Below are 134,964 nucleotides of genomic sequence, written 5' to 3' on the forward strand. Positions count from 1 at the left end.
CTGAATGAAGAAATTCCCGGGTTTTTCCCGGATTGTATACACCGTGTGTGACTTTTTTCAAACTGAACTACAATGCTTATATTGTGTTATTAACAGTCAAGGTGTGCATCCCCTCCAATCTCATTTGCTTGCAATTCATGACCTGCCTGTTATCGCAATGCATCTGAACAGCAGTCAGTACTAGGCAAGATGACATACTACATTCGGTTCACACTGAATACCACTCAGATCACAGTTCCATAGCATCATTTTCATCGGAAAAGTGCGCCTTTTATGTGGGCGAAAGAGTGTCAACACATTTCAGAAACTCAAAAATGCCTTGCTCCATGACCCTGCCAAGCAAGTCAATGCTTCTTCCTACAGAAGGTGTACGAGACAGATCTATTGCTTTCATCTCAAAGTTGTTAAAACAAACTCAGGGCAATTATTCACAAATTGAAAAAGGAGCTCTCGCTATTGTGTATGGTGTGACAAAATTCCATTACTATCTGTTTGGTCATAAGTTTATTTAGTGACAGAACACAAGCCTTTGCAGTCCTCGTTTCATCCATCAAAGCTGGTACCTACAAGCACTGCTAAAAAATTGTAACATTTGCTTTTGTTGCTTTAGCAGAAGGGTATAAAATAATTTACAGACCCACGACAAAGCATGGCACTATCTCGCCTTACAATTCGCCCAGACTCTGATTTTGATGCATCTGCTGCATCTTGTTGCCAAATCGATGCACATGACTCTGAATTGCTGGAAACTTTTCCCTAGCACTGCAGAAAATCTGCACAGCCCACGGTATCAGATCTAGATCTCAAGATTTTGTTCCATTACATTCACACAACTTGGCCTTGTTCATTGAACAGTATCCATAACTCAGTTGTGCGCCAATATTTTGCACATCGGCATAACCTTTCATTTCAGCAGGGTGGCATTCTAGTCCAAAATGACAGTGGACAATTGTGTGCTTATTCCCAAAAAGTTGCAAAAGGATGTGTTCTGATTGCTTCCTCAAGGATATTAGGGGATTGTTTGCACTAAACAGTTAGCATAATGGCACTGTACTTGGCAGGGTATGGACATCCATATTGAACAGATGATGTCACAGCGTCGCACATCCACGGTAAACCAGCCTGCTCCACCACATTCTCAGCCTGGCCAAAGACTCATTCCCGATGGCAATAAGTGCACACAGACAGGACCATTTTGGAACACTCATTGGCCATAGTGGTAGAATCTTCTAGCAAGTTACTATTTGCAGTACCTATGGCTTCTAAATCATGTAGTACCATTCAATCATTGTCCTCCATATTTTACATAGAAGGTTTACCAAAAGTACTTGTGCCAGACAACAAACCACAGTTCACTTCACATGACTGAACAGTTTTGTGCATGAAATGGCACCATCTAACAAGTGCTCTGTTTGACCCCAGTCCAGGGGAGAAGTAGAATGTTTCAGATGTGTACTTTTAAACAACAGATGGTCAATCTTTGTACCATCCACACACAGGAACAAGTGATGCAACTAACTCTCTCTCACCTATTATGGTTTCCATCCATGAGACCGACCATCACCGGCTGAACATCTGCATAGTTGCTGTTATCGGACACTGCTACACTTGCTACATCCACCACAGCACCCAGTGCCAGTTATGGTCTGCAAGTATTGCTTTGCGCCGCATGATCTTGTTCTTTTCAGGGTTTACAGCAACTGTGGGTGCTGGGAAAGAAGCGTGATCCAGGAAGGCATTGGCTCTTTTATGTACTTGATTGCAGGCCCCAATGATTTGCAGTTCCACCACCAGAACCATACTTACAGATGACATTTGCCCCGTGATTCTGCTGCTTTTCTTTCCCCAGATTCAAGGCATCACGAGAGCGTGCAACCTTTTTTTTGCAAGCACCTGCTGGTGCCACCAGGGCAGCCCAGGCGAAGCGAATCGTCGATGTGACCTCAACCCTGCCGTCACCACACGCCGACCCGGTGGACCCTTCATCATTCAAGGACACGCACTCAGGTTTGGAAGTGTGCCCAGGCAGCAATTTTCCAGAGGATGTTCATGTTGCCTCGCATGCCTCATGGTGGGGTACGGTCGGTAGTATGCTATTCTCCAGTCACGGTTCCCGGCTCATCTCTACATCCAGCATCCTGCCCGAACCCCCCTCCTTTGTCATTCTCATCCTCCCACACGACAATGGTGCAGCACATAGAGAGGGAGGAATGTACTGGCATAACTGTCACCAGCACACCAGTAAGCAAAGACGAAGCTCAAAGATCCATTAGTAAGCCCTAGATCAGGTGTACCTATCACGAGAGAGGCCAGACAGACACACACACACACACACACACACACACACACACACACACACACACACACACAGGAAACATGCTGCCAATACCCTCTTGACAGCATGTATTTAGACTGCCACCATAGATCGTAGCATCTCACTCACTCAATCATCCAGTTTGGCGTCTGTCAGTTTGCTTACAGATTGGATAAATTTATCACAGGCTACTATAGTATACAGCGACCAGATTTGTGACTATAGTGGGACTAGTATACCTCAACCAGAGTTGTACTTTACAACTGTCTGCAAGATGACTATTACTGATGAGCTTGTACTAAAAGATATGGACTTTATTCAAGTTAAGAATAGTTTCACTTCATGTAAATAAAGAACTGTATTAAACCACGTATGCGTTTGTGTTGCAGGAAGAGGATACCAGCCACTCATAACAACATCTTCACCCTTGCTTCCTTGTGGTACAAGACTCTACACACACACACATAGTTGGTGTAGACAAGATGAGCCACACTTTACTTATAAAGCTGTTCAACTGAAACAACAGCAATAGTGCAGCTGCTCTTCGCAAGTATTGACACATGAAAGGAATATGGAGAGGTCCACTTTCCACACTGAGATTGGAGAATATGACTCAGAAATTTGAATTAACTGGCGATTTGGGAACTGCTCCTGGGAGAGGCCAACAACTAACAACACCACAAATTGTCGGCAATGTTACTGTTGCTGTGGCCAACAGTGCTGAATGCAATGTGGGATCTTCAAGCAGTGCATGAGCTGTGTCACAACTACTGAACATTCCATGGTCCACTATCCAAAAAGTTCTGGGAAAAATTGTAAAATATTATCTCTAATGCAGTTACACACTGACTTGGATGCAGATAGTCATCACGTTGAGCAGTGTCTGGAATATGGAATGTGAACATGATATGTAATTATCAAATATTAGCCCCTCATGTGGAAATTAAAATGTATTTCTTTCAATGGTCTATTCATTATTTCCCTTCCGCATAACCGTACAAATGTTTCCACAAAGTTTCATTGTCCTACGATCACCTGATTTTTCATTATGGCCCTACCAAGTGGCAAAAGTTTTATTATTGTATATTACAACCCCAAAGGTATCACTCCCAAAGGGATCGCAAAGACAAATGAGACTAACTATAGTATGCACATAGGCATTTAAGCAATCTTTCTACCCACTATCGAAATGCAAATGGAATGGGAGAAAGCCCTAATAACTAGTACAATGGAACATACCCTCTGCCACGCACTTCAAAGTGGTTTGCGGAGTATGGATGTAGATGAACACTATGTGATCAAAAGTATCCACACACCCTCAAGAACATTTGTTTTTCATATTAGGTGCATTGTGTTGCCACCAACTGCCAGGTACTCCATATCAGCGACCTCAGTAGAAATTAGACATCGTGGGAGAGCAGAACAGGGCACTCTGCAGAACTCATGGAGTTTGAACGTGGTTAGGTGATGGGTGTCACTTGTGTCATATGTCTGTCCTATTATCTCCTCCACCTTCTCGTCTCCCACGCTCTTTGTTTGTGACTCTCTGTCAATGCACCACCCAATCTTATCCCTGCTGCTCTCCTTTCTCATTCCTTTTCTCCCCACCTCCCTGACCCACAACCTCCTGCCTCCTGATGCTGTGCCTGCTGGCATTCTAGTCACTGCACACTCTGCCAGACAATGTTTGTCTCCTCCAGTCTCCCCACCCCACCCCTGCCCTTCCTGTTCCCATTTCTCCCCCCCCCCCCCCCACCCCTCACCTCCTGGTTGCTGCTTGCATCCCACTCAATACACTATGTGATTAAAAGTATGCGGGAACCACCAAAGACATAAGTTTTCCATATTAGGTGCATTGTGGTGTCACCTACTGCCAGGTACTCCATATCAGGGACCTCAGTAGTCATTAGACATTGTGAAAGAGCAGAATGGGCAATCTACGGAACTCGAACTTCAAACTTGGTCAAGTGATTGGGTGTCACTTGTGTCATATGTCTGTACGTGAGATTTCCACACTCCTAAACATACCTAGGTCCACTGTTTCTGATGTGATAGTGAAGTGGAAAAGTGAAGGGACACGTACAGCACAAAAGAATACAGGCCGACCTCGTATGTTGACTGATGGGGAACCGCCTACATTTGAAGAGGGCCGTAATGTGTAATAGGTAGACATGTATCCAGACCATCGAACAGGAATTACCAACTACATCAGTATCCACTGCAAGTACTATGAAAGTTTGGCGAGAGGAGAGAAAACTTGGATTTCATGGTCGAGCAGCTGCTGATAAGCCACACATCACGTCAATAAATGCCAAGTGATGCCTCACTTCATGTACGGAGCATAAACATTGGATGACCGAATAGTGGAAAAATGTTGTGTGGAGTGATGAAACAAGGCGATCCGATGGCAGGGTGTGGGTATGGCGAATGCCCAGTGAACGTTATCTGCCAGCGTGTGTGGTGTCAACAGTAAAATTTGAAGGTGGTGGTGTTATGGTGTGGTCGTGTTTTTCATGAAGGTGGCTTGTGCATCTTTAAACATGATTGAGCACCTGTCCATAATGCACGGACTGTGCAGAGTGGCTACATGACAGTAACATCCCTCTAATGGACTGGCCTGCACAGAGTCCTGACCTGAATCCTGTAGAACACCTTCGGAATGTTTTGGAATGCCGACTTCTTGCCAGGCCTCACTGACCGACATTGATGCCTCTCCTCAGTGCAGCACAGCGTGAAGAATGGGCTGCCATTCCCCAAGAAACCTTCCAGTATGTGATTGAACTTACGCCTGCAAGAGTGAAAGGTGTCATCAAGGCTAAGGGCGGGCCAACAGCATACTGTATTCCAGCATTACCAATGCAAGGTACCACAAACTTTTAAGTTCTTTTCAGCCAGGTCTCCGAATACTTTTGATCACATGCTACTTTCTCATTGTGCTAACTTTAGCTAGCAGAAAACACTGTCACTATACTACACATATGCATTGCAAAAGAACCGCAACTGAATGAATCTATAAAACAATTCTAATTTTTTTTTTTTTTAGTCCTGGTGATTTGTGGGTCTGACGCAGAGACAATGGGTTGTTGATTATGATCCAGAGAGATTGAAACATGTCACGTATTATAAAATATGTTACTGGGACTGAAAAATATATGATATATTAGAACTGTTTTAGAAAACATAGGGTCTATTATAAGCATTGTGATATCCCTCTTAGCTCTGTGGCTAATAACCAAGCCAAAAAAAAAAAGTCACAAACCTCCTTTCTTTCTTCTTCTTATTATTTGAGTATGTCATGAAGTATCAAATTTTGACGCAGCAGAATAGATATTTTAATTGAACTCATAAATATCTGATTTTTGGTATTATCTTCCACATATATATGGGGTAATTATCTGCTAATTGCTTGCCTAAATAATCAATAGTGTGAACATGTCCTCTGTATAACAATGTTGTGAAGAGGAAAGTTGCCACTCAGAGATGCTGAGTCGCAGATAGGTACAACAAGAAGACTGTCACAAATACAGCTTTCAGCCAGCAAGGCCTTTGTCAAAATTAGACGACAAACAAACACATACACACTCACACAAACACAACTCACACAAACAGATGTCTTCAGTCTCATGCAAAACACACACACACACACACACACACACACACACACACACGACTGCGGTCTCAGACAACTGTGGCTTCCGTTGCCAGAGACTGCAATCACGTGTGTGAGAGTTGTGTTTGTGTGAGTGTGCTGTAAGCTGTATTTGTGATAGTCTTCTTGTTGTGCCTGTCTGTGACTCAGCATCTCCACTATATAGTGAGTGGAAACTTACCTTTTCACAATATTGTTACATTCCATCCTGGATTTTCCAAATGATGTAGACAACATCAGGCTTGCAATTAACTTCTTCTGCAATTTAATACAGCCACTGCTTTGCATAGAGTGAAATATAAGTTCACATAACTTTGAAAATACATGGTACGAATATTTAACAACAGAAACTACAAAAAGAAATATCAACAATGTAGGAAAAGACAGATTGCTACCTACTGTAAAGACAACACACTAAGTTGCAGACAGGCACAAGATATTAACATAAGCTATCGGCCTCAGTATTCATTGGAAAAAGATAAATACACACCATTCATTCACACAAGCAAGCACAACCTTAAACACACATGACCCACCACTCTGGCAGTTTGGGACAGAATGCAAAGTGAAAATAGGTTTTTGTTTATACGATAACTTCAAATTTGACAGTGTATAAAACTGACTTTTACAACTGTTCATGGTTTTATACTGCATGGCATGGTTAGAAAACGAAATCATGTTATCAATGTTGAAACCTGATAACAATATAATTTACAGAATGTTGTATCACGATTCCTTTTATGCAACTTGTTCTGCCAAATTACATCATCTTTGAAAACAGAAGTGAAATGTGGAGTTGATAATTGCTTGAATGTTATGTGTAACTAAGTTTAAAATCATACTATTTATTAACATGTAAGAGGCACTAAACACAGTGTTGTCTGCTAGCTAAAGTTGATAACATCAGGAAAGTAATCTACATTAATCAACATCATTCAAATTTGTTGATTAAGGTAGTTGTTCCACCACCTTGCTGAAACTCAGAGTGTGTGTATAGTAAATTTGGGGCATTCCTTCTGAAACACATGATGTTTAGAACCAATACACACATTGCTAAACACTGTGGTTTCCAAAACACCAACACCACTTCATCCTGAGACAAAAATGAAATACAAAGGACTAAATGATTTTCATATGAGTTGTTGCAAATTGTTTTTAGTGAAACAGATACAGTAAAATATATAGCAGCCCTATACAAGGCACAATCACTTTCCTTGATTTAAGTGATTTTAGGAATCTCCAACCCCCGCCCCCCCCCCCCCCCCCACACACACAAATAAAATAAAAAAAAAAATCTGAAAGATGCTATTTGGAAAGCTGGAATACAATATCTGTATGAAGGTTTAGGTGATTTCAAATTTCAATTAGGCCTCTCCTCTCCATCATTACATCTCATCACATTATAAACAACTTGTGACGAAGCACTTCCCCTCTTGTTTTGCCATCTGCTTCCTTAAAATTCATTTTTTTCCAATTTTTAACTAACTACCATTAACATAGATGAGTATAATCTGCAATTTCATAAAAGAGAAAGGTGGGCCCACAGTTTTAAAGAATACAACACCCGGTCTAATTTTGTGCCTAGTTTTATGTATTTAATTGATTTTCTAATTTATTTTGACTATTACTAGTTAGTATCTTTTGTTATAGGGTGAAATCAATAATTGTTTCGTAACTTAAATACTGTTGTTGACTTATAAAGAAATATAAATTCTGTAATAATTGTAAACATTTGGGAGATGAAATGCTAGTATTTTTAAAGTATTCATCTTGCTCTAGTCGGAAACACGTTAGCAAAACCAGCCCTTAATTAATTCCAAAGTAATTAACAGTTTTGTCAATAGTATTGTTTGCACAACTATACATGTTAATTTTATGATTTAAACAAATAATTCAGCCTAAGCCTTGCAGTAGAAGAAACTGTTAAAAGGAACGAATTTTTTGATGTATTCAGTTAATTTAAGGAGTGAAGTCTTAATTGTAATTTCTGTAAATAAAACTTTGAACAATGTGCAGTTTCAGCACCTATTATTATGATGATATAAGGGCCCCATTTTCGGTCACGAGACAGTCAGCCCACGGCCAACTTTCAGATGGGGAACCTGTGTTGGTTAAAACAACAACAAAGCGTCAACTTAACAGTGTAATAAGTATTACACAATTAGGCCGTGTGTTAAAACAGTGACAGTGTCTGCTCCGTACGTACCTTTCTATTCTTCAAGATCTGTGAACTTTCTGGTTAGGCGTTTACAGCTCGTAGATGTTTAACAGTAAACTATTGTAGCAGCATGCGGAAGTTCATCTGTAAGCTAGTAATGAGGCTTATCGAAAGTTGAACAATAGTGCACTGGTCACATATTAAATGTGTGCATGTGTGTTGTAAAAAGTGAAAGTAAAAGGATGTGAAACACAACTGTGCATCTGTTGGCTACATCATTTAAAGTAGTCCGTGTTTGACTTCCACACTCCATTTTTCAGATAGTATGTTGACACCAGGGGTAATCAACAAACGATGGAACAAAGTAGGCGAACCGCTACACACTGACTTCAATTGTAAAGTTACTTACAAATGGTTCAATTACAGTTAATGTAAATTTGAATTTCCTGTCTTATCTGGGTTTACTTGCAGTGACCTTATATTATACCTATCAAAATGCAATTAAATTATGGAAAGGATAGTTGCTACTCACCATATAGCGGAGATATGGAGTCAAAGATAGACACAACAAGAAGACTGTAAGCCTATCAGAATATTGGCCAACAAGGCCTTAGTTTGGCATGGAACACACACACACACACACACACACACACACACACACACACACACACACACACAACTGCAGTCTATGGCTGGATTTTCCATTGTTGAGCAATGCACTTACATATTTTTACAAATTGTATTCAATATTTTAATCCAAATATTTTTCAAACAATGTCATACTCTTAAGTTTACCGTAAGTATTTTTCAAAAACTAATCGTTCAATTCATAGTGAAATTCTACGGACCTGTGATCATACAAATAGAAAGTGTGCATGATCTGCTAATTATATTTAAACCCTTCTTATAAGAAAGCTCAGTAAATGTGGGTTATCTTTCCTTTCTTTATGCATCTTTCACTGCAAAAATTAAGTTTGCGTAAGCCATTGCATAGATCTTAGAACATAGTGCTCTTTATAAGTGCATCTGCCAACTTGTCTGGTCTTGAGTATTGACAATGCCAGGTGCTCTGTAATAGGATTTCAAGAACTGTTTTTCTTGTATGTGGTATACTCAAGGTCTTCTTGAGAAAAACAAAAAATATTGGAAGCTTGGTCCTCACATTGTCTATCACTAACTTTGTCTTTATCTGCGAATAAATGTCTTAAGCTGCCATAACCCCATTGCTGTATTCAAACATGTTACAGGTAAGGGTACTTGTGAAAGTCAGAGGGTGGCATGTCTGATGAATAGGGCAGATGTACCCACAATTTGTACTTGATGTCATACATCCACTGTCAAAGCATATCCCAGAAAACACTGGGCACAACCTTTTCGTAGATTAAAATACGAGGGCTATCAACAAAGTACATTACGTTTTCGTTTGTGTCCGTAAGGGGCGAGGCGGGGCTAGCGCGGCCATTTTGGTGTCATGGCACTCCGCCGCTCAGTCGGCATCCTGCCGTGCTAGTGAGAGGTTCGTGCTGTACTCCGTTGAGTTACTGTGACAGTTTGAAATGTCAGCGTTAATTGAAAATGCCGCGAAGTGTGAAGTGTGTGCTGTAATAAGGTTTCCTACTGCAAAAAACTGTACACCAATAGAAATCTATCGGCAGCATAGTGAAGTGTATGGGGACAACATAATCACTGACGGTGGAGTGCGTCAATGGGTCATAAAATTTAAAAATGGGCGAAGTAATGTTCACGACGAAGAGCGAAGTGGAAGACCCAGCATAGTGACTGCCGAACTTGTCGAAAAAGTCGATGCCACGGTCCGTGAAAACCGTAATTTCACAATAACGGGACTCTCTATGATTTTACCACAAATTTCACGAAGTTTGTTGCATGAAATTATTACCGAAAAGCTTGGTTACCATAAGTTTTGTGCAAGATGAATACCAAAATCTTGACAGAGATTCACAAAATCAGTGAATGGCTGCAGCGTTAACGTTTTTGGACGCTTACGAGAATGATGGCAAGTCATTACTCGATCGCATCGTTACTGGTGATGAAACATGGGTTAAGCATGTGAACTGCGAGACAAAATTGCAGTCAATGCAGTGGGGGCACACAAATTCCCCCCAAAAACCCAAGAAATGCATGCACACAATGTTGGCAAGGAAGGTGATGGTGACTGTCTTTTGGGACAGAAAAGATGTGATTTTTGTGGATTTCCTGGAAAGAAGCACTACAATAAACTCTCAAAGGTATTGCCAAACTCTGCACAACCTCAGAAGAGCAATACAAAACAAACGCAGGGGAAAGTTGGGCTCAAAGATCTTGCTGATTCACGACAACGTTTGGCCCACATGGCAAATGCCACTCGTGAAGTTCTCGAATCTTTTAAGTGGGAGTTGTTTCCTCATCCGCTGTACAGTCCCGACCTGGCACCGAGCGACTGCCACTTACTCCCAGCAATGAAGAAGTGGTTGGCTATGCAGCGTCTTGATGACGACACACAGCTTCAAGAAGAGGTAACCACGTGATTGAAGGCGCAGGTGGTCGAATTTTACGATGAAGGAATTTCCAAGCTCGTCCATCACTACAATAAGTGCCTTAATTTAAATGGCAACTATGTAGAAAAGTAGTATTTAAGTGTGGCTTTCATCTGTATATAATAAAAAATGCCAATACTTTATTTATTTTTAATTACAAAACATAATGTACTCTGTGGATAGCCCTCGTAACTCCATCTTTTTTAATGGAGACATTTTCTTGCACATGGCATTCTTTTTTTAAAATTTTAAATAAAGACTTTATTTCATTATTAATGAGTAGCTAATCTCACCCCCTCTTCCATTATCAAGCTATGTCACACCAAAGATTACATTATGCTTGCAGCATGTCATCGTCTACAAAGAAATGTTGAAAGAACGACATGTATTGGTTTACTGATAAGAATTCAGCAACCTTTTTAATCCTACACATAAAAGTTCAAATCAGTGTAAATAGCTACCATGGTTGTGCAGAATCAAAAGAACAGCTGTCAGCACCATTTCATCTTTGTGTCAGACGAAGCAAGAACTTATCACCTTGCTCTCTTACACGCAGAACATAAAAAAAGCACTAGAACATAAAAAAAATACTGACACTAAATCTTAAAGTGTGCAGAGCTGAACATGCAAATTGATATAATTGCTGGAGAGTACATTTGAATCCACTTGTTGAACATATAAAATGAAATAAATGTAATGAACATAATTAATAAATTAATGCACTCCAAATTTGCCAAAGAAAATAATGTGAAGGATACTTATTTGTCCTTATAAGTAGAGGTGGTGAGTGCGCACCAAGAACATTATGAATAAACTGGAGGCATCAGAGGGTAATGACATCAATACATGCCTTCTATTATCCCTAAACAAAGTACCTGTATGGACACCATAAGAATCTGTAGCCACATCTAATCGTGATTTCGTATTTGCCAACTTTTGTGTCTAACATCCAAGCTTGATTTTCCCAATCTCCTACCCAGTATCATCATTTTCTTCTTCTGTATGACAACTGACAACAAGAATGTTGTGTGTGTGTGTGTGTGTGTGTGTGTGTGTGTGTGTGTGTGTGTGTGTGCACACACATGAGCGCAGCATACAAGTATATCTACAAGCATTAGATAATGGAATCATAACTTACCAGATTTCATTAGTAGAGCCATGGTGGGACATTAAACCTAATCACATCACTTTCTTAGTAACTTAATCCTGTATTTTTAGGTATATGTAATGCATAACAATTGCATACAATATAACAACTCAAATAAAATTTGCAAAGCACACTATTGATAGTAAGGAAACATGACAGTTTCAGGTATCACGCTTTATAATCATTTGTCAACATCCTTAAGAAGTATCCGTGAGGAACATTATTAATAAAGCTTTTTACACATACTTAAAATTTATCAATACAAATTATGTATAGGCAAGTACATATGTTATATAACATGTCAGTACACATATTTTATGTTATCTTTGTGCATTATACATGTGATTAATACTATTTTTCAAGTGTACATTGCATTTATGCTCTCCTGGAAAATGAAAAAGCAACACATTGACGCAAGTGAATAAGACCTGTTATACTTGCGCGAGACACTATGAGAGGGCAGTGCACATGATGACCAAATGCGCCACATTGCAGACACACCAGGAACTGCATTATCAGTCATGGAATGTTGCAAGCTACTCAGCAGTTGTTCACCATCAGAGCCAATGGCAGCCAGTTTGCTCTGGTATATGGGCCTCCTTGTGTGTCTTCAACATTGTCAGCATGCCGCAACAGCATGTTATGCAACTGACAGAGTTTGAGTGAGGGCATATAGTGGGCCTGCAGGAGGGCGGATGGACATACCGCAAAATTGCACAGCACATGGGGCGAGAGATCTCCACAGTGCATCGATGTTGTCACCAGTGGTCAGCAGAAGGTGCATATACCCGTCGACCTGGGCCCAGACAGTGGCGACACACAGATGCACGCCATGCCATGACCATCGCATCTTACGAAGTGCCGTACAGGACAGCACCATCACTTCACAACAAATTAAGGACTCTGCTGCTCAAGGGGGTATCATCAAGACGCGTGAAGCAGGGCTATGATCCCACATGCCGTTATGGTATCTTCCGCTCATGCCCCAACATCACTCAGCCCACCTCCAGTCATATCACAATAGGCATTAAGGGAATGACAAATGGAGACATGTCATCGTCAGTGATGAGAGTCGCTTCTGCCTTGGTGCCAATGAAAGTCTAACGTGTGTGTGGCGTCGTGCAGGGGAGCGCCAAAATCTGACAACAGAGACACACAGGACCAACATCTGGACCAACATGGTGTGGGGAGCCATAGCCTACACTGACCGTTCTTCACTGGTGACGGTAGAAGGAATATTGAACAGTGAACAGTACACTGAAACCATTATTCAACCGGTCTTGCTACAGTTCGTGCACCAGCAAGGTGACATGTTTTTCCCACACGACAATGCATATCCACATGTCTCCCGTGCAACCCAACATCCTCTTCAAGGTGTACCCCAACTGCCCTGGCCAACATGATCCCCAGATCTGTCCCCCATTGAGCATGTTTGGGATCGGATGAAACGTCATCTTGCGCGGTGTGCACAACCGGCACAGAATCTGGCCCAGCTGAGGCACCAGGTGGACACTGCATGGCAGGCCATTCCTCAAGACTACAGTCGTCACCTCTATGATCACCTTCATTGGAGAAATGGCCTGTATTCCTGCAAAAGGAGGGTATACACAGTATTAGCGCCGACATTGCGTGCACTCTGTTGACTTTCCTCCTGACTTTGTGATTGTATGTTGTATATGTCCCCAAGCGTATGTCAATAAAATTTCCATTTGCTGGATCGACAGATTCATGGTGTTCTTTTTTCATTTTCCAGGAGTGTATTTACAGAATTCCTCCCTAGTGTATACTAGCCACTAAATTTGCCTCATTAAAATCGTGCAAATATTCATAAACTTTTGATTTTATATGTATCGACCTTTATTAGCATGAATTCATTGACTACTTTGAAAATTCATGTAGTGAATTCTTTTCAATTAATTAATAATATTTAATTATACAAACTGTACCAATCAGGACATGAGTATGGCAGTTTTTATGCATTATGCCATGCCTTTTTACATATTTTAGCTGATGACCCAATCTCTGATATTACAAAAATGTGATACTATTTTGATTCACATATGTTGACTCAGCTGCTACAATATTTCTTAAACAACAGAGTGTTTCATAAAAATTTCCAAACTTATACTTAAAATGGAGGACAATGCCGCAGTTTGTTTGCAAAACAAATATCTGGGATCTGAAACAAAGAACAGTATAATCTGAATAAAGTGGAGAAAAAAAGGCTTTTTAATAAAGATGTTATATACTTTTTACTATATAAAATAATTATGTAGTACTAAGGAGAGTAAATTTTTTTAAAGTAATAAAGTAGTACATAATTACAACCACAAAACTACTATTTATTTTCCCACTATTTGTATTACAGACTCCCAATCTTCAAACAATCGAATCCCCAGGTAGGAATATCAACAGTATAGGGCAAGATAGATGAGACCTGGCAAGAAGTCGGCATTCCAAAACATCCCAAAGGTGTTCTACAGGATTCTGGTCAGGACTCTGGGCAGGCCAGTCCATAACAGGGATGTTATTGTCGTGTAACTACTCCACCACAGGCTGTGCATTATAAACAGATGCTCAATCATACTGAAAGATGTAATTGCCATTCCGAAATTGCTCTTCAACAGTGAGAAGCAAGAAGGTGCTTAAAACAACAAGGGGCACAAGCCCCTTCCATGAAACACAGGACCACACCATAACATTACCGCCTCCGAATTTGTCTGTTGGCGCTACACATGCTTTCAGATGACATTCGCCATACCCACACCCTGCCATCAGATTGCCACATTGTGCACCGTAGTTCTTCACTCCACACAACGTGTCCAATGTTTACACTCATTACTCCAAGAGAGGCGTCGTTTGGCATTTACCGGCATGATGTCTGGCTTATGAGCAGCCGCTCAACCAAGAAATCCAAATTTTCCCACCTCCTGCCTAACTGTCATAGTACTTGCAGTGGATCCTGATGCAGTTGGTAATTCCTGTTCGATGGTCTGGATACATGTCTACCTATTACACATTACGGCCCTCTTCAAATGTAGGCGGTTCCCTATCAGTCAACATACGAGGTCGGCCTGTACTCTTTTGTGCTGTACGTGTCCCTTTATGTTTCCACTTCACTATCACATCAGAAACAGTGGACCTAGGTATGTTTAGGAGTGTGGAAATCTCACGTACAGACATATGACAAGTGACACCCAATCACTTGACCAAGTTTGAAGTTCGAGTTCCGTAGATTGCCCATTCTGCTCTTTCACAATGTCTAATGACTACTGAGGTCCCTGATATGGAGTACCTAGCAGTAGGTGACACCACAATGCACCTAATATGGAAAACTTATGTCTTTGGTGGTTCCCGCATACTTTTAATCACATAGTGTATTGAGTGGGATGCAAGCAGCAACCAGGAGGTGAGGGGGAGGGGGAGGGGGAGAGGAATGGGAACAAGAAGGGCAGGGGTGGGGTGAGGAGACTGGAGGAGACAAACATTGTCTGGCAGAGTGTGCAGTGACTAGAATGCCAGCAGGCACAGCATCAGGAGGCAGGAGGTTGTGGGTCAGGGAGATGGGGAGAAAAGGAATGAAAAAGGAGAGCAGCAGGGATAAGATTGGATGGTGCATTGGCAGAGGGTCACAAACAAAGAGCGTGGGAGATGAGAAGGTGGAGGAGATAACAGGACAGAGTGGGTGGAAACCATTGACTGGAGGGTGTGGGGACAGTATATTACTCTAGGTTGAGACTGGGATAATTACAGTTGTGGAGAATGCATTGTAAGTATAACTCCAGTCTGCGCAGTTCAGAAATGCTGTTGGTAAAGAATAGAATCCATGCGGCTTGGGTAGTGAAGCAGCCACTGAAATCAAGCACATTATATTCAGCTGCATGTCGTACCACAGGGTGGCCTGCTTTGCTCTTGGCTATAGTTTGGCACAGGCTGTACATGCTGGACAGCTAGTTGGTAGTCATGCAACCTTAAAAAGCTGTGCAATGATTGCAACAAAGCTGGTAAAGGACATGGCTGCTTTCACAGTTGGCCCAGCCACTGATGGGGTAGGATCGACCTGTGACAAGATTGAAATAGGAAGTGCTGGGTGGATGGACTGGGCACTTCTTGCATATGGGTCTTCCCCAAGAATATGGTTCTTGTGGCAGAGAGTGGTCTATTTTATTTGTTTTAGAGAGCAAAATAACCAGGGTCATATGCTTCCATGTCGTAACTATAGAACATGAAGACAAAGAGAGGAGTTAAAAATGAACACACATTAGTCCCAATCGATGGAAGAGAAGACTGCTAAAAACAGGGACGTGGAGAAAGGTCTATAAAATGCGCCATAGGGACACGGATGTCCTGACCTAAAAATTAAATGGCCTTCGCCACATTGCTATGGCGGATAAAAAGTAAAACGTGGTTGATAACCCAGGGTCGTCTGCTGAAACAGTCAATAACTCATACAGCGAACACAAAACAAGAATGTACGTTGTTTAAAAAAGGGCATTGTGCCAGGAAATGGTAAACCGTCAAAGGCAGCATGTACGAGGTGCATTCAAGTTCTAAGGCCTCCGATTTTTTTTTTCTCCGGACTGGAAAGAGATAGAAACATGCGCATTGTTTTAAAATGAGGCCAAGTTCATTGTCAATACATCCCAGAGATGGCAGCACCGTACGGCAGATAGAATTTTACCACCAGCGGCGAGAATGAGAACTGTTTTAAATACTTAAAACGGCGATGTTTTCATTACTTGAACAGCGTGCAATCATTCGTTTTCTGAATTTGCGTGGTGTGAAACCAATTGAAATTCATCGACCGTTGAAGGAGACGTGGTGATGGAGTTATGGATGTGTCGAAAGTGCGTTCGTGGGTGCAACAGTTTAATGAAGGCAGAACATCGTGTGACAACAAACTGAAACAACCTTGGGCTCGCACAAGCCGGTCTGACGACATGATCAAGAAAGTGGAGAGAATTGTTTTGGGGGATCGCCGAATGACTGTTGAACAGATCGCCTCCAGAGTTGGCATTTCTGTGGGTTCTGTGCACACAATCCTGCATGACGACCTGAAAATGCGAAAAGTGTCATGCAGGTGGGTGCCACGAATGCTGACGGACGACCACATGGCTGCCCGTGTGGCATGTTGCAAAGCAATGTTGATGCGCAACGACAGCATGAATGGGACTTTCTTTTCATCGGTTGTGACAATGGTTGAGACGTGGATGCCATTTTTCAGTCCAGAAACAAAGTGCCAGTCAGCTCAATGGAAGCACACAGATTCACCGCCACCAAAAAAATTTCGGGTAACTGCCAGTGCTGAAAAAATGATGGTGTCCATGTTCTGGGACAGCGAGGGCGTAATTGTTACCCATTGCATTCCAAAGGGCACTACGGTAACAGGTGCATCATACAAAAATGTTTTAAAGAACAAATTCCTCCCTGCACTGCAACAAAAATGTCCGGGAAGGGCTGCGCATGTGCTGTTTCACCAAGACAACGTAGCTGCACATCGAGCTAACGTTACACAATTGTTTCTTCGTGATAACAACTTTGAAGTGATTCCTCATGCTCCCTACTCACCTGACCTGGCTCCTAGTAACTTTTGGCTTTTTCCAACAATGAAAGACACTCTCCGTGGCCACACATTCACCAGCTTTGCTGCTATTGCCTCAGCGATTTCCAGTGGTCAAAATAGACTCCTAAAGAAGCCTTCGCCGCTGCCATGGAATCATGGTGTCAGCGTTGTGAAAAATGTGTACGTCTGCAGGGTGGTTACGTCGAGAAGTAACGCCAGTTTCATCGATTTTGGGTGAGTAGTTAATCAGAAAAAAAAAAAAATCGGAGGCCTTAGAATTTGAATGCACCTCATAATAAGCACAAAGTGGTGGGGAGCCACCACTTAACAAATGGCAATAACTGAAAAGACAGTGCCCAATACGCATCCTAGCTAAAATTATCTCCTCACTGTCTGCCGTCCGAGAGGAGGTCATCCAAGCCGCTGTGAGAGGCTTAATAACCTGGAGCTTCTCCCCATGAAGGGAGGACCAATCGTGATGCCAAAGTGACACCACCTGCTGCCAGACAGCAACAAATAGATCGTCTGAGGAATTGTAAGAACTACCGAGCTGAGGTACTAGGAATGCCGCCTTGGCAGCAGTGTCAGCAATCACGTTTCCTGTCAGACTGATGTTACCAGGAACCCATATAAACATCACAGTGGCTACATCAAGAGCAAGCAAGCGACAGCTTACCTGGACCTGTTGCACTAAGGGACGGATGGTGTACAGCGCACAGATGACACAATTTAAAAGCCTGTGTCAATGGATATACTGCGTGTCTGATAAAGGGCAAAGAGCTCTGCAGTAATTACTGAGCAGTGTTCCAGAAGCCAATACAGAGAGACGTTGGTGCCCGTGACGAAGGCATACCCAACACCACAGTCAGTCTGAGAGCCAGTACCGCAAAGTTCCGTGCGAAGGTCATGAAACTGAAGGTGATAGACCCAAGGCTGTAGTAGTGTCCTTAGGAAATGAATGAGGGCCAAGGTGAAAGCAGGCTGCCACATGAAGCCAAGGTGATGAAGGGTTCACACCCACCGGGAAAATGGCAGATAGCATGAAATTAAGCTGCCAGAGCAAGAGCCGAAAGCGAACTCCAGGAGGTAACAGAGAAGAGGGACGTGCCCCATACTGGCGACCAAAGGAGTCTTTGAAGGAGGCGGCACAGGATGGGTGGCTGTGCACGACAGACAAATAGCACGCATTTCTGCTCACGAGTAAGTCACAGCAGTAGTTTGCCAGCTTCTGCATACAAATTCTCAACTGGGATAGTATAAAAGGTGCCAGTGACAAATGGATGCCATGATGGTGGATAGTACTGACACAGCGCAAGAGGGACAGACATGCAGATGCATGAACGAAACACACACAGTCTACTTTCAGGCGGACTACGAACTGGTACTAATGGATGACGGTGGTTCGATCTGTTCCCCAGGAAGTACCACTGAGAACATGTAGGACATTGATGGACCACATATAGTGGGCTGCCCGGTAAGACATGTGGGAGAATCAAGAAAGTTTCCTAGCGAGCATGAGCCCCAGGAATTTCATAGTCTCAATGAACGGAAAAGCAACAGGCCTAACACATAAAGGAGGAGGAAAATGCTAATTGCGTCACCAGAAATTCATACAAACACTTTTATCAATGGAAAAATGAAAGCCATTGTCGATCGAGACATCCCTAAAGATGCCGCTCAATGAGACAAGTCCATGGAGAACTACAGTAGATAGCAAAATCATCAACAAAAAGGAAGCTGGAGATGCCTGTTAGCGGACAGGCCATTATAGGGTCAATGGCGATGGCAAAAAGGACAACGCTCAGAATGAAACAGAGGCACACCGTTTTCCTGGATAAAGGTGTCCAACAAGGCAGTACCCACATGTACCTTGAAAACTTGCCTTTTAAAAATTCTTGAAGGAAATGGGGAAGGCAGTCATAGAAGCCCCACGTGTGGGGAGTATGGAGGATACCAGTCTCCCGGGAGGTGTCATAGGCTCTCTCTAAATAGAAAAAACGCAGCCACAGTCTGGGATTTCCGCAGAAAACCATTCATAACATGGGTGGACAAAGTGAAGAGATGGTCTACTGCAGAACAGCGTGCTCGAAATCCACATGGTGCAGCAATTAGTAAATCACGAGACTCGAGCCACCATACCAGTCGGGCATAAATCATACTATCCATCACCTTGCAAACACAGCTGGTGAGAGATATGGGGCGGTAGCTAGAAGGAAGATGTTCGTCCTTACTGGGCTAAGGTATGAGTATGACAGTGGGTTCACGCCAGCCTCTGGCAAAACATGCTCTCTGAACAGATGCAGTTGTAAGTATGAAGCAGAAAGTGTATGCCCACAAGGGGAAGGTGCTGCAAAATCTGAATGTGAACATCGTCTGGCCCTGGAATGGAGGATCAGGATGAAGTGAGAGCATGATCTAGCTCGCTCATAGTAAAGGGGCATTGCAGCACTCACGATTCTGAGAAGAGAAGGATATCGCCAGAGCCTCCTGCGCTCCATTCTAATGGAGGAAGGCAGGGTGATAGTGGCAAGAGTTCGAAATCTCCGCAAAAAGATGGCCCAAGGTGTTGGAGACAATACCTATGATATTGTCTGTTACTATCAGGCTGGAAGCTGGGGAATAGATCTTGGTCCCAGAGAGCCATTGGAGGTTGACTTACTCTACAGAAGAGTAAGTGGGACTGCTAAAATAATTATTGAATGAAATCCAGCTAGCTTTTTTACTGTCCTTAAGAATGCGATGACACTGTGCACACAACTGTTTATAATGAATGAAGTTTGTCATAATAGAATAGCAGTTAAAAGTGCAGAGACCACGTCTCCGTGCGCGAATTGTGTCGGGACATGCCTCAGTGCACCAAGGGTCCAGGACATGGTGTGGTAAAGAGGAAGTGCGAGGAATGGAACATTCTGCAGCAGTAAGGATAACATTTATAAGATATTCTACCTGGTCATCATAAGAGAGGAAATGATGTTCGTCGAAGGTTGCCTCCAGTCGGCCTTAGTAAGCTGCCATTTGAGTGAGCATATAGGTGGGGTTTGAGTCGGTAAACAGATAGCACACGGGAAATGGTTGCTTGAGTATGTGTCGGAAAGAATGGACCAATCAAGATGATGGGCATGTTGGGCAGTGCAGAAGGACAGGAATGAATGGTCGGACTGTGATACCTTCACAGCCTACTATGATCTTGGACAGAAACACCATTCTATCAAAGGTGAGAAAAGAGTGTGTGTGGGCACTAAGGAGGCATCTACCTTTTTCATCACCCGACAGATGGCCATGACACCCTAATTAGAAACGTATGTATGATTTTCTGCCTCAGTCAGACCATAGAGCAGCAGCAAACAGTTGTTGTGCTTGAGAATCAGAAATAGTCTCCAAAAGCAAATAGGCATTGAGTAAATAACACCTTTCTGAATAAGAAATGGATAAACTGTATAAAAGGACTGTCTGTCTTCAGTATGTGAAACCATGAGGAACCACAGTGCAGCTGGAAGAGTCTTTGAATCGTAAGCTTCATTCCATTTACATTTGGTAGACGTGGACTGTGAAGATGATGATAGGGATTGGGAGTGGCATAGGGATGGACTAGGATGTTGTGGAGGTTGGGAGGGAGGGTGGGTAGGTGGTGGAACTCCACTTTAGGAAGGGTGGGAAGGATCTTGGGCAAGACATTCCTCATTTCAGGGCATGATGATAGGTAATCAAAGCCCTGGTGAAGGATGTGGTTCAGTTGTTCCAGTCTGTGATGGTACTCTGCCGTGGATTTGTTTGTGTTCCTTCCCTTGAAAGGAGAAATAGTTGTGGGATAGAGTCTGAAGGACACTGGAAAAGGTAGTGTTCATAGTGAGGGGGGGGGGGGGGGGGGTAATTAGTGTTTAACGTCCCGTCGGCAACGAGGTCATTAGAGACGGAGCACAAGCTCGGATTAGGGAAGGATGGGAAAGGTAGATAGCCCTGCCCTTTCAAATGAACCATCCCGGCATTTGCCTGGAGTGATCTAGGGAAATCACGGAAAACCTAAATCAGGATGGCCGGACGCGGGATTGAACCGTCGTCCTCCCGAATGCAAGTCCACTGCGCCGCCTCGCTCGGTTGTTCATAGTGTTCAATAGCAGTAAGACCATGGGAATGAGGGATGTTGGTGTATGGGAAGGTAGCACTTCTTTGCCGCCAATCCTCAAACCAAAACCTCCCTAATTCCAACATTGAACCCTCTTTCTTCCAGTCCAAACCACCATCCAAACGTGATCCCCCCTCCCACCTAAGCACCTGCTGGTCATCTTCCAGGATGAACCTCCTCATCCTTCACCAGGTCCCTTCCTCATAACACCAACTTCTCAGTAGAAGAAATTATGGGCCTTCCCCAACTCAAAACAAATCCTGACCTAATCATCTTACTTGCAGTTAAAAGTTCCATCACTGTTATTATGAATCACAATAACTACCGGGCAGAAGACCTCTGCCAATTATCTGACTTCTCCACCTACAAATTCTGTCAAAGTGATCCCATCCCAAAAGTCCAACACAACCTCCAATCCCTTCTTAAAGCCTTAGGCCCTTCCCAGAACCCCCCCCCCCCCCCACCTCCATTTCCTTGTTCACTTCTATGACACCCTGTACTCTCTCTTTTTATATGCTCTCCAAAATCAACAAACTAAAGAATCCTGGACCACCCCCTCCCATTGTGGCTGGTTATTGTAGCCCCACTGAAAGAATTTTGGCCTTGACCAACACCTCCAACCTAATAAAATGCAAACCCCTAGTCTGGTTCACGTTCACTGATGATATCTTTATGATCTGGACTCAAAGCCAAGACACTATCTTCGTTCTTTCACAATCCCAACACCTTCTCACCCAACTGCTTCACCTGGTCCATCTCAACCCAGCATGCCACCTTCCTAGACATTGACCTCCTTCACTCTGATGGCTCTATCCACTACTCAACCTACATTAAACCCACCAACCACCAACAGTATCTGCATTTTGACAGGTGCCATCCCTTTCACACCAACAAATCCCTCCCCAACAGCCCGCTCACCAGAAAATGGGGTATCTGCAGTAACAAGAACTCCCTTGGTCAATATGCTGATGATTTCACCAAGATCTCCACAGACAGGCACCATCCCCCAGACCTAGTCCACAAACAAATCTCTCATGCCATTTCCTCTCACATCCTCAACCCTCCCCACCACGCCCAAGAACTGGTTACAAAGGAGTGCCCCTCCATCACCTAGTACTACCCCAGACTGGAACAACTGGACCATATCCTTCACCAGGGATTTAATTACCTATCATCATTATCTAAAATGAAGGGCATCCAACCTGAGATGCTTCCCACCCCTTCTAAAGTGGTGTTCTGTCACCCACCCAACCTCCACAACACTGCGGTTCATCCCTTCGCTATGCCCAAACTCAACCCTTTGCTACAAGGATCATACCTCTGTGGAAGGCCCAGGTACAAGACGTACCCAATCCACCCACCCAGGACTTTCTATTCCAGTCTTGTCACAGGTTTATCTTAACCCATCAGGGGCCAGGCCACCTGTGTTATTTACCAGCCTTGCTGCAATCACTGCACAGCTTTTTATATTCATATGACTACCAACCAGTTGTCCACTAGGATGAACGGCCACTGTCAAACTGTAAACCACCCTATGGCACAACACTCAGCTGAACATAATATGCTTGGTTTCAATGGCTGCTTCACTGCCTGAGGCATCTGGATTCTTCCCTCCACCACCAGCTTTTCTGAGTTGCATAGATATGAGTTATCTTTACAACATAAGTCTCTGTTCCCATAATTAACCCAGCCTCAACTTACAGTAACATGTCATCCCCACACCCCCTACCCAACAATTTTTACCCCCTCTGTTCTATTATCTCCTCCTCATTCCTTTCTCCCACTCTCTTTGTTTGCCACCATCTGTCAAAGCACCTGCTCATCTTTCCTTGCTCCTCACCTTTTTCACCCCTTTTTTCTCCACCTCTCTATCTCACAATCTCCTGACTCTGTGCCCGTTGTCATTCTAGTCCCTGCACACTCTGCCAGACAGTGTTCATATCTCCCTGCACCCTGGCTCTTCCCCTTCCCTGCTCCCTCTAGGTTGCTGCTTGTGTACCAAATGATATTTGCATTCCAGCATGAGCTCCCAGAGCTGGCTGTCATGTGTGCATGAGGTGTGAATGCTTGAGTGTATGAAGGGTGTGCGTTTCTCTTTTGGTGAGGAAGGCTGTGGCCGAAAGGTTTATGTAAATGTCTTTCAATTGTGTCTGTCTACAACTTAGTGTGTCTTCTTTATGGCAAGTAGCAATCTATCTTTTGCTACATTGTTGTGATTCCCTATATCTGTATCCATCCTCCAAACTTCCTAAATATATCAGGCTCTTATTCCTGCTTGTAAATATATGCCAACACAGTATAACCACTGCCCACTGTAATGTTGGATGCCAACTGGTGGTATTGTGTGTATGTGACATGGTAACAGAAGTATGTAAGCAGAGCAGACATGGACAGGGATTGACGTAGCAAAGATAGAGGTTGCAAATGGGGAAGTCCATTGAGATAATCAAGTTTGACAAAGGGCAGATTATTATTACACAGAGCCTGGTCGAATGTTTACCTGTTCTGCCACGAGCATCTACGGAAAGAGGTAGAAGGACAGTGAAACTATCATTAGGTGCTAAATGATCGGACATCCACGGCTCTTCATAGAACGTGAGGTTCAGAGGCTTGTCTTCTCTGTAAAGTATGATATATGGTTATCTGTGTCATCTTTGTCGAAAGAGCAAAAGCTAGTGCATACGCAAGTGTTCTAGAGCACATCATTTACCGTACACTATTGAACATGGAGCTCCTCAGCAGAGCACCCCTACATGTTCACTTGTTGGCCCAACAGTACGGTCAATTATGACTGCACTGGGCACAGGACCATCGGAATTCGTCTGTCGATCAATGGAAACATGACAGCTCTTTGGGTGAATCACATTTTTCCTACATTTGGTCACCGGTCATCTCCACAAACACCGACATCCAAGTGTATGATGGCTCGAAAAGTGTAGAGTATCATGGATGCAGGCAATGGCAGACATTCTCCTGCATTTGCATGGAACCTATGGTAGTAATCAAAGATATGCTGACAGCTGCGAATCACCTGCATCCCTTCATGTTTGATGTTTTCCCTAACAGCGATGTCATCTTTCAGTAGTATAACTGTCTGTATGTCTGAGCCAGAACTGTCCTACAGTGGTTTGAGGAGCATTATAGTGAACTTCCTTTGATGTCTCGGTGGCTAAATTTGCCTGATGTTAAATCCTATGGAACCAAGCTGGGTCACTATCGGGCGCCATCACCACATACACAAATCAGTGGCCTGTTATTTGCTCAAATTACATGACTTGTGCATAAGCATCACATACCTCTGCAAAACCTACGAGCAAACTGTTGGATCCCTGATATGCAGAGTAAGTGATTTATTTTGTTCTGTAGACAGACAAACAATCTATTCAGCAGGCGGTCATAATGTTTTGGCTCAGCAGTGTATAATGATGAGAGAACAGGACACACTTCTTTTTATGCAGAGATACTGTGTTTTAAATGAAATGACAAGCAATTGTCATGAAATAACATGTAGCATTGTGAATAAATACAGACTTGAATTCAAATTGAACTCAGTAACACATAACTAATTTTTACCAAAAAAATTACAATGATGCTTCATATACTCTAATTTCAATGATTGCATCTTTAATTTTTATGTAATGGGATTCAAGTAAGGTCACATATAAAATCAAAAAAAGGGAGAAAATGCTGGATCTCATACAATAAAGACACTGTGATTGTCCCAGTACTTCTGAAATTGCCTAAGTCAAGCTTGTGCCTACTCTCACTACAGTCAGAATCTTGATGGTAGTATTGCTCCAAGCTTCCAAGTGCAAACTGTAGTAGGCTACCATTGGTACTCGCTGAAGGTGATACTTCTCTAGAACTGTGGCAACAATTGAGCACTGCCCTAAAACACAAGCAAAATTGCATTGTGTGATTTTTTACAGTATAAATGCAAAGCAGGCTTGCAGAGCCCAATTTAACTGCCACAGATCTTTCCTGCCTGGATACTTGTGGAATATATAAATAAAATTCCAATGGATACATAAATGGTCAGTCGACAAATTAGTGTGTGCAATAGAAGTATGACAAAAAACGACATTTTATTTTGGGGGGGGGGGGGGGGGGGGGGGGGGGAAAGAGAGAGAGAGAGAGAGAGAGAGAGAGAGAGAGAGAGAGAAAAGCTTAATGAGAGAGGATACAAACATCTAAATTGATGGATTTTTGTGTTTTTTTCTCAGTGTGGTTGTTGTAAGACAAACTTTTGGTTGTCTAGCCAGGCTGATGATTCTATTCTTCTACATGATATTTTAATGTCCTATCAGCTAATTTCCGTTTTGTGTGCTGCAAGCAGATATGTTTGCTACTGAGAGTTCATCTACACTGATATCTTCTTGGCAAGATCCATGGGATTGGCTATGTACTCCAGCAGATGCTCATTTTCTGATACCCTCCTGGCATTCTCTGGAACATTTATCACTTCAGCATTTTCAACTCAAATGGGCTGTGTAGTTGGAAAGAAAATAATAATAATTTTAATGCCCGATGCCAAGCATTTGTAAATGTCTGCTTGTGTCTGTGTATGTGCTGATGGATGTGTGTGTGTGTGTGTGTGTGTGTGTGTGTGTGTGTGTGTGTGTGTGTGTGTGTGTAGTCGTTTGGTCACGTATAACAGTCTAGGTGGAACCAAGGTAATTGTTGGGTGTTTTGCCAGCCACCCAATTCCATTGTGACAGTTCTAAAGAAAGTCTACAGCCAATAACACACAAATACCCAGATCATACGATATACTTAAAGGCGACTTTAACATACTGTGTATAGACTGTGGTGTCTATGGATGTATTGCAGCACGTTTGTTTTCACTACTGTTTACTATTTGAGTCATCTTAACACGCGATCTAGTGTAGTCATTTTCAGAGAATCCAGTTAGCACAATTTTGGATGATGTTTTATGCGTACCTCTGGATTTAAGCATGTATTTTAGCCAACAGATTGATGGTAATTTGAAGTCACCATCAACTATAATCGTACGAGTTGGGTACATGTTTGAAATTAGTCAAGTTTTCTACGAACCTTTAAGCAGTTGTATCATCTGAGTTGGGAGGTTGGTAAAAGGATCATCCAATTATTTTATTCTGGTTACCAAGAATGACCTCTACCCATACTAACTCACAGGAAGCGTCTACTTCAATTTTGCGATAAAATAAACACTTCTAAGGCTAAGCGTAAACTGAGATGCATATAGCACATGAGACGTAACACGAAACATCAGCATGACACGATGGTCCGCACATGTCACGCGGGGTCGAACGCATATTGAGGTGTGTACATGTATTTTCACACCCCGGTTGATGACACTCTGTGCTGCTGACGGAAACGAAGCACGTGCTCACAGTAATCTTTTTCAAATGATTTTACAGAAATGACCCAGTAAAAATATTTCATTTTTATCTTGCTTTTAGCGCTGAATGTCAGCTTCGTGACGAAGTGCCCATCACTCACTAATGGTCATACTTATTGTGGTATATGCATTTTAATAAGACGCTGTGCAAAATTTGAAAGGTTTGCAATGAAAAATATGGGTTTCTATGATTTTGCGTTTGGTGCATATTACATCATATGTTGCTGCATATGAAATTTAGGTAACGTGTAGAATTTTTGTTTAGACTTGGAAGGAGGTCTCTATCTGCATCCGATTTTGAGAAAATGGATCCTATGTAGCATGCTCACTTCCAGTCTCACGTCGGCGAGAATGAAATACTCACAACATCTCTCATATCTCCTAAACCGCTTGAGACATCAAAACAAAAATTTGGCAGACGATAGCACACAAGGAGGACAGTATTTTGCCAATTCGTAAACACGTGGAACTTTCGTATCTATGGTGATATATCAGTACTTATACTTCCCTCTGTATTTTTTCACTCCAGTGACTGCAATTTTTTAAGAGTTGTCGACAGCTTTTGAAACAAGAGTTTCTTGCTTTCAAAATAAACATGAAATTTCTTCTCGTATGTTACTGCAAACCGACACTATGTGTTTTTTTGGAAGCTATTGAGCTCTGTGATTGCCAGTTACTTGTTTAATGGGGCCCTCTGTTTCAGATTTCTGTCGCAAATCTGCTGTGAGTTGAGTTTGTACAAATTACACTCTGTTTTGACAAAGGAAGTACAATTAAACCTGTCAACAATAGATGTCATAAATGGTGAAGCTTCTTCGAATGAGAAAAGGTTAACAACTCACACAAAAATAAATTGCCGATTCTGTTGAAATTTTGGTTGAATCCCCATACCCCATCATATTTTTAGCACTGAGCGACTAGAATGGAAACTTACTAAAGAGATTTTATTCCTTCTCTTGACCTGAGCAGCATTAAAACAATGATGAGCGTTCCTTCAGGCGGAATGATAGGCACATGCCAGATGCTGGTTACTTGCCTACGGCTTGCCAAACGGACACTGTGTGATCATGCATAAAATAGTTCTTCCTGAGAAAAATAAACAATTGATCTGTCGCACAACACAGTGGTCAGTGTATTGTCAGCAGCGGAGGACAATGTGTGCGACAAGAATTCAGAAGCTAGCCATATGTGCCTTGTGAGCTGTAGTTCAAAAAACATTGTCATGAAAGTAGATCTTCCTTTGTCAGCAGTACATTTCAACAAATTAAACATATCACCACACTGTTTTAGGATATCCCACATTTCATAATAACATGGGCCTTTTTCTTTATTTGTGTAGCCCATTGTATAATTAATGATGTAAATAAAATAGAAAGAAACTTCCACATGGGAAAAATATATTCCACCTAACCTTCGTAACCTCTTGGTTCATCCCTATGTAATCCCCAAACCACCTTCCCTACCCTCTGACTCCTACCCTTGTAACTGCCCCCGGTGTAAAACCTGTCCCATGCACCCTCCCACCACCACCTACTCCAGTCCTGTAACCTGGAAGGTGTACACGATCAAAGGCAGAACCACGTGTGAAAGCACCCACGTGATTTACCAACTGACCTGCCTACACTGTGACGCTTTCTATGTGGGAACGACCAGCAACAAACTCCCCATTCGCATGAATGGACACAGGCAGACAGTGTTTGTTGGTAATGAGGATCACCCTGTAGCTAAACATGCCTTGGTGCACGGCCAGCACATCTTGGCACAGTGTTACACCGTCCAGGTTATCTGGATACTTCCCACCAACACCAACCTATCCAAACTCCGGAGATGGGAACTTGCCCTTCAATATATCCTCTTTTCTCATTATCCACCCGGCCTCAATCTCCGCTAATTTCAAGTTGCCGCCACTCATACCTCACCTGTCATTCAACATCATCTTTGCCTCTGCACTTCCGCCTCGACTGACATCTCTGCCCAAACTCTTTGCCTTTAAATACGTCTGCTGGTGTCTGTATATGTACGTATGGATATAGGTGTGTGTGTGTGTGTGTGTGTGTGTGTGTGTGTGTGTGTGTGTGTGTGTGTGTGTGCGCGCGAGTATATACCTATCCCTTTTTCCCCCAAATGTAAGTCTTTCCGCTCCCGGGATTGGAATGACTCCTTACTCTCTCCCTTAAAACCCACATCCTTTCATATTTCCTTCTCCTTCCCTCTTTCCTGATGAAGCAACTGCTGGTTGCGAAAGCTCAAAATTTTGTGTGTGTGTTTGTGTGTTATTTTATTGTGCCTGTCTACCGGCACTTTCCCGCTTGGTAAGTCTTGGAATCTTAATATAATTTCCCCATTGTATAATTAGTTTATTAATACCGATTTTGTGGGTGCAACAAATGAAATTCTTTTTCTCATCATGATGAACCATGGAATACTTTGAGCAGGTAGCATTGGACACAGCTCCACTGAAACCAAAGATATGTGGACGATACCTTTGTGGTATGGCCACATGGTAAAGATAAACTACTTGCATTCCTGCAGCACCTCAACAGTATACAAGAAAACATCAAGTTTACAATGGAGATAGAGAAAAATGGAAGTCTACCCTTCCTGGACATCCTGGTTACTAGAAACACAGGAGGCACACTGGGACATTCGGTATATAGGAAGTAAACACATAGTGCAACGCAGCTCTGTACTTAACACCTTAGTACACAGGGTGAGGTCCATTTGCAACAACAAGAGCTTACCAAGTGAATTACAACATCTAAAGGAAACCTTCAGAAGAAACGGCTACAGCGAGGAACTAATAGGAAGAGCTTTGAGGGACAATAAGAAGGGAGGAGGAGAGAGACCAGAAGAGGACGACACAACAGGTTGTACGTTTCTGCCATATGCGGGACCACTAACGGTGAAGATCGCAAGAATCCTTAAGAAGCACCAAGTTAAGACTGTCTTTCACGCAGCACAGAAATCAAGGATATTCTTGGATCGACCAAAGAAGCACTAGGACTAATGACACCGGGTGTTTATAGAATTGGATGTGAATGTGGAATGCATAGGGCTGATGCAACATTGCATTACACAGCACCATATGGAACATATAAGAAACATGTGTCTTGGACAGGTTGACAAGTCCGCGGTGATGGAACACAGCATCAACGAAAAGCATACCTTCGAATTAGAAGAAACAAAGAAGTTATGTGGTGCCAGCGGATTTTGGGATTCGGTGACAAAAGAAGTGGTTGAGATTTGTCTGCACGTAAATTTAATTAATCGAGACAGTAGTTACCATCTCAGTGTACAGATTGGGATCCTGCAATTAGGAAAATTTGGCAAGAACGCTCCGGTCCGAAGAGGACTGCAGCCGGCAATGATATGAACAGACAGTGGGGATCGATGGCTGCACGCGCGTCCCCCCCACCACCAGTGGCGCCAAGTGCCAGGTGCGATTCTGCTGGCATGCGATTGGTCGGCGGCCAATATCTGATAGCGGTCCAGTGGTTACAAAGGCACGCGACAAACAGCATCCCGACATTTCGCCCGAAGATGATGGACACACAACCCATTGAAACATTGCAAGTAGAAGACAACATCACTCGACTGATAACCCGTGAAGATTTTATAGCCGAACTAAGCTGGTCCCATGCAAATATAATGAGGTGGGCAGAGAGTAGAGGAGCTTGAGAGAGCCGCTTGCTAACCGGTCTACAGCTAACACCATGTTAGATAGCTCCATAAAACTAGTCGAAGATGATGAACTAGTGAGTTCATTTCAGTTAGAACATGTTGTGACTGAAGCGAGTGGAGTTACAAACATTTTAATGAAAGTTTGGTGTTTCTACATTACATAGTTGGAGATTTATGAGAGTGTGAACTTTCTGGTCATAGTAACAATTCCATGTGGCATATTTTGTGCTCTGTACGGAACACTTTGTCGAGCACTTCTTAGTAAGAAGACCACTGAAATGACCGAATGTTTAACTCACAAAGAGTGGTGGATCTGTGACTGTTAAATCATGAAAATTAGTCGGGTCAGATTTGCAAAAATTCTGGCTGCTTGCAAGTGAAAATGTGTTGTATTGACAGTGAATTATGAAGGATAAAGTTTGCGACATTAAATATGGACTTGATAGCCATTTCATGTGTTTCTGTATGAATAAAAAGCAGATTCAATCTACATTTTAAATGCTTTCTGCAAGTACACTGCATCCTCCGAATGCCCGATTTTTTAAATGTGAACTTTCAGGAACTGACTTTCAACTCAAGTTACATGGCCTTTTTGTGGCAGGCATTAGGTAGTGAATTCATTAACGCTGCTTTACACGGCTTAGCACGTATCTGATACTACAGAGTGAAGGGACATTGGAAGGAAGGAATATCGAGATAGGTGAATGTTCGATAATTCAGGGGGAGAGAACGCAGACGACCAACCCCATCCCAATGCACTGTCAACCTATAAAAAGTGTTCAACAATATATAAAGGTGCAAGATGTTCGAAGTTATCAGAAAAAGCAGTGAATGCTATAGGAAAATATTGGTACTACACAATATGTACAAGAATCAAGAGGCAAGAAATGAATGTAAAACCAAGAACGAAATGGTGTAAGATGAGTATGTAATCTTTAACCCCTACTGTTCATCTCTGCACAGAAGAAGCAATTACAGAAACAATAATATAATAGTAATAATGTCATATGGTTCAGTGGCTTGGTTCAAGCATTTCAATTGGACACCAATTTGGGGATTTGCGTGTCCCTAAGAAAATAAAGTTTCAGGAGTGACAGTAAAACTCAAGTTGAACAATCACCAATAGTTCATTCAATGATGAAATTGCTATCCTCAATGAAAATGTGGAAGCATTTCAAGATCTGTTGAATGGAATGAACAATTTACTGAGCACAGAACATGTAAAGAGTAAATGAAGGAAGACGAAAATAATGAGTAGGAGCAAAAAACAGATTAGTGGAAACTTGACCATCAAAGTTGGGGACCACAAAGAACACTATGAAGGAATTGTCCTACCCTTGGAAGCAAAATAACATGACAGATGAAGCGAGGAGGAGATGAAATGCACACTAGCACTGCCAAAGAGAGTACTTCTGGTAAAAAGAAATATTGGCCTTAATTTGAGGAAAAAATTTCGAAAATGCACATTTGGAGCACAACATCGTATACAAGTGAATTGTGGGTTGTAAGAATACCAGGAAAGAAGAGACCTGAAGTGTGTAATGTGTGTGTGATATTCCACTGAACTGGTGAGGAGAGAAGCGAGTGGAAGACATTGGCCAGAAATAGGAACAGGATGACAGGACATGTATTAAGTCATCAAAGAATAATTTCCATGGTGCTTGAGGGAGCTGTTGAGGGTGAAAACTGTACAGGCTGATGGAGATTAGATTATATTCAACAAATAATTGAGGGAATTGCAGGCAATTGACAATCTGAGATGAAGAGGTTGGCACAGGAGAGGAATTCATGGAGGGCTGCATCAAACCATTTTAAGCAGAAATTTGTAATGGATTTTAACAGAGACATTTTGATAAACTGAACTGTTTAAAGAGATCTAAATCACAAATGAACTAAAATATCTACATTAAAAATATATTTCATTAGCTTACTTAGGACTACAGAAAGAGTATCAAACACATTCAACAGAGGTAAAATATATCAACTCAACCAAGTAACAAGTGGAGTAAAACAGAACATGTGGCAAAAAAAAAAAAAAAAAAAAAAACTATGAATAAGTTAAACTACAGGAAATAGGACAAAAGAATAAAATTACATCATGTGAACAGCCATAATCAATGATGCTCAAGAAATAAAATGTTGGTGTAATTAGATGCACCAATCAGAATCAGTAACATTTGTTTCGAAAAACAAAATGTTCGCCATATTGCAGAAATATGTAAAACAAAAACAAAACAACCATATCTGAAAGTAGAAAAATTTGCTATTACACTACAATAAAGAGAAAAGTAATAATGCCCAGTTTTACAAACAGGAGAAAGCAGTAATCATATTCCAAAAGAATGTTATAAAGTTAACTTATTTATTTATTTATTTAATAGCTTTAATTATGGTTTTTAATTGTGTTTCACAGTGAGCTCACTTAGAAATAACGAATAAATGAAAGAAACCAAAAATCAGTGCGGGAAAATCCTTACCTGCTGCCAAAATTTCAATGTGAAGCATTACTGAGGTCTGGAAGTTTCTTTCGTGCAACGTGAGCCGACTTCTTTCTCTGTTTCTCAATATGTTTCTGCAACTTGCCTTTTTTCTTCAGTTCTTCATACTGGTCCACTAACTGGAGTACTCTTTTTTCAGCTGCCAGAAAAAATGCAGTCCAGATTTGACAAACAAACAAATACTTTATTTTAAACACATTACTGGCAAGAGGCTGAAGATAGAAGGATGGTAAGGATATTAAATCTTAGTGCTGGGAAACCAATAGATGAACTTTTATTATGCTATTTGTTTGTGTTACAATAATTAAAAACTTACAGCTTTGTCAGCAAATGTACTTTGTTTGGAAAAATATACCTAACAAGTAATTCAGAGTGAAAATGAAGTAGCTGCTCTTTTGAGCACAAACTACCACAGAATAATTTTTAGGTTAAAAAATAAAATAAACTCACATTTCTTTTTAAACCACGGCTTTTTACCCTGCTTCAGCATTTCAATCTGTTCTTGTCGTTCCAATTTAAGTTTTTCTAACTTCTCTTTGTGTCGTCGCTCTTCTCTATCTTGATTTTCCTGAAAAATTTAATTGCCAGAGATGTAAAGGAATACTTTTGAGAAGGAAATCTCTATCTCTGAGCAGTGTGTTACAATGTGCTGCAACGAGCACTGTAAAATAAGCACGTCAAGTCACAGTTACAGAGGTCCTACAATATATATTAAATTAATGACTATAGTATTTGAAGAAATATATCATAATTTACATTTTTGACCATTAAGCAATGGAAAATCTAGGATAGAATAATAACAATATTATTGAAAGGATAGACTGCTACTCACTATAAAGAGGAGATGTTAAGTTGAAGGCAAGCACAAGAAAAAGACTGCTATACATTTGAGCTTTTGGCCTCAGCGGTCAGAGACAATGGTCGAGTATGTGCGAGTTGTGCTTCTGTGAATGTGTGTGTGTTTTCTGCTTTGGAAGAAAGCCTTGTGGTCGGAAGCTCAAATGTGTAGCAGTTTTTCTGTTGTGTCTGTCCGCAGCTCAACATCTCCTCTAGATGCCCCCATCATACTGACTAGAAGTTATAGAATGAATAAACATGTAACACAAAAACAAAACTCCTGGGATTGGAATGACTCCTTACCCTCTCCCTTAAAACCCACATCCTTTCGTCTTTCCCTCTCCTTCCCTCTTTCTTGATGAAGCAACCTTGGGTTGTGAAAGCTCGTAATTTGTGTGTGTGTGTGTGTGTGTGTGTGTGTGTGTGTGTGTTTTATTGTCTCCTATCAACATACCAACACTTTCGTTTGGTAAGTTACAGCATCTTTACTTTTAGATATATTTTTCCCAAGTGGAATGTTTTCCTCTGTTATATTCTAACCATTAAGTAATGCGTACAAGTGCTGAGCAGTAGATAGACATATAAAAAGTAACTGTAAGATAGTAAACCAGCTTACAAACTTGAGTTGTTCTTCAGAGCACACTGATAACCACATACGCACAAAATTAGTTTGTACATGACAGGCGTATAGCACCTAAGAGGAGGAGGGGTGGAGGAAAAAAGCTACAAATGGGAGGTGTGCAGCTGAATAGGTGTATCACATTGCTACTTTCACTGGATTTTGTGTCTACGATAAAAAAGTGTGTACCTGTGGCAGGACTATACCTGGGTCTTTATCACAGATATGATCCATGTGACAAGGAGGTGGAAATGTGAGAGCCACAAGTAAGTCTGGTAGCTACAGACTAGCATTTTGTGACAGGGGAAAGAAGCTTGCATGGACATTTCCTAATTTCAGATTCCTGATGAAGCACTAGTGGAGGTCATGGTCAGTTTTTTCTAGTACCGATGTATGAGGAGGTTGGCGTAGAAAAGTGCCCAGGAAACAAAGTGTTTATATATATTCCCCTCAAAGGGTTTATAGCTGTGTGTGATTCTATAGTCTGTTTGATAGAGATAGTGACCAATGACAGCAAAGCCATGGACTTGGGCAATAATCATCATTTTTGTCTCATTGTTGCCCTTTCTTCCTTGTTTACTTCCAATATTGTTTTCCAGAGGTACCATCTCTTTCCCCATAACTACACCCAATTCATAATACATCCCTGCTTCAACTATCTCAACTACAGAAAGTGTTCATTTCTTTGGAAAAAATCTCACCCACAGACTGTTCTTGAAATATAGCTTATCCCATGAACTCCACTCAAATGGCTGGACCATAAAAATTCCTGCCCTCCCAGAAAGACCACCTGACTCTCAGATTTCATCATTCTCTATCACTCACAAAAATCTAGTTCGACAGAAACAAACATCCATAGCAAAAGCAACCCTCAACAACACCTGCTCCTGTCATAACAAACGACTGTTGTGCAATCCAACTTTCCTACACTCCAAAAGCCAGTTGAACGCTTTCACTCCATTACTAGTCAAACACCACATCAAAAAGCTATCTGGTCTACTGTTTTCTTAACTTCTTTGGAATACAAGCACACACTAATGAGAGGAAGTCACAACGTTAGGATCACAGATTTACTTCACACTTTTTGCACCTTTAGTAGGCCATTAAGAGAACATAACATGCAAGTAGTAAGGTGCTCCACTCTGGCAATTCTGAGAAACCCGCAACAGAACTTTTATGTGCTTGTTATGTAACTGATGTACCTGTTTGTAGGTGCCGGACGTTAGATTTCATGGTGATCAAGTGGTTAACATTCGAGCTTCGCAAGACAAACATGCACGAGGTGATGGTTCGAATTCCATTCAAACCTTCCTTTCAGTAGTACAAGTGTAAATTGTTTAATATTCAAAAAATTTTCAGGTCTGCCTCCGTGTCTACATCTTTAAGCGTTGAGGTGAAAAGTACGAGTAGTTCCATGTAACTTACCAGACAGCATGTATAACAGATTTTGTAAACCATGACACACATACATTTTTAAGAGAACTCTATGCGTTTCTTCATTTACTCTTTGATAGTTATAAATATGTTTGTTCTAATAATTAAAGTTAATTTTAAAAAGTTAAGTAGTCAAATAACATGAAATCCACAAACAACATAAGATTCACAAATACACGTGGTTTTTTTTTTTTTTTTTAATTGTGTTACTTCTCAAATGTCATAAATTAAATAATATGACCAGTGATAAAAAAAACACAATTTAAAAATTAAGTTTTAGTGGGAGTCTAAGTGTTGCTTCATACACATTCGTGTTACTACCTCGAACATTAACCACTTAATCACCATGAACTCTAGCATCTGGCACCTACGCATAGATACATCAGTCACACAACAGATTTGTACAACTTCTCTTGTGATTTTTCCAGAATAGTCAGAGTAGTGCCCCTTACTACCAGCACATTATGTTGTTTTAATGGCCTACTAAAGATGTACGAAGTTTGATGTAAATCTGTGATCCCATTGTAAGATATGTGTTATGAGACACCCCCTTGCCTTTCCCCATTAGCCTTTCACAACACCCCTTTCTCATTAATTTTAAATAGATAACACAGTGAAATGTTGGACTGGCATCTCTCAGATGGCAACTGATTCTATATGCACAGTAGTGCCATTTAGAACTTTTTAGTCCTTGCTTCCTGTACCTGATTCTGATAGTTTTACAAAACATTTTACTTCTTTGCATACATTAACCTGGAACCATCTGTTCATCTACATTCTTGAATGTGTGTCTGTACTTCACCTGTACCTATACTCCAGTGAAATAAAAATCTGACAAGTGCAGACACAAAACCAATGTTTCCTTTCCTACTGATACAATCCTCTTGTTGGAGAACAAAGCAGCCAACCACAGTCTTAAACAGATCCAAATCTGATCATACTCTTTGCAGGTAAACACTGCAGCATTGTTGTGATGTGATGCAAGCTTCCCCTGTCATTTGCAGGTGGTTCTGTTGTTCTGCGGTAGTTGGCACCAGCAGAGGAGTGTTCCAAAACAGAATTTAATATGGATGCATATATAAAACAGTGATGTGTGATTGAATTCCTCACTGCTGAAGAAATTGTGTCGATTGAAATCCACTGATGCTTGCTTAAGGTGCATGGAGGCGATACAACAGACCTGAGCAATGTGAGGCGATGCGTATGGTACTTTCAATGTAGTGAAAAGGATGTGTACAACAAGCCATGATATGATTGACTCTGCACAGCTGTCATCCCTCGCTATGAAGAGCATCTTGATCAACTAATCCATGCTGATTGGCAGATAATTACCACAGAAAGCTGAATGTCAACCTTGGAAACAATGTAGGAACATCTTAGTTATAACAAAGTCTGTGCGGGATGGGTCATGTGATTGCTTGCAGGAGGATAAAAAAACTCACTGAATGGAAATTTGTCACGATGTGCTAGACCACTACGAAGGTAGAAGTGACAATTTTCGGAATAGCATCATCACTGGAGATAGGACACAGCATCACCAATATGAGCCAAAATCCAAAAGACAGTCCAGGGAATAGAGACATGCAAATTCTCTGTCAAAAGAGGAAACTCAAAACACAGCTGTCTGTATACAAAGTGATGTGCACAGTCTTCTGGGATAGACAGGGTGTGATTCTTTTGGATGTCCTGCAGCCTAGAGAAACTCTCAATTCCGCATGCAACAAGAAGACACTGAATAAGCTGAAAGCTGGAATTTCCCCGGTAAGGCCGGAGAAGAAGATCAACTTACACCTGTAACACGATAATGCCAGGCCCATACCAATTTTGTGACTATGCAACTCACTGCAAAATTCAGCTGGAATGTTTAACCACATCCAACTTACAGTCCTGATTTGGATTTGGCACCTTCAGACTTCCATCTCTTTGGGCCTCTGAAAGATGGACTACGCAGTGAAAATTTTCAAGACTCAAATGCTATTGTCAAAGCTGTAAGGGAATGGTTAGCCTCAGCTAGTTCCGATTTTTACAAGTGCAGCATGCAGGCTCTGGTTCATTGTTGACAAAAGGCATAATGAATTATGGTGACTATGTCGAAAAATGACGGTTGTAGCTGAAATATTGCTCTATTTAGCTGTGCTGTTGTGATTTATGTATCTCCTGTAGTTTCCATGAATAAAAATAGGAGGATGTACTTTTGGAATGATCCTCGTACTTGGCAGAAGATCTCAGCCAGCCATCTCCGAAACATATTTTCTCAGGATCTTAGGTTTACTTTTTTTCAAATTTTTCTGACACTATGCCAACAAAAGAGACTGGCGTTGTTGAAGATTCACCCTCCACTGCTGGTGGCCACTGGAAGACTAGCTCTTGGAAGTATGGGATACAGGCAAACTGAAGTCACTTTACAGATGGCTCTGAGCACTATGGGACGTACCATCTGAGGTCATCAGTCCCCTAGAACTTAGAACTACTTAAACCTAACTAACCTAAGGATATCACACACATCCATGCCCGAGGCAGGATTCGAACCTGTGAGCGTAGCTGTCGTGCGGTTCCAGACTGTAGCGCCTAGAACCACTCGGCCACCCCAGCTGGCAAAGTCACTTTACAGAGATGAGATGTCTTTAGAATGGGCAAGAGGAATTTCACATCACATCTGACACCTCAAGGAGGTACTAAATGACCCTACATGAGAAACAACATTGCATGTTCCTGATGTTTTATTCCAAAGAGCATTGAGGCACTGTGTAAGAAATAGTTATAAGAAAAAGAAAACATACACGAGAAATGAGAAGGAAAAAACCCAGACCATTGATCAGGCAGGCAGAAGGGTAGTGAAGATAATGAAAAAGAAAAGACAGAAGTAAGGTGGTTTTCTAACTAGAGGGAACTATTGTAAGATCACAGTGCCCTGAAAAAATTAAAGAAAAGGTATCTTTACAAGGAAAGTCCAAAAGTAATTATACTTCACATGTTCATTCCCATCAATAGAACGGCTTTTTAAAGTATTACAGAAGGAAATTATAAAGCAGGACAGGTAAATGAGAGACATGCAGTACTCCCAATAAAGATGATAGTAATAATCATATTATACTAAATAAATAATGAAATATAGACAAGTAAACATGGTGTCCCAGGCAAAATGGACAATATTCAAGGATACAACAGGAGTGCTCATTTGAAGCAAAAAAATTCATATGTATCTATTCCCTATTCAGAATAGTTCCCAGAACACATTTAATTTTTTTCTTTTTTTTCTCTTTCTCTAGTGGTGTGCATTTGTGTTCTTACACATACAACCTCTGACATTTTATTCACACTCAACATACCTCACTGCTTTCAACCTCTTCTCTCAGGATCTTTCTGCTATTAAACCAGCGCACTGGCGTGTTGTGAGTGACGTGTAGTGAGAGGGAATGAGAGAGTATCAGAGAGAAGCACTGGTTAACTGTGTTAGTACATGCACTGGTTGAAATGCCACCCCATCTTCACTAATGAAGGACACACAGTGTATATGGTTTCTGCGATGGTGGGACTTCTGCTGCAGTCAAAGAATACCATTTGGCGCTTTCCGATACATCAAATTCATTATTATACACTGGTGTTCCCTAATTTCCAGCACATTGCGTGAAACAGGTATGTTTACATGTTACCATTTCCCTCTGAAGACGTAGTTCAAAAAACTGTACAGGAACAGCAACACATTGTTGAAATAGCACAGTGTAGTCCAACCAACAGCACAAGGCAACTTTCTGCGTATATCGATGTCCCATGACACGTATGGTGAACATTACATGCAGAAAACCTGCAGGCATTTCACATACAGTGTATGTACAATCTTCACATTGGTGACAATGCCACATGACTAACTTTGTCACTGATTAAATGACAATCATCATTTGCTTCATTACTACCATTCACTGATGAAGCTAAATTTACAGGCAACTGAATTAACAACACATGCAATAATCCTCAACGGTCGGAAGAAAATCCACATGACACAGTGGAAAGCAATTTCCACGTTAGTTTTTTGATCAATGTTTGGTCATGTCGATAGATAGGTCTAGTCATTTTAGAAGAGCAAAAAACGGGACAGAATTATTTGCATTTTTGGGAAACTTTATTTGTTGGATAATTTGATGATGTTCCTTTGGCCACTTGGACTGCAGTGTTCTTCCAGCATGACAGGGCCCCTCCACACTTTCCCAGACATGTGAGGAACATCTCAACCATACAACCCTAATAGGTGGATTGGTGATGGTAGTACAATTAACTACAATGGTGTAAGGTCACTAGACCATCAGATTTTTGTTTATGGTGTTGGATGAAATCTGAGGTGTACAAATGAAAGGTGAATATGTGAGATGAACTGCTTGGTTGCATCATGGTTGCTGTTGACCTCATTAGGGAATGTGCAGAGGCACTGAGACAAGCAACACAAAACATTCTCCCACGAGTGCAGAAACACACTAAAGTTGATAGTGGGATACTTGAACACTTACTGTGAACTGTACAACTACTGTAACATAACGTGTAGGAGATGCTTAGAGATGAATGTGTTAAATATACAGATTTTTTTAAATTGATACTTTGTGAAATGCATGTTGTAATGTTCACTAATTGTTTTACAAGTGTACATCTGTAAACCTGACACTATACTGAATAACACAGAAAATAAATAGCATTGTGCATTAAATGCATTCTATCTCGGAAACCATTCCGTATAGGGCATATACCCACATGAAGTTTTTCATTTCAAATGATTGTTCCAATCATATCCCTGCATATTCCATTCCTCCCGGGACACCCTATAGAATAAACATGGAAAGACTAGCATCAGTACCAGAAAGTAAAATATATAACAACAATGTCATCTTTATCTACATCTGTACTCCACAGAGGCACTTGAAGGTACATATTACAATGGATTCATTTTCTTTACAATTCCATTCTTCACTAGTACGTACGAGGAAACACTGTTAGTACAGATGTGTGACAGCATGAATCTCTCCTTTAAACTTACCACTGTAATTGTTAGAAAGATGTCTGTTGGTGATATTAATTATTTATTCACTTGTTTTGGAATGTGGGCTCTCAGAATTTTCTAGGTACATGTCTCTGATATTCACATGGCTGGCTTATAGTCTTTTTGAATGAAATCTGTAGAGAATTTCCTTGATACCTTAACATTGACTAAACAAACCCCTGGTGAAGCACACAGCTCTTCTTTAAATCTTCTCAATCTTCTCTGTTTATCCTACGTGATAAGAGTCATGTCCACTGAATACACAAGAAACTGTTGAAAGGGGGTTTTCAAACAGACCTCTATGGTGTGCGAATTACACCACCTTATGATTTTTCCAATAAGTCATCTGGCTCCACATGTATACTTATGTGGTCATCCTATCTCCAATTACTCCAGAGAGATTTTCTTGGAATTTTTGCAAGTGATCACCATCACATAGCCAAACAATATGGGGTCTTTTTGTCAATTTATGTGCAATCATTCAGGAATAAATGTGACAGTTCAGCAAATCAAATAATGGACATGTTGAGTCATCAAAAGGCACATAAACAAGAGTGAAAACCTGTTTGCTTCCAGACAAATCTTTAAACAAGCTACAGTGCTAAAGTACACACACACACACACACACACACACACACACACACACACACACACACACACAAAACTTGTGAAGTTACATTGTGCCAGCTGAATACACAACGCTAGGACTGCAGCTCTATGGGTTGCTGGGATGAGAGGTTGTATTGGGAACAAAGGAGGCAGGGAGTGGGAGGTAGGGTTGGGGAAGGGTGGCTTGATGCCTCAGTGGGAGGCAGCAGCTATACAGGATAATAATGCAAGAGGGCAGAGGCGGCAGGTGTATGGGATAGCAATATGACACAAGGGCAATGGTGAGTTCTCGCAGTGCACAATGACAAAGGCTTGGGGGAGTGGATTGAGACACATGACAGAACAGAGGAAGAGGAGATTGTAGGAAAAAGGGTGTGGGTGCAGGCGGAGATTTACTACAGGAGGATTATGAGAACAAACAAAGTGTTACAAGGAAAACTGCCATCCTATGTAGTTCAGACAAGCTGGTGTTGGGGGGAGAGGTGAGGATCCACAGGTTGTGAAGCAGCCATTGAATCCAGCATGTCGTGCTCAGCCACTGAGTGCTCAGCTCATTCAAGTGGACAGTTGGTCAGTGGTCACGCTTGCATAGAAATTGCAACAGAGCTTGTATATGACATGACTACTTTCTGATCATTTTCAATTCTCACTGCATTTCATAATAGTTTCCTAGGTATTTCAACTCCCTAAACACAAATTTGTCATGTGCAACCAACCCCAGAGAGCTACGGATATTATCTGCAAGGTCATTTATATACGTTAAGAACAGCAATATTCCTATCAACGTACACTGAAATACCCAAACGCCACTTTTGGTTTTTATGATGCTTTCTTATTATGAAGTACAGAGTTCTGTTTGATAGGAAGTCTTCAATCGAACTGCATATCTGTCTGAATATTCTGTATGTACATATTTTGTTTATGAGGTAACAAAGAACAATTATATTACAACATTTCTGAAAGTCAAGAAACAAAGCATGAATCTGTGTTCCGTTATCGATGACTGCCCCCTACTGCACAAACGAACAGAAAAAGTTGGACTGTACATGATTTGTGCTTCTAGAAACCATGATAATTCCCACAGAATAGTTATTCTATCATCAGAAACGTTATCACACGGAAGTGTAAAATATGTTCCATAATTTTACAACATGTGACATCAGCTAGGTAGGTCTATAGTTCTGCAATCATTCTTATATCGGAATGACCTGTGCCTTTTTAGTCACAAATCATGTTTTGTTTTTTCAGACATGTAGCATAAACTGTTGTTAACACTTGCTAGATGTGGGGCTGTTTCTTCTGCTTATCAAATACAGAAACTGACAGACATACTGTCTAGCATTTCCTCTATCAAACAATCTGAGTAGATTTCAATTTCATGTTAATTTATTTCTATAGTTGTCATACTACCTTCCATTGTGCTGCCATCATGATCGACAAGCATGCAGACAGATGTTTTGTTCCATTTACTTATTTTATATTATGTAGGATCAAAACTTAGTTAAGTATTTTAAATGAATCTGCAGGTACAACTTTGTTCCATTTACTTATTTCATGTAGGACCAAAACTTGGTTGGGTATTTTAAATGACTCTGAAGGTAAAACCTCTATTTTGATTTCATTCAACATTTCTTACTTAAGTTTCCTTATTCTTCTTTTAAATGGCACTTTCTGACACATCAAATTTATGATTATACAATGATGTTCCCTAATTTCTGTAAGATAGTAAAGATTTAGTTTTATTTGTTTCTGCTGTACAACTGTCATATTTTGTAGTAACTTTCTGATATTCTTCTTGAACTACAATGTGATATGTCCATCACTTACTCTCTTCAAAGGCACAAGCTCATCTAAGATATGACCTACAGTATGCACTAGAGAACGTCCAGGTTCTCCTCTCCAGAGTTGAATGTTTGCTGCTTACTGCTTGGGTAGTTTCTAATCAAGAGCTTATTGAACTTATGGATCATTGCTCATCAATGATTGAAGATTCCTTTCTCCAGTCATGACTGAGAACAATATCCAATATGGTTATTCACAGGTTGGTTGTCTCATCAACTGTTCACGATAATTTTCAAAAAATACATTTAGCATGATGACGTAGGATTCTCTGTCCCAACATTTTAATAAGCATGTGTGTCTCTCAATAGACATCTCCTATAACTACAGTAATGTATGATGAGATAAAAGAAATTATTCAGGTAGTGAAGGGAGACGAAAATTTAATAGTCATGGGTGACTGGAATTCGGCAGTAGGAAAAGGGAGAGAAGGAAACATAGTAGGTGATTATGGATTGGGGCTAAGAAATGAAAGAGAAAGCCGTCTGGTAGAATTTTGCACAGAGCATAACTTAATCATAGCTAACACTTGGTTCAAGAATCATAAAAGAAGGTTGTATACATGGAAGAATCCTGGAGATACTAAAAGGTATCAGATAGATTATATAATGGTAAGACAGAGATTTAGGAATCAGGTTTTAAATTGTAGGACATTTCCAGGGGCAGATGTGGACTCTGACCACAATCTATTGGTTATGACCTGTAGGTTAACACTGAAGAAACTGCAAAAAGGTGGGAATTTAAGGACATGGGATCTGAATAAGCTGAAAGAACCAGAGGTTTTACAGAGTTTCAAGGAGAGCATAAGGGGACAATTGACAGTAATGGGGGAAAGAAACGCAGTAGAAGAAGAATGGGTAGCTCTGAGGGATGAAGTAGTGAAGGCAGCAGAGGATAAAGTAGGTAAAAAGACAAGGGCTGCTAGAAATCCTTGGGTACAGAAGAAATATTGAATTTAATTGATGAAAGGAGAAAATATAAAAATGCAGTAAATGAAGCAGGCAAAAAGGAATACAAACATCTCAAAAATGAGATTGACAGGAAGTGCAAAATGGCTAAGCAGGCATGGCTAGTGGACAAATGTAAGGATGTAGAAGCTTATCTCACTAGGGGTAAAATAGACACTGCCTACAGGAAAATTAAAGAGACCTTTGGAGAGAAGAAAACCACATGTATGAATATCAAAAGCTCAGATGGAAACCCAGTTCTAAGCAAAGAAGGGAAGGCAGAAAGGTGGAAGGAGTATATAGAAGGTTTATACAAGGGCGATGTACTTGAGGACAATATTATGGAAATGGAAGAGGATGTAGATGAAGACGAAATGGGAAGTAAGATACTGCATGAAAAGTTTGACAGAGCACTGAAAGACCTGAGTCGAAACAAGGCCCCCGGAGTAGACAACATTCCATTAGAACTACTGACGGCCTTGGGAGAGCCAGTCATGACAAAACTCTACCAGCTGGTGAGCAAGATGTATGAGACAGGTGAAATACCCTCAGACTCCAAGAAGAATATAATAATTCCAATCCCAAAGAAAGCAGGTGCTGACAGATGTGAAAATTACCGAACTATCAGTTTAATAAGTCACAGCTGCAAAATTCTAACGCGAATTCTTTACAGACGAATGGAAAAACTGGTAGATGCGGACCTCGGAGAGGATCAGTTTGGATTCCGTAGAAATGTTGGAACACGTGAGGCAATACTGACCTTACGACTTATCTTAGAAGAAAGATTAAGAAAAGGCAAACCTGCATTTCCAGCATTTGTAGAAAGCTTTTGACAATGTTGACTGGAATACTCTCTTTCAAATTCTGAAGGTGGCAGGGGTAAAATACAGGGAGCGAAAGGCTATTTACAATTTGTACAGAAACCAGATGGCAGTTATTAAAGTCGAGGGGCATGAAAGGGAAGCAGTGGTTGGGAAAGGAGTGAGACAGGGTTGTAGCCTCTTCCCGATGTTATTCAATCTGTATATTGAGCAAGCAGTAAAGGAAACAAAAGAAAAATTTGGAGTAGGTATTAAAATTCATGGAGAAGAAGTAAAAACTTTGAGGTTCGCCGATGACATTATAATTCTGTCAGAGACGGCAAAGGACTTGGAAGAGCAGTTGAACGGAATGGACAGTGTCTTGAAAAGAGGATAAAAGATGAACATCAACAAAAGCAAAACTAGGATAATGGAATGTAGTCAAATTAAATCGGGTGATGCTGAGGGAATTAGATTAGGAAATGAGACACTTAAAGTAGTAAAGGAGTTTTGCTATTTGGGGAGTAAAATATCTGTTGATGGCCGAAGTAGAGAGGATATCAAATGCAGACTGGCAATGGCAAGGAAAGCATTTCTGAAGACGAGAAATTTGTTAACATCGAATATAGATTTATGTTTCTGAAAGTATTTGTTTGGAGTGTAGCCATGTATGGAAGTGAAACATGGACGATAACTAGTTTGGACAAGAAGAGAATAGAAGCTTTTGAAATGTGGTGCTACAGAAGAATGCTGAAAATTAGATGGGTAGATCACATAACTTATGAGGAGGTATTGAATAGGATTGGAGAGAAGAGAAGTTTGTGGCACAACTTGACTAGAAGAAGGGATCGGTTGGTAGGACATGTGTTGAGGCATCAAGGGGTCACCAATTTAGTATTGGAGGGCAGCATGGAGGGTAGAAATCGTAGAGGGAGACCAAGAGATGAATACACTAAGCAGATTCAGAAGGATGTAGGTTGCAGTAGGTACTGGGAGATGAAGCAGCTTGCACAGGATATAGTAGCATGGAGAGCTGCATCAAACCAGTCTCAGGAAGACAACAACAACAAAATCATAGCTACAGTACAATCAGAGAATTTATGTGAAATGTTTTCCATGCTTTCTCTGAAGCACTCCATCACTTTGATATTTGCACGTAATGTATCATTTCTTCCCTGGCTTCAGCATAACTATTTTTGTTTATCTTTGTGCTTTTAGATGTGGTTTTCATTGTATTTTTTCAACGAAGTAATTGTTATCGATTAGGTTTTCATTTGAGCAATTTCATCTCTGCCACTGTCTTATTTTCACTTTTCTGAAAATAAGTTAAGAAAGTCAGGCCTACTTTGTTTTCTTCTGGTAGTTTTTAAACAGAGCAGATGCAAAGAGAGGCTTGCACACGTCTTTGTATCACATATGCCAGTGAAATTGGTGGTGTTACAAATTATTATTGAGGATTACACCAACTCAGTGACCAATTAATGATTTTATACCAAACAATGGAAATTCCAGGTTGGAAAATAAACAATATGAGGAATAGGATAGATTGCTACTCATCATAAAGATAATACTGAGTTGCAGACAGGCACAAAGAAAACACTGTTAGACAGAAAACGAAAACACACACACACACACACACACACACACACACACACACACACACACACACAGAGAGAGAGAGAGAGAGAGAGAGAGAGAGAGAGAGAGAGAGAGAGAGAGAGAGAAATCTTCTGACTGCTTTGTCTGTGTAATATTCTCTGCCTTTCATTTCCTTTATAACATATAAAATTATTACAAATATAAGTAAAACGATAGAGTCATACACTATGGAAACTCCAGGTAGCATTATCAACAACCTAGGAAAAGACAGATTGCTACTTACCATAAAGAAGACACATCAAGTTGAAAACAGGCTCAATTCAAAGACACTTGAATAAAGCTTTTGGTCACAGCTTTCAGCACTGGAAAGACAGACACACACACACACACACACACACACACACACACACACACACACACACACACACACACACAAAGCAAGCAAGCACACCTCATGCACACACGACTGCCAAACCCAGCATCTCCATCAGAAATGGAGTTGGCAGGTGTGTGTGTGTGTGTGTGTGTGTGTGTGTGTGTGTGTGTGTGTGTGTGTTCTTTTTACTGATGAAGGCTGTGGTCAAAAGCTTTATGGTACTATCTTTTAATTCTGCCTGTCTGCACCTTAACGTGTCTTCTTTACGGTAAGAAGCAATCTGTCTTTTCCTACATTGTTGATAATCCTACCTGGAGTTTCCATTGTGTAGCAATGTACCATTTTACTTATATTTTTAATAATTTTATATGTTATAAAGGAAATGAAAATCAGAGAATATTACAAAGACAAATCAGTCAGAAGATTTCTTCAGTCAGTCTCAGCAGCAGTAGCAGAAAAAGAAAGTTGAGATGTGGATAATTAACAGGAACATCTCATTACCTGTTGCTTATTTTCAATGAGATTGCCTTGCTTGCCAATTCACTATTTATGGCTACAAAAATGGCTCTGCTACTGATGCCAAGTCTATTATTATAGTATATATTCCATTCAGAATTTAATATTTCAGTTGTATTTATTTCTGGCTTCAAAAAACACTCTGTTCCCAGTTTTTGGGGAGAGTTATTACCATTAATAAATGGGAGTAATTCTGGAATCTTATCACATACATTGTTATAGACAATGAATAATAGGCTTACTTTTTCTTTTTCTGACCTCATACAACCTGTATTCTCTTCCATAACAACTACAGATGACCCACTTCTGGCACCATAGTATGTTACACCTAACAGCTCAGTCAGTATACAGAGAAGCTAAGAAAAGCTTCACATGCAAGCCACCCATTTTCTGGTTTGTTGGTTGGTTGGTTACAAAGAGGGGGGAAGGGAGCAAACTGCTTGGTCATCGATCCCTTGTTCTGAATAAAATAATGCCACAAGGGGGAGAATAAAACAAATGAGACGCACAACACAAATTGGAAAGAAAGGAAAAAACATAAGAATGAAGGAAAGGTAACAAATACTAAAAGGAACAAAAGAAGACAAGAAAACAACAGAGATGCAAAAAACAGTTACAAGAGAATAAACCCAAAAGCAGATTACAGTGACTGGCCAACCACAAGAATAAAAAGGAGAAGCCAGCCACTCTGCAACATATTAAAGCCTCCACCCTAAAAGTGCTAGGGCGGAGGACACAGAGGGACAAAAGACACATGCTAAAACTTAGATCAAATGATAAAACCCATCCTTACAAATAAAATGTAGAACTAAAGCTGCAGTTGAGGCATTGTTGCCCAACACCGAAGGTAGGGTGCTAGGAAAGGGGGGTATAATTCTCCGATGCAAAGGCTGGAGCATAGTGCTCAGCAAATTGCTCGGCAATCGTGTTTGCATCAGTTTGAGCAGTGACAGGAGAGATGAAGGTTTCCCAGTCTGCCTTGTTGAAAGCCCATCTGGGTAGGCATCCATGAGCATGATGCTGGGGAGTAAGAGGAAGATGGGGAGAAGTGGTCACTACCACACAGGTTGGCGTGTGCTCACCAGAAGATATATGGGGGAAGTTCTGGGCTGCAAATTGATAAACCAATGGTCAAGTAGCTACCATGCGCCACACTGAAATGTGTGGCAGCCCCAGTAGTTAAAGAAACAGAGGTCAAACTAAGACAGTAAAGTTTCGACATCTCTGCCTCGGCCAGTAAGCACGGTCCCAAAAGTAGGAAAGGTTTAGGAAGTTGAGCAATCAGTGCAGCCAATGTATTCAGGGGTACTGCACCATGTGGAGGAAGATATAAGTTGCAGACAGTTATTTCTTGTGATGCCAGTGTCCTGGCAGCCACAGCTTCAAGAGGGATTTGCAGGGGCACAGGCTCACTACATACTAAGTTCACAACATAGACCCAAACTCCACCTCACACTCTTATTATATTCGCTACGTTATTGTAATATTCCCTGTAGAAGTGAAGGGCATGGGTCTGCATTGCCAAGAACCAGGTTTCCTGAAGCCAACACAGAAAGCAGGTATAAAGCTTAACAACTGCTGTAGCTCAGCCAGGTGGTGGAAAAAACCACCACAATTCCACTGGAGGATGATAATGTGATCGTGAGGCTGGGAAGGCAAGGAACATTCAATGCAGCAACTTACGCCTCAGGGTCACCTGCTGCCACCGTCTTATTGCCTGAGCAGTCTATATCCATTGTGTCTGAGGGTCCAGCGAGAACTATGTCCTCAGCAGACACCAGAATCTCCACCCCATTGTCAGACGCAGAGCTTGTAGGTAGCGGTGGTGTGGGTGCCACCACAATTCCCTTGGTCTTGGGGTCTTCTTTTTGGACTTCTCTCTCTGCTCCTTGGGTTTCTCTGGATGGAAGGGCTTCACTGATTCTGTGTCAGGGACTGAGGATGATCCTGAAGTCCTATGACCAGCTGCTTTTATGCACTTCAACCACTGGCATGTGTCATCTTTCCCACTAGCAGAAACCTTCCTACTTAGAGGAGCCGAAGAAGACCTTTATGCTTCTTGGGCTCAGAAGTGGGGACCAGTGTCCCCGATAGTTGGGAGAAGGGAGGGGTGGGGGCAGTGCTCGCAAGGTAGGTGGTATGGGAGCAACAGGGATTGAAGTGTACCACACCATCAAGGGGGCAGATGTAGTCTACCGGCTCTGAGAGCCAACTTGAATTTGTTGATCTGATGGGGTTACAACCGCTCTCGTAACGGAGGTGTAAGAGGTGGTCATAGCCACAGGATGGTGGCACACAAATTTCCTATTAGCCTCAGTGTAGGTCAATCAGTCCAGGGTCTTATATTCCATGATTTTTCTTCCTTGCTGTAAAATCCTGCAGTCTGGCGAGCAATGGGAATGATGCTCTCCGCAGTTGACAAGGATGGGAGGCAGGGCACATGGAGTATTGTGATGTGAAGGACGTCCACAATCTCAACATGTGATGCTGGAAGTACAGCTGGACGACATATAGGCAAACTTCCAGCACTTAAAGCACCTCATCGGGAAAGGGATATATGATTTGACATCACAACGATGGACCATCACCTTGGCTTTTTTGGGCGATGTGTCACCCTCGAAGGCCAAGATGAAGGCACCATTGGCAACCTGATTATCCCTTGGACCCCTATGGACACGTTGGGTGAAATGAACACCTCGGTGCTCTAAGTTAGCACACACCTCATCATCAGACCACAAAAGCAGGTCCCTGTGGAATATAATACCCTGGACCATATTTAAGCTCTTATGAAGTGTGATGGCAACGGAAACATCCCCTAGTGTGTCACAAGCGAGTAATGCCTGTGACTGGGCAGAGGATGCCGTTTTTATCAAGACTCACCACGAACATATTTTGGACATGTCCTCCACCTCCCCAAACTTGTCCTCTAAATTACCAACAAAAAACTAAGGCTTCACTGAAACAAAGGAGTCTCCATCAGATTCATCCATACGAGGTACCAGAGCGAATAAGGTTTGCTGCCATCCTTAGCCTACCATTCCTATCATGGAGTGGCCAGGGAGGGGAATGATTTAGGGTTGTATTTCCTGGCATTGTACTAAGACTTGGAACGCTTAGAGACTGCTGGTGTGTTATCACCAGCAAGTGATGATGTGGTATGCTATATTGTGCATCATCCGCCCTGATACCACCCACTCCTACCATGGGCACTCCCCACAGGCACCACCCAGCCGCAGCAAAGGCCACCAAGCAGGATGCCCATTGCCGGCAGTCCCGATGCCCCAGGATGACGGGCATCTACTCCTTGACATACATGGGGAGTTAACAGTGCAGGCATCCGCAGAGCGATCCCTGGGTGGTCAGGGGGCTACAACCAACAGGGTAAGTGGCGGCCCACCACAGTGGACTGGCTACTGAGCTGGATATCAGACGCAAACAAGTTAAGAAGTCCATTATCGTCGACAGCACAGAAAGCGATACTGCACAGAGGATGGAGAATTGGCAGGACTGCAATGCGACGACGAGAAAGTGAGCTAAAGATCTCAATGAGTGATGGACACAATGCGCCATGTAAGGCACCCTTCCCCAGCTGGCTCACTCTTCAAGAAAATTTTAAAAAAATGGATGTCCAACTCTACAGGGGACCATCACATAAAGGCCGAAACGTGCGAGACTCCTTTTTAGTCACCTCTTACAACCGGCAGAAATACCTCAGGCCTGTTCTAATCCCTGGACCCGCTGGGGGACCATTTCCTGGTATACAAGCAGCTGCTTCCAGAGTAGTGCTCACATAACATATAAAGCAGGGCCCCACAATGCTACACTTGAGACAGCTGCAGAATTGAAGCTAGCTCAAAACAAGATATCCACAAATCCAAAGAAATATTTTACCACTGTTTGGGTAATGTCTCTCACTACTGCCTGAAGACTTTCATTTTCATCTACACAGTTCATTACTACACTTTCTGGTAAGCTTGCATTATGCCAGGAAGCCATTACAGTACTTTCTCTATATGCTAATATATTTATTGGACTTACTGCAAGAATTCAGCAGTTACATGACACACTCTCCTATTGTTAATTTGATAACACTCCAGTTTAAAATGAGTTTTGTGAGCAATCTCCTTTGCAGTCTGACTGAATTTCCCTAGTATTCTACCAATGAACAAAAGCCTGACACCTGCCTGACCTAAAACCGAGCCTATGTTATAATTCTTTTTATAGCCCTACGAATTGTTTTTGTTACAAACATTCATCTTTATGAGTTGACCAATTCCAGTTGTGACTCACTGATATTGTATTGTAGTCATAGGGTACAGCAATTTTTTTTTTTTTTTTTTTTTTTTTTTTTTTTTTTTTTTTTTTTTTTTTTTTTTTTGTCAAGAGCAAAATTTTACATGTCTGAACATTTAGAACACTTTGAAATCTTATCAAGATCAGACTGAATACATACGCACCTTTTCCCACATAGAATTTCATTATAGATAATAGCACTGTCTACTAAAAGCCTGACATTACTATTAATATTGTCTGCAAGATCATTAATACACAATATGAAAAGCAAGGGTCTCTACAGCAAAGGTCTCAATACACTTCCCTGGGCCCACCTGATGTTACTTCTACAATTTTTGTTGATTCTCCATTCAAGCTAACCAGCTGCATCCACCACAATAAGAAAAATTGCTTAATATTCCATACAACTCTGCTTTCAAAAATAAGCATAAGTGTTGTATTGAGCCAAATAGTTTTCAGAAGTCAAGAACTATGACTGTGGTTTCACATGATCAATGTTTCCAAAATCCAAGCTGATTGTGACATACAAGATAATTCTGTTTGAGATGTCTTATTACATTTGAGCTCAGAATATGTTCTAAGATTCTATAACAAATGGATATGGAGAATAACAGGTGATAGTTTTGTGTGCTCCTCTTCTTAAAGGTAGATGTGAACAGTGCTTTCTTCTAACCACTGGGCACTGTATTTTGTTCTATGAACCTAAAATATACTATGGGTAAGAAGGGGCTGAAAATTCAGTATAAATTTGATACGGGGTTCCAACAGGCCCTGAAGCTTTGTTCAGTTTTAGCAGTTTCAGCTATTTCTCAAGGCTACTGACATCAATATCTATTCACTCATATTTGCTGGGGTACCAGAATTAAACTGGATATCACTTCGTAAAGGAAAATTTGAAAATTGAGTTCAGCATTTCTGATTTTGTTTAGCTATCTCCAATTACCATGCCTTTCTCCTTTATTAGTGTCTGGAGGCTAAGTTTGGTACCACTAATAGGCTTTAAGCATAACCAGAATTTCTTCAGGTTTTGTGAGGAATATTTTGGTAGTTTTTTGCTAGAGTAATCACTGAAAGATGCATGCATTGCCATCCTGACAGCCTAACATAACTAACTGAGCATTTTTGTATCTATGTTTTACACTTATTACACAGCAGTCTCCGTGTCTTTAGGAGTTTATTTACAGTGCCTGTATAGACTGTATACCATGAATGGTGACTCCTGCCATGAGTTGTTCTTAACTATCCCAAATGATTGTTGAATGTTGAAGTCTCCCCCGATGATTGCAGTATAATTGGGGAACTTGCATCCTAGTGAACTAAGGTATTGTCCAAACTTTTTGGTTACATCTGGGGGTGAGTCTACCAGTTGACAGAAGGATCAAATTCTAAGATTATGCCCACCCCTGATACTGAATCTTGCCCAAATGAACTCATGTAGTTTCTGTATCTCAACGGATTTGAGTTTCTTGTCTACTAAGATAAATACAATACCTCCATTTTCCATTAACCTACCCTTTTGATTAACAATTAAATACTCCCCAAAAATTTCACAGGTTGGTTGGCTGATTTGGAGGAAGGGACCAAACAGTGAAGTCATCGGTCCCATGAAGTTAGGAAAGGATGGAGAAGGAAGTCAGCTGTGCCCTTTCAAAGGAGCCATTCTAGCATTTGCCTAAAGTGATTTAGGGAAATCATGGAAAACCTAAATCAGGATGGCTGAATGCGGGATTGAGCCAACTATATTATCAGATTGGACACAAACTTAAAATTCAGCTATTCTTCTAATATGAGAGAAGAGAACATATGGTTATCCTGAACGATACAGTTACTTCAAAAAATAATGTACTGCGTGTGGGCAGTGTTTGGGAGAGTGCACAAAAGGCATAAAGACTACCAAGATATAGTGGTATCCAATAACAGCCAGTCTTTAAGGACATCAAAAATGCTAAATGCAGGCCACAAGGAGGTTTCCTACAAAATCAAGTGTTAGGGTTCCTTTGTGCCAAGAACTGTAATTCTATCACACATGCTCACATATTCATTCTATGTAGACTGCTTTACTTTGTGTGTGTGTGTGTGTGTGTGTGTGTGTGTGTGTGTGTGTGTGTGTGTGTGTGTGTGTGTGTCTGTCTTCAGTCTTGCCGTGTCCAGTGCTGTTACTTTGAATAAAGGGACTTGCAGCTATGTTTGGTCAATTGTCTAATTCCATAAATCTTTATAGAATAAAACTGAACTCTATTAGAAATTTCTTTTTACAAATGAAGATAATAATGTAACAATCATCAACATCAGAATAACTTTAAGTACACTACTGTCCTCACTGTTTAAAATTCAGATGGATACTAAAGCTCCTGAAGTTTCTGTTTGTCAAGAGGAAGTATGCAGTCTCTATTCTGGATTGGATGGTTGCTGAAGCAATTGATACTTTGTCACATTATACAGGGTGATTATAATTAAAGTTAAACTTTCAAACCGCTGTGCAAATAAAACCACAGTTTCATGATGTTCCGACAGGTGGCGGCACTACACACAGTCTTCAAGACAGTATTTGGTCAGAATGACATAAAACTGCAACGCAATATTATCGGAGAAGAAGGAAAATCTATGGCAACAGAAAAAGAAATAGTTACAAAATGTAACAATAGATGGCACTGTAAGCATGATAATTTAATCGTAGCCGATTACAAATGACAAATGAATTACACACAACAATGCCAAAGATGTATGTTAGATGTTAAACAAACTGTACTACTCATTGTGCATGGGTGTACAGGTGTGATACTGTCCGTTACATAAGCCCATCTACCACGGCAAGATCATGGATGGGAGAAATCGGTTTTTAATTGTCCTGAGGCCAAAATCTGCATAAAAAGCAACACTCACATTGGTTTTTAATTGTACTGAGGCCAAAACCTGCATAAAAATCATCAATTGAAATATTAATTTCTGTGACTGGCGCAAAACATGTTCAATATGCTGTCCACCGTTTTCTGCAACAAGTTGAAACCTAGAAACAGCATGTTCCACAACTGATCGGCATGTTTCTGAGGTCACGTTCAGAATGTGTTGCATAATGTGTGCCTTGAACGCAGCTAAGTTTGCAATCTGAACACTGAACACAACATCTTTCAGATAGCCCCACAATCAGAAGTCACACGGATTAAGATCAGGTGATCGAGACGACCAGGCTGTAGGGAAATGGCGGCTGATAATTCTAGCATTTCCAAAATGGGACTCCAGCAGCTGCTAACTGGATTTGTATTGTACAGAGATGTACCATCTTGCATAAAAACGATCCCATCCACACATCCATGCTGTTAGAGAGCTGGAATGATGTGGTTGCGCAAAAGACACTCATAGCACTTACCAGTGACAGTACAGGTAACAGAACCGGAAGTACTTGCCTCTTAAAAAAAAAAAAAAAAAAAGTGGCCACATGATAAATGATGCCGTAAACCTGGACCACACAGTGACCTTTTCAGGAAAAAGAGGTACTGATTGATTTGTGTGTGGTTTTTCCATTGACCATATTCGACAATTCTGTGTATTGACATATCCTGTCAGATGGAAGTGGGCTTCGTCTGTCCACAAAATCTTCCACAGCCAATCATTGTGCATTTCCATGCAAGCAAGAAAATCTAAAGGAAAGGTCTCTCTTGCTGGCAGGTCAACAGGAAGCAACTTGCACACATGGGTAATTTTGAATGGATAGCAAAGAAGGATGTTTCATAGGATTTTACACACCGTGTTCACGGGTATGTCCAATGTTCGAGCAATTCTCTGTGCACTACACGTTTGCATGCCACCACTTGTCTCCTCCTGGATTGCTGTGACCACTGCTTCCACTGATGTTGAATCAATTCATTTCCTTCCTCTACCATGTTGCACATCAAAAGAACCTGTCAAATTTCCAAATCATTTACTCCAGACCCATGGCAGTAACCAGACCAACACCTTTCTTCAAACCCTTCAGTGTCTGGAATTTCTGTAGAGCGACGTGCACAGTCATCAGTCTTGTAATACAGCTTTACAAGCAGAGCGTGATCCTGCATTGAGACAGTCATGGTGAACGTTGTGGACACAAAAGGAGGAAAAGCCATGTACCTGGCATGTTTATACCAACTTTAATGGGTCAAGTGCATGAAAGGCATTTTCATTTACGTATTCTGACACATACAACGTCATTTATTTTCACACCATTTCTTTTCTTCTGCCATACATTTCCCCCCACTCTCCGATAACATTCCATTGCAATTTGATGTCATTCTGATCAGTGGTGTTATTTCTATAGCGTTTTTAAAGTGTAACTTTAATTATAATCACCCTGCATATTTATTAGCTTCATGTGCAATCAAATTGTATTTTCCACAATGTCGTAACAATCTGACTGTGTTGTAGCATTTGTAGCAATTTATAGGTTTCGGAAAACAAGAATTTATATTTAGGTTGGTAAGAATAGCTTAGGATGGAGTATCATTTGTTAAATGTTTCCTCTGACTCACTATTTATTTCCTTCACAATATTTCTGTAGCTTCCAAAATTGTAGCCACTTAGTATTGCTTTAAAAATTCTAGTTGTTTGTATCACACTCTCCACAATACAGCATCGTCGCTGATATTCACTGTGTCTATGCAGTTCAACCATACTAAGATATTCTCCATGTTTCTTGCATTCTATTAGTTTTGTGCAATTTTGTGAAGCTTTTGGTGCTATTTGGAAAGTTACTTTGGAGGAATTCAGTTTTTACTTTGTACTTGATGAATGAAGATATCTTCAGAGTTAGCACTGTAAGAATATTCAAACGGAGTTCAAATTTTGGGAGTGGTTCAGTTGAAGGATATAAAACAAAGGCGTGGTTTTAAAGTGAAAAAGAAAAATCATGTAACACTCACACCAAAAAATTGTAAGATATCCCAAAAATCAAGTCATTAGCTGCAACAATCCAAAACTAAGAATGTTGAGAGTCAGTATTGCAAATTGTAACAGCTGCCTACAATATGCAAGTATCTCACATTGAGCCCCACTCAGGAACACTGATACTGGTTACACATAATCAACACAATGTTGGTCCATACTGAGTAGAAGAGTTACTTTTTTCACACTGTGCAGTTGAGAAAGATATACTGTATGAGACCAGGCAAGTCAGTAATTCTAAACCTATTTAACTGTTAAAAATAAGAAGTAGTTTTATATGCACAAACCATTCTTTGTAAAATGTACTTGATCTTCTCCTTCTTGGCAGTATTTGTCTCCTTTTCCAGCTCATTTTTAAGTTGTTCTTTCTCTTTGTCACGAATTTCATTAACAAATGAATACGCATTTTTGAAAGTCTGTAACATTAAAAAAAAAAAAATGCTGTTTGATGACAAATCCATAGAATGTAAATTTATATGTAATTTACCAATTGTATCAGGAAACTAATGCTTATAACAAATGCAATTCAATTCATTTGATGACAACTAACATCAAAATATAGTTGCTAAAAACGAGAATAATTAAGAAATAGAAAATGACAACTGAAAACTGACAAACAATAAAAACAGTGTTACGAGAGGCATTGAATAAGCACTGCAACACATTTCTTTCTCAGTCAATTTTAGCTGAAAAAAAAAAAAAAATGCGGAATTTGTTGCAGATGTTCATCACATATTTCCACTTCAGCCCACACAGTTTCATGATGTTCCGACAGGTGGCGGCACTACACACAGTCTTCAAGACAGTATTTGTATTGGAGGTGCATTCCAAACAGAGCAGTATCATTTGAGTTTCTTTTGGTGGAGCTCCCAAATATTCTTAACCATTTGCAGATCATCTATGAAGACCTGGCAGTGAACAAAAATGTGGTGAGTGACAGGGCGAGGCACTTATCATCACAACAAGGTCTGATCTTCTGACTGCTGGCCGGTCACACACACAGCTGTGACTCCCGCAAAGTTTGAATGAACACACACACGCATTTGAGGTGTTCGATGGATCGCAATGAAACACCTAGCTGCACAATTGGACATCACTGTTGATACTGCTGCCAAGTCTGCACACCCAAGGGGACCTCACAGAACTTTATTGGACTCCTCTTCCTCCTCCACCCTACAGCCCTGATCACCTACCTTCCAGCTTCCATCAGCTTGGCCCAATGGAAGATGCGCTACATAGGAAGCAGTACACAGGGTGTTACAAAAAGGTAGGCAAAACTTTCAGGAAACATTCCTCAGGCACAAAAGAAAGAAAATATGTTATGTGGGCATGTGTCCGGAAACACTTACTTTCCATGTTAGAGATCATTTTATTACTTGTCTTCAAATCACATTAATCATGGAATGGAAACACACAGCAACAGAACGTACCAGCGTGACTTCAGACACTTTTTACAGGAAATGTTCAAAATGTCCTACTGTAGCGAGGATACATGCATCCACCCTCCGTCGCATGGAATCCCTGATGCGCTGATGCAGCCCTGGAGAATGGCGTATTGTATCACAACCGTCCACAATACGAGCACGAAGAGTCTCTACATTTGGTGCCGGGGCTGCGTAGACAAGAGCTTTCCAATGCCTCCGTAAATGAAAGTCAAGAGGGTTGAGGTCAGGAGGCCATGGAATTGGTCCGCCTCTACCAATCCATCGGTCACCGAATCTGTTGTTGAGAAGCGTACGAACACTTCGACTGAAATGTGCAGGAGCTCCATCGTGCATGAACCACATGTTGTGTCGTACTTGTAAAGGCACATGTTCTAGCAGCACAGGTAGAGTATCCCGTATGAAATCATGATAACGTGCTCCACTGAGCGTAGGTGGAAGAACATGGGGCCCAATCAAGACATCACCAACAATGCCTGCCCAAACATTCACAGAAAATCTGTGTTGATGACGTGATTGCACAATTGCTTGTGGATTCTCATCACCCCACACATGTTGATTGTGAAAATTTACAATTTGACCACGTTGGAATGAAGCCTCATCCTAAAGAGAACATTTGCACTGAAATGAGGATTGACACATTGTTGGATGAACCCGTGGAGGCCAATCAGCTGTTGATAGTGCCTGCACACGTTGTACATGGTACGGAAACAACTGGTTCTCCCGTAGCACTCTCCATACAGTGACGTGGTCAATGTTACCTTGTACAGCAGCAACTTCTCTGACACTGACATTAGGGTTATAGTCAACTGCACGAAGAATTGCCTCATCCATTGCAGGTATCCTCATCGTTCTAGGTCTTCCCCAGTTGCGAGTCATTGGCTGGAATGTTCCATGCTCCCTAAGACGCTGATCAATTGCTTCGAACGTCTTCCTGTCGGGACACCTTTGGCCTGGAAATCTGTCTCGATACAAATGTACCACGTCATGGCTATTGCCTCGTGGTGATCCATACATAAAATGGGCATATGCCAACTCCGCACTGACTGCAAAACCACATTCGTGATTAACACTAACCTGTTGATGCTACGTACCAATGTGCTCGATGCTAGTACTGTAGAGCAATGAGTCGCATGTCAACACAAGCACCAAAGTCAACATTACCTTCCTTCAACTGGGCCAACTGGCAGTGAATCGAGGAAGTACAGTACATACTGACGAAACAAAAATGAGCTCTAACATGGAAATTAAGTGTTTCCGGACACATGTCCACATAATATCTTTTCTTTATTTGTGTGTGAGGAATGTTTCCTGAAAGTTTGGCCGTACCTTTTTGTAACACCCTGTATAGATGATGGGAAGGTTATTGATGCAGGAAGATGTTGGTTCCCACATCAACCAGTTGAGTGGTACAATGCAGGCATACAGTCCTTCCAAGTGTAGTGGTGTAAGGCCGCCACACTGAACGAGGATTACGATGGAAATATTGTGTTGTAGCCTACAGTGAATAATAATATAGTGTACTGGAACCCTGAATAAAAACAATATGTCATAAGAAAAAAATGTATTACATTACTTATTGAATGCCCATCATAAAAGAAAACTGCAGCAATGTATGACCACAGTTTTTCTGCAAATGAGTTGCTTCTGCTGAACAGTGTCATCCCGACTGCATGCTATTTTCATCTTGCATTTTCTTGTTGTAGCTTACAGGCTAAACTGTGGTGGAACAACATGGAAACAAGTGACATATATGCACCCAAGCAGGAGACAGTTTATGCGCCTTCAAACAGTCCATGTTTGCAGTGGATTTGGATGTAGTCTGTTCTGACAGAGTTGTGTGCATTTGACATATAGTATTGAAACAGGATGACACAGAGAATACATTTCAAAGACGTTAAATATGGGTAGATCACTGACCAGCCACAGTCAAGTGCGAGTTTTGCTGGGAGCTGAATGTTACCCATAGTATAATTTCATGACTATGGAAGAGTTTCCAGGAAGAGAGAACATTCAACAGTGGCATTAGAAAATTTGAGCACGGACTACATCCATTTTGATCATTATCTCAAGGATCCAAAAACACAATACCAACATAGCAACTTCTCTGGCTAGATACTCTATACACCTCCTGTAAGGCCATATTGGTGGATTTGAGAGGTTGATCCGTATTCTTGGCAACATGCTCAGATGCAATCTTCTCAGAAAGAGACATCATATCACAGTTGATGTGTTGTCTTGCCAAACATGAATGGGCTCTAAGAACATTGCGATAATATGCTTTCTTCATAGTGGATATGGACTCAGGTTTCACCTGACAGACAATATTTAACACGCATAGCATGCTCCCGGACAAATGATTGTAGCCATAACAAAATTCCTAAGGATCACTGCTCACCTCCAGAGAGCACTTGTCCAGTGATGGAAGGCACTGTCACGAGCCATTCAGGAAATACTAATCTACAGAATAGGAAGGCTTTAAGTAAACTTACTGAATTGGGAGGGCATTCATATTAATTTTCTGTATAGCATCAGCATACAAACATCACTCAGGATAAGTGCTATAAATGATAAGCTCATACTTGACTGTGGCTGGCCAATGATGTAGTCATATTTAATATCTTTAAAACAATGTTTTCTGCATCTCTGTACCTTGTGTCTGTATCCCCATGGCGTGTGTCACTGTTGCCAGAGCACTTTTTATGCACTCATTATCACAATGCCATTTGTTGTTCACAGAAACGTGAGATCCGTTAACTTACAAACATGAGTATGTAAATAGGAAAGTTGACATCTGGAATTCAGAGACTCTACAGCCATCTGATTCTTGAAACAACATTATGTGGAGGACTAAATAAAAATAAGATTCCAACCCAGTTAACTATCATTAGTTATGGATGCAACGGTGACATGAACACCACATTGTCCATGAGGAAAAGCTAAAAATATAGCCCTTAAGAGTAGCTCTGGAGTACAGAAGAAAAGTGTTTCATTTTCTTGCTTACTTGTGTTAATTAAGGGATACAGCAGAAGCTGTGGAACTAAGCATCAACATGAATTAAACTAAGGAGATGAGAGTTAACATCAGCTTAAAACATAACCTCTGTGTTGGTAGAAATGTAGTAAAAATACATTTCTAGTTCAAGAGTTCAGTTACAAAAACAAATGGGGAGGCAGGTGTTAAAATTTGAGTACTGAATATGGCTAGAGAATTCTTTAAATGGTAACATTTTCACAAAAGCTATGATCAAAATATTCAATAGCAATGTTAAATCTCTTCACTATGAAAGTGAAACATTAATGATAACAAATATAGATATCCTTCATGTACAGGTCTGATTACAAATGTACAGCTACTGAAGATTTAGTAATAAAAATAAAGTAAGCAAAATTGTTTGGTGGTAAAAATAACAAAGTGGTAAAAATAACAAAGTGGTAAAAATAACAAAGTGGTAAAAATAACAAAGTGGTAAAAATAACAAAGTACTAAAAATAACAAAGTAGGAAAAAAAAGTTGGTGTAGTTGGGACTTTCAGTAAAAATAATGTTGTTGAGGTCATGCTGGGGTGGATTGTAGTGTGAAGGACCAAGTCACTGAAGAAGAAAAATAAAGAAGGGTAAGAAAACTTAGAACATCCATGAATAATTTCCAGTTGTCCTGTTTTTTGTGAAGTCCCCTTTCTATGTTCAAGCAGAACTGACACGAAACATTGTTCTATCATGATCAGTGCACGAGCTCTGAAAGATCTTCCAATGAAACATGGTGTGTACCACACACACGGGGAAAAAATTTTATCATTCTTTACTAGAATGCACTCAAATTTTCTCAGTCTAATTTTGTAGATTAAATTAAGTGATTAGTGGTTTCTTACTCTTGTTCTACAGGACTTTCAGTAAAACTATTGCTAGATTTGCATTTTAGATATAAATATACTAATTTCATTGCATAAGGCAGCATATTCTAACCTCATCATTAAAAGTACCACATAGTGGATCAAACCTGGGATCCCTTCCCACATTATTTCTCAACTTTTTTGTATTGTGAACTGGTATCTTGGATGACATTTCACGTGGCCTGCAGACAGAAAAAATGTAATTATCTTGTTCACAGCAGATTAAATAATAAGTGTATTATTTAATTTGTTCTGAACATCAAATGAAATAAAAAAATTAAAATGTGACATTACGTAACATCACTATTAGGCATTACAGTGAAAGGAAAAGTATTAAAAAAATAAAAATAAAAAATATGCTAATCACTACAAAAAGTAATGACAACTGTATAGTCACATACAAATATAAATGGCTACCATACATCCATATCATAAATCTCATCCTTCATACTTTTCACCTTACAACTAACCTTTTAACTCACCTGTTTTTATTAGCTCTTTTGAAGTCAGTTTTAGGGACACGTTTGGCACCAAACACAGCTTCACTGTACACTTTAGCGCCTAGCTCTTCCTTCAGTTTTAGGATTTCTTCAAAACTCATAGATGCAAGTTCCTCTCTGATGGCCAGCTATACAAGTAGTAACTCTGTTACATTTATCAGTCAGCATAGTGACATATGAGAGTAAGAAACTGACAAACAGAAATCAATATCATTCTATATTCAAACTTTCAAAACCTAAAATAAGTTAATTTGAAGACATTGTGGTGGTGGTGGTGGTGGTGGTGGTGATTTATGCTTTGATGGTGATGTTGCTCTGATTGGTTGTTTGGTTGGTTTGGGTATAAAGGGACCAAACTACAGGGTCATCAGTCCCTTTTTGCTGATGCAAGCAAGGCTCAAGGAACAAAAACACCCAAAGTATGTTTGAGAAAGTAAAAGGGGAAAAAGGAATGGGGAACAACACCTAAAAAAATTAATAATAATAATAATAATAATAATAATAATAATTAAAAAAATATTAATGGAACAAACAAAAAACGGGGAAAACAACACCACAAAGAAAAGTAGAAGGTATTAAAACAATATACCAGATGGTCTGGGGTGGCTGATCACAATAATAAAAGAGGATGAGCCAGCCACTCTGCAACACATTGAAATGTCCACCCCAAAAAGACAAGACGAGATGAAAACATGTCAGGAAAAGACGACCACCATGACAAACAAATGCAAAGGAAGTGTGACAGAGTTAAAATGGAGGGAGGGTTGCGGCCTTGGAGAGAAGATTCAAAGCCCACCCTTGGATTGTATGATAAAAAAAAAACTCATGAATAAAGAGTAAAACTAAATCTGCTGTTGATGCAACGTTGCCCAACACTGCAGGTAGGGTGCTAGGAAGGTTAAAAGTCTGCCACACAGGGGCTAAAAGCGAGCAGTTCAGCAAGATGTGAATGATAGTCATATGTGAGCCATAGTGACACCAAGGTGGGTCCTTGTGACAGAGGAGGTAGCCATGTATGGCCAATGCAGAGTTGGCAGAGAACCACAGAGTCCCTTCAAGAGGCCCACATGGAGGACTATACACGTTCGTAGTCTCCTTAATGGCATGCAGTTAGTTGTGCATACTGAGATTATGCCATTCTGTCGCCAAAAGCTGAAAAATCTTGCAGCGTAATAATGATTGAGGTCAGTTACGGGGATGCCAATCTCCAGAAGCAGTTTCCATTAGCCTGTTTGGCCAGCCTGTCAGCAAGTTCATTTTGTGGGATTCTGACATGGCCTAGGGTCCACACAAACATTATGGAACAACTGGACCATTCCAGGGCATAGATGGACTCTTGGATGGTCGGTAGCAAAGGATGGCGGGGATAGCACTGGTCAATAGCTTGTAGGCTGCTCTAGGAGTCAGTACAGAGAAGGAATGACATGCCAGAGCATGAGTGGATGTGCTCAACAGCACAAGAAATGTCTGCTAGCTCTGCAGTGCAAACACTGCAGCCATCAGGCAAGGAGTGCTATTCAATATGTCCTCCATGGACATATGCAAAGACAATGTGACCATCAGCCATCAAACCACTCGTGTAAACCACTTCATGATCCCGGTACATGTCAAAAAGAGAGAAGAAGTGACAGCAGAGTGCTGAACGGTTAACTGAGTCCCTAGGACTATGTGAAAGGTCCAGATGAAGCTTCGGCCTAGGTGTACACCATAGAGGTTACGTGAATGGTCCTCAAGTATATGTGGTAAGGACTCCACTTCAGACAGAAGAGATTGGACGTGAACCGCAATCTTAAGCCCTGACCTGGGCCTTTGATGTGTGAGATGAACCACCATAGGTGAGAAAAGGATACAGTAATTCAGATGCTCAGGAGAACTACAAATTGGTGCAACGTAACTGGGAGCAATTTTGCACGCCTAACCTTCAATGGATGGACTCCGCCTCTACCAAGGTGCTGGTCACTGGACTCATCCTAAAAGTTCCCGTTGCCAGTGAGATTTAAGATGGCGGAAAGTGAAGTTAGCAGATTACGTGAAACGTGTAAGAAAATAGTAAAACATTTGTTGAACTTACCAACAGTGAAGTTCACCTGGTAAATAGCTCAAAAGGAAAAATTAAGTTCTGCTGTGGTGCATGTGAAGTTAGTTTACACAAAGGACCTTTGAAAAAGGCGTCTGCAGTAAAATATCAACAGCTTGTTACCGGAACCAGTCATAGCAGCAGTGAAAAAGTGAAGGTAGGTGACGATATAACAATCAGTGATGAATGCAAAAGTTCTGATATGCAAGACAACTCACGAAAACAACCCTATAAAGGATATGGAGTTGACCTGCTGGAAATAGAAAACAGTGCTTGTGATGTAAATAATACGAAAAACCACCTGACATTAACCAGTGCAGTTGAAGGTTTAACAAAAACAGTAAATCAACTAATAAAAGACAGTTCAAAAATGAGAATGCAACTCAGTACAGTGATCGCCACAAACTGTAGATTAGGAAAGTTAGCATCACATTTGACAATGTCATCTCGCAAAAAAAGTGGAAAACCCCGAAAAAATATCACACCGATTTCTAAAAATAGCATCACTAAATGTCTAATAGCAAATCTAGGGTCGACTACTGAGCCTGTAACACACGGCCCTGCTCCATTTATTCGAAATTCGAATGTAAGTTCGTCACAACCTCCTGTATTACTTGAAAAACAAACTGAGTGCACAAACAAACAAAAATTTTAACCACAATAGGTGAGCTGGAACAAATAAACAATAGTGAATCAATGACCCACAGAGTAAACCAGAATCTCTGTGTGAATACTGCCAGTATTTCCTCTTATGAAATAAAAACAGGGCAAGAAAACATTGCAACAATGACAGATGCATGTAACAAATTGGAAAAAACAAATAGGCCTGCCAATAAAGAGCTTACAGTCCATGAAGTGCCAGAAGATCGATGTGTTAGCAACACTCCTTTGAACAATTCGAAAACTGGAGCCAGTATAAATGAAACCAGTCCTTACATCTTAGCCAGACCTTCAAATGAGAAATCTTCACCCAAAACAGATACAAATTGGCGTGATGTACAGTGTAGGAAAAGAACTTTTCAATCTACAGATCAGCAAGTATCATTCACAACACAAAAACAACAAACCAACAACATACACAAAACGAAGCAGAATGCATCTGTACAACCAAAAATGCTGTATGTAACTGCACTAATGAAAAGTGTAGAGGACGAACCTCAAGCATCTGCCATAGCATCAGACAGAAATTCAAGTACTAGAGAAAGGAAAAAAATCAGATAATGGGCATTGGTGAAGAACAAGGAATGCTATATGACGAGGAAAAAGCATGGTTTCATTAAGGAAAAGTGAAAGATGACACAACAACTGAAAATGTAACCAAATTCCTTGAGAAAATCTTTCCAGAATATAGCAACTTCCATGTAGAAAAACAGGAAACAAAGGGTGTGAACAGCAGTTTCAAGATTGGTGTGGACTTCCATCTAAATGGCAAGGTGATGGACACAATGCTACCGCCAAAGAATATTGTTGTCAGGCGCTTTTTATTCCAGAGATCAACCAGTGCCCCAGTAAAATAGTGCCTGAAATAAAAACCCAAGGCCCCATAATATCTCACAGAACTAACAGTAGAGATGATCGTTATATGCCCATAGTTATAGCAGTTGTTAATATATAGTGTTTAAGAACCAAGGTGGACCTTCTATCATTCTTTGTAGAAGAAGTCAAACCAGATGTTTTATGCATCTGCGAACACTGGTTAGATGAAGCAGAAGCTGACTATTACAGAGCCACTGAATATTTGATCATGGTAAATTCATGGTATCGAATTACTACAATTCATGGTGGTGAATCTGTATATGCAAGCAAGACTCTTAGAGTAAAGGAAATAGACTTAAAAAAACTTTTCCACAGACCTAGATCTAGAATTAGCTTCATTAATGTTAACAGATATTGACCTTATTATTGTCTCTGTGTACTACTCACCAGATGGTAATTTTTGAAAACTTTATTGCACAAACGGAAACCTGTTTGTCCTACCTAAAACGTCTTAAATCTAAAATTACACTGTGTGGAGATTTCAACATACATATAGGTGATGAAAGCACTAAAGAGATAGTCTTCATGACTTTGATAACTAGCTATGGGCTGTTTGTTGCAAACTGACTGCCAACAAGAGGTGATGCCTGCCTAGACACAGTTATCACTAACCTCAATATCTGGGACTATAATATCAGTGAAGTTGAACCAATGATTGTTGACCATAGTGCATTAGTAATGGAAATAAGTATGAAATGCTCGAGTCAACTGCAACCAAGCTCATGGCACTCCAGTTACACATTTAGTAAAAGGATCATAAATGAAGAAAGACTTAAATGACCTTAAAATAGCCCTGTCAAGTGTAAACTGGCAGCAAAAAATTGTAGGAATGGGGGCCAGTGCCTCATTCGAATGATTGTCCAATCATTAAAAGCTAAATTTGATGATTTATTTCCAGAAATCCACAAGAAGTATCCTACAGGCAAAGCTAAGAGAAGGGACAAACCTACTACAGGGAAGATGTGGTATACCCCCGAGCTAAACAAATTAAAATGCATTGTGCTAATTTTCAGGGACCGTACGAAAGCAGCTAGAGATACCCCATCTAGAGACCTGCTTCATTGTAACTATGTAAGAGCCAAACGAATTTACAGGAAGCAAGTGGAGGAGGCAAAAAAGAGATACAATGACAGGTTCATTAAAGAGGCTCACAATCCCTGCAAAGCAGCTTGGAATCTGGTAAACAAGTGCAGAAAAAAGACCACCTCAGCCTTAAATTCCGGTAGACCAGACACCTTCAATCAGTACTTTGTTAGGATAGTGAAAGATACTATTAATGAAATATGTGACTCAGGCTTACTCTCCACGAGTCACATGAGAAACATAACCAGTAGCACTTCTGAAAACTGGAAGGAAGTGCGCCCTAAGGATATCGTAAAAATATTTAAATCATACAAGAACTCAGAGAGCGAAGATATCTATGGTATGTCTTGCACAATGCTGAAGGAAATTATTCTAGAGCTTGCTCAACCATTATCTATAGCAGTTAACAAATGCTTATCCTCTGGTGTCCTCCCAAAACTTCTTAAACTAGCACGGACAGTACCAATCTACAAAATAGGTGACCGTGTGAAGTGTCCAGACCAATTTCTATCATTCCTATTCTAGCTAAAGTTATGGAGTCTGTTATGAAACTCCAGTTACAAAATTATTTTGAAGTAAATAAGCTCTTCCAGGACACACAGCACGGTTTTCGCAAGGGAAAGTCAACGTTTACAGCAGCACTGGACTTAACCAGAAAAATAAGGCATGGATTCGAAGACAGAAAGTGTGGTACTGACACTCTGATCTTAGCAAGGCATTTGACTGTATTTCGGTTGGTTGGTTTGTGGGATTAAAGGGACCAGACTGCTATGGTCATCGGTCCCTTTTTCCAAAAAACTAAAACCACCCAAAGAGAAGAAAAACGAACAACAGGAAAGACGGCATCGACACAGGACAAGAAATACTGAGACAAAGAACAGACAAAACAAAGTAACACCACACAGAGTGTGGCGGTGGTTGGCCGAACATAGGGATAAAAAAGGAAAAGCCAACCACCCAGAACACATTAAAAACTCAGTTTAAAATCGTAGGCCAAAGGCCAGAATCAACACAATACAATAAAATAAAACAGAAACATTCACATAAAACGATAAAAAAACCATGACCGAATAAAACGTAAAACTAAGTCAGCCATAGCAGAGTCATCTGTTAAAAGTGCAGGGAGCGTGTCAGGCAGTGCGAACGACTGCCTGAGCACAGCTAAAAGTGGACAGTCCAATAAAATGTGGACCACTGTCAAAAAGGAGCCACAGCGACATAAAGGTGGGTCCTCTCATTGCAATAGGTGGCCGTGCGTCAGCCTTGTGTGCCCAATGCGCAGCCGGCAGAGGACAACAGACTCCTTGCGAGAGGCCCGCAAGGAGGAGCGCCACACACCGGTAGGCTCCTTGATGGCCCGAAGTTTGTTTCGTGAAGGCAGGGCGCGCCATTCAGTGTCCCAAAGGTCCAGAATTTTGCTGCGTAGGAACGCTCACAAATCTGTCTCCGGGAGGCCAATGTCCAGAGATGGTGTACTGGTGGCCTCTTTCACCAGGCGGTCAACATTCTCATTGCCAGGTATTCCAACATGGCCTGGGGTCCACATGAAGACCACAGAGCGGCTGCAACGCGCAAGAGTATGCAGGGACTCCTGGATAGCCATTACCAGACGAGAATGAGGGAAACACTGGTCGAGAGCTCGCAAACCGCTCAGGGAATCGCTACAGATAACGAAGGACTCACCTGAGCAGGAGCGGATATACGCTAGGGCACGAAAGATGGCGACCAGCTCAGCAGTGTAAACACTGCAGCCAGCCGGCAACGAACGTTGTTCAGAATGGTCCCCTAGAGTTAGTGCATAACCGACACTACTAGCAACCATCGAACCGTTGGTGTAGACAATGCCAGAGCCCTGATACGTGGCCAGGATGGAATAAAAGCAGCGTCGGAAGGCCTCCGGAAGGACTGAGTCCTTTGGGCCGTGTGCCAAGTTGAGCGGAAGGCAAGGGCGAGGCACACACCACGGGGGTGCATGCAGAGGGGCCCAGAAAGGAGGTGGAACAGGGAAACACCCAAGCCCGTAGAGAAGCTGTTTGACACATACAGCGATCGGACAACCCAACCGGGGCCGACGTTCTAGCAGATGAACGATTGACGGCGGGAAGAGGACACGATAATTTGGATGCCCGGGCAAGCTAAAAACATGGGCAGCATAAGCAGTCAGTAATTGTTGGCGTCTTAACCGCAGTGGAGGGACACCTGCCTCCACAAGTATGCTTTCCACAGGGCTGGTTCGGAAGGCACCAGTGGCAAGGCATATCCCACTGTGGAGGATTGGGTCCAGCACCCACAATGCCGCCAACACGCCTGTTTAAGCTGCCGAATATGAGGCACCCAAGTCAACCGGGCATCAAAAACCACCCCCAAAAACCTATGTGACTCCACCACTGTAAGAAGCTCGCCGTCAAGATAAAGCCGCGGCTCCGGGTGAACAGTGCGTCGCCGGCAGAAATGCATAACGCAGGTCTTGGCTGCCAAAAACTGAAAACCATGTGCTACAGCCCAAGACTGCGCCTTGCGGATTGCGCCCTGTAGCTGATGTTCAGCAGCTGCAATGCCAATAGAGCTGTAGTAAAGGCAGAAGTCGTCAGCATACAGGGAAGCGGAGACAGAATTTCCCACGGCCGCAGCAAGCCCTTTAATAGCTATTAAAAACAGACAGACACTGAGAACAGAACCCTGTGGCACACCGTTCTCCTGGACTAGGGAGGAACTATATGAGGCCGCGACGTGCACGCGGAAGGTACGATACGACAGAAAATGGTGGATATAGATCGACAGAGGGCCCCGAACACCCCATCCATGAAGCGTAGAAAGGATGTGATGACGCCATGTCGTATCATATGCCTTCCGCATGTCGAAAAAGACAGCAACCAAATGCTGACGGCGGGCAAAGGCAGTACGGATGGCCGACTCCAGGCTCATCAGATTGTCGGCAGCGGAGCGGCCTTTACGGAACCCACCCTGAGATGGAGCCAGAAGGCCCCGAGACTCCAGTACCCAATTCAAGTGCCGGCTCACCATCCGTTCAAGCAACTTGCAAAGAACGTTGGTGAGGCTAATGGGACGGTAGCTGTCCACTTCCAAAGGGTTCTTCCCTGGTTTCAGAATGGGGACAACAAGACTTTCCCGCCATTGTGACGGAAACTCACCCTCGACCCAAATGCGGTTGTAAAGATCGAGGAGGTGTCGCTGGCAGTCCACTGAAAGGTGTTTCAGCATCTGAGAGTGGATGCTATCTGGCCTAGGAGCGGTATCAGGACAAGCGGCGAGGGCATTGCGAAATTCCCACTCACTGAATGGAACATTGTACAATTCAGGATGGTGAGTGCGAAAAGAAAGACTCCGACGTTCTATCCACTCCTTAATAGAGCGGAAGCCCAAGGGGTAGTTGGCAGAAGCGGAATTCAGAGCAAAGTGCTCTGCCAAGCGGTTTGCAACGACGTCTGAGTCAGTACAAACTGCTCCCTTCAGTGAGAGCGCAGGGACACTGACAGCGGTCCGATAGCCATAGAGGCGGCGAATCTTGGCCCAGACCTGCGATGGAGTGACATGGAGGCTAATGGTGGACACATACTGCTCCCAGCACTCCTGCTTGCGTTGGCAGATAATGCGGCGGGCTCGCACACGCAGCTGTTTGAAGGCGATAAGGTGGTCGATTGAGGGATGTCGCTTGTGACGCTGGAGCGCCCGCCGGCGAGCTTTAATCGCTTCAGCGATCTCAGGCGACCACCAAGGTACAGTCCGCCACCAAGGGGACGCAGAAGAACAGGCAATGGCAGATTCGGCGGCAGTAACGATGCCGGTGGTGACCGATTGAACCACTGCATCAATGGCATCGTTAGAGAAAGGCTCAATAGTGGCAGTGGAGGAGAACAAGTCCCAGTCAGCCTGATACATAGCCCATCTGCTAGGGCGCCCAGAAGACTGACGCTGTGGCAGTGACAGAAAGATTGGAAAGTGGTCACTACCACACAGGTCGTCATGCACTCTCCATTGGACAGACGGTAAGAGGCTAGGGCTACAGATGGAAAGGTCAATGGCGAAGTATGTGCCATGCGCCACACTGAAGTGTGTGAAGGCACCATCATTTAAGATCGAGAGATCGAGCTGCGCCAATAAATGCTCAACGATGGCGCCTCGACCTGTTGCCACTGACCCACCCCACAGATGGTTATGGGCGTTAAAGTCGCCCAGTAACAGGAAAGGTGGCGGTAATTGAGCTATCAGAGCAGCCAGGACATGCTGCACGACATCACCAACCGGTGGAAGGTAAAGACTGCAGACGGTAACAGCCTGTGGCGTCCACACCCGAACAGCGACAGCCTCTGAAGGTGTGTGGAGAGGGACAGACTCGCTGTGAAGAGAATTCAGGACATAGATGCAGACGCCACCAGACACCCTTTCATAAGCTGCCCGGTTCTTATAACAACCCCGATAGCCACGGAGGGCGGAGGTTTGCATTGCCGAAAACCAAGTTTCCTGCACAGCAAGGCAGAGGAAAGGGTGAAGGCTGATAAGTTGGCAGAGGTCAGTTAGATGGTGGAAGAAACAGCTGCAGTTCCACTGGAGGATGGTGTTGTCCATGGCTGAGAAAGGCGTGACGGGACTGGGAAGGGAGATCACGCCACTGGGTCACCTGTTGCCTCCGATGGAGCACCCGCGCAAATGCTATCCATTGCGTCTGAGGGACTGGCGAGATCGAGGTCCTCAGCGGACGCAAGAATCTCCACCTCATCCTCAGACGCAGAGCTTGTAGGTAGTGGTGGAGTAGGAGCCATCGCAGGTGCCTTGGTCTTACGGGGCTTCAGTGTTGTTTTGTCTCGCTGTTCCTTTGGTTGCCGTTGCTGATAGGGCTTATTGGAGTCAGTCTCCGGAACCAAAGATGATCGCGAAGCCCGACGACCAGCAGCCTGTGGCTTCTTCAGCCACTGGTTGGTGTCTGCTGTGCCGCTGGTAGGAATCTGGGAAGGGAGTGACCCAAGGGATCCCTTCCGGTCAAGAGAAGCCAAAGAAGACTTACGCTTCTCTGGCTTACAAGTGGGGACTGGTGTCCTCGGTGGTTTAGTAGGTGCTGCTCCCGAGGTAGATGGTGTGGGAGCAACAGTAAGAGAAGCGGCCCCCATCGTCAAGGGGGCAGGTGAGGTCCTCTGGCGTTGAGAGCTGAATGTCTGTGGTGCAGCTAAAGGAGCTGCAGCAGGAGTGACAGTGGAGGCATAAGATGACATCATGCGCATGGGATGTAGCCGTTGTTCAAATTTCCGCTTAGCCTCAGTGTTAAGTCAGTCGGTCCAGGGTCTTATATTCCATGATGTTGTGTTCTTTCTGTAAGATCCTGCAGTCTGGCGAGCAAGGTGAATGAGGCTCTCCACAGTTGACACAGATGGCAGGCGGAGCACATGGAGTATCGGGATGAGATGGGCGTCCACAATCTCGACATGTGAGGCTGGAAGTACAGCGGGAAGACATATGGCCGAACTTCCAGCACTTAAAGCACCGCATCGGGGGAGGGATATAGGGCTTGACGTCACAACGGTAGACCATCACCTTGGCCTTCTCCAGTAATGTATCACCCTCGAAGGCCAAGGTGAAGGCACCGGTAGCAACCTGATTGTCCCTCAGACCCCAATGAACGCTCCGGACGAAATGAACACCTCTACGCTCTAAGTTGGCGCGCAGCTCGTCATCAGACTGCAGAAGTAGGTCCCTATGGAAAATAACACCCTGGACCATATTTCAACTCTTATGTGGTGTGATGGTAACGTTAACATTCCCCAACTTGTCACAAGCAAGCAACCTGCATGACTGGGCGGAGGATGCTGTTTTTATCAAAACTGACCCAGAGCGCATTTTAGACAAGCCCTCCACCTCCCAAAACTTGTCCTCCAAATGCTCTACAAAGAACTGAGGCTTCATGGATACAAAGGATTCCCCATCAGCTCTGGTACAGATGAGATACCTGGGCGAATACATGTCACTATCATTCATTGCCTTTCGTTCCTCCCTTGGTGTGGCCAGGGATGGGAACGATTTGGAGTCATAAAGTCATAAACGTTAACTTTAAAATGAGCCCTTGAACGCTTAGAGACTGCTGGTCGCTGGCCACCAGCAAGAGATGATGTACCACGCTTCATTGTGGGACATCCGCCCTGATGCCGTCTACTCCGACCAAGGGCCCTCACCATGGGCGCTACCCAGCCACAGCAAGAGCCACATGGCAGGATGGCCATTGCCAGAAGTCCTGATGCCCCAGGGAGATGGGCATCTACTCCTTGGCATACATGGGGAGTAAATGGCGTAGGCATCAGTAGAGCGATCCCTGTGTTATCAGGGGGCTACAACCAACAGGGTACATGACGGCCCCACCACAACGGACCGGCTACCGTGCTGGATCTTAGGTGCAAAAATGTATAAGGTCGTCATCGCAGCGGAAACCAACACTGCACAGTGCAGCGTGGTAATCGCACCCAGGGATGTATCCTCGCCCAAGAGATGGAAAACGAGCGGGACACCATTGCAACAATGAGAAAGCCGGCTAAAGGTCTCAATGCACGACAGATACAGTGCACCATGTAAGGCGCCCTTCCCCAATCGGATCCCTCTGCGGAAAAATTTGAAACATGGAGGTCAAACCCGAGAGGGGACCATCACATAAGGCTGAAAAGTTTGAGACTCCTTTTAGTCGCCTCTTACGACAGGCAGGAATACCGCGGGCCTATTCTTACCCCCGAACCCGCAGGGGGGGACTGTATTTCCCACAAGATACTGCACAATAAATTGAAGTGTTACAGTGTCGGAGGTGTTGTTCTGCCAACTTTTCAGTCTTATCGGGAAAACCAGAGACAAGTGGTATCAATTCATGGAGCAACATCACAAGAACAAAAGCTGGAATATAGAGTACCCCAAGGGTCCGTCATAAGACCTCTCCTATTCCTTATTTATGTCAATGATATGGGTTATAACAACAATATGTTACAGATTGTTGATGACACCACCCTTTTTGTCAAAGGAAGGACTGCTGCAGAATCACTCCAAGAAACAGATGTACTCTTCCAAAACATTAAAGAATGGTTCATCAAAAATAAAATGAAAATGAATGAAGAAAAAACACAACATCTGATATGCACCCTTAACAACATCGAATCCCATGATAATATGGAGGCTGTCAAATTGTTGGGCTTCATGATAGACAAGGAACTAACAATGAACGAACACACAGTGTACGTGTGCTCCAAGCTCTCCCGTGTAATATACCTTCTGAGGAGGTTAAAAGGTGTATTGAGTGACCAATATCTCATAACAGTACATTATGCCCTATTCCATAGCCACATCAATTATGACCTACTGTTGTGGGGAGGATGTGCTAATTCTACAGAAAAAAGCTCTCAGAATAATCACATCAAGCAAAAGACTGGAGCACTGTAGGCCTATATTCAAGCAGTCAGGAATAATGACAGTCTTCAGCCAGTATGTTTTTTTATGTCTCATCAGCGTGAAAGAAAACCAAGGAGTCTTCAGCATTAGGTAGGATATACACAATCACAATATCCGAAACAAGAGGAGCATTGAAATACCCAGGTGTCGACTGCCAGGAATGCAAGACAGCTTTCCAGTGGTTGCCCTAAAGATGTTCAACGCACTGCCTCAAGAAGTGCAATCCCTGCCGCTAGGAACATTCAGAAGGAGAGTAGCACAGGACCTGAAAGAATGCCCACTGTACTCCATTGGTGAATTCTTTAATAGTGACCAAAGTAAATGGACAAATATTGTTTCTGTTAAGTATAAATGTCTTAATTTTGGAATATTTTTCAAAATGTATATATGTAATTAATCTTGACACAGTCTGTCCAGTCATGACTGGTAAACGACACAGATCTAGTAATAAAGTAATAACACCACAATGGTGCACTGGATCGAGTAAATGCAATACTGAGGGTGCCACCGAACCATAAATCAGACTCCCATAGTTAAGGTGGGATTGAACGGCAGTGTAGAGCGATCTGCACCCCAGTTGGTGTTGCTCAGGCAGCGGAGACCACTGAAGTGCTGTCAGCACTTCCGCTTAAGCTGACGAAGATGAGGAAGCCAAGTCAATCAGGCATCGAAAACCAGTCCTAAGAATCAATACGTCTCCACTACAGTGAATGGATCATCATTAAGGTAAAGTTCTGGTTCCGGATGAACAGTACGATGCTGACAGAAGTGCATGACACATGACTTCACAGCACAAAACTGAAAGCTATGGGCTAGAGCCTATGACTGTGCGTTGTGGATGGCTCCCTGTAGGTGCCGCTCACCAACACCAGTACTGGAGGAGCAATACGAAATGTAGAAGTTGTCTGCATACAGGCAAACGAACCGACAGCTGCTGTTAGACTGTTAATGGCCACTAAAAATAGAGATACACTCAATACAGAGCCCTGCAGGACACCATTCTCCTGGTATGAGGAGAGAGGGGGGGGGGGGGGGGGGGACGACGACTATGTGAGGCACCTAACTTGGACACCGAAAGTACGAAGCGACAGGAAATTTTTGATAAAAATCTGGAGCAGGCCCCGGAGACCCCACTCATATAAAGTGGCAAAGATATGATGTCACCAGTTAATGTTCTAAGCTTTTTGTAAATCAAGAAAGACGGCAACTATGTGTTGGCACCTGGTAAAGGCTGTTCGGATGGCAGACTTGAGGGAAACTAGATTGTCAGTGGTAGAGCGACCCTGGCAGAAACTGCCCTGGCATGGAGCCAGTAGGCCACGTAACTCCAGGACCCAACACAACCGCTGACTTATCATACGTTCTAACAGCTTACAAAGAATGTTGGTGAGGCTGATGGACCAATAGCTATCCACATCAAGTGGGTATTTGCCAGGTTTGAGCATTGGAATGATGGTGCTCTCCGCCATTGAAATGCAGAGACGCCATCGCACCAGATCCAGGTGAAGATGACAAGGAGATGTCGCTTGTAGTCAGACGAGAGATGTTTGATCATCTGACTGTGGATCTGATCTGGCAGAGGAGCTGTATCGGGGCAATGTGCAAGAACGCTGAGGAACTCCAAATGAAGCATTATAGGGTTCACTGTGATGTTCAGTGAATGAGAGGGCTTTCCTTTCCTTTCCATTTGCTGTTTGAGGCTGTGAAATGCTGGGGGCTAATTAGCCAATGTGGAGGCTCAAGCATAGTGCTCAGCAAAGTGCTTGCCAATTGCGTTTGCATTGGTAGATAACACGCCATTGTTGTTAATGCCGGTGACACCTGCCGGGGTCTGGTACCCACAAACACATCGTCCAGACTTGGGAAGGTGATGTATGGCACCCCATGGTCGAGACGTACCTCTCCCAACGTTTCTGTTTCTGTCTTTTTATAAGATGGTGAACATGGACTTGGACCCATTTAAAAGCTGTTAGGTGCTCAAGGGAAGGGTGCCGCTTATGTCGCTGTAGAATTCGACGACACTCTTTAATGGCCTCTTCCAGCGACCATCAATGTACTGACTTTCGCTGGGGGCACCCTGAAGAACAAGGGATCGTGTTTTCCGCCGCAGAAACGATCATTCTCGTGACCCACTCAACTACCAGATCTAATGTACCATGTGGGGAAGATTCAACGGTGACAGCAGAGGTGAAAGCTTCCCAGTCTGCCTTGTTTAAAGCCCATCTTGGTAGATGTCCAGGGGAGTGGCACTGCAGGAGTGAAAGGATAATGGGAAAGTGGTCACTACCACACACAAGTCATCGTGGGCTCTCCAGTGGATAGATGGGAGAAGTCCTGGTCTGTAGAGGGATAAATCAATGGCCGAGCAAGTGGCATGAGGCACACCGAAATGTGTGGGAGCCCCAGTATTTGAGACGCAGAGGTCGAATTGAGACAGGAAAGTTTCGACATCTCTACTTTGGCCATTAAGCATGGTGCTACCCCACAAGGGGTTATGGGCGTTGGAATCTCCCAAAAATAGGAAAGGTTTAGGGAGTTGATGAATCTGTGCAGCCAATGTGTTCAGGGGTACTGCACTGTCTGGAGAAAGATATACATTCCAGACAGTTATTTCCTGAGTTGACCTTATCCTGACAGCCGCAGCTTCTAGAGGGGCTTGAAGGGCATAGGTTCACTGCACACTGAGTTCAGGACATAGACACAAACTCCACCTGACATGCTATTATAGTCGCTACAGTTCTTGCAGTATCCCCTATAGCCACAGAGGGCAGTGGTCCACATTACCAGGAACCAAGTTTCCTGGAGCCCAATTCAGAAAGCAGGTGTAAAGAGCTTAACAGTTGCCATAGCTCAGCCAGGTGGTGGAAAAAACCACAGCAATTCCATTGAAGGATGATGATATTGTGAGATTGGGAAGGCATGAAGCACACAAGGAGGCAGGCTACACCTCTGGGTCACCTGCTGCCACCGATTGAGTATTTGTATCCAATTCCTATTGTGGATGAGGCATCAGTGAGATCCCGGTCCTTAGGGGAAGCTAAGATCTCTACCTCATCTTCAGGTGCAGAACTGGTAGGGAGTGGTGGTGTTGAGGCCACCAGAGGGTCCTTTTTCTTAGCAGTCTTCTTCGTTTGCTTGCCCTCTCACTTCTCTTTAGGGGCTTGATGCGAGTAGGCACAGAGGAAGACCGTGAAGCTCTTCGTCCAGCAGCTTTTGGTTCTGTTAGCCACTGGCGAGTGTCTGCTGTGGAATTAGTGGAGAGCTTGGGAAAGAGGATCCCGAGGGACCCCTTCGGCGTGAGAGGAGCTGGAGGAGGCTGGGGGAAGGGGACCAATGTATCCTGCATTTGGGGGGGCCTTGCTCCTGAAGTACGTACTTTGCGAGCAACACAAGGAGATTTTCCTCCCACCACTAAGGGAGCAGATGTATTCTGGAGGCCCGGAGGGCCCATTGTCCGTGGCACAGGATGTGGTACGACAGGTACTTGTGACGAAGACGGTAATGTAGCTGCAGCATATGTGGACGTCAACCGAATGGAGTGTAATCGTTCAAATTTACATTTAGTCTCTTGGTACATTAACCAGTCCAGAGTCTTGTACTCCATGATTTTCTGCTCCTTTTGGAGTACTATGCAGTCTGGCAAGCAGGGGGAGTGCTGCTCTCCACAGATGATACAAGTGGGAGGAGGTGCACATGGAGTATCTGGATGCAATGGACGCCCACAGTCACAACATGGTGCTGGAAATGCAGCGAAGAGACATGCCTGAATTTCCAGCACCGCATAGGGGAGGGACGTATGGTTTAACGTCACAGTGGTAAACCATCACCTTGGCCTTTTCAGGCAATGAATAACCCTCAAAGACCACGATGATGGCACCGGTAGCAACCCATTGTCTTTGGTTCCCCTGTAAAGATGCCAGATAAAATGAACACCCAGGCATCCTCGATTGGCGCAGAGATCGTCATCCGATTGCAAGAGGAGGTCATGATGGAAAATAATCCCCTGGACCATATTGATGCTTTTATGGGGAGTGACGGAAACAGAACTATCACCCAGCTGGTCGCAAGCGAGTAATGCTCAGGATTGGGCTGAAGATGCTGTCTGAATCAAGACTGCACCGCTTCTCATCTTGGACAGTGCTGTCACTTCCCCAAACTTGTACTCAAACTGTTCAACAAAAAATTGAGGCTTCATAGGTAGAAAGGAGTCCCCATCCATTCTGCTACAGACTAAATACCGAGGCGAATATGGCTCTCTTCTTTCTGTAGCCCTACGTTCCTTCCATGGTGTAGTGAGGGAGGGAAACAATGCCCTTCTTAGAGATTGATAGCACCTTACGGTCACCAGCAAGAGATCATTTAGTCCGCTTCATTGCGGGTCATCCGCCCTGATGCCACCCTCTCCGACCAGGGGCTCTCCCCATAGATGCCACCCAGCCACAGCAAAGGCCACCTGGCACAATGGCCGTTGCTGGGAGTCCTGATGCCCCAGGAAGACAGGCATCTACTCCTTGCCATACGTGGGGAGTTTACAGCTCAGGCATCAGCAGTGCAATCCCTGTGTTGTCAGGGGGCTATCACCAAATGAGTACATGATGCCCCACCACAACAGACTGGCTACCATGGTGGATACTGGGTGCAGATAAATCCAATATTGTCATGGGGGCAAAAAGGGACACGAGAGAACAAAAGAAGATGACATACCCTGGAAAGTGTCCTCGCCCAAATAGTTAAATTGCAGGTGAAGTTGCGAAGCTGTGACAAGAGGTTCAGGAGATTGAGTCCAAGGACACGATAGATAACTCCTGCAGCACGTAAGGCATCCTTCCCCATATGGCCCACACTACTGTACAATTTGAAAAGTGACAGGTCAAACCATAAATTGGGACCTGAACTTATAGGGCCGAAAAGTATGAGACTCCTTTTAGTCACCTCTTACAATAGGCAGGGGGGGGGGGGGGGGGATGTTGCTTTGACAAAATGCTGTCAATGGAGATTGAACTGTTAAGTGCATTACTGTTACCTTCAGAAGAGGTAAGCCCTCTGCATCAAACAGTAAAGCATCTAAACTTCATTGCTTTGTAACCTGCATAATACTGGCCCCTGAAACCAGCTGATGAGCCAGAACTTTGATGCTGTCTCACTGTAACTTAAGACGTAGGACACTAAGAAGAAAAATGTTTAAATGTGGTCACTAGAAGAGTCAGAACATGGATAAAATTTAAAATGGCAGTACTGCTCAAGCATTATATTTGAGTTTAGCTCTCAATATACACAATTAAACTTTATGTACACACATTCATCAGAGGTAATTTTGAAATCTGCAGTTCTAGCCCATAATATTAGCGTTCTTAATGTTGATTGCAGTTACCGAGCAGCTACATCAAGACTAGAAGACAAACGAAAAATCGAAAAATCATCCACAGAAAGAGACCATTGGACTGGGGTCCTGACATTACACACTATACCATTAATGGCTACTGCAAAAAGGATAATGCTCAAGATTCTCCCTGTGTATGCCAGTCTGAGAGTATGTTGCAATTCTACACTTATAATACCCTCTGATGGTTTGCATTATACTGGGAAGAATACCCTGGAAGCCCCATCCATGTAGCTGTTTGATGACTCTGTATGGAGGACTATATCATGTCCTATCATAAGATTTATTATAATCGAAAAACATTCCTGTCAAGTGTTGCCTATGAAAAAAAATTGTATTGCTGCCTCCAGTAGTATTAGATTATCAAGCATGGAGCATTATCTATGGAAACCACAAAGTAGGCAGCCAAGAAGCTTCTGAATCAAAGTGGCTGTCAATTATTAGTTCCAACGTCTTTCCTATGTAACTGACATCTTTTACACTCTAATAATTACTTGAGTTGATATGATCCTTTCCAATCTTTTGGGGAGGAATTAGGAATGCACTCCATCTGGAATTAGGGTGTTAGCAGATTCTATTAAAAGGAATAAGGATGTAGCTTTTGGATTCCACATTTAAATGTTGAAACATGTTGTGCACATTCTCTGACCTGTCACTGTATTACAAGCCAAAGATAGTGGATGCTGCCCAGGAGCAGAAAGAAAAGAGGGGCTGTGGCACTCCAATGTTATTAAACCCAAAGTTCAATGACACACTCACTGGTAATTCCCATCTGCATTGGAATGCGACACCCTGACTGGCATTGTATGTTATTTGTTAGAACTCTTCCATCAGCTCCTTCCCCCACTTTCGAACCTCCTCCTCCTGCACCTGCTCGTCTACTGACAATTTAATTCACTCGTGTGTGCCTTCAGGGAGGTGACAAGATGATAATCTGTAGGCACCAAGTCAGGGGGAATATGAGTGGAGGGGGGCATGGTTCAAAACATCCCAACCAAATGAGTCGAAAAATGCCTTGGTGGCTAAGCCTGCGGGAGGATGAGCATTGTTGTGCAACAAGCACACTCCTCTCATCAGCATTCCCCTTTTTTTTATTTTGAATACTCCTTTTGCACTTTTAATACGGTCTCGCAATATCGTTATGGATTGATGGTGTCCTCCCCCCCTTGTCCATTATGATACGATAGGTGCACCTGCTAGTAAACAGCTGTCACTGTGACAGAACCAGTCAGAGCTGAACATCTTGCACTGGTGCCAGCTGCTCGTGATAGGCCCCATGTGTGCACAGAGTCAGGTCCAATGATCCCACAAGCCTACTCAATGATGATGCCCGCAATTACTGTTGCCATTAACTCATTACATATTCAGAAAGTCAAACAAAAACAAATAGTGCCTAAGCATTTACTCGCAGATATCATTTAGACAAAATAATTTACATCCGTAAAGCTTTTTTTATGAAGACAACCGTGCTCACTGTGCAATGAAGCTTGAGGTTTGCCTCTCTTCTTCTTTCCACCATTCTCTCACATAACTTGAAATAACTTCCATTTCTTCTTCTGTGGCACATGTGTGATGTTTCTGAGTGCTCTGTCTTGTTTGGCTTCCCCATCTCATGGTCATCTACTCCTCTTTTCCTTGCTGCATCTTTCCTCTCTTCACTTTCCTTTTATGCTTTTTTGAGCCAGTTTCTTTGGTTTTAGTACCATTCACTGCTTGGCAATCATGGGTAATTTTCACTCCTCCAATGGTGCTTTCTTCTTCTTCTAGATGCTGTTCCACACTGCTGCATTTTACGTGATCCATTTGTGCCTGCTCCCCACAGTCTTCTGCTGTCATAGTGCAGAACATCCTCATAAATGCCTTGGTATTTTCTGTAGTCTACTTCTCTTTACATATAACCATTTGTTCTTTTTCGCCCCTAATAAATCTTCATTGTGTTTTGACTAAAATCAACCAGTACTTGACATTCTGTCATCCAGTCTGCTGGTACTATGCAATGCACATACAGATTTGGTAGTACTAAAGCCTCCACTGTACACATTTCACCCTTTATTATTGTTACAGGAGAAAAAAGAGGTGGCATTGATGGAAGACAACACATTGCTAGAAAAAAGTGGAGAAGCAACACACAGAGGAGGGGAGGAATAGAAGGATAACTCAAGCCACTAATTACATTTCCTCCTTTTGTTGTCCTTCTAATGGCCCTTAACAAGATGTCCACTGAATTTAACATTATCTCAAGTTGCAGCTGTGATGAATAATTTTTTAGTAAAGCAAGTTTAACAATTTGGCTAAACACATAAAGTACAGTTCTACATAGTTAACTTTGAATAATCTGTTTACTGCAAACTTACTGTACTGCTACTGTCATGTAGTGTGGTGTGCTCTGTGACTTAGAAGGCTGATCCCTTATGTTTAGTTTCTTCCACTGTTTCGCATCTGCGAATGTACTGTATTTGTTCGATCTGCAGTTTGAAAATTCAATTCCATACCGTTTGCTTCGTCCACTGCACTGCCCCTCCTTGGGGCAATGGGTATTGTCCTGCCTATTGTCGGCATGTACCTCTAGTTCTCTCAAAATCAGTTTTTAATTTGAACAGTTCCCTCAGTTTACCCTCCTCTGTATAATTCTTCCCTGGAGATTGTCTGAACATAGCAGCCACCTGTAAGTCTTCATTGGTTAAGGAGAGTAGCAAATACCAAACACTCATCTATAATGTCATACAATATGCCTATCATCAGTAAGAAATAAACATTTCTTCACTCAAAGCAATTGTATTGAAACACTAGTTATTAAACTGAAACTTGCGCTTATTCACATTATAAGTACACATGTATACACACTTTCCAATACATGCATCGCTGTTAGCCATCAGGCAGCAACAATAAATTATATTATATGACCATTATCCTGACGACCATGCACCAACAAACTTTGAACCCAATATCACCAACAGACACACATGGTTTTCATTATTCTGCTTAATATCTCAAACATACCACTTCAGTAGACACATAGCCTAAACAACAGCTTGGCACTCTGGCCCAGGGGGTGAAACTTACATAGGGACTTCCCGTAACACTACTATAGTTTGCTGCCAGGTCACTTGGAGCACTGCAAGTTTATCAATTATTGTAGTAAACAGAAGCTGGTCTCCTCACATTGTTTCTTTATCAAGACTTCTTGTGTGTATTGCACTCTTTGAATTGTATTGTAAATATATACTGTATTGTATTGTGAATATATATTCTGCAATAGGTAGTACTGGGTAAATGACTCCATATTTGTTTTTGTTTCAAATCAAACAGAATCATATTTGTTTTTGTTTCATATCAAACAGAATTTAGCTTTGTTGCATGGCGCTCTGTGGACTCAGAATTCCTGCTAACAAAACTGTGTGTGAACCATTCAATTTAAATGCATTGCAGTTTTATTTCTTGTATTGTACTTTATCTTCATTTGCATATGTTTTCGATTACTTTCATTTAATGAGAACTCCATGTTAGTAGCTTTTGACAGAATTGATATTCTTCTTACATCTTGACACGGAATGAGTATGTACCTCTGTTTGGAAAAATATTGTTTCTTGCCACTGAGTACACTTTGTAGCCTTAGTGACTTGAGCATTCTTCTTGCAAATCCTAAAAACGTAACAGTAGCTGTAAACATTTTTACAGAAACAAAGGTACTGTATAAATTTAGTAGTTCTCCGTCAAACGTGAGAAAGTACAACAAAGGGATGAAAACAAGAATAAAGTTTAAAATGGGCAATAAACCTGCAACACATTTAAATCAAATAGTTCACACAAGGATTCATAAGCAGGATCCTGTACCAGTCTTTTCTACCCCAGGAAAAAAAAACTGAGAAGGTACTGTGATATTTTTTATTTATTTTTTATTTTTTTTGCAATGAATACACTAACAGCCGGAAATGAAAAGGAGATACTGTGTGCAAGTAAAATAAGTGTGCTGACGTAGTAGACAATTTTAAGGCTTACAGGCTTCGTATTAAAGTTAGACTTTCCTTTGGTAAAAACTCTTTGCATGTAGTCTAAAATATTAGGTATCCTCTGACATTAGTTCATTTTATGAAAGACTACAGCTGTAGCACAGTGGCTGATGGGACTAGCTCTTTCAATTGAAGGTGTATGACTTCTGACCAATATTCACTTGTTCCCAGTCACTACCAACCTTAGCTTCCAATAATGTGTGTGAAGAGTATCTTTATTGGGCAACTACATATTTAAACTACTTCAAATTCAATTACATAAAATGTGTCTGTGACCTCTAACTCTGTGTTAAATCAGCTTTTGTTTTCGAGCATGTAGATGCACTGAACACTTCGCCATTTGCTATGACTGACCAGGTTAGGTGTGCTGAGAAAGCTAGCATAGATGGACTCCTGGATGGACACTAGCAGAGTATGGCGATAGTAGCACTGGTTGATAGCTTGTACGCTGCTCAATGAGTCAGTACACAGCAGAAATAATGCGCCAGGGCATGAGCGGATGTGTTCAGGAGCACACAATATGGTCACCAGCTCCGAAGTGAAAACACTGCAGCCCGCTGGCAAGGAGTGCTGTTCAATACGTCCTCCATGAACATAAGCAAAGCCTACATGACCACCAGTTATCGAGCCTTTGGTGTAAGCCACTTCAGAGCCCTGGAACCCATGTAGAATCGAGAGGAAGTGACAGCGGAGAGCTCCAGGGTTAACAGAGTCCTTAAGGCCACGTGAAATGTCCAGACGAAGCCGCAGCCAAGGCGTACACCATGAAGGTGTATGTGATCGAACCACAAGTAGAGGTGGTAAAGGGAAGGACTCCATTTCAGAGAGAAGGGACCGCACACGAACTGCAATCTTTACCCCTGACCTGGGTCGCCTATGCGGGAAACGGACTGCTGTGGGTGGGAAAAGGAGACAGTAATTCGGATACTCAGGAGAAAGACGAATGTGTGCAACATAACTGGCGAGCAGTTGTGCACGTCTGACCTGCAACAAAGGGACCCAGGCCTCCACCAGTACGCTGGTCACCGGACTCATCCTAAAAGCTCCTGTCACAAGTCGAATCCCGCAGTAATGCACAGGGCCAAGTAAATGCAACGCTGAGGGCACTGCCAAACCAGAAACCACACTCCCATAGCCAATTCTGTATTTGACGAGGGCTCTGTAGAGGCGCAGCAGCACAGAGCAATCTGCAGCCCAATTGGTGTTGCTCAGGCAATGGAGGGCATTGAGGTGCTGCCAGCATTTCTACTTAAGCTGACGAAGATGGAGAAGCCAAGTCAATCGAGCGACAAAACCAGTCCTAAGAATTTATATGTCTCCACTACATTGAGTGGATCATCATGAAGGTAAGGTTCTGGGTCCGGATGAATGGCACGGTGCTGACAGAAGTGTATGACTCAAGATTTTGTGGCTAGAGACCATGACTGCCCCATGTGGATGGCTCCCTGTAGGCGATGGTCAGCAACACCAGTATTGGAGGGGGGAATATGAAACACAGAAGTCGTCTGCATATCGACAGACAGCCCGACAGCTGCTGCTAGACTGTTAAGGGCCACTAAAAATAGACACACACTCAAAACAGAGCCCCGTGGGACTCCATTCTCCTGGATATGGATGGAACTATGAGAGGCACCAACTTGGACATGGAAAGTACGAAACGACAGGAGGTTTTGGGTAAAAATTGGGAGCGAGCCCCAGAGACCCCACTCATACAATGTAGCAAGCATATTATGTCACCAGGTTGTATCGTATGCTTTACGTATGTCAAAAAAGATGGCAACCAGGTGTTGCCCACTGGAAGAGGCTGTTCAGACGGCAGACTCAACGGACACGAGATTATCAGTGGTAGAATGATCCTGACGGAAGCCGCCCTGACATGAAGCCAGTAGGCCACATGACTCCACGACCCAACCCAACCGCTGACATTCCATATGTTCCAGCAGCTTACAAAGAATGTTAGTGAGGCTGATGGGCCGTTAGCTATCCACATCAAGAGGGTTTTTACTGGGTTTGAGCACCGCAATGATGGTGCTCTACCGCCATTGCGATGGAAAAATGCCATCACACCAGATCCAGTTGAAGATGAGTAGATGTTGCTTGTAGTCAGATGAGAGATGTTTAAGCATCTGATTGTGGATCCGATCTGGTCCAGGAGCTGTGTCGGGGTAATGTGCAAGGGCACTGAGGAGCTCCCACTCTGTAAATGGGGAATTATAGGATTCACTGTGGCATGTAGTGAAAGAGAGGATATTCCCTTCCAGCTGCCGTTTGAGAGTACAAAAGGCTGGGGGTAATTCTCCAGCGCAGAGGCCGAACGAAGCGTTCAGCAATGTGCTTAGCAATCACATTTGCATTGGTAGATAAAACGCCATTTATAGTAACACCAGGAACACCTGTTGAGTCTGGTACCCGAAAAGACATTTAATCTCGGCCCAAACTTGGGAAAGTGACACATGGCACCCAACGGTCAAGACATATCTGTCCAAACTCCTGCTTCCATCATTTGATAAGTTGGCTAACGCGGGCATGGAGCTGTTTAAAGTCTACGAGGTACTCCAGGAAAGGGTGCGGCTGTAGAGCTTGCGATGTTCCTTAATTGCGTCAGTGAATTCCGGCAACCAACAAGGGACTGCCTTAAGCCTCGGGCACGCTAAAGAGCAAGGGATAACGTTTTCTGCTGCACAAACAATTGTTGTAGTCATCTGCTCAACCATCACATCAATGTTACCATATGGGGGAGATTCAACGGTGACAGCAGAGGTGAAAGTTTCCCAGTCCACCACGTTCAAAGCCCATCTGGGCAGGTGTCCATGGGCCTGACGCTGGGGCAGTGATAGGAAGATGGGGAAGTGGTCACTACCACACATGTCATCATGGGCTCTCCAGTGGCTGCAAATTGATAAATCAATGGTCGAGTAACTACCATGAGCCACACCAAAATGCGTGGTGGCCCCAGCATTTAAGAGGCAGAGCTTGAACTGAGACAGTAAAGTTTTGACATCTCTGCCTCAGCCAGTAAGCACAGTGCCACCCCACAAGAGGTTATGGCCGTTAAAATCTCCCAAAAGTAGAAAAGGTTTAGGGAGTTGATCAATCAGTGCGGCTAATACTTTCAGGGGTACTGCACCATCTGGAAGAAGATATACATTGCAGATAGTTATTTCCTGTGCCGTCCTCATTCTGACAACTACAGCTTCAAGAGGTGTTTGAAGGGGCACAGTGTCACTACAGACTGAGTTTAGGACATAAATGCAAACTCCACCCGACACACTATTATAATCGCTATGGTTCCTGTAATATCTCTTATAGCCACAGAGGGCAGGGGTCCGCATTGCCAGGAACCACATTTCCTGAAGGGCAATGCAGATAGCAGGTCTAAAGCTTAAAAGTTGCTGTAGCTCAGCCAGGCAGTGGTAAAAACCGCCGCAATTCCACTGGAGGATGTTGTCATTATGAGACTGGGAAGGCATGGAACGTTCAGTGAGATAGTTTAGCCTCAGGGTCACCTGCTACATCCGACTTATTGCCTGAGCAGTCTATACCCATTGTGTCTTGAGTGTCTGGAGAGATCTAGGTCCTCAGCGGATGACAAAATCTCCATCCCTTCCTCAGACACAGAGCTTGTAGGTAGTGGTGGTGTGGGTGCCACCACAATTTCCTTGGTAGTAGAGGCTTTCTTTTTGGTTGTCTCTTACTGCTGCTTGGGTTTCCCTGGCCCAGTCTCCAGAATTGAGGATGAGCGCGAAGCCCTACGCCCAGCTGCTTTTGGGCTCTTCAGCCACTGGTGGGTGTTATTTTTCCCACTAGCAGCAACCTGGGAAGGGAGTGACCCAAGAGACCCCTTCCTAGCAAGAGAAGCTGAATAAGACTTACGTTTCTCTGGCTTATAAGTGGAGACAGATGTCCCCGATGGTTGGGGGGGGGGGGGGGGGGGGGGTGTTGGCCCCAAAGTAGTTGGTGTAGGAGCAACAGGAAGGGAAATGCCCCCAGCATCAAGGGGGCAAGTGTAGTCTTTCAGCTCTGAGAGGTGACTGAGGTTGGCGGAGCTGATGGTGCCAGAACTGCTGTAGCGGCGGCATAAGACAATATCGTTGGTCCAGGGTCTTGTACTCCATGACTTTCCTTTCTTTCTGGAGAATCCCGCGGTCTGGCGAGCAAGGCGAATTGTGCTCTCCACACCTGACACAGATCGGAGGTGGGGCACATGGAGTACTGGGATGGGCGTCCACAATCTCAACATGCGACACCAGAAGTGCAGCGGGAAGACATATGGCTGAACTTCCAGCACTTAAACCAATGCATCGGGGGAGGGATAAAGGGCTTTACATCACAGTGGTAGACCATCACCTTGACCTTCTCAGGCAATATATCACCCTCAAAGGCCAAGATGAAGGCACTGGTGGCAACCTGGTTATCCCTCGTACCCCGGTGGACACGTTGGATGAAATATACACCTCGCTGCTCATCGTCAGACTGCAAAAGAAGGTCCCTGTGAAATATGATACCCTGGGCCCTATTTAAGCTCTTATGGGACGTGATGGTTATGGAAACATCGCCCAGCTTGTCACAAGTGAGTAATGCCCGTGACTGGTCAGAGGATGCTGTTTTGATCAAGACTGACCCAGATCCCATTTTGGACAAGCCCTCCACCTTCCCAAACTTGTCCTCTAAATGCTCAACAAAAACTGAGGCTTTGTTGTCATGCAAGATTCCCCACCAGCTCTTGAATATACAAGGTACCAGGGCAAAAAAGATCTGTTGCCACCCTTAGCCAGACGTTCCTTCCAGGGAGGGGAACGATTTGAGTTTGTACTTCTGTGCAGTGAATTGAATTCGTGAATGCTTAGAGACTACTGGTGTTTCACCACCAGCAAGAGATGGACTACACTTCATCGCATGTCAGCCGCCCTGATGCCACCCACTCCGACCAGGGACCCTCCCTACGTGTGCCACCCAGCCACAGCAAAGGCCACCTGGCAGGATGGCCATTGCCGGGAGTCCCAATGTCCCAGGGTGACGGGCATCTACTCCTCAACATACGTGGGGAGTTAACGGCACAGGCATCAGCAGAGCGATCCCTGTGTGGCCAGGGAGCTACAACCAACAGGGTACATGGTGGCCCCACCAAAACGGACTGGCTGCCATGCTGGATATCAGGTGCAAAGAAGCCCATTGTCATTGTCGACGCAGAAAGCAACACTGCATAGTGCTTGGTGGAAAACGCTCCCAGGAAGGTGTCCTTGCCCAAGAGACGGAGAATGGGCAGGACAGCAATGCAACAACGAGAAAGTGTGCTAAAGATGTCAATGCAGGTTGGACACAATGCACCATGTAAGGCGCCCTTCCCCAATTGGCTCACTCTTTGGGGAAAATTTTGAAGAATGGAAGTCAAACCCTACAGGGGAACATCACATAAGGCCAAAATGTGAGAGACTCCTTTTAGTCACCTCTTATGACAGGCCTATTCTAATCCCCGGACCTGCAGGGGAATAATCACCCAAGATGCTCCATTGTGGCCAGTTGCTGTGCTCCCACTGAGAGGCACTCTGCTCTCGCAGACCAGCACCTTAAACGTATTACATGAAACCTACCCATCTATACAAAAGATACCAACAATTTCCTCTACCAACTCTCTGCAGTTCCTGTCCCTTTACCAAACAGTGCCCTGCTCATCACTCTTCATGCCACCTGCCTGTACACTAACATTCCTAATGCCCATGGTCTTAACACTATTGAACACTACCTTTTCCAACACCTGATAGATTAAAAGTCAACAACCTCCTTCCTACTCGCCATGATCGTCGATATCCTCACCCACAATTACTTCTCCTTTGAAGGCTTACCTACAAACAAATCCGGGGTACGTCTATGAGCACCCACATGGCGCCATTCTACGCCACACTATTCATGGGCCATCTAGAGGAATCATTCCTAAAAAAACAGAATCCTAACCCCTCACCTTGTTCAGATTCACTGTGGACAGTTAAAACTTGGGCACAATGTGTACAAATTGGTGGGGCAGCGCCACTTAACAAATGACAATGGCTAAAAAGGACCATTGGTCATGCCAAAGGGGCACCACCTTCTGACAGACCACAACAGAGATTATCGGAGGGAATATAGGTACTCGCAGGCTGAGGTACGAGGACTGCAGCCTCGTTTCCTGGCAGATCGACATGACCAGGAACCCACAGAAACACCACACTGGCTCCAGCAAGAGTGAGCAAGTGACAGTTTTCGTGGACCTGCTGCACCAAGGGATGGGCAGTGTACAGCGTACATAGACTTTGAAGGTCTGAGCAGAGGACACAATTGAAAAGGCTGTCTTGCCAGATGTATTCCATGACCTGATACAAGGCGAAGAGCTCATCTGTAAATACTGAGCATTCTGCTAGAAGTCGATATTGAAAGACATGGGTGCCAATGACGAAGGCACACCCATCCCCATGGTCAGTCCAAGAGCCATCAGTGTGCACAAAGATACTATCACAAAGGTCGTCAAACTGAAGGCGATAGAGCAAGGCTGGAGTAGTGTCCTTAGGAAGCAAATGAAGGTCAAGGTTAACATGGGCCGCTACACGAAGGCAAGGTGGTAAAGGGTTCACACCCACTGGGAAAGTTGCAGGTAGTGTGAAGTTAAGCCACCGTAGCAAGTGCCGAAAGCAGACTCGAGGAGGTAACAGAGAATAGGGACGTGCCCCATACTGGCAGTCAAAGGCATCATCATCAGAGAAGGAGGCATAGGATGTGTAGCCACACATGGCAGACAAATGGCATGCATACCTGCTGAGGAGAAAGTCACAGTAGTAGCACAGTGGTAGTTCAGCAGCTCCAGTATACAGACTCTCAACGAGGCTATTGTAAAAGGCACCCATACAAAAATGGATGCCATGATGGTGGATAGTGTTGAAATGGCATAAGGGGGATGGCGTGCAGACGCATTAACAAAGCACCCATAGTCAAGTTTTGAATGGACATGGGACCAGTACAAATGGAGCAGGGTGGTTCGATCAGCAGCCCAGGCCCCAGGAAGTACCGCCGAGGGCACGTAGGACATTAGGAACCGCGCACAGCAGGCTGCTAGGCATGACACATGGGAGACCCAAGAGTGTTCCCTATTGAGCATGAGCCCCAGGAATTTAGTATTTTCAACAAACGGAAGGGCAACACGCCCAAGATATAAAGATGGTGGGAGAAACCACTTGCTTCACCAGAAATTCATAAACAGTTTCGTCAGTGGCAAAGTGAAAGCCACTGTCGATGCTCCAGGAGTAAAGACAATCAACACATTGCTGAAGATGCCGCTCAGTGAGACAGGTCCGTGGAGAACTGCAATAAATGGCAAAATGATCAACAACAAGAGAGCCGAAGATGTCCAGCAGAGGACAGGCCATTATAGGGTTAATGGCGACAGCAAAGAGGACAACATTCAGAACACAATCCTGATGCACACTGTTTTCCTGGATAAAAGTGTCCAACAAGGCAGAATCCACACGCACCTTGAAAACTTGATCTTTTAAAAGTGCCTGAAGGAAACAGGGCAGGCGGCCACGGAAGCCCCATGAGTAAAGGGTACAGAGGATACCAGTTCTCCAGCAGGTGTCGTAGGCCTTCTCCAAATTCCACAGAAAACCAGTCAGGACATGGGTGAACAAAGTAACAAGATGGTCAATTGCAGAACGCTGAACTGTGTCAGTGAGGTGCGAGACTCAGGCCATCATACCAGCCGGACATAGATCATACATCCTGTCACCTTGCAAACACAGCTGGTAAGAGAGATGGGGCGGTAGCTAGAAAGAAGGTTTTTGTCCTTACCAGGCTTAGGTGTGGGTATGACGGTGGCTTCATACCAGCACCCGGGAAATGTACCCTCTGGTCATATGCAGTTATACATGGTAATAAGAAAGTGCCTGCCCACAAGAGGAAGGAGGTGCAACATCTGAATGCGAATGGCATCTGGCCCTGGGGCGGAGGATCGCAATGAACTCAGAGCATGATCTAGCTTCCTCATAGTAAAGGCAGCATTGAAGCACTCACGATTCGGAGAAGAGAAAGGTATCGCCCTTACCTCCTCCACTCGTTTCCGATGGAGGAAGGCAGGGTGCTAGTGGGATGAGCTGGAAACTTCCGCAAAATGGTGGCCCAAGGTGTTGGAGATACCAATAGGGTCCACGATAACATTGTCAGGCCAGAAATTGGGAATGGATCTTGGTCCCAGGGAGTCATAGGAGGTTGTCCCATATGGCAGGGGAAGGGGTGAAACTGTTAAACAAACTAGTGAATGAAATCCAGCTAGCTCTTTGGTATGCCGAAGGACAAGACGACACTTTGCATGCAACTGTTTATAATGAATGCAGTTTGCCATCGTAGGATAGCCATTAAAAACACAGAGAGCACATCTCCACGTGTGAATTGCGTCACGGCATGCCTTAGTGCACCACAGTAATGGGACACTTCACGGTAAAGAGGAAGTGTGGGGAATGGAAGAATATTCTGCGGCAGTAAGGATAAAGTTTGTGAGATATTCCACCTGGTCATCACAAATGGAGAAATCTTGTTCTTTGAAGGTCGCCAGGGAGGAGTAAAGCTGCCACTGGGCGTGCGCACAGATGTGGTAGGAGTCAGTAAACGGATAGCACACAGGAAATGGCCACCCAAGTAGGCGTCAGAAAGAACGGACCACTCAATATGATAGGCAAGCTGGGCAGTGCACAAGGATAGGTCCAAATGGGAATAGGTGTGCGAGGAGTCGCAAAGGAAAGTGGGTGCTCCAGAATTAAGGCAGAAGAGGTTAAGTTGGTTAAGATGGTCAGCCAAGAGGGCAACTCTCTGAAAGGTCCTGGGAGAACCCCAAAGAGGATGATGCATATTAAAGTCACCGAGTAGCAAAAATGGGGGAGGTCGCTGCCCAATAAGCTGAACGAAGTTTATCCTTGTGACATCGAATGACAGGAGAGGTGTAAATGGCACAAAGGGAAAACATTAAGTGAGGAAGGAAAAGGCAAACTGCAACAGCTTGAGGATGGGTAGTCAGGGAGATGGGTTGACTGTGAACGTCATCCTGTATGAGCAACCTGACTCCCCCATGAGATGGGTGGGAGTACGGTGGGGGAGGGGGACTGGGGGCGGTGAGGGGACAGTGAAAGGTCAAAACAGACCGGGAAGAAATGCAAGAGCACAAGGCCGTCATGAGCACGCAATACTGTTTCCTGAAGGCAAAGTAAAAGTGGCCCCTGTGATTCTAAAACCAGCCATAAATACTCCTTGTTGGATAGAAGGCTGCAAACATTCCACTGGACGAGAGTCATGATGGGGAAAAATGAAGAGGTGTCATCTCTGTGGCTGCCGAGTGCCAACCTGCAAAGACTTGCTGCTGCAGGGCACAAAGGCAGGAGGATCCTGCTGCGTGAAATCCACAGAAGTATTGGCTTTCTTCTGCTGTCGGTCTGGAGAGTCCAATGCAGAAAAATGGTTCGTTGCATGCCCAGGTGACATGGAGGCCAGCTGGGCAAGGATATGACGTGGCGACACCGTCGAAGAGGATCTTCGAGTTGGCAAAGGAGAAGACTGTTTGACTTTGGTGAACTTCTTCGAGGCTATCAGGTTAGAGGAAGACTCGGGTGTTAGGTTGGAGAGACTGAGAAAGTCTACACAGGAGTACTCGGTGTTGTTAGGCTGGAGAAACGGAGAAAGTCTACACAGGAGTACTCCTTCTGTCCTTTCCGGCCTATAGGTTGTGTAGCTGGTGGCTTCACTCCTTGAGGCAAGAATTTGATGGTTTGTTGCACAGATGGGCAGGGGACAGCAATGCTACCTTGACAGCAAAGCTACCTGGGTGATTTCACAACCTCAGAGCTGAATTTGAGGTCACATATCTGTGTGACCAGGTCCTTCATGAAACAAGATGTAACAGGTGCAGATGGAAGAACACAGGGTTTGCGACTTGCCAGTAACTTGCGAGCAGCAGGGTAAGGCACACTTTCCTTTACCCAGATCTCGGACAGTCCGTTCACCAAGATACACAGGACAATCCCGAAAGGAGGCAGCATGGCCACCATTGCAGTTGATACAGAGGGGAGAAGGATGTGGACAATCGCCCTCATGTACATCCCTACGACAGGTTACAAATTTGGCTGGGTGTTGACAAGATGTTCTAGTGTCGTTGAAACAATGACACTGGTAGCAGTGCATCAGGTTCGGAATGTACAGCTGGACTGTGATAATTTCATAGCCAGCTTTGATCATGGACGGCAGCACCACTCCATCAAAAGTGAGCAAAAGAGTGCGGGTTGGCACTAAGGAGGAATGTACCTTTTTCATTACACAATGGATGGCAACGACACCCCGATCAGAGAGGTGAGACTGGATTTCGGCCTTGGTTAGAGCATCAAGCAGCCTGGTGCAGATTACACTACGTGAAGAATTCAAAGGTCTATGGGCCTCGACACGAACAGGGTAGCTGTGGAGACGTGAGGCAGCAAGCAATTGTTGTGCTTGAGGATCAGAAGTAGTCTCCAAAAGCAAAGTGCCATTCGGTAAAATGAGAGCAGGATTTCACAGGGCCAGCAATTGCATTAACACCTTTCTGAATAATAAACAGATTTACTGTGGCGAAGGACTGTCCGTCTTCAGTATGTGTGACCACGAGGAACCGTGGTGCAGCAGAAAGGCTCTTTGAATCATTAGCCCCATTACATTTATGTTTTGTAGACATTGATTGACTCTTTATGAGGAAATCCCCCATGACTGCCAGCATCTCCAATGGCTCGCTCCTTCCAGGTGCGGCGGCCCTCTTCACAATGGGGGGCACCTGCCTTAGGTGATTGTTCACACCTCAGGTCACACCTGAACACCTAACATAGGGGCCAATTGGCAATTTGGGAAGGTTGCAGCTCAGGCCATCACCCCTCCCTGGGCCTGGCCTGTATCAGGAGGTATGTGCGAACCCTACCTGTTGACCCGGGGTTGGGAATTACGTTACCGAATCACCTGTTGTGCGACAGATGCGTGAGCCGGCCTTCAGGAGCGCACAGGGAGTATGAAGAAAAGGAGGAACCTCAAACACCAAAGCGGAGGAATGAGATGAGAAGGGAAACAAAGAAAGGAAAAAGGAGCAAAAAACAAAGGTGAGATTGGTCTTACGTCAGCGACAGAATGCAGATGATTCCCAATAACATCCCAGACATGTTCCCCAAGGGAGGGAAGAAAGACATTTCTGCTATATGGTGAGTGGCAACTTTCCTTCTCATAATATTGTTACATTCCTTTCTGGATTTTCCATTGTTTGATTGACTACAGTGACTTTCTTTTGGTAAACTTATGTGCACAGTATATTGATTAAGCAGGGTAATGGGAAATGGAGGTAGCGCAGACAAAAGAACCAAATTCACTGAGATGGAAGGTTAAGCTAAATGCGAGATTCTCTGGACAAGATTCAGTGGCAATGGTGGACATAAAATTGGGTCAGCCTATTACCAAGCACTAACACACACAAATTATTGTAGAGAAAACCTCAGCTCACTTATACACAAGTTTCCCAATCATACTGTCATCACAGGAGGAGACTTTGATCATCCAACACTTGACTGGCGTAACTGGACTTGCAAGAGGTGGGCATAGTAAGACATCCATCAAAACAATACAAAATGTCTTCTCTGAAAACTATTTATAACAATGTTATCAATGAATGGTTACTAAAGTATGAGGGGTATTCATAAACTAAACTCCAATGGGCTGATTAAATATTTTTTATACACAATCCACACTTATACTACTTCTCAAAATATTCACTATTCAATTGGAAAACGTTTCTTACTATGAAGTCAGCTTCCCTTCCTGCAGAAGGGTGTCACCTGGTGCTTCAGACAGTTGTAGACACTTTCCTTTAGTTCATTGTTGGTCATAAAGTGCTGATTAGCCAGCCAGACCTGCATATTTGGGAACAGATGGAAGTTGATTGGTGCCAAATCTGGACCATAGGTAGAACTCTGAAAACTCTCAAAGTCGAAATATGCAATTTTATTTTGTTTGATTCACAGAATGTGGTTGGTCATTGTCATGAAGGAGGATGAGTCCTTCAGTAATCATTCTGCACCGTTTGTTTTGGGGTTTCATGTGAGCCTCACAACAAATTTTTGATACCACACCATTCTCACGCATTTATCCCATGTAATTCATTGTCAGACCAAATGACGGACCACATTGCACAATTGGTGGGAGATGCACTAACTCTGTCCATTTCAATCGCCTGCTATTTACACACAGACAAATGCAACAGAAAACTGCAGTATGACCTTCACAGTCTCATTTTTCAACAACACAAGCACCGTGAAGTTACATGCATTTGTTATTTTTAGCCAATCAAGAGCAATAAAAACAAAAATAAAAATATCAGTTTCAGTGAACTGATAAAGATGTACATGTAAAGGAGGACAGATGTTCAAGTAGTCCACATCTTTCATGGTGCCTTCAGTCACTACCACAGGTCCTATGGAAGCCCAGGCAAATGTCCCCCATAGCATAATACTTCCCCCACTGATGTGCAACTCTGACACGACACACATTTCATGCAGCCATTTGCCTGGATGATCACCAACCTGGTGTAGCAAGAAAGATGACTCGCACAACCTGGTGAAATGTTTCCATTGACCCAGAGTCTAATCTCGATGATCCTGAGCTAATTGTAATTATATGTTTTTGTCACATTTTCGTCACATCTGGCACATAGAGTTTTTCAGCCTCCATGTTATTATATGAGGCACAGACCTCCAACATCTTGCTTCCTACTTGCGGTTTCACCATCCTTTAACCACTTTCCACAAAAGTTCACAATAGTAGCATGCAAACAGCCATGTAGCCTTACAGTTTCCAAAATAGTTGGTCGAGGTGCTGGCCATACAAATCTGCCTTATGTCAAAGTCATTTAGATAAATGGACTTTCCTTCCTTGCAGCTCACATCATCACTAGAATGTTTCTCCATTAATCTCTGTTCCAGTTGCGGACTTTTCTTAGAATGTTATAAGCATGAAGTGCCACAAGGCTGCATTCAGTCTGCACAATAGGTGTAAAACAAACCAAGAGGCTGTAAATAGAGAGATGCAAAATTAAACAAATTTAGCTGTCAAAAGAGTAATATGTGAAACATTCAATGGGCACTGTAGCTGCATCTTCGGAACGATCTCTCACAGAAGACAAAGAAATTCTGCTCATATATAAAAGCTGTCAGTGGGATCAAATGTTGTGTCAAGTAAATTAAATTGAGAGTGGAAAAACAAAAGTAGAAATGCCAATCTTCACTTTAAAATGTTCCTTTATAATGCAAAATTCGAGAATACTTCCCCTCTTTATTCCTCATACAACTGAAAAGATAAATGACAGACACTCAGGGACATGGTGAAACAGCTAAATTTGGACAAATCTCCAGATCTTGTAGGAATTCCAATCAAACTGTATAAAAAACTTGTATCTGTGTTAGCACTTTTTGATCCATCAAACAAAAAACTGTGCCCGTGGTTAGAAGGACCCATGTGTAACATTGTCTACAAGAAGAGTAGCAGAAGTTATCCACAAAACCACCATCCAATACAGCTGGTACCCACCAGTTGTAAAATTCTTGGATCCAACATAAAGAGAGATATACAGGCATCAGGTAGTGGTCTAAGGCACTTTTCCATGCTTAATTTCCATGTTCTAATATTTTACAAACGGCTTAGCTTCCTGAGTTATTTTTTAAGATTTTACAATCAAGTAATGATTGCATTGAAGACGTGTCTAACATTATAAGGTGAAATGTTTTGGATGATGTAGTATGAACCAAAACAAGAAGAAATTTTCTAGTAAACATAGTCTCAAAAATATCTACCTAAGACGCATGAGCAGTTGTTCAGCGAAGAAACGTTTCACAGCAGCAAAGATAGACAAGTGCTCATAGCTGTTGAGTTATGCACTTTAGAGTGCATAAATTAGACACATTTTTTTCTTGTTTTGTTTATACTACCACCTGTCAAAATATGGAAAACAAATATCTTGCAGCACAGTATCAAAGATGAAGACATCCTCATAGCTCTTTACGTATCCATTTTCGAGCCCATGTTTACTAGAATGTTTTGGATCAAATGATCATTCCTATTATCCTCCTGAATAGTGACCATCCTCCTAAAACACCCTGTATACAAGCAACATAGAGTCACAGAGTGGAGGAAATTCCACCACCAAAGGACAAAAAAAAAAATTCTAATTTTTATTTAAAAAATGCACTTCGATTTTTATGGTAACAAGGACAAAAATAATACTGTACAAAACCCTAATTGTTACACAATCCAATTTTTTCACAGTCATTCTAGCCACTGCAACAAAGAATTTCCCATCACTACAATTTTAAATCTTTGTGACTGCCTTCAAAGACCCCACAAAACTAAAACCAATGCGACAATACACACACGCACACACACACACACACACACAACTCAAGAAACAGTAAATAATTGTGGTGTCTTTCATATATATTGCACATTTATGAAAATCAGTACTTAAGAATCAACACAACAACGGTCAACAAATCTATGAAGCATCAACTCTGGGAAGGATTTGCCCTGCAAAATTGAACAAATTTAGCGTGTAAAACGAATATACTGAAGCTCCAACTAAGAGTATATATGTAATCAACGCGCTGATGTTAGGTTTCTGGCATGCAACTCATGAATATATAATTTTGACACAACTGCGAAGAATATCATCATGCGTTAGCATTATCATCAGAGCTCACAAAATCTCCATATGTACAGTAAATCATCAAAAGTGTTGACGGACACATACGAGCATACTGAGCGGACTATTATATCTCTGAATCCTATAATGTATAAGCACAATGACTGGTCGTAAACTGCACAAAGTGTAATTTAAAGAGCAAATAAAATCAAACTCATGATTACTTTCAAATTCTGTATCTTAACATGAGACACTAAAATGACCGTTTCGTTAAATTTATACAACTGCTGTTATATGGGTGCTTGGGCGTAAATTAAAACTTTATTCAGGTAATATATCATCTGTTTGTGAACTATATTCTGCCTTTTTTTCAGATTGTAAGCGATAGGATTTATATATATACACAATGTAGGAAATACGAATAAAGCAAATCACCCTTGTATTTTCCTCCTCTGCTTCCTCCATCCTGCCCCAACAGAACTACAATCAGAACACACTTTACGACAAGTCAACAACAGTCTAACGTTAAACATGCTCTTTCGACAGTGTATTGTGTACAAAACACAGCAGAGATGTTTTTGCAACACTTCCAAGGATGTTCGAATACTTGACCCATAGATAGTGTTCTCTATATTTTGGAGACCACTGCCATGGAGGTAGAATTTTTACCTCTATGATCACTGCCCATAGACCATCGTTATGGTCTATGAGTTGACCCATTCCTTCCACCGATGTTGCCACATTACCCACGACGGCCGACAGATTTCGATAAAATTTATGTTTTTTCACTTACTCCAATGAGTGGAATTGTACATTCTTCTTGTGTTAAAGTCTTCTGAGAAACATTCCTTTCTTCCCGGACCTCTTGGATCCAGACGGCTGTTAATTTATTTCCTTGTGATACCTGACGATCTGTTTGGGGTAAGTGTTCTCACAAGAACTGAAAATATGTCCAAACATAATAATCTCCTCTTAGTAGACCGATTAACAAGTCACGTCACCCGGAATCACCTTCTACGACACTAGCCGTCAACGAGCTGTCAAGGAACGTCACCGTCAGTGTCGTACTGGACGTTACGTCAAGTCATGTAGTCTTCACCCAGGTACTGAACTGTGTAAGCGAGATTATGAAATAACAAACGTGACACAAAAAAATCTCAGTGTAGTATCGGAACTGAGGAACAAACACAGATAAAATGTATTAGTGGCTAAAGTAGACTTCATAACGTTTGTTGTTGATCAATATTGTGTGGTAAAGTGCTGTGAATTGAAGCAGCATTTAAAAATCATCAACTAAGTTTTCATGGATGATTTCACTTGCCATTTTCCTTAATTCTGCCTCTTTATGAGACGTTTCAAGACTAACTTGTATTTTTTTTAAATAACTAACAAATTCTGAATTGCTGTCAGTTTTTGAGAGCAGAAAAAGTTCCCACTTCCTATTACAAGACACTGTAATGCCTGATGCAATCCACATTTTAAATCTGTCTGTCTTTCTGGGAGTCACTTTCCTTTTTGGAAAAGCTATATCAAAATTATCCGTGGAAATGTTGAAAAATGTTTCCATCTTCTTATTGGCAATACGTCTGCACCTCATGGTCTAGCAGCTAGTGTTGCTACCTTTGGATCATGGGGTCCCGTGTTCGATTCCCAGCTGGGTTGGGGTTTTCTCTGCCCCAGGATTGGGTGTTTGTGTTGTCCTCATCATTCCATCACCATTTACGAAAAGTGGCCAGATTGGACTGTGTACAGATTGGAAATATGTACAGGTGCTGATGCGCGCAGTTGAGCGCCCACAAACCAAAAATCATCATCATCCTCCTCATCACTGGTAATAAAGGTGTCATATACTTCTCTGCAAGATTGTTCAGTTTTTAGATACTTGAAGTGTTCAGTATTTCTCTAACTATAACCCCTTGTATGGATCATATTTTGCATACTGTTTGAAATGAGATTTACAGGTATTGTTAGTAATTACGAAAGGTGGTCACTGCAACTGGTCTCAAAGATTTCTAAAGTACGCACATCCATGTTTACACATACTTGACCCAGGAGAGTGCCTCTAGTTTTTGTTACATGTGTTGGAGAGATAACATTTAGACAGTTATTATTAGGCTGCAGTATTTAAGAACTTTTCTCTGTGAAGGCTATGGCTCAGAAAATCAACATTAAAATCTCCACACAGTACCAGAACTTAGCAGCCTCATTATAAAAGACTATGATTTGATTGACTATTCCTGTAAGTCAAAACATAAAGGAGGAGGTGTTGCTGTATACAAGAAGAAAATTGGAAGTCTACAAGATACTGAATACTGTAAATATGTAAACCTTCCAGCTTGCATTGAAAAAGATTTTGAAATTACTGGCTTAATGAGTGAAGAGCTCAGAATTATCTGTGAATACTGGTGCCCAAGTGGTAATATTGCAACATTTCTGAAAAAATTGGAAAAATTATTACTGGAGATTAAAATGAAAGATGTAATGTGTGAATACTATAACACAGATATGGGTACAGCACCAAAACCAAAACAAAAATTGTTTGAGATATTATTACAGTGTAAGACAGGCAGTAGCAGCCAACCTAGACAGACACAGCAACAGGCAAGTAACTTTTGTGACATTTACGAGGTCCTACAGGAGCAAATTTTATTATATCATCTGTATGCTTTAATAGTTTAGTTTCTTGAGTTTCTGCGTGTAAATTTAATATCTAATAGCCACTGGCGTTTTCATTAGCGCCAGAAGGTAAACCGATTTTGTGACATATTACAAGATCATAATCAGGGGCGAATTATGTAGTGTGCTTCAGTAGTTAGGTTTTTGAATATCTGCGTACTATTAGACACAGTTCCTGCGATTTTGTCAGGGTCTACAGTAGAGTTGCTCAGCACATGCCGATAATCCGTTTATCTGCATAGTTTAGCTTTCCACAGTCTTCAGTATGGGCAGGGACTACGATTGCTGGGTGCGGATGCCAACCGAGTTGGTAACACTTTGCTCTCAGCTTCAGGCTGTGATGGTTTCGGTTACACAGCTTGAGGCTGCAGCGGATCGGCGCCACTGTTGTGGACCTGCCATGGGGATCCAACGGACGTCCAGCACTTCTGAGTCCTCCAGTCGGTCCTCACCAGTGGCCAACTCAGTTACTGCCCGCACTGAGGCTGATCCCTCACCTGTGGTCGAGTGGGATGTCACCCCAGGGCGAAGCAGGCGGCGAAAGACTTCCCAGGCGGTTTGTCTGACAAACAGGTTCCAGGCGCTGTCTGTAGCTGACACTGTCACTGAGTCCACCCTCGGTAGTGAGTGGTCAGCGTAGCAGACTCTCAATCCTAAGGGACCGGGCTCAATTCCTGGCTGGGTCGGAGATTTTCTCCACTCAGGGACTGGGTACTGTGTTGTCCTAATCATCATCATTTCATCCCCATCTTCCCGCAAGTCGCCGAAGTGGTGTCAAATCGAAAGACTTGCACCAGGCGAGTGGTCTACCCTACAGGAGGCCCTCGTCACACGACATTCTTATTATTATACTGTCGCTGAGCCAGATGCTGTCGCCTGTCCAGTTTCAGAGGAAACCTCTCTGCCTTCATGATCAGGGCAGTTGTAGAGGGTGGGATTGGGATTATTGGTACTAGGGAGCTCCACGTTATGCGAATCATAGTGCCCCTTATGGACTTGGCTGACAAGAAGAATAAGAAAACAAATGTGCACTCCGTGCGCATGCCGGATGGAGGCATTCAAGATGTGGAAAGGGTCTTCCCGGATGCCATGAAGAGCAGAGGGCGCAGCTAACGTCAGTACCAATGATGCGTGTCACTTTGGATCAGAAGTAATTCTCTCTGGTTTTGAGCGGCTAACAGAAATGGTAAAGGCTGCCAGTCTTGCTTGCAAAATGAAAGCACAGCTAACCATTTGGAGCGTAGTCGACAGGACCGACTATGGACCTCTGGTACAGAGCCGATTGGTGGGTCTGAATCAGAGGTTCAGGCGGTTCTGCGACCGTGTAGGCTGCAAATTCCTCGACTTGCGCCAAAAGGTGGTTGGGTTTCAGGTTGCGCTGAATAGGTCAGGTGTCCACTATACGCAGGAGGCGGCTACACGGGTAGCAGGGGCTGTGTGGCATGGAATGGGCGGTTTTGTAGATTAGAGGGCCTCGGGAAAACACAAGAAGTGCTTCAGTCAGAAAGAGTGCAGGCTGAACACAGGAAGAAAGTAGATACAGGACCCATCGCTGTAACAGTTGTAAATTGTCGTAGCGGTGTTGGGAAAGTACCAGAGCTCCAAGCGCTAATAGAAAGCACTGATGCTTAAATCGTTATAGGCACTGAAAGCTGGCTAATGCCGGATATAAGCTCAGCCGAAATTTTTGCGAATAACATAACGGTGTTCCGAAAGCATAGGCTAAACATGGTTGACGGTGGCGTGTTTTTTGATGTCATAAGTAGTTTAACTTGTCGCGAAATTGAAGTAGATATTTCCTGTGAGTTAGTGTGGGCAGAGGACGTTGTTGGAAACTGGAATAAAATAATAATTGGACCTTTTTACCGACCTTCCAATTCAGATGAAACAGTTGCTAAAAGGTTCAAAGAAAAATTGAGATTGATTTTCAAATACGTACCCGACCCATTCGATAATAGTTGGTGGTGACTTTAATTTACCCTCGATATTTTGGCGAAAATACATGTTCAATTCCGGAAGTATGCATAAAATATAATCTGAAATTGTGCTAACGCATTCTCTGAAAATTATTTCGAGCAGTTAGTTCATGAGCCCATGCGAATAGTAAACGGTTGTGAAAACACACTTGACCTCTTAGCAACAAATAATCCTAAAGTTAATAACGAGAATCAAAACCGAATTAGGGATTAGTGAACACAGGGTTGTCATAGCGAGATTGAATATTGTAGTCCCCAAATCCTCGAAAAATATACCTATTCAAAAAAGCAGATAAAAATTCACTTGACGCCTTCCTGAGAGACGATCTTACACTCATTCCAAAATGTAGACCAGATGTGACTTAAATTCAAAGAAATAGTATCGGCAGCAATTGAGAGATTTATACCGAATAAATTAACAAACGACGGAGTTGTTCCTCCTTGGTACGCAAAATGGTTAGAACACTATTGCAGAAACAACGAAACAAACATGCCAAGTTTAAACAGACGCAAAATCCCCGAGATTGGCAATTTTTTACAGAAGCTCGAAATTTAGCGTGGACTTCAATGCGAGACGCTTATAACAGTTTCCACAACGAAACTTTGTCTGGAAATCTCGCAGAAAATCCAAAGGGATTCTGGTCGTATGTGGAGTTGTACGTTAGTGGCAAGAAACAATCAATAATGCCTTCTCTGCGCGATAGAAATGGAATGGAGGTATTGTCTAAGACAGTGCTGCCAAAGCAGAGTTACTGAACACAGAGTGGCCGTGCTGTTCTAGGCGATACAGTTTGGAACCGAGCGACCGTTACGGTCGCAGGTTCGAATCCTGCCTCGGGCATGGATGTGTGTGATGTCCTTAGGTTAGTCAGGTTTAATTAGTTCTATGTTCTAGGCGACTGATGACCTCAGAAGTTAAGTCGCATAGGGCTCAGAGCCATTTGAACCAAATATTCCAGAATTAGAATCGAGAACAGCTGTCAACTTGAGTAACGTAGAAGTAATTATCCTCGGAGTAGGGAAGCAACTTAAATCACTGAATAAAACCAAGTCTTCCGGTCCAGAATGTATTCCAATTAGTATGCTGATGCATTAGCTCCATACTTAACAATCATATATAACTGTTCGCTCGGCGAAAGCTCCGTGCCCAAAGACTGGAAAGTTTCACAGGTCACACCAATATTCAAGAAAGTTAGTAGGAGTAATCCACTAAATTACAGGCCCAGATCGCTAACGTCGATAAGCATCAGGATTCTGCAACATATATTGTGTTCGAACATTATAAATTACCTCCTGACACGCAGTCAACATCGGTTTAGAAAATATCGTTCCTGTGAAACACAACTAGCGCTTTATTCACATGAAGTGTTGAGTGCTAGTGACAAGGGATTTCAGATTGATTCCGTACTTCTGGATTTCCAGAAGGCTTTTGACTCGGTATCATACAAGCAGCTTGTAGTGAAATTGCGTGCTTATGGAATATCGTCTCAGTTATGTGAATGGATTTGTGATTTCCTGTCAGAGAGGTCACAGTTGTACTAATTGACAGAAAGTCATCGAGTAAAACAGAAGTGATTTCTGGCGTTCCCCAAGGTAGTGTTATAGGCCCTTTGCTGTTCCTTATCTATATAAACTATTTAGGAGACAATGTGAGCAGCACTCTTCGGTTGTTTGCAGATGACGCTGTCGTTTACCGACTAATAAAGTCATCAGAAAATCAAAACAAACTGCAAAACAATTTAGAAAAGATATCTGAATAGTGCAAAAAGTGGCAGCTAATCCTAAATAACGAAAAGTGTGAGGTCATCCACATGAGTCCTAAATGGAACGCGTTAAACTTCGGTTGCACGATAAATCAGTCTAATCTAAAAGCCCTAAATTCAACTAAATACCTAGGTATTACAATTAGGAACAACTTAAATTGGAAGGAACACATAGAAAATGTTGTGAGGAAGGCTAACGTCCCATAGCGCTCAGAGCCATTTGAGCCAAGGCTAACGAAAGACTGTGTTTTATTGTTAGGACACTGAGAAAGTGTAACAGACTTACTAAAGAGACTGCCTACACTACGCTTGTCCGTCCTCTTTTAGAATATTGCTGCGTCGTGTGGGATACTTACCAGATAGGACTGATGGAGTACAGCGAAAAAGTTCAAATAAAGGCAGCATGTTTTGTATTATCGCGAAATATGGGAGAGAGTCTCACAGAAATGATACTGGATTTGAGCTGAACATCATTAAAAGAAAGGCATTTTTCGTTGCGACGGGATCTTCTCACGAAATTCCGATCACCAACTTCCTCCTCCGAGTGCGAAAATATTTTGTTGACACCGACCTACATAGGGAGGAATGATCACCACGATAAAATAAGGGAAATCATACAGAAAGATATAGGTGTTCATTCTTTCTTTGCGCTATATGAGATTGGAATAATAGAGAATTATGAAGGTGGTTCGATGAACCCTCTGCCAGGCACTTAAATGTGATTTGAGGAGTATCCATGTAGATGTAGATGAAAACAATAATAGATGTACGTACAGGGGTGATTGACCAGTCAGACCATCATTGACAACATAATCACAAATACTGAAAATAGTAAATGTGAAGCAAAAATTCTACAGACAGCAATCTTTGACCATCATGGGTTAATAATTCACATCTACATAAATAGGAGCTCCAAAACCAAAGAGACGCAAGATAAGAAAGAGGTCAGGTTTATCAATGCACAAAAGAGTAACAATACTGAGGAAAGAAGAATGGAAACAATACAAGTACACGGTACAAATGAGAACTATGATACATTTCTTAACACGCTAATGCATTACTTTCATGGAATCTTCCCCAAAGTAACCTATCAAGGTAAGCAGGGTTACAGTAAGAAATGGATTACAAAAGAAATAATTGAACTCAGGACTAGAGTGAAGGAACTCAGACAAGCAGAGACTACAGAGACATATAAACAGTATCAGAAGAAGTACAGGCAATTAATAAGAGAAGCAAAAGCCATTTCAGTAAACACAGGCATAGCAAATTCAAACCAAAAAAGTAAAACTACATGGGATATAATCAACAGTGAAAGATATAGCCGAAAAAGTGTAAAAAAACGATTTCATTAAATCAATGAGAATTGATGACAACACAGTTGCAGATGAGACAAAAACTCCTAATATGCAATCAACAACATTATAGATGTTATACAATATTAAAAAGGGAAAACAAATCATCAGTGGTCGAAGCATGCTAAAACACTTGCCAACCATCCCTCTCAATGTTCCAGGAACCTGTGACAAAAACAGAACTCATAAAAATAATCCAGAAATTAAAACCGAAAAAGTCTGCAGGAGATGATGAAGTATCAAATTACTTAATAAAACATGTCAATGAAGAAATAACCAAACCTCTTTTGGACATTGCAAACTGGTCATTTAGAGGAGGAGTATTTCCAGAAAAATTAAAAGTAAGCAAAGTAGTACCAATATTTAAGAAAGGAGACAAAAATGATCAAAATAACTACAGACCAGTGTTTGGTTTCTCAAAAACCTAGAGATACTCAGGCATAGTAGGTTGACCACATTCCTGGAGAAACACTGTATTGTGATCACAGCACAACATGGTTTCCAAAAAGGGAAATATACAGAAAGCGCCATCTCAGTCCTTACAGAATCTGTTACAGATGCAGTAGACAAAAGAAACTCTGTGTCTGCTATGTTTCTGGATTTGTCTAAAGCGTTTTACGCAATTACCCATACTACACTCATTGAAAAACTTTAAAACTATGGTAATAATAATAATAATAATTATTATTATTATTTTATTGTCTTTAAGCCATTACAGCAATAGACAAAGTCATACACATAATACAATACAGTACATGCTATAAAAGAACAGAATTGTTATTAACATTACAGTTTAATACCACAGGTCATGAAATCCTTTATATTGTAGAATGGGTTTACAACTAACCAGTCATAAAGTGTTTGTTTATGTTGTTGCTCTGGTAAATTTTGTATAGCTTGTGGAAGTTTGTTAAATAATTTGTGGCCCGTAAGTTCATAACTGTTAACTGATTTTGACAGTCTGTGGTAGGGCGTATAGATACAGCTGTTTGTCCTACTGTTGTAACAATGTATATTTGCCCTGCATTTTACTTTAGGTAAGTTATTTTTTGTGTAGATTAAAACATAATAAATATATAGGTTTATTTGTGGACATGCAGTCAAGTGGATAAAATCATACATCAGCAACAGAAAGCAGTATGTGGAAACATAAACAGGATGTGGATCTGAAATGGGAAATATTAAGTACGGAGTGCCTCAAGGATCTGTCCTTGGCCCACTTCTGTTCAACCTATTTGTAAACAATATTGCTGTCAGTGAGAAAGATAAAGAAATACTATGTGCAGATGACATGACACTAATGAATGCAGAAAAAAATCTGGTCCCACTGGAAAGAAGTGCGTTTATGTGAATAAATAACTGAGCACAGTGGTTTATACAAAATGAGTTAATTTTAAATCTAAAAAAGTCTATGTTCCTGGTGTTCACAAATTGAGAAAAGGAAGAATACATAGATATATTCATAGATGAAACAACACTGGAAGAAGTTACACTGTTAATTTTTTTGTGGATTACAGTTGACAATAAGCTCCAGTTTAGTCAACATATAGATGACATGTAGATGAAGTTTGCTGTAAATTAAGCACTGGAATATTTGTTATGAAACAACTTGCACATTATGTCAACAAGGAGCTCCTATGTACAGTGTACCATGCTCTGTTGAGCCATACCTACAATATGGAATTACTGTTTGGGGAAATTCCAGCAACAAAAATACAAAAAGAATATTTACATTGCAAAAAAAGCTGTTTCGGCCATCTTGAACAAGAAACAAAGACACTAATTCAGAAGAGTTTTCCATAGTCTAAAAATACTGACATTTCCATCTCCATACATTTACAAAGCAATAATATCATTAATAAAAGGAAATGCAGTACTAGAAAGAAATGCAGACGTTCATACATATGAAACAAGAAATAAAGGCCAGCTGAGAAGTTTACAACACTGACACAGAGTTACTGAAAAAGATCCTCAATACTTAGGTGTCAAACTCATAAAGTGCCTTCCAAAGAGTTCGCATGAAAATGTGAGCAAAACGACATTCCAAAAAACTTTTAAAGGATTATTTAATGGAAAAAGAATTTAGTAGTGCAGAAGAGTATATGTATCAATGAATGAAAAATGTTACTATTCCTGTTATAGAGGTACTGTAACTAATCGAACCTATTATATGTAAATAACTTGAAAACATGAATACTGAGAGAAAAATGTAAATATGAGTATAATGTAGTATGTAAATAATTTTCAGGACCTAAAATATGGGTGAAAAATGTATGCAACATTATTGTAAGGTTTTCCACTTTAATGTATTAAATTGTAATAAATAAGTTAAATATTGCAAGAAAATAGGTTTACATTGACCTGTCTTATATTGCATATGTAATCAAATGGGGCTAAACAAAAATCAATCAGTATATGAACTGTTTTCCCAGTAATGTCTGCCTCTGGTAGCTGAGTGGTAAGCACGACAGATTATCATGCCTAATGGCTCAGGTTCGATTGCCAGCTGGGTCGGAGATTTCCTCTGATCACGGACAGGGTGTTGTGTTGTCCATATCATCGTCATTTCATCCCCATTGACACGTAAGTTGCTGAGGTGGCGTCAATTCGAAAGATTTGCACCAGGCAAACAGTCTACCCACCGGGAGGTCCTAGCCACGTGGCATTTTTATTTTCCAGTAATCTTGAGTTCTCCTAAAGCAAGGTCCAGTTGTTTGAAAAATAAATAAAATATAAAAAAAACGCTTATATTGTTAACAGGAGATCTATACACACATAAATAATAGTTTTTCGGACACTAATTCAACAGTTGAAATTTCAAAGTCCCTTTCACAATATAGTTTGCATACAGAGGCTATAGTCTTTTAATCTACATTTTCTTTTGCATATATACAAGTTCCTCCCCATTTGACCCCATTCTACAAAAGAAGTTTGCAAACTTAAAATCTATTATTTTTAAGTGATAAAAATACTCGTCTTGTTGCCAATCTTCACAAAAACAAAATAAAGTAACATCTTTCATTTACTGTTGAGGAGTATGTTTATTTCTTCAGCTTTTTGTTAATCAATGACTATACATTTTGTTGTATGATCTTTAGTGTGTATTTACAGTTTAGTTCGCATCACATTTTTTTTGTTACACAGTCTACTTCCTGAAAAATGCAAATCACTCTTTTTATATGACATCACACCTTTCTTTATTTGTCCAAAGTACTTAAATTGCTTCTATATTATGCTTCTTGTGACTCAAGTGTACTAAATGACAGATTTCTTAAACAATAACCTGTTTTCCTACTGCAATTTAAATGAAGACCACGGCTAGTATGTATGGATCTGTCTAATCTGTTTAGATTTATTAATTTCACATACAGAAATTCCTTGAATACTTCCTGTGTTTGTTTGCTTACTCTTCCCATTAATTTTTTTTACATATGCATGAGGAGTATCCCACAAAAGTGTAGCCACCGCCCAAAAAATATCATCTAAAATGAAGAAGAAATTTCCAGCACCCATTTTGAGAAAATATATATTGTCAGTGCATAATTATGAGTATCAGTATGTGAATAAAGATGTGAATTTTTTTACTTTGCATTTGCATAACTTCTGGCTTACCCTGATTATCACACTATGTTATGCCTATAACACGTAAAGTATATGTGAGAGTGTAGGTGTTGTTGTATTATGCCTTGTGGTAATTTGTTTATGTATTCCTCTTCCTTCTCTCTGTCCAAATAGGCCTCAGAAGGCCCATAGGTACCAACTGACCACCATATCATCCTCAATTGAAAGGCATCACTCGATGCAGATATGGGGGGTTCTGTGTTCAGCACACCGGTTTCCCAGCAGTTGTCAGTTTTCGTGACTGGATGTGCTACTTCTCAGTCAAGTACCCTCAACTGGACTTACAAACACTGAATATGCCTCACTTGCCAACACAGAACAGTAGACCTGGGCAGTCACTTATCCAAATGTTAGCCAAGACCTCCAGTGCTTAACTTAAGTGATCTGTGGGAACTAGTGTTACCACCACAGCAATGTCATTGGCAATTTGCTTATATATTGCACTGTAATATTAGTTTAACATTTAAAGCCTCTAGAAGGGTGTGTTTGTTGTTAAATGAAGCACTTCATCATTGGTTAAGTTTGTTCTTCGAACAGAGATGTCAATACCTAAAAAAAAGTGCAAAAAGTGCACAAATTAACTGAAAATGATAATTAAGAATGAGATTATTTACTTCTTAATCTGCCTGGAGAGGGTGGGTGGAGGGATGGAAGTTGTGGAGGGTCTCTGTAGGTGCCTCAAATGACGAAATTCGCATGAAATTAATAATAATACAATTAATTTGTAAGCCAACCAGTGATTTAATGATGTATTTATATTGTTATACCAATATGAACTTAGAACTAAGAGATCTATGAGCCCAATTGCAAAATGATGTGAATTTGGATATGTGTCTGACCATGCTGTTGACGGGAAGAGCACCTGCATGGTAGAGGAACCCCATTCAGCAATGAAATAAAGGGGGATGTGACATCACATATGTGAAATTCATAGCTTTTAGGCACAACAAGGGAGCATCATGTTTATAATGTATGCCAACTTGAAAAGTACGTTGACCAACAAAGCAACACTCCAAGGCATGACAGAAGGTTAAAAGTTCAACCTAAGGTAAGAAGATGGTAATGCTGAAATCTTCAAGAACTAATGTAACTTATGAAAAAGTTTCTTCTTGGTAATTCAGTGTTGAGTGCTGTTGATATTGGTTATGTGTTTTCTGGTATGTTGCAGAGTAATCAGTGTGCCATAACCAATGAGTAATTTACCAAAATAATAATAGGAGATGGACATTGATAAAAGAAATAAGGATTTGAAGCAACATTCATGATCTTGATGATAAGTTGAATTGGGTGTAGCATGTGAGACAGGAAGGTTGTAGGGTAGTATTGTGGGGTGCACGTTATTTTATGAAGGTGCAGTATTTAGAGATGAGATGGACAACGGGGATTATGTGAATTATATTCACATTGCCTGTATCACTTTTTATGGATACCTCAGGGCAACAATACTATTGCGTGTCATAACCAATAACTTGCTCAGAGAAACTGACAGCAGAAGTTGCAAACTTCAGATTCAGATTATTTATTCACCATTGACCACCTGAGGTGGAATAAGCAATTTACATGGATACCATATAGCATTTTCCTTGAATAGTACCTTAATGCTAAATGAGCATTGCAAATAGTGCCTATAGATGATAATATACTCCATAACATAAGATAAATACATTCAGTGACATCACAAAATGAAATCGTTAAAAATTAATGTCAGTTGATTTTATATTCATAAATCCTGTTATATTGTAAAAAGGATTCATTAGTAACCAGCTTAGTAGCTTGCTCCTGAAGGTACTTATGTGAGCCGACCGAGAAGAAAATGGAAGTTTATTAAATATTTTTAGACTATTGATTAGGTGGGAATTCCCTGTTCTTGTCAGCCTGTGCCTAGGTATGTCTAATTTTTTTTTTGCCTGTGGTATTATGATGGTGTATGTTTTCCTTCACTTCAAAATTTGCTATATTGGTTTTTTTGCATACAATGCTGAGGTGTATACATAAAGATTAATAACTGTTAATATTTTCAGCTGAATGAACAGTGGCAAGCAGTGCTGTGAACTACCAGAATTGCTCATTGCCCGTATCACATTCTTCTGAGTTTTTAGAACTTAAGTGACATGAAGAGAGTGTCCCCATATCAGCAGTCCATACTCTATATGTGACTGAATGAGTCCAAAATACATAACTCTTAAATATTCTTTTGTCACCAGGCTTTTCAGTTTCCACATTAACTACGTAACTCGAGACAATTTTGTGCAGGTATGGTTGATGTGTGTTTCCCATGTTAACTTAGAGAGTCTACATGAATTCCTAGAATTTTTACTGCTTTCACATCTACCTCTTTTGACAATCTTAGTATAATCTGTTGGTTTTTCTCAGGATTGCAAAACAGTGTATTTGATGAGAACCAATTTAGTGCTGCTTCCAGGCCATCTTGCATCATATCTTGCAGAACTGATAAGTTCTCATGCTGAGCAAGCAAAGTTGTGTCATCAGCACAACAAATAACAGTATTGGGGATACAATGGGGTAAATCATTGACTGCAAAAGATGGGCCCAAGACAGAACCTTGTGGGACTCCTGTCTTAACTTCTAGCAATTGTGAATCTTTGTCTCTGACAGAGGCAAACTGCTTCCTATTGTTTAGGTATGATTCAATTACTGCCATCGCAGAGCCTTGTACACGATATAATTTGAGTTTAGCAAGTAAGATATGATGAGAAATGCAGTCAAATGCCTTACTTAAATCACATAAAAGAAGTGAGGCTTTATTTTTATTCTCGAAGGTTGTTATTGCTTAATTCACAATTGAAAGAACAGCAGTGGTGGTATTCCTTCCCCTGCGGAAGCCAAATTAACTATTAGAGAGTAAGTTATATGACTCAAAGTAGTAGTCTAGTTGGTTATAAATAAGAAAGTCAAATATTTTCGAGAAAATGGGAACTATTGAAACTGGTAGGTAATTTTTGAGATCATGTTTGTCCACTTTTTTATACACTGGGATAATTTTCGATATTTTTAGAGTTGTAGGATAGACTCTGAACTCTAGACACCCATTACACAGAAAGGCCAATGGTTCACTAATTATATGGACTGTTTTTTTAATTATGTAATTGCACAACCAAGAGTAGTCCATGCTCTTGTAGTTTGAGAACTTTGCCACTACCTTTGTAATCTCGGTGAGTGTGATTGTCCTCCATTTAAAGGTATTGTTTGCAGGTTTTTGTTGCTTAAGTAGATCACTTGCATTAGTGTTTGTTGTTTCAATTTTGTTCCTAATATCACTTACAGAGTCCATGAAAAAATGATTAACTTTATCAGGGTCAAGAGATATTCTACGTTCATTATTCTTGCAATGCTCTTGTGCAACAGCATTCCATGTAGCTTTTCACTTATTAGGAGCACCTTCAATGTATCTTTTGTATGCTGTTTTACTTGTCATTCTAAGTTTAGTACTGTAGGTTCTCTTACATTTGAGATAAGCTTTGTACAATTCGACTTTCTGCTCCATTCCATATTTAAGAGAATTTTTACACAAGTGGTACAACACACAACAAACCTACCTCATCTGTCAGAGACTAAAAGTGACATTTCCCTAGTCTACAGTGAACCCTGACCATGAATAAGTGTAACTCCATCTTGGGGCAAGAGTGCAGGACAACCACTGGTCAATGAAATGTAATAATACTGTACCAATTTTGATATTCCAATCATGACATCTTCAGGCCTGTATTGCAAAGTTACAAGACAACAGATAAACAATTAAACGAAATCACTCATAATCTTACATAAATGAAACAAATGATAGATATCAATGTACATAAGTAAAAGAGACCAGCAATGAAATAAAATATTCAGTTTATGATGAAAGATTACTACAAACATACAACATGATATGCATACACAAAGCAATAACATCAGTCACCTAACAGAAATAAGTATGAAACTGCAGTGTCAATGTAATGTCACCAGTAGTCCTACATAGTCATTATCTGCAACTATTTGTGAGTATAAGTGACAAGGATCTTTTTTATGTTATTCAATTGTATAGCAAAGCTGTCAGTACTACATAATTTGAATAATTCAATCAAATACACATAGTGCTACAAGCCATCAGAATACAATTAGAGCAAGGAAGTGTAAAATTGTGAACCAGCTATAAGTAAAGGGAAGCATGTTAGGTATTACGTATGCAGATACCTTGTAACCTGTAGGTGAATCCACAGATAAGAAGTAACTCACAAATTCTATGCGACACACTAGCCTAAAAGTAAAAGGGGTAACCTGAAACTACATCAGCATGATACCCACATTTGCTCATTAACAAGCGAATGTCAGTAAAAATGTTGATCAACAGATGAAAATATGAAATACATGAACCATGGACCTTGCTGTTGGTGGGGAGGCTTCTGTGCCTCAGGGATACAGATGGCCGTACCTTAGGTGCAACCACAATGGAGGGGTATCTGTTGAGAGCCAGACAAACGTGTGGTTCCTGAAGAGGGGCAGCAGCCTTTTCAGTAGTTGCAGGGGCAACAGGCTGGATGATTGACTGATCTGGCCTTGTAACACTAACCAAAACGGCCTTGCTGTGCTGGTACTGCTAACGGCTTCAAGCAAGGGGAAACTACAGCCGTAATTTTTCCCGAGGACATGCAGCTTTACTGTATGATTAAATGATGATGATGGCATCCTCTTGGATAAAATAGTCCAAAGGTAAAATAGTCCCCCATTCGGATCTCCGTTTGGGGAATACTCATGAGGATGTCATTATCAGGAGAAAGAAAACTGGCGTTCCACAGATCGGATCGTGGAATGTCAGACCACTTAATCGGGCAAGTAGGTTAGCAAATTTAAAAAGGGAAATGAATAGGTTAAAGTTAGATATAGTGGGAATTAGTGAAGTTTGGTGGCAGGAGGAACAAGACTTTTGGCCAGGTGACTACAAGGTTATAAATACAAAATCAAATAGGGGTAATGCAGGAGTAGGTTTAACAATGAATAGAAAAATAGGAGTGCAGGTAAGCTACTACAAACAGCATAGTGATTGCATTATTGTGGCCAAGATAAACATGAAGCCCAAGCCTACTACAGTAGTACAAGTTTATATGTCAACTAGCTCTGCAGATGACGAATAAATTGAAAAATGTATGATGAGATAAAAGAAATTATTTATATAGTAAAGGGAGGTGAAAATTTAATAGTCATGGGTGACAGGAATTTGATAGTAGGAAAAGGAAGAGAAGGAAACGTAGTAGGTGAATATGGATTGTGGTTAAGAAATGAAAGAGGAAGACGCCTGGTAGAATGTTGTACAGAGCATAACATAATCATAGTTAACACTTCATTCAAGAATCATGAAAGAAAGTTGTATACATGGAAGAAGCCTGGAGATACCGACAGTTTTCAGATAGATTAAATAATGGTAAGACAGAGATTTAGGAACCAGGTTTTAAATGGTAAGACATTTCAGGGGCAAATGTGGACTCTGACCACAATCTATTGGTTATGACCTGCAGGTTAAACTGTAGAAACTGCAGAAAGGTGGGAATTTAAGAGGATGGGACCTGGATAAAATGACTAAAAGAGAGGTTGTACAAAGTTTCAGGGAGAGTATAAGGGGAAAATTGACAGGAATGGGGGAAAGAAATACAGTAGAAGAAGAATGGGTAAAAAGACGAGGACTAGTAGGAATCCTTGGGTAACAGACGAAATATTGAATTTAATTGATGAAAGAAGAAAATATAAAAATGTAATAAATGAAGCAGGCAAAAAGGAATACAAACGTCTCAAAAATGAGATCGACAGAAAGCGCAAAATGGCTATGCAGGGAGAGCTAGAGGACAAATGTAAGGATGTAGAGGCTTATCTCACTAGGGGTAAGATAGATACTGCCTACAGGAAAATTAAAGAGACCTTTTGAGAAAAGAGAACCACTTGTATGAATATCAAGAGCTCAGATCTCAGATGGAAACCCAGTTCTAAGCAAAGAAGGGAAAGCAGAAAGATGGAAGGAGTATGTTGTTGTTGTTGTTGTGGTCTTCAGTCCTGAGACTGGTTTGATGCAGCTCTCCATGCTACTCTATCCTGTACAAGCTGCTTCATCTCCCAGTACCTACTGCAACATACATCCTTCTGAATCTGCTTAGTGTATTCATCCCTTGGTCTCCCTCTACGATTTTTACCCTCCATGCTACCCTCCAATACTAAATTGGTGACCCCTTGATGCCTCAACACATGTCCTACCAACCGATTCCTTCTTCTAGTCAAGTTGTGCCACAAACTTCTATTCTCCCCAATCCTATTCAATACTTCCTCATTAGTTATGTGATCTACCCATCTAATCTTCAGCATTCTTCTGTAGCACCACATTTCAAAAGCTTCTATTCTCTTCTTGTCCAAACTATTTATCGTCCATGTTTCACATCCATACATGGCCACACTCCATACAAATACTTTCAGAAATGACTTCCTGACACTTAAATCTACACTGGATGTTAAGAAAAATCTCGTCTTCAGAAACGCTTTCCTTGCCATTGCCAGTCTACATTTTATATCCTCTCTATGTCAACCATCATCAGTTATTTTGCTCCCCAAATAGCAAAATTCCTTTACTACTTTAAGTGTCTCATTTCCTAATCTAATTCCCTCAGCATCACCCGACTTAATTCGACTACATTCCATTATTCTCGTTTTGCTTTTGTTGATGTTCATCTTATACCCTCCTTTCAAGACACTATCCATTCCATTCAACTGCTCTTCCAAGTCCTTTGCTGTCTCTGACAGAACTACAATGTCATCGGCGGACCTCAAAGTTTTTATTACTTCTCCATGGGTTTTAATACCAACTTCGAATTTTTCTTTTGTTTCCTTTACTACTTGCTCAATAGTCACTACTTGCTCAATATACAGATTGAATAACATCGGGGAGAGACTACAACCCTGTCTCACTCCCTTCCCAACCACTGCTTCCCTTTCTTGTCCCTTGACTCTTATAACTGCCATCTGGTTTCTGTACAAATTGTAAATAGCCTTTTGCTCCCTGTATTTTACCCCTGCCACCTCCAGAATTTGAAAGAGAGCATTCCAGTCTACATTGTCAAAAGCTTTCTCTAAGTCTACAAATGCTAGAAACGTACGTTTGCCTTTCCTTAATGTAGCTTCTAAGATAAGTCATAGGATCAGTATTGCCTCACGTGTCCCAACATTTCTACGGAATCCGAACTGATCTTCCCCGAGGTTGGCTTCTACTAATTTTTCCATTCTTCTGTAAAGAATCCGCGTTAGTATTTTGCACCCGTGACTTATTAAACTGATAGTTCGGTAATTTTCACATTTGTCAACACCTGCTTTCTTTGGGATTGGAATTATTATATTCTTCTTGAAGTCTGAGGGTATTTCGCCTGATTCATACATCTTGCTCACCAGATGGTGGAGTTTTGTGAGGACTGGCTCTCCCAAGGCTATCAGTAGTTCTAATGGAATGTTGTCTACTCCCGAGGCCTTGTTTTGACTCAGGTCTCTCACTGCTCTGTCAAACTCTTCACGCAGTATTATATCTCCCATTCCATCTTCATCTACATCCTCTTCCATTTCCAAAATATTGTCCTCAAGTACATCACCCTTGTATAGACTTTCTATATACTCCTTCCACCTTTCTGCTTTCCCTTCTTTGCATAGAACTGGGTTTCCATCTGAGCTTTTGATATTCATACAAGTGGTTCTCTTTTCTCTGAAGGTCTCTTTAATTTTCCTGTAGGCAGTATCTATCTTGCCCCTAGTGAGATAAGCCTCTACATCCTTACATTTGTCCTCTAGCCATCCCTGCTTAGCCATTTTGCACTTCCTGTCGATCTCATTTTTGAGACATTTGTATTCCTTTTTGCCTGCTTCATTTACTGCATTTTTATGTTTTCTCCTTTCATCAATTAAATTCAGTATTTATTCTGTCACCCAAGGATTTCTACTAGCCCTCGTCTTTTTACCTACTTGATCCTCTGCTGCCTTCACTACTTCATCCCTCAAAGCTACCCATTCTTCTTCTATATTTCTTTCCCCCATTCCTGTCAATTGTTCCCTTATGCTCTCCCTGAAACTCTGTACAACCTCTGGTTCTTTCAGTTTATCCAGGTCCCATCTCCTTAAATTCCCACCTTTTTGCAGTTCCTTCAGTTTTAATCTATAGGTCATAACCAATAGATTGTGGTCAGAATCCACATCTGCCCCTGGAAATGTCTTACAATTTAAAACCTGGTTCGTAAATCTCTGTCTTACCATTATACACTCCTGGAAATGGAAAAAAGAACACATTGACACCGGTGTGTCAGACCCACCATACTTGCTCCGGACACTGCGAGAGGGCTTTACAAGCAATGATCACACGCACGGCACAGCGGACACACCAGGAACCGCGGTGTTGGCCATCGAATGGCGCTAGCTGCGCAGCATTTGTGCACCGCCGTCGTCAGTGTCAGCCAGTTTGCCGTGGCATACGGTGCTCCATCGCAGTCTTTAACACTGGTAGCATGCCGCGACAGCGTGGACGTGAACCGTATGTGCAGTTGACGGACTCTGAGCGAGGGCGTATAGTGGGCATGTGGGAGGCCGGGTGGACGTACCGCCGAATTGTTCAACACGTGGGGCGTGAGGTCTCCACAGTACATCGATGTTGTCGCCAGTGGTCGGCGGAAGGTGCACATGCCCGTCGACCTGGGACCAGACCGCAGCGACGAACGGATGCACGCGAAGACCGTAGGATACTACGCAGTGCCCTAGGGGACCATACCGCCACTTCCCAGCAAATTAGGGACACTGTTGCTCCTGGGGTATCGGCGAGGACCATTCGCAACTGTCTCCATGAAGCTCGGCTACGGTCCCGCACACCGTTAGGCCGCCTTCCGCTCACACTCCAACATCGTGCAGCCCGCCTCCAGTGGTGTCGCGACAGGCGTGAATTTAGGGACGAATGGAGACGTGTCGTCTTCAGCGATGAGAGTCGCTTCTGCCTTGGTGCCAATGATGGTCGTATGCGTATTTGGCGCCGTGCAGGTGAGCGCCACAATCAGGACTGCATACGACCGAGGCACACAGGGCCAACACCCGGCATCATGGTGTGGGGAGCGGTCTCCTACACTGGCCGTACACCTCTGGTGATCGTCGAGGGGACACTGAATAGTGCACGGTACATCCAAACCATCATCGAACCCATCGTTCTACCATTCCTAGACCGGCAAGGGAACTTGCTGTTCCAACAGGACAATGCACGTCCGCATGTATTCCATGCCACCCAACGTGCTCTAGAAGGTGTAAGTCAACTACCCTGGCCAGTAAGATCTCCAGATCTGTCCCCCATTGAGCATGTTTGGGACTGGATGAAGCGTCATCTCACGCGGTCTGCACGTCCAGCATGAACGCTGGTCCAACTGAGGCACCAGGTGGAAATGGCATGGCAAGCCGTTCCACAGGACTACATCCAGCATCTTTACGATCGTCTCCATGGGAGAATAGCAGCCTGCATTGCTGCGAAAGGTGGATGTACACTGTACTAGTGCCGACATTGTGCATGCTCTGTTGCCTGTGTCTATGTGCCTGTGGTTCTGTCAGTGTGATCATGTGATGTATCTGACCCCAGGAATGTGTCAATAAAGTTTCCCCTTCCTGGGACAATGAATTCACGGTGTTCTTATTTCAATTTCCAGGAGTGTATAATTTATCTGAAACCTGCCAGTATCTCCAGGCTTCTTCCATGTATACAACCTTCTTTCATGATTCTTGAACCAAGTGGTAGCTATGATTAAGTTGTGCTCTGTGCAAAATTCTACCAGGCAGCTTCTTCTTTCATTTCTTACTCCCAATCCATATTCACCTACTACGTTTCCTTCTCTCCCTTTTCCTACTACCGAATTCCAGTCACCCATGACTATTAAATTTTTGTCTCCCTTCACTTTCTGAATAGTTTCTTTTATTTTATCATACATTTCTTCAATTTTCTTCATCATCTGCAGAGCTAGTTGGCATATAAACTTGTACTACTGTAGTAGGCGTGCGCTTCGTATCTATCTTGGCCACAATAATGTGTTCACTATGCTGTTTGTAGTAGCTTACCCACATTCCTAATTTCCCATTCATTATTAAACCTACTCCTGCATTATCCCTATTTGATTTTGTGTTTATAGCCCTGTAGTCACCTGACCAGAAGTCTTGTTCCTCCTTCCACTGAACTTCACTAATTCCCACTACATCTAACTTCAACCTATCCATTTCCCTTTAAAAATTATCTAACCTACCTGCCCAATTAAGGGATCTGACATTCCATGCCCCGATCCGTAGAACGCCAGTTTTCTTTCTCCTGATAATGACATCCTCTTGAGTAGTCCCCACCCGGAGATCCGAATGGGGGACTATTTTACCTCCGAAATATTTTACCCAAGAGGACGCCATCATCATTTAACCATACAGTAAAGTTGCATGCCCTTGGGAAAAAATTACGGCCGTAGTTTCCCCTTGCTTTCAGCCGTCCGCAGTGCCAGCACAGCAAGGCTGTTTTGGTTAGTGTTACAAGCCCCGATCAGTCAATCATCCAGACTGTTGCCCTTGCAACTACTGGAAAGGCTGCTGCCCCTCTTCAGGAACCACACGTTTGTCTGGCCTCTCAACAGATACCCCTCCATTGTGGTTGCACCTATGGTATGGCTATCTGTATCACTGAGGCACGCAAGCCTCACCACCAACAGCAAGGTCCATGGGTCATGAGGGGGGGGGAGGAGTATATAAAGGGTCTATATAAAGGTGATGTACTTGAGGACAATATTATGGAAATGGAAGAGAATGTAGATGAAGATGAAATGGGAGATACGATACTGCGTGAAGAGTTTGACAGAGCACTGAAAGACCTAAGTCGAAACAACGCCCCAGGAGTAGACAACATTCCATTAGAACTACTGACAGCCTTGGGAGAGCCAGTCCTGACAAAACTCTACCATTTGGTGAGCAAGATGTATGAGACAGGCAAAATACCCTCAGACTTCAAGAAGAATATAATAATTCCAATCCCAAAGAAAGCAGGTGTTGAAAGATGTGAAAATTACCGAACTATCAGTTTAATAAGTGGTGGTGGTGGTTAGTGTTTAACGTCCCGTCGACAACGAGGTCATTAGAGACGGAGCGCAAGCTCGGGTTAGGGAAGGATTGGGAAGTAAATCAGCCATGCCCTTTCAAACGAACCATCCTGGCATTTGCCTGAAATGATTTAGGGAAATCACGGAAAACCTAAATCAGGATGGCCGGAGACGGGATTGAACCGTTGTCCTCCCGAATGCGAGTCCAGTGCACTAACCACTGCGCCACCTCGCTCAGTACTCAGTTTAATAAGTCACAGCTGCAAAATACTAATGCAAATTCTTTACAGACAAATGGAAAAGTTGGTAGAAGCGGACCTCGGGGAAGATCATTTTGGATTCCATAGAAATATTGGAACAGTGAGGCAATACTGACCTTACGACTCACCTTAGAAGAAATATTAAGGAAAGGCAAACCTATGTTCCTGGCATTTGTAGAAAGCTTTTGACAATATTGACTGGATTACTCTCTTTCAAATTCTAAAGGTGGCAGGGGTAAAATACAGGGACCAAAAGGCAATTTACAATTTGTACAGAAACCAGATGGCAGTTGTAAGAGTCGAGGGACATGATAGGGAAGCAGCGGTTGGGAAGGGAGTGAGACAGGGTTGTAGCCTCTCCCCAATGTTATTCAATTTGTATATTGAGTGAGCAGTAAAGGAAACTAAAGAAAAATTTACAGTGAAGTGCAACTTGCTTGTAATTGACAAGTTAATTGCCTGATTTGCATGGACACGTTTAGAGCATACAAAACACAAATTGACATAGGTAATGGTAAATGACACTTTTTTTCTAAAGGATCAGATTTTTTCTATTGATTTAGTCAAGACACCTAACACAAGTAACAAAAACAAACCAGAGTCAAATGTAGTAGTACAATATTCTTTTCCAGCAGTACATTTCACAAATAAATTTGATTCTGAACAAAAAGCAAACACTGTGGTTAGTTACAAAACGGCAGAGTAGAAACTAAGTGAATCACAGGTACTAAATGAGATGCAACAACACAAACTTTCTAACTTGTTATTTAAGTATGCAAATGTTTTCAGTAAGGAGACAGGAGTAATCAAAGACCATGAATATACATTTGAAGGTTGTGTGTAATGTTTCATGGGCAAAATGAGAGGCAGCAAGGGAAGAGATCAATCGTATGATTAAATGGGAAATTATACAAGTTTCATTTTCACCCTACTGTAGTCCAACATTACCAGTAAGTAAACTAGACAGTTCTGTAAGATTATTTCTCGATGCTAGAGGTACCAATAAGATTTTAGTACCAGTACACATAAGACCAGACAACTTGGACGAACAGCTAAAAGTTTTACAATACACAGTTTTTCAGTATACTCAATTTCAAGAAGTGCTACTGGGAAATAAAGCTCCACAAAGCAAGTAAAAAATACACAGCATTTGTTTGTGAGGGCAGAAGTTACGAATTCCGTGTTCTATCTTTTGGACTGAACATTAGCGCAGTACTGTTTATATCTGCATTGGACAAGGTTTGGGACAATAATTGCTTAGCAAAGTCACTGTTTATGTAGACGACATGCTAATAGCCACACCCACTTAGTTAGAACCTATCAGGCTCATTGAACAGGTGTTTCAACGATTTGCAGACTATGAAGTAACAGCCTATTTAAAAAAGTCTAGTTCTGGAAAGAAGTGAGTCAAATTTTTAGGACATGTTGTATCAGAACAAAGTATATTACATGATCTGAAAAAACTTGATGCCATACGCAATTGTCCAGTTCCAAGAAATAAAGAACAACTAAAAGTCTTTCTTAGTACTAGCTACATTTTTTCGTAAGTTTGTACCACAGCAACTGATGAACAGTGATGCATTACTCAACTTGTTATGAAAAAATAGGCTTTTGTTATGGGATGATAAGTGTCAGGATGACCTTAATAACACTAAGCAGGTATTAGTCAATGCAAACATCCTTAGCCACCCTGATATGTCCAAGGATTTTCGTCTGTGCACAGATGCACAGGGCTGGGGGCAAGCTTGTTCCAGATGCGAGAGGAAGAAGATAAGGAAGTACCCAGTTTTGCTAGTCACACATTATCAGAAGCAGAAAGTTTAGCTGTTATATGGGCATTTAAAACATTTGAATATTTTTGTGGGGCAAGAATACCAAAGTATACTGTGACCATCAGTTTCCGTTGTTTCTTTTACGTGTAAACTATTGCACCGTAGATTAGCTAGGTGATGTCTATATTTATAAGAATTTGATTTCGAATTAAGTTATATTAAAGGATGTCAAAATGTTATTGCACATGCTTTGTCCAGGTTACCACAAGGTTTAGAGGAATTTGGTGAATTAACAGAGCAGTATGCAGAACTCAGAACATTATTAAGGCAACAGACTGATTACCATAAGTTTTGTAAGCAAATGAAAATTATACAACAGCTAGACTGATGCTGGAGTTAAGTCATGCACAACCTTAAGCAAGATGAATGTGGAAAGGTAAGTAAATTGTATCAGGAGTACAAGGGCGTTTTGTTTCACAGGAAACATGAAAAATCTGATCAACGGGGTGTGTGTATTCCTGAAGATCATACCAACATATTTCCAAGACACACACACATGAAGTATGGGGACATTATGGAGTCGGTAAATGAACTGTTGTTATTTTCCAAATTTGAGAAGGTTGGTCCTACAGGTATTCAAAAAATGTGCAACATCTCAACAGTCAAAACAGTCCAAAGTGTCAAAATATACTGAGCTGCACCCAATACTCACAAAAAATCCTCTAGATTTAGTATCCCTGGACATAGCTGGTCCATATCCAAGAAGTAAAGGAGAAATTATATATGTAGTAGCACTATACAATATTTTCTCGAAACATATCAAGATGTATGCCATCAAAAATGCAACAGCCACAAATATAAGAAAAAGAACCGAGGGAGACTATTTGAGAAGAGTAGGTAAACCAAAGGTACTACTAACTGATAATGCTTCATATTTTGTTGGGCAAAAGTGTAAAAATCTATCACACAGGGCATAAAGCATACATTAGTAAGCCTTTTTCACCCAGAAGCAAGCACAGTAGTCCGAGTCTTTAAAGAATTCAACTGGTTTATTAGGACACACACCCCTCACAAACCAGCCTGATGGGTAAAATACATAACTCCTTTCATGCAAGTTGTCAATAACCTTCCACATTTTTCAACAGATTTCACACCAATGAACTGATGTTCCAGGCAAAACAAATGAATAAGTGGGAGTCGCCGATACCAAAGGAGCCAACTTCAGAAATGACACTACAAGACAAAATCAAACAAGCCATGGTTACACTAGAAAACAGGCTCGAGTATAGAACGAAAATTTATAACAAGAAACCGAAACGTGTTAACACAATTTTTTGAAGGGCAGCAAGTCCTATTAAGGACACACCCTAAATCGACAAAATTTTGCAAAACTGATTAAGAAGTGGCAATTACTCTACTCAGGACCATATGTAATTTCCAAAATGCCATACCCTGGGACGAACATATTAGCATTTGAAAAAAACAGGGAGAGACAAGGTTCTCCACCCTCACAAAGATATAAAAGCCTTTATAGAATGATGAAGAGTGGTAACATTTCTTTTTATCACAAGATAATTGTACATAGTGAACATAATTCTAAGTGTAATTTTTCTTCTGGAGTGTATTTTAAGATAAATTAATGTGTATAGGCATATGTAACTTCAAATGGCTCTGAGCACTATGGGACTTAACTTCTGAGGTCATCAGTCCCCTAGAACTTAGAACTCCTTAAACCTAACTAACCTAAGGACATCACACACACCCATTCCTGAGGCAGGATTCGAACCTGCGACCATAGCGGTCGCGCACTTCCGGACTGTAGCGCCTAGAACCGCTCGGGCACCCCGGCCATATGTAAGTCTTTTGATTTGCACACATAGGCATAAAAATTAACAGTAATGAGAAGTAATACACAGCTTCATGTGAAGCAAAAGTATAAACAAAATTAATGTATGGCTCAATTATAGCGCACTCAACAATAAGCGCACAACCAAAATAGGAATGCAATATGTACCTAACCTAAATATAAAGTTAATGGAAATACTACACAAATACATCTACTGTCTAAGAACTAAGGAACCTGCTGATATATGTACACAGAAATTTAATTAAATACTAAGCTATGTAGAAAATATTTACAACCAAAAGGAAGCATTACGAAAAACTATAAGAGACCTTTAAGCTAAGGATTTATGACTAAATACCATGAGAAATGTCAAATAATTTTCTTTGCAGGGTAAATGATCATAATGGGTAACAGAATAAACGAATGTCTATGAATTTCAATTGAGTATGGAAATATCTGCCGACAGATGCAATAGCCAATGGCCACTGAGCTACATCATGCAGTTAGTTTTTAGTTCATTTCTTTCAGTGACCAGTGTAACGTCACGGCACAGAAAAAGAGAATTACGACAAGAGTAGCAGGTATTAGTCGTACAAATAATGTTGAGCCATGGTACTGTAGGTGGGGGGGGGGGGGGGGGGGGGAGAGCAGAATCAACCAAATTCGAAAGACAGTGTATGACTCTGATCCGATATTCACTTGTTTTGGATGTCTGCCAACCTTTGTTCTAATATAGGAGCTGTGCAATACTGCCTACTGGTATTGTTGTTGTCAATCTGTGTTGCCTTTGGTGTGTTGAGTTTTATGTTGTGGGTAAATACTGTTTATAAAATTAATTCATAATGCGTGATGCTGGTCCTTCTGAGGAGTTATTAACTCCTTCCACTCCTAATTGGAAAGGGAGAAAATATTGTGTAGGCAAGCATGTAAAATAGTGCTTAATACTGTAAAGTGCTGAAAAGAAGAAAAAAAGCAGAAGAAATTGCTCTACCCCCTTTCACAGGCAGGGAAGAGAGCTGTTAAGTACACAGGACGAAGTGTGTCTAGTATGAAGAGAATGGTAAAATTTATGAAAACTAATCCTGGCGTGTCTCCAGGAACGCCAAAAAAGAAAAGGTTAGTTTAATTTAGTAGTCTGCTGTTCCACTGTCTTTTGGTAGAACCCTCTATTGGATACTAATTTATCTTTTCATGTGTCGTTGATTACACTTCAATGACTTCGTGGTAATAACTTTAAACAACAACTTGTCTTTTTATAGTATTATAGGTTACACATGTGTTCTCATCAGTAAGATAATAATTTCGATATAGTAACTGTACAATGTAATCAAAGTTTTGAAGAGGTGTTTCTTTCTTTCTTTAATGGGAGACGTAGTAACATTCAAGAGGAACTGGATGAATTTGACAAGCATGTCATTCGTGACACGATAAGAGACTTTTATACAATGCAGAAAGTTGTTCCCAGCATAACGAAACTGTTGCCAGTTCTGAGATCCAAGACAGGATGGAACTGGTGTGGTATTTTGCTTAGAACAATTTTGAATTCAATGGGTTTCATGTGGAAAACGTCTCAAAACAAGAGGACATTGTTACTCAAACATGAGGACATTGTGGTGTGGAGATCTCATTTTCTTGTAGAGATGAAAGCTGTTAGGGAGGCAGGAAGTAAAATTTTCTACCTAGACGAATTTGGCTCGATAACAATCTTACTTGCAGCAAATGTTGACAAAGCAAAGTTGTGGTTGGTGTGACAGCTTGGGGAAGAGCTTCTAACAGATTAATAGTAGCATCTGTTGGTTCTAAGAATGGTTTTGTGAGGTCAGCTGAGCTCAAGTTCTTTGCCAGAAACAGCCAAAAAGATTACCATTGGCAGATCAACTTTAATAACTTCAAAAAGTGTTTGAAGAAATGATTTTACCCAATCTTCCCTCTAACTCAGTTATTGTGTTAGACAGTGTGCCGTATCACAGTAGGCAGCTGGAAAAACCTCCCACATACTACGATTCCAAGGTGGAAATGCTTGAATGGCTGAGGAAAAAGAACATGGAGTCCAACGCGAGCATGAGAAAGGAGGCTCTCTGCTCATTAATTCAGCTACATAAGCCTGTGGATAAATGCTGTGCTGTTGACATGTTGGCCACAAGCAAAAGTCACAGAGTGATACACTTGCCATCTTATAACTGTGATCTAAATGCATTTGAACTTGTGTGGGCTAAAGTAAAGAAAGTGTTTAAGGAACAAAATGTCACTGGAGACATGTCTGCAGAAAATCTCCTTAAACTTGAGGATGATTCCCTTATGTCAGTCACTGAAGATGACTGAACAGGCTACTGTCAACTGATAAAAGCCTATCTATAAAATGAAACATAAATGTATCATATGATTGTAACATATTATGATAATGTATATGTAATTAATTTGTATATGTTATGTGAATGAAGATAAGTTGAAGCTAACAAACAAACTGTAGTAACAGAACCCAGTTAATGAGAATTTATGATGTTTTAGAACTCAAGAAATTTATGTTCATAGTATCAGCAATAGATGGAATGTCAGCCATAGGTATAAGCTATCATGTTATGTATAATGTTGTAACTCAATACTTGTATGAATTTTCATTGGAAACGAACCTCTATATGAAGAAATGAATTTTAAAGACAAGCAATTTATACAATGTTTTGGACAGCTATAAGAGTCCTTTAACAAGTGGATGGTCAAGAGTAGTGACATGAACATGCATGTGCAATGATATAACGTCTGTATATTGTGGCTCATGATGCTTGACACATCGACAAGTGAACTATAGTTGTTCCAGGCGGTACTTAACTCATCGATGGATGTTGTTGGTTGGGGTTTTCTCCACTGAAAATGCGAGGATGATGGGTATAATGACACCTGGGAAATGAAAATGGAGATCTTCTGCCACATCATTGGATTTTGAACAATAACCACACTCTCACTGCACCCAGAATGAAGACAAATGACACGGCAATTGCTCGATACGTGACACTCAGGTGAAAGTGTGATACTCAGTGTGAAATCAACACTAAGAAAGCAAGTGCATGCATGTGTGACGGTAGCAACTAGCACATTGACCATTAGCATCTAGATCTTAGTCGCCAAAATCGGCCAGTGCACCAGCGCAAAATCCGGCAATGAGAATGAAGCAAACTGAACATTATTGTTAGTGCACTAAATTCAAATATGTAATAGACTATCATATTATATCTAAAAACAAAGTTGATGTGACTTACCAAACAAAAGCGCTAGCAGGCCGATAGATACACAAACATACACACAAAATTCAAGCTTTCGCAACCAACGGTTGCTTCTTCAGGAAAGAGGGAAGGAGAGGGAAAGACGAAAGGATGTGGGGAAAAAAAAATGTCTGCTTGTGTCTGTGTATGTGCGGATGGATATATATATGTGTGTGTGTGTGTGTGTGTGTGTGTGTGTGTGTGTGTGTGTGTGTGCGAGTGTATACCTGTCCTTTTTTTCCCCTTAAGGTAAGTCTTTCCACTCCCGGGATTGGAATGACTCCTTACCCTCTCCCTTAAAACCCACATCCTTTCGTCTTTCCCTCTCCTTCCCTCTTTCCTGAAGAAGCAACCGTTGGTTGCGAAAGCTTGAATTTTGTGTGTATGTTTGTGTTTGTTTGTGTATCTATCGGCCTGCCAGTGCTTTTGTTTGGTAAGTCACATCCACTTTGTTTTTAGATATATTTTTCCCACGTGGAATGTTTTGCTCTATTATAGACTATCATATTATGTATATAATCTTTTAGTTTTTTGTAGAATTCTACCATACATGAGATAATCCATTCCATTAAATAAAAAAGAAGCCGACAATAAAGGGAATCAACCCCTACCTAAAAAAAAAGAAAAACACTGTACGTCTCCATACTGCGTCAATGTACAGTGTGGGGGCAATTGTGTAGGTACATGATGAAAGACCCCAGGATATCATAAAATTGATATTTAATTAAAAACAAAAAATGAAACACCGATCGACCAGAGAGGTGGCAAAGATGTTAATTATGAATGTGCAGTAAGGTGCATACAAACGAAAAAACATTCATTAAATTGTATGTTCAGTTTTTTTTGTTTTTACATTCTCTCTCATTTGTAGAGCGCGATGAAGATGTGTGGTTTTAAATATGAAGTATTACAAGTTCTATGTATCATATGTGTGCATGAATAATAGTATATTGGACAACAGTGTGAAGAACTTATTATATATTGAAGTGAAGTGAAAACCATATAAGGAGGACTTTCTTGATTATGACAAGCACCAGTGTCCTCAGAGTCTGCTGCCTGCAACTTCAATTGAAATGTAAGTGAAGTCTGATAGCCAAGAAAAATTCAAATAAACACAGAACATTTCTAATAACGCAGTTGTATTATATCCTGCAGAAATGTGTCTTCATATGCATATCTAATAATATTTAGAAATAATATTTTATTTTTTATTAATACAACACAATGTGCCCATGCGGAAATGCAACTCACACTCACATGAGCACACATTGTAACGACGGGACATGACTGAATTAATGAAACTGAGGTACTTGGAACACAATGATGTTGAAATACACTATACAATCCCCATTTTATACTTTTCAGTGGATTAACACAAAAGGCATAAAATGCAGGAAAGTGTAAAATAAGGGAACCAGGGAAACAACATGTGAAAATGTGCTCTTTATATTGTTCAAAATACAAAATGAAAACAATTTGAATTTTGACTATTAAAAAAAAATCGAAAATACATATTTTTGTTTATTTTTAACAGCAATTAGCTCCACTTGTCTTACCGCAATATACAAAGCATCAATTAGAAAGGCAGTGGTTGAGTGACAGGCAAACACAAGCGTCGGTTTCCCTCTTCGTTCTGTTCATGTACAATGATGTAAATGAAACGTGGAAACAAATGTCTTTCATGAATCACATTAAAAAGATACATTTGTCTTCTAATGTGAGACTTGTTATTGATTATCATAAAGTTACACTAAATATAACTAATAACACAATATTTATTAAAATGCTTACATTGGCAGCCTTCATAAACACAGAACAATAGACATGAAATCTACAGTTTGTTGCTGATAAGGAGGTCTCTTGGGTGAGGGACACCATGGGTAAAAAAGAAGGTGGAATTTGTCATCATGTTATGGAGCATCTTGAGAAGAATTATTAACATCTGACATGTCATACAAACCTGGAACTGTGTGCCTAGTACAGATTAATGTATTTCACATGGAAGTAACGACTCTTGAAAGCCCATTAGAGAGATGGCCATCTTCAAAAGTGGTGTTTATGAACAATATATGACTGTGAAATTATATTGAAGATGTTGTAAGACAGCACAATGAGCAGGAGGAAGATTGCTACTAGCGTCACTATTGACAGATCCTGATTATCATTAAGCTCGTGACTCAGCATACTTTCCCAACCTTCCAAATACTGCGAACCTATAATACAGATGACCATGACCCAACACATCAACAATGAAAAGTTTGCTTACCATGCTAATGCTATGTTACATGATCAATAGCTTAGCTCACAGTCTGCATTTTTTGGTTCATTCCAAGGATGACTTTGAATGTGAATAGGATGCACTGTTTGCAGAAATCTGAATGAATAACAAAGTTAAAAGTCACGACAACATCAAAGAAAACTTCAAAATGCAGTAAATGTTGTAACATGGAATCATTAATTATGGGAAAGGATTTCTACAGGACCACTTAAAATGAACGTAAAAAGTGAGAAAACATAAAAACGTGGTTTTATTGTGGTAAAATTACAGTGAAATATCCAAAAATATATGTAACAAATGTTAAAACATGCATTTACAAACCTCACACACAAAAACCTGACAGCAATTGTATGTAAATATCCAGGAGTCATGTTAGTATCAAAATCCAACCTGTACTAAAAAAGTTATACGCATTTTTAACTTTATTTTAGGGAGGTATTTCACACATTTTAGCAATGATAAAAATTATTTTAGCATGTTTATTATTTTGAAAAGATTGTAAAACTGTAAATTCAAGTTACGTAACTTGTTTTAGAAAACAAACCACCTTTTAGTTGTAAACCCGAAAATTACTGTTTTGAAGAATGAATGTATTTATATTTCAATTACCATAAGATATGTAAGGACCAGTAGCAGCTGCCCTAGCATGGCTAGTATTGCTGCAGATTTTATAGGGTCAATGTTACATCATCTTTGTGGCGCAAATAAACAAGTTATCAAATAAATTTTCATTTCAGCCACATTATTTATTAGATCTGATTAACACAAGTCACCTGACACACACAGGGCCTAAGACTTTCTTTCAAAGGTGGATAATTGCAACAAAGAGATACACATCTCCATTTATGAATTTCAAGAAACTGCAAGTTAAGTATAGAGTTGAATAGTCTTGGTAGCTGTAAAGGGTAGTCATGTTCTAATTTGACTGGAGTCACTGGGATAAGACAGATACATTTAAATTTGGTGAATTGAGCTGGGACACATTGAAAATCATCAAGACAGTCTTGTTTGTCATTTTTAAGTTTCAGGTACCAGTGCATCACAAAATAAACTTCAAAATTTTAAAAAAGAACTCCACATTGGAAATATGGATAAACTGACATTAATGTGGGCCAAATGGGGGGGGGGGGGGGTGATGGGTAAATAAAGTGACAAACCAACTCACTGGAAATAAATTACAAGGGACATCATCGTGAATGACGTGAAAAGGAAGTTGAGTATTTTTTGTGCAGTAGTGAAAGACAGTATTTTTAGTCATGTGACTTGTGAATCATAATAATAATGATGATAATAATAATATTAATTGTAATTTGTTACTATTATCATTATTTTTATTATTATTATTATTATTATGAGAGTGTTATGCAAAATCGTTCCATGGAAAGGCAGAGAAAAAGAGGCTGCAACATTTTTATGTAATTATTAGAACAATATGTTTGAGTGGATAAAAAGTTCTGTTTTGGACTACTTTATAAACAAACAAAAGGATTATCCAGAAAAAAGGGGGCGATTAAAATAAATGGACTGCCAAGTGATCTAGGTAACAGTTTAGGTTGTAAAATCAAATCATCAAGAAACAGTTTTGCTGGTAAGCAATGAAATAAAAAAGTGAGAATCGAGATTTTATCATCGGACTAAGAAAGGAATGTCCAGTTTATGTTAGAGGTAGAAGTGGATGGTTTTTTAAATAATGACGATTTGTGTACATCATAACTTTACCTGCTAGTGACAAAAATTTACATGCACAGCCATCACATCTCCAGTATGTACAACAGGGACTGAGCACACCAGCAGTGCTAAAGTCGGATATATAAGTTTTGAGGTTTTCTTAGTAAATAAAACACCACTATATGTGGGCACTTGGTTCATGAGCCCAACTCTCTTCCACTAGCAGCATGAAAGAAAGGTTCATACCAAAAAGAATAATTCAATCACTGAATTTCATCACAGCATCATTCGTGAGATTTCAGAGATATACCACCAAGAAAGGAAAGAACCAGTATGTCATCAAACAGAAGAGCAAACTCCGTTGCTGCAGTTTCTAAGTAAAGTGGAATAGTCAGTAAAGCAACATGGGACATGTTAAGAAGATGCATCATATGGAGCAAGAATAATAAACGAAAGTAATTGTGTTACTATTGTAAACAATATGATATGAGACTGTACGCTGTATCTTGTTTTGAAATATATTGCACAAAATACTTATTGAAATGTGCTTCTTTGTAATGTTGTCTAATTTTAGCAACTTCACCAATAAATAACATGCAAATTACACTGCATTTTAAGAACTTATTTGCGAGAATAAACGCGCATAAACCAGTACTGATATCGACTCAGAGAAGCAGGCATTGCAGTCCTCAGCACCACATTGTGCCCAGCTCAGCAATCACTGATGTACGGCTCATCCAGATCACACATGCATTTGCACACTGTTATGGCACACTCAGCAGTGAAAGGGTTAAAGACTCTAGGGTATATACATTCAATTGTGTATGATACGTCTGAAGAGCACAGAGCTCCAAGTTGATGTGGATCTTACAACCAAAATTTCTATTTCCAGAGCCACATCCATCCTCTAACTATCCTGTGAATCTTTCAAGTTATCATATACTGTCATGCACTCCTCCTTCAATAGGTATTAGGGTTACATGTAGTATGATATTTCAAGTTTAGTTACATAGCAGTTATACTGTGAAGTGCCCAAAAGTCATGCACACAGTGTCCATAATCAAAGTTCCAGTTTCAAAAGACTGTAGATAGAGAATCAATGCTTGGGACAATGATTGAACAGCATAGTATTGATGCAGGTGGAAACATTACAGAACAAAAACAATTAATGAAAATTTAACCAATAGATGGCGCTGTAAGCACCTTACCGTAAAGGGGTCAACTACAAATGACAGACGAATCGCAATACGCCACCTGTTGTTTGAGATGTACATCACACCACATGTACTGTTCAGTGTGCATGACTGCACACGTTTGGCAGTCAACAGTTATGGCACGGTTAGTTGGGTATGCCCATTCACTACGGTGATCTTGTACAACACCAGTTGGAAAAAATTGATTTCGTAGCTTTTCCAAGACCAAAAACCACAGAAAAAAACAAATGACACTGATTTCTAATTGTCATGAGACTGGCATAAGACATGTTCAATATGCTGGCCAATGTTTTCTACCACGAACTGAAATCGAGAGAATGTTTTATGGGTCATGTTCAGATTGCATTGCGCAAGGCATGCCTCCAATTCAGTTTTGTCTATAAGTCTGTAATTGGAGCACTGAAGAAATCTTTCACATAACGCCACAGCCAGAACACAGACAAATTAAGATCACGCGATTTGGATGGCCAGGCTGAAGTGAAATGATGACTGATACTTCTAGCATTTCCAAAATGCCTCTGCAGCAGCCGCTTCACTGATTGCGCAATGTGCACAGTGTATAATTTTGCAAAAAATTATCTTCCCCACACATTCACACTGTTGAACAGCTGGAATGACATTCATCCACAAAGGACTCTCACAGCATCTACCAGTTATACTACACGTAACAGGATCTGCAGCACTGGTCACCTCGAAAAAAATACAGCCCTATGTCAAACACTGCTGTCAATCCATACCACACAGTCACCTCTGGAGAATAGAGAGGTGCTGGCTGATGCACATGTGGATTTTCTGTTGCCAATATCCTGCAATTCTGTTTATTGATAAATTCTTGGAAATGGGCTACTTCTGTCCATAGACTGTTCCAGGGTCATTCATTGTCCACTTCCACATGAGCAAGAAATTCCAAACTGCAAATCTGTCTTCCTGGCAGGTCAGTAGGAAGCAACACCTGAACATAGATGGTTTTGCATAGATGGCAATGCAGGATGTTTTGCAGGATTTTATGCACCAATGAGTGGGCAATTCCCCTGTTGTAATGGGACACCCTTTTATAACATAACCTATTTCTTTTTTATAGAAGTAGCTGATACCAGGATTAATCCCGAATCCGGTATAGGTGAACATTCACAGCTGTTTCACTGAAAGCATTTCATTTGATTTTGTGTACGATGTATTAAATTTCAGACTAAATTTTTGAAAAGAAATTAATTTGTTACACTCTGTATGTATGGTTAAAATTACTCTT

The 134,964-nt window shown here is 41.6% G+C and overlaps 1 protein-coding gene across 1 annotated transcript; it reads right to left on the reverse strand.

The window, feature by feature from the left end:
• Positions 1 to 11,839: 11,839 nt before the first annotated feature.
• Positions 11,840 to 99,605, reverse strand: LOC126348475 (ribosomal RNA processing protein 36 homolog). The gene is made up of 7 exons (XM_050002357.1): positions 99,357 to 99,605; positions 62,677 to 62,822; positions 62,268 to 62,376; positions 57,147 to 57,275; positions 33,501 to 33,618; positions 33,030 to 33,189; positions 11,840 to 13,981 (listed from the first exon to the last, which is right to left on the reverse strand). Exons 1-6 carry the CDS (start codon positions 99,384 to 99,386, stop codon positions 33,044 to 33,046), a joined length of 678 nt encoding a protein of 225 aa, XP_049858314.1. The 5' UTR covers positions 99,387 to 99,605; the 3' UTR covers positions 11,840 to 13,981; positions 33,030 to 33,043.
• Positions 99,606 to 134,964: the final 35,359 nt, after the last annotated feature.

This window comes from Schistocerca gregaria, chromosome 1 (genome assembly GCF_023897955.1).
Source record: "Schistocerca gregaria isolate iqSchGreg1 chromosome 1, iqSchGreg1.2, whole genome shotgun sequence".
Lineage (NCBI taxonomy): Eukaryota > Metazoa > Arthropoda > Insecta > Orthoptera > Acrididae > Schistocerca > Schistocerca gregaria.

Bases quoted from the DNA above. Each gene is read 5' to 3' on its own strand.
- LOC126348475 (XM_050002357.1), bottom strand. From the start codon at position 99,386: ATGGAGGAAGCAGAGGAGGAAAATACAAGG. The intron at 62,377-62,676 runs GTGAGTTAAAAG...TTCTGTCTGCAG, and splicing joins AAAAGAGCTAATAAAAACAG to GCCACGTGAAATGTCATCCA. The intron at 33,619-57,146 runs GTTTGTGCATAT...TAAATTTTTCAG, and splicing joins AGTACATTTTACAAAGAATG to GAAAATCAAGATAGAGAAGA.